Source organism: Taurulus bubalis (assembly GCF_910589615.1).
Source record: "Taurulus bubalis genome assembly, chromosome: 13".
Taxonomy (NCBI): Eukaryota; Metazoa; Chordata; class Actinopteri; order Perciformes; family Cottidae; genus Taurulus; species Taurulus bubalis.
Genome location: NC_136601.1, coordinates 17,124,715 through 17,257,875, shown reverse-complemented (window position 1 = coordinate 17,257,875; position 133,161 = coordinate 17,124,715). Strand labels below are relative to the sequence as shown.

General features: G+C 41.7%; 1 protein-coding gene across 2 annotated transcripts; it reads right to left on the bottom strand.

The window, feature by feature from the left end:
- Positions 1-35,966: 35,966 nt before the first annotated feature.
- On the bottom strand, positions 35,967-109,801 carry gria3b (glutamate receptor, ionotropic, AMPA 3b; the record flags this gene model as incomplete). 2 transcript variants are annotated; one of them, XM_079229149.1, is made up of 15 exons in its annotated part: positions 35,967-36,212; positions 40,575-40,689; positions 41,451-41,698; positions 49,803-50,001; positions 50,517-50,890; positions 53,072-53,278; positions 55,152-55,256; positions 57,208-57,312; positions 57,762-57,929; positions 58,771-58,932; positions 59,892-59,945; positions 70,623-70,810; positions 86,576-86,815; positions 109,036-109,194; positions 109,723-109,801. In XM_079229149.1, 15 exons carry the CDS (start codon positions 109,799-109,801, stop codon positions 35,967-35,969), a joined length of 2,649 nt encoding a protein of 882 aa, XP_079085275.1. The 2 variants fall into 2 exon arrangements, with proteins under 2 accessions (XP_079085275.1, XP_079085276.1); XM_079229150.1 differs by lacking the exon at positions 40,575-40,689 and adding an exon at positions 37,615-37,729.
- Positions 109,802-133,161: the final 23,360 nt, after the last annotated feature.

Here is a 133,161-nt window from a genome sequence, read left to right as displayed (position 1 = left end):
TTGTTTCCGACAACACAACTGTAAAGCCTGTGACAATTAAAACCACTTTTGTTGTTGTGATTGTTTTTCCCGCATCGGGAAGAAAAAAAAGCAGGAATAATTCTTATAACATCCCCCCGGGTCTCAATACAGCGTTCATAAATGGTGTGCCACTCTATCCTCTCTGAGCTTATAACAAGATTTAGAGGCTTTCCCTGCCAGATGATAGAGTTTTGCAGGAGGAATAGGCACTCTTATATTTTACCATGGGGAGTTGAGTGGTGGGCTGAGGCGCATGACTTCTACAAGCTGTTGGAAGATGATGGCTGCTTGGTCTCAACTAAAGATGCGCTGTCTGTAAATGTCTCCATTCTCCTATAACCATTAATCAATGAAACCTTCAATATTAATCATAAGGAATCAAATAAGAGCTAAAATGATGTATAACTAACGGAATAAAACCGTCACAGTCAATTATTTTACTCTTCTCCACCCCTTACATTACCTTATTGCCTCTGCACATTGAGTTGCGGAGGTGTAACCTTGTCTAATTGATATGCTGTGGCATTTGATTTCCTACCTATAAATCTCCTGTGAATTGGACAATGTCTCCCATTTCCCCAGACAATGATGAATTCTCTCTCGCGGTGGTTGCCTATCTTAAGAAGAGTCTCTATCAAGATCTAAGAGTCTCTATCAAGATCTGAGCAGCCCTGCACCGGGCTGCTTTTGTACACCCTCACGTTGCTCTCTCTGCTTCCATCTATTTGCTTGTGTGGATCTCTGTGCAGAAACACTTAGGGTAAACGTAATTGATTTTTCTTATTCTACACAGAATTGGTGCAGTTTAGTGGCCTTTTTTTTTTTAGCATGTACAGGGTTGTTTTGTGTGTTTTCTCAAGGCAGCCCTGCATCCTCTGGGGGATTAGTAGACAATAACCATTTTAAGGTTGCACTTATTCATTGACTGTTTTTGTTTTAACATTATTTTTGGGAGGCTTTTTTGTCTGTATTGAATTGGAACAGTGTATATACAGGCAGGACACACGTGCAGGCATATGCAATGTATGTATAGGGTAATTATTGCTATGCATTATAGTTTATAAATGGAAATGATGCAATGTAACAATTTAAATCTAAAAAAGCAAGCTGTTAAATACATATAGAGGGGTTAACAGTACAGTGTCTTCCACTAAAAAGGTTGGAGTTTAAGTATTTAGTAGCATTAAACAGGAAATAGGTGCTTAAGTTCCACAAAACAGTGGTTTCGAGAGCTTTTTCTCTGAAAACAGCTGCCGGCTGTCGCTGGAAGTGACAATGATGAGAGCCGTTAGACTGAACACTGTGCAGCTTCTGGCCTTAAAACCAAAACAATGAGCTGAAAGTCATTAAACTGCCCTGTAGGATTGAGGTGCAAAGCCGTCTGGTTATCATTTCACATTACACAAAGTCGTTTGTGAAATTGCACAAATTTAACATCTGAACTTTCTTTTAGTACTTGAAGTTTGAAAGTGCCTGTCCCTATAAATCATTGTTTGTTCCCTGTGCCAAGTTTTCAGTGTTTAAGGCAATTTATTAAACAGTGAGGTTTTGCTGTACAGGCTGTCCTGCTTTGCCTTGCCTCAAGCTCAGCAGTACTCCTCTGTGAGCAACCTTGTCTGTTTCACTGCAGCACCATCAGCAGAGACACTGCTCTGTAATTGTATTTATTAATGAAAAGCAGGGAACCTGAGAGACATACTGAACACTCACATGGCAGTGTGAAGAGCTGAGAAAATCCCAGAGGATCACAGACATGCTATGGATCAACTAATGGATCACAACAGAATCAAAAGTAACACACCACTGATTCAGAATTTGTATTGGTTAAAATGCATTATTCATGCTTAGCTAACATAGTTAATAATTAGAGTGTAATTCTTTCTAAAGAATACATTATATTCAGTCATCAGCATTACACTTACAAAGGCAACTGTCTGTGTACATATACAGTTAAATTATTGCTGCTTTTAAGTATTTAATCCTGCAATAACTGAGTTGTTTAAGTTGTCCACACGTTTTAGCAAACACATGCCTATTTAAACATCCAGGAGATATGGAGCAACAATTATTTAGTCGTGTTTCTAGTCACCCGATAACTGCAAAACCAATATTTAGTCTCTTTTTAGCTCAGTTTTTTGTCTCCACCAATGCCAGAGGTAAATATCTGGCACTTTAGCTGCTCAATGTTCCACTAAGATCACCAGCTTGTTGTTAACTTAGCATCTGCTGTTTGGTGCTGAAGCGCACAGTGTGTTTATCAGAGTTGTTTCACTGCCACTGTGTCAGCTGTGAGAGGGAACAGACCCAGAAAACCTCAAACATTTTGCTGAGTGAGGCTGAAAGACTTTGTAGAGGGACAATCTAGAGATACATTATCTGTAAATTCATCTACATGCAGCATGACCCCACATCCAATGTTAAATACCCCCCTTAAATATGAACCATCATATTAGCCAAGGGAAGTATACTGACTAGCTAACTCACACGCTAGGTTGTGGTTTACAACAGTGTAAATAGAATAAAAAAGTAGGTTTGTTAAAAAAAAAGGCAGATTTAATCAAATATTCTACACAAAGGGAGTTTCTCTGGCTCTATTGTGTTTACATTTAGAACATGAAGGCGGTGGGTACGTCAGTGGAAAGCATTCACAAGATATGAATAAGAATGCTTGGACCCCTACTCAGGTTTGCCATGCTGTGCTGCCAACTCATCGGAGGAATGCTTACATTTTGGGTTTTTAGGCATCACATTGCTCAGTAACCTGGAGCAGGTACAGAGAGATACATTACACTATCTTCTTACAGACACTGGCATACCTCGGATGTGCTACGGTATGAAGCCGAATCCACTGAAGAGGTGAAATATGAGTGAGATACATGTTTATAAGAGCCTTTATATGTGCCAAGATGATGGTTTACGGCCTCCCTGTTCCCTGGATGTTTTTCTCCGCTGCTTGTTCCTGTGGCTCGTGTGAGGCCGCCGTCTCCGAGAGCACAACCTGTGCCAGCTTCAATAAACAGTCACTACCCATATCAAAACCTCTAAGCCAGACCAACAGCATGATCAAGAGGCACTTCTGGGGTGAACCCAGAGGTAATCTACCCATCAGCCTTTCTCTCGGTGCTGCTGTGTTTGTTATTTCTCTCTGTCTTTTGTGTTTTACTTGCTTATTTTTACTCCTGGTTTGGAATAGGAAGAATATTTTTGCAGCGTCGCCTCCTTGATTTGACTCAACGGTATCATGCCATGATAATCTAACACTCTCGTATGCCAGGGTTTTCCATTTCCTTCCAGGACCCAGTGACCTCAGTCCATTTCATATACTGTCAACCATCACACGTCTTTTTTCTTCCTGTCTCCCTCGATTTGCACTCTTATTCTCAACTTCCCAGCGCAGTCATTGCTGGGAAGAAAAATATCCGTTTGCTCGGGTCAGTGTTCCTTTTTTTCCCCCTCATGGGGTGAGTTCACCTGTGCTCTACATGATGAATGACTCAAGCACTCACACCGGGAAATGGCTGTAGTTAAACACAACGATCCACTTCTTCCTCCGAACAGCTGAATGGACAGTCTAAAAGATAGTGAATGGAAGGTGTGAAAAGGCCGACCACTGAAAGTAATTGCTGTTGTGTTCACAGGAGGGAATGAAAACAACTTACAAAGAAGCAGTTTGCAGCACATCCGGCGAGCAACATATCAAATTGCCCAGGCATATGTGGCACAGCTTCAATCATCCAGGATGAACTCATGAATTAATTTAAAACATGAATTCTCAGGTATTTGGAGTCTCACACTCTCAACACAAAGACCAACATTAAAGCTGCCGCAACAGGCACCTTCACACCTTAGTGGCTTTAAAAGGCAGCAAGAGACAACCATTTGAAAAATGTGTAGTTCGATACCCAGACATCATGTTATATAACAATAATATACTACACACAGCACTCTCAGGTCTACACACCTGGCTCACATGTAATGGTTTATATACAGTGCCAGGGGGACAATGAAGGGGGTAGATCCAACACTGCTTCATCTTTTCCTGGTGAAATATCTTGTAGAGGGCCTGTGTTCACCAATGTTACTTGGCTTGGATGGGAGAGAAATCCTGTGAGTGTCTATAGTCTTAAACTACATTAACTCACAGAGAGAAATCCCTCTGTCTAGGGCTTATACAGTTATACACTTTTCTATATTTATATTCGGCAAGATTATGAAGCACATCCTTATGAAATAACAACTAGCGGCTGGACCTATGCACTGTGGTGCTTGAGGCCAAATGCAGCATGCTAACATTCTCACAGTGACAATGCTAACATGTTGATATTTTGCAGGTATAACGTGAAACATGTTCACCATCTTTAGTTTAGTATATGCTAACATTAGCTAATCAGCACTAAACACAAAATACAGTTGAGGCTGAATTAAAAGTCATCTGTTGTGCAGGCATTTGGTCATAAACCACACATTTTGCTGTGATGATGGCGCCAAATAAAAAATCAGAAAGTTATTCAAATTCATCCTGAAGGTAATCTCTATTCAAAATATTCTACTTTCATATTGGAACAAAGGGACAACATTTTGGCATCTAAAATGTTCTGGTTTACATTTGTAGTCTGAACAGTTGTGACTAATCACGTTCGAGCAGTCTTGAGTTGAATGAAGGTAAACAGTCCGTGTGGAGGGCAAAATGAAATCTGGAAACCCACCGACAATCGTGTGATGATGATTTAGCTTTTAATTGGAGATTGTAAACTATCTACTTTTGAAACAATCCGGTAGTACATGGTGTCTCTCATTTACAACTCCAGTCTTGCAACTCAAGCTGCTAATCGGAATGTAAACAACGAGCTGTCAGGAAGTCTCAGCATGGATATCCCAGAAATATAGCAGAAATACATCATCGTCAGACAAAGAGTGGATGGGTTCTGTAGAGTTGTAACAGTTTAGTTTGTCAAAATTGGACTTGTACATGTATAATAAAGACATGTTTAATGTGTACATTACAATGCATGAGAGATGATAATTAATAAGGGATATTATTATGAAGGATATGTAATTGTATGCACAATAAGGTCACTGTATGTTTTTATTACTGTATAATGATTTATGTGTGAATGGATTTTAAAACTAGTTTGTATACTGCATGTGGGAGGAATGAGGGACTGTCGCTTTAAGAACAAGTCCTTCCAAGAAGTATTGCCTTAATTCTATTGGTCAAAATGAGACATTGAGACACCGGAAGTAGAAGGACTTCGGTTGCCCGGACTGTTTTGTGGCATAATCTACCTTTTTCTGTGAAGAGAAGAAGAATAACTCCGGCCCTGATAGTGTAGGACCAAAGAACACAGGGAGAAGGGATTCAGAGAGAAGACCTCGATCGAGACTGTATGAGCTGTTCTGTCATCACCTTTTATTAAATATTTTTTATTATAACCCATTGGATTCGGGACATTTCTCAGTAGAATTAATCTTGTACAGAATTTTGTGGCAATCCATCAAATAGTTGTTGATATAATGCAGTCTGGACCAAAGTGGTGGACTGACCACACCGCACCACTAGGATGACTACAATTAGAATAATTCGTTTCGTGGAAAATCTCCAGTTACCTCAGAGGCACCAGGTTACAATTAAAAACCACTGGCATCACAACTGGTCTCTCCCCGTGTTGTTTGTATGCGTGGCTAAGAAACTCATAATTGGGCAGAAATGTGTTGGATAAGAATGGAGCCTGGGGTTCAACAAAAGATTATTTACAATCGGTGATACATCCTGTGAAGAAGCAAGGTGCATGCTATCAGTATGACAACATGGCATTGTGGGCCTGCATGAGGCTTAAGGCCCAGAAATAAAACTGTTGATGAGCAAGACATGGGAAATGAACCTTGTTTTAACAGGTTTTTCATCATCATGAACTCATTCCATTGACTCCAATAAATAAAATACCTCCTCTAGGACAGGAACATCTCCAACAAAGAGGCAAGTTCAAGGCCTTGATATTATATGGCCTACTGTCATCACTTAGGTGCCATGAAAATGCAAAAAACAGCCTTTGACTTTAGTATCATAAGGTCCTCTCTGGCACTTTGAATGATAACATACATGTCATCATTATGGTGGCAGTGCAAAATAGTCCACACAACCATACGCAGACTTTCATCCAGGAGACAGCTGTTCCTGTCCAGTGCGAACTACACGTTGACATTTTGTCACGTCACTCGTTATTGAGTGAGGCGTTAGTCTGTCAAGTTAACGTCAACCCTCGCTTTTCCTAAACTTAACGAAGTGGTGTTGTTGCCCAAATCTAAACTTCCTGGGAAGACGTACAATGATTTTGAAAAGACACTGCATTCAACAAGCCTATATTTACGCGCCGTCACTGATACGTTTACATGCACAATAATATTCCACTATTAATCCAAATGACATGGTCATGAAAACAGCATATTTGGTTTGGATATTCCAAACTGGGCCTTATTCCGATAAATACATTAGGGATATGCCAATATTATTCAGGTTTTTAAGAGCATTCTTTGCACATTTTGAATGTGAGAATAATTGGGATATTTATGACAGTTTGTGACACGCAGCCTCTTGCCTGTTTACAGTCAGCTCAGCGTGTTATGCACATGATTGTACACAAACCAAAATAGCCTAAACTTTGCAGAGATGCATGAAGCTAGAGAGGTACGTATAGCGTCATAGTTTGAAGCTCAGTGCCACTGACCTAGCTGCATTATTTGACGCATTTGGGGTGAGTATGTGTTGGCAATACATAAGCACTGCCCAGCTACAACTTCCTATGACTTTTATAGTTTAAAAAAAGTTTTTAAAAAAGGTTCAAAATAGCAAGCACAGATGCCCCCAGAACAGTTTGGGGCTGTCTCATTCAACTAATCCACTGCATGGGAAATAGTCCTGGATGGTTTCCATAGAAATGCTTCGGGAAGCGTCTGTGCAGTGTTTTTTGTTGCAGGTGGGGAAGTTAACAACACATACTTTTTCCAAACCAAGCAGTTCCTCTACCTTGAGGTCTTGTCTCTTGTAAAACCAAACAACAGCCACTTAAAACCCAATAATAAAACAGAGCATAAATCTCACCTTTGTGTCGATTGCACAAAGATGTTTTTAAGTATTTCCGATCACACCACACTATGTAGGTATGGTTACTTCTACGTTCTTTTTTACAGACATTGATTAGTGGAAACAGGTAGTCTATTAAATCTGACCCAGCAAAGGCATGGTTATTTATAGACGACTATATGCATCACAGGATGTATTACAAGGTAAATTAACAATCCAATACGTAAACCTTTGTTTTGGATTTATTGCCGGTGCCGGGATACATGAAGCCTGGTTCTCAATGATGTGGTTTTCAAACTATCAAGATTTAATGCTGCCAAGCCCTGAAAGCCTGTTACACTACAATGACCATAATTCATTGCACCTATATGACACAGCACATCTGTGCACCAGAGCATCAGGGCTCCTCTGATTTGCAGTGTGTCTGTGGACACGCCGGCTGGAAGGGGAGTCAATTTGAAATGTAGTCTTGATGCTCAGATGGAAGCACAGCAGTCAGACTGTTATAATGTCATTAGCTAAAAGAAGTGGGCTTTGATGTCACGCCATCTGTTATATGCACACATTCTTCCGGGGTTAGGTCAGATGGAAATATGTTAACATTAGATGGAGATGGCAACGAGAAAAGTTGATATGAAGACATCAATAAATTCCCGACCAGTGCCTTTCAAAGCCTGTAATAAACAAAAACTTAACACAAAAACAGAATCTTGGCAAGTATTTTCCTCTGGATATCTTCGTTTGACCTTGAAAAGTGCCTCAAACCTCCAGCTGTCAGTTTATGTTAAGACTTTTCTGCTGATGATCTCAGCTCCTTCACACCCTCTATCTCCTTCCCTCCATCTCATTATCTCTTCAAATATCATAACTTATTCAGAGGCCCTTAAAAGGCAGACTATACCCTGACACAGCAATATCCACCAGGAGTCCGCCAGTTCATTAAAAAACCTCATCAAACATGCACAACACAAACACACAGAGACACACACACACACACACACACACACACACACACACACACACACACACACACACACACACACAAGCTAATTCAGCTTTCTGTGAAGCTTTGCCCTGTGGTGCTAACAAGTTTCCTTTCGCTCTCGTGTATTGTGTCTTATCAGGGTGCGCGATCTAAATGCCGTCTCCTCTGAAAGGCCTTTGTCTGAACATAGCGTATTCAGTTTAGCTTGGCTTTCAGCCGCGAGACAAGACATTTACGGTACATATGAAGGGAGGGCTCTGTCCGCAATCTGCGAGCAACCTGTGTGGCTTTGGTCTGTCACAAGCAGAGCCGCTGACCCTGAAAACCTTCACATTTATGTCATCAACTGTCACATGGCCTGATAATTTTCCCTTCTGGCATCCAGCGTTCACATTACCCGCACCTGGTCGCCATGTTGGTTGCATGTTTTTGATGAAAATCACTTGCCAAGAAGGAATGCCTTTCAATAGTCTCTCAGTAGAATAGCTGAGGGCTTTATTAGGGACCATACGCCTGTCTGACAACACACTCCTGATGTTGTGTTAAATCCCAGATTGCAGCTGTGTATTACTCAGAGCTTCTTGAGGTATGTGTGTGTGTGTTGTGTTGGGTAAACGGCCCTCTTCAGCTTTATTACCTGGCCATGAATCATGAGCCTTCATTACAGCCTGCTCATTGTGCTCTGAAGGTTAAGCAAACCAATTAGAGTTCCCCACACGCCGTTGGGGTTCTCAGCAACAAACGCATCCCCACGTCTTGCATTCTAAACAGGCGAGAGGAGGGCCGGGATTAAAGAAAGAAAGGATGTGAGAGCTAGCGGAGAGGAAGTCTATAGGCGGCTGGGAAGGGTTCACGGCTGGCAGTATACAAAGGAGGAGAAAGAAACTATAGCTGAAGAAGAAGAGAGAAAAGGAAACAGACTTTAAGAGAGAAAAAGAGGGAAAGAGAAAGAAAGAAGCCCTATTAAAAGAAATGACACCGTCATGGTTCACTGAGCGCCTGCACTGGGCGGGAGTACCCCTGTGCTTAATGCTCTCTGGCTGTCAGCGCCACAGTCAGCAGCACTGCTTGGCTGCTCCCGGGGGGGGGGGCTGTGTTGGTCTATGCTCTCGATTAACTCTCCCGCTTATTAGAATAGATACTGGGAAAGGACTCAGCCAACCAAAAAGCCGATCCGATAGAGTTCAGTCATTGCACACTGTAATCATAACGTGAAGTGTGATTTTGAGAGTCCCTCGGCCAGTCAGATCTAAGGTTTAGATTGCAGCCCCATCGGATCTTTGATTCCGCTCCTCTTTGTGCATGTTGGTTTTGACTCATACCTTTCAACTTCTTATTTGTCACCACATTCGTTTTTCGTGGATGACTGACACAGTTTGATTTGTCTGTCAGGAGGATGTGAAAGATATGTGCATCTGCATCAGGAAGAAGTCGGCACCATGTGCTCATATTAGAGGCACTAGTCTCTCTCAGATTCTGGTGAGCACCCCGGGGATTCAGGTACTACTGAAAGAACTGTCAAAGAAAGTTTTGAGAAACAGCTGAAATTATAGCTTTCATCCACACGCAAAGCGGATAAAGGTGCCTGAAATTGGTTCTTTTCAGAACGGTACAAAGAAAGGTCACTGCGTTGGCGAAATGTGACGAGGAGCAGTGTTTAACAGTGTGTGGATGTTGTTTTCTTCCCTCGTCTTGGAGGATGCAACATTTACATGACCGTTGACCTTCTCCTAAGTTTGTCGATATTTTAAACAAGCCGGAACCAAACTCTATTCTGTTGTGCACAAGAGGAGACATTGGGACAGAACAAGAGAGAGAGAGAGAGAGAGAGAGAGAGACAGAGAGTGATCTCATCCAGAAGATATAACGATGTGAGGCGTGAGGCGAAGGCTGAGAAAGGCTGACGCTGGCGCACTAAGTTGCCATATTAGCATTTCAGAGGGACTAGAAGAGGAATGAGCTCGGAAACAAAAAGGCTGGATCAGCACTGACTGATAGAACCAAGGACAAATGTGCATTGGAAAAAAATCTTCCTACTTCTCGTCTTCCTCCTTCTGCTTTCCCCTCCAGCTGTGCTCAGCCAGAACATCAGCTAAAGATAAATGGCTGCCAGGTTTCATTGTGCCTGGGTCTTTTTTTATCTGGAATCACTGTTGTCGAAAGATTTCATATTTGCACACATTCATCGCCCTTAGTGGCCAGACAGTTGCTTTTTTTACGCCATGATCAAGATTGATTATCAGCAATAATATTATTAATGAAAAGTTAAGGTTTACCCCAAGCTCCTCTTTTCCCTGTGCAAAGCCATAAGAATAATAATAAACATTTGAATAACAATAGGTCCTCCGCTCTGATTACGTCAGTGCTAATACTAATTACTAATAGTAATATCACAATGAAAAGGTGTAATTCTGCAAAATTACTATTATACTTTTACTACTTTTGTAAGTATTTTCACATTCTGGCATCGCTACTCTTACTTCAATAAAGGATTTGAACATTTCTTCTACCACTCCATTATAACAGGCCAGGTTTACTTTGTTTATTGTGTTTAAATATGTTGCTTTTATTTGATCAACTTCTCAACCAGAATTCTTCTTTGCACACCAGAAAGACATACCAGAGAAAGTAGGCAATGTGTTTAAGCACTTGGAACCCTACATTTGGTTGCCGTTTTTGGTCTTTTACTTCTGTAAAAACAATGTGGAAAAGAAAAGAAAACCAACTTAACGCCACCAAACTTACTTACTTAACTGTGACATAGACATTTACAGAATGCAGACACAACAATATTTTTTCAACTTTGTTCTCTCAGTCTCTTGGTGTTTCTGGTTCTTCTGTAAAGACTTGATTAAGTTTAGTAAACCCATACTTCAGTAGCCCAGACATGGTTGCTAGCCACCATCAATAACTGTTTACGTAGAATGTTGAACAAAAAAACGTGAATTAATCGGGACGTTAGTGACACTGTTAAGTTACTTGGCGAAAGTTCGTGATATGTGGATTTAGTTTAGTATTTTACAGTTTTTTAGACAGACGGCAGTCTAATTCTCAAGAGACTTGATACAACGTACTATACACTTATAAGCATGCTTATGGATTAATGTTGAACGCTGGAAAGAACGTTTATGTTTGTTTGCAAAGCTATTTGCTGTAAGTGTCTCTGTACAGTTTATACTTGATGCGCATGCTTGCAGATGTTTCAGTGGCTGGAACAAACTGTTCTGTTCCCTGGTGTGTGTAATGTGGCTCCAGGAGCTGTGCTAGCGGTTAAACAGTCCAGTCATCCCCTCCTTCTGTCAAATTTCCTTGAAGAGGAGTGATCACAGGGGTCCCGGCTGCTGCCCTGTCAGCTTGACCTGCTTTAAAACGCCACTATCATCAGAGGAAAAGAGTCTCAAAATGCCTGTTAGTGCTGAGCTCCGGCTTCCCATTCACAAGCCTCTGAAAGCCCAACTCACCGCAACCTGATAACAGCTCCAGGTGTCTGGATGCCGTCCAAATAGCTGCCTATAGTCTTCACTCAGTTAGAATGGCTCAGTCTGAGCGCCCGTGTTTTCACTGTCTCCCTCCTCTACGTCCCACCCCACCCCTCCTCTCCTCTTTCATTCTCACTCCTACTCCTTCTTTCACACATCCACTCGCATTCCCTCCTTCTGCTCCCCCTTTCTGGGAAATCTTTGTTCAACCCTTCTTTAAACGACGATTCTGCATTGATTAACATGGTTATCGAGTTCCTTGACAGTTCAGCTTGTATAGTCTACAGTTCAGTGCCTTTCAGTAGAACTAAACTGTATGCTGAGACGGGAGTCATATTTACTGCAGTCAGCAAGTTTATTATGGCTTATATTGCTTGGCTAGCTGCTGTTTCCATATGATTTTTTGTAATGTGACATCTCTTGGGATAGTTTGTATAAGGCGAGGAAAAACCATTAACGTTCTTTTTTTGCGATTTTATGGCTTTTGTACATTATTCATGTGCTACAGTGTAGGTCATTCTCAGAAAATTACTTTGGGGCATCCCTGTTCTCATATTGAACCAGCAGGATGTGTATATTTCTCCAACTTTTGCAGCAATTGTGAGATTTTGGATTAGATAACCTGTCCTCAAGGCAATGGGTCTTGCGGCAGAAGTAATTCGTACAACTTTCTTCCCTTCCTTCTATTCCCATAGCGGTTGTGTAAGTGGTCAAACACTAAATCCTTCCATATCCCACTGGGGAACAGTAGTTACCAAAGTTCACTCACTAAATTAAAACTTAAAGCTTTTTTTCATCACCCCAATGCAAACGCTCAAAAGTTCTCCCTCCATTGAAATGATGTGACAGGAATGAGAGAGTGCCAGTTTGACCCAGTTTCTCTATTATCACAAAATGTCGAACATGCAAAAATGTGAAGATGTGCCTTAAAATGAGAAGACCCAGTATGTCCTGAAGGGATGTGGCTGGAATGAAATCCACCCAAACCAGGCAATCTGTGTGCCAGAGAAGGAGACATTCAAATATTTTTGATATATTCATGTTGCATTCGTCCACTGAGCACCTGCCTTCATCCAATCCATGCCTTCACTTGCTTCTTGGCTTCCTGTGATGGCTCCTGTCCCACGGGCCCTCTGGCACTCCAGGTAATGGAATGATGAAGCAAGTATCAGTTAGACAGAGAGGATGTGAGCGTCTCTTCTCAGTGTGACTAAAGAGTCTGATGAGACGTGTCCTCGGCTTCCTGTCAAATCGTAACCCCAACAGTGTCATCATCCCTGACCAGGAGGACACCTCCAGCTGGTGAATACACTGATAAGGTAATACCATTACCTATCTGATGATGTTCTCGAAGAAATTTATAAATTTAAAGCAGCTGCCGGCATTTTAACTTTGGACCATCAGTTCTCACTGCCTGCAGTACAATTAGGAAGTGATTTAATAGTGCAATTAAAATGCTGTCAAGGATTTTCAGTTGTGTTTGCATTTGAATGCTATTGGCAACCTAAAACGCAGTCAGTGCTTATTTTGGATGAGAATCTGCTTTCGCACAGCTGGGCAACACTGGCGCCAAATCAAAATGTTGGTGAATTGACCGTTCGCTAAACCCACGGACAGCGATGGTCATGCCAGTCATTGCTCAGCAACCTTGTCTAGGCAGGGCAGGCCTGTCAGGCTTTGGATTTCTCCACATGTTGACGCAGTGTGCATCTACAGAACTCAAGGAGCTAACTTTAGACTAATTAGCTGGCTAGCTAGAGCTAATTAAATGTGATGGCAGCAGCATCATATCAGCCAGCAAAATCAATGGAATCCGTGAGAAGCCTGTTTCTGGAATCTTGTCGCCACTTTTTTCAAAAACTACTTTGAACTTTGAGTGGTAAACCTGCCACCTTTACCTCTGTAAACTGTGTGAACTGCCTCATGTGTCAGGTGGGAAGGGAAAGCTTCAGAGGTGTAGCGACAGTAACTAAGAGACGGGGCTAACGAACAGTGAGTTCATTCAATATACAAAGCATTATGTGCCAAACAAGTATTCAAAGTAACCAAGAGATGATGAGTTCTACCTGAGAAGTTAGATTTACAGTACTTTACTTTGGTCATTACCTGAAAATCCAACATTTATGCGAAATAATGAATGGAGCTTAAGTTGTCAAACAGAGATGGAAAGTCAATGCAGGCTAATAAAGATGTGCAAAAATAACAAATCTCTCCCTGCACATTAAATTGCACGCACTCACACAGGCAAACACACACACACAGACCCACACAGGCATTTTGCTTCCTGAGATACCAGCTGTAGGTTTCAGTGTGTATTTCTGCTTCTGTTTATTCCCTCATCCCTCTTACTTATCTTACGCCTTTCACTGCAGATGGTGCAACAAACAAACTGAAACCATTTGAGTCATGTTTCATAAAGGCAAGCCAATTATTGAAAACATATTCTTTCACCGATTTACTGTCAATGACTTAAATCAAAGTGGTTTGAAGCCTAATTCACTTTGCATCAAAGAAAATTTCTGTCTCAGGGTCCAATTTACAACTGGGACTGCCGATGGAAGCTTAGGGCTTCCTTGCCGCAGTAGGAGGGTGGTATCGTGATTAATTTAGGCTTGTTTTGTCAGCGCAGGAAGCCACAAAAAAGCTCATTACAATCAACTAGGTTTTGTCACAGTCCGGGCTCCCTCTAATCTCCCATAGAGACGCAAAGCGATACAGCCTCACTGAATATGCATTGATGATGATTGCATGATTTATGCATGAGCGTCATGGCACCTTAAGACCATCCCGCCCAATAGAAGTCCTGGAAATTCTGAAATTAGAGCTTTTGTCTCCGTTCTCAAAATGTTTGTTTTAGGCACTCCACTGCTCCTCTCACTGGGCCATTCTTGAATGTGTCGGAACTCAACTGAATAAATGTTTCACATGGAAGTATAAGATACGAGTGGCTTGTTTGTTTTTATATATTTACCAAATGCTTGTACAAAGCCATTAGGAACCATGTTGTAAACCATGATGCTTTCAGTACAGTCAGTTTGTTGCATGTCTCTGGTTGACTTTGGGCTTTCACTGACATTACCTGCAATTAGTCTGTCGTAATTGCCTGACTTGCCAGCAATAAACTTGAATTAGAGCGGTGATTGATGGTTATATGAGAACCACAGGAGGGATGTGTGCACTGACCTTCCAGTGAGCTCATCTCACAAGGGTGTTGACCCTTCGATAAACACAGACAAGGCCTCCCAGACAGCCCCGGTGTGTGTTTGGCTTCTGCAACATGCTCTAGAGTTTTCCTGTTGGCGCTGATAGATGATGATGATGATGATGATGACGATGATGAACATGTCTGTTCACTCCTCCCACCAAGTTTTCTCCACAGTTGCTGCCTTTTACAAACGACCACATGACTCTGTTGTGGACGTTCATCTTCAAGCCCAGCCCAGTGTTAGCATCACAGCTAATTAACTATAAAAACACTGAGTATTATTAGATTGTTATTGATGATACAGAACAATATTATTCTAGCTTGTCAAGGTGGAGCTATTTTTTTTTAAAGTATATACATTTTCATAGTTCAATCAATATCAATGCAGCATTTGTATGCGAACTGATGGTAGCCTACATGTATTCTTTAATAGCACAAAATAATACATCTATAAAATAGATTAATTATTAACAATATCGCAGACCTACACATGTAGAATCTCAAAATTGTTAATTAAAATTGTTCTGAATGTCTTTGGTTTCCCAAGCCAAGTCCATCTCTTCAGACAGCGTAGGTCTCACAACTGTCAAGGACTCAGTTTGTGACTTTCAGCTGCACAAATCAATATTTTCATTTTAACCATGGCTCAACTGACTCCACGTTTTGTGGAACGGTTACTTGTAGCGATGAACGTACGGAGCCACCACCAAGTTCCCCACAACTCTATGGAGCGTTTTGCATTTTTTTGGATCAATGTTTTGTTTTGGTCTGTGACAAAATGACATGTCACATACAACAAAACTGCATTCTCAATTATTTTTCTAGGGAAATAGATTTTCTCTCAGATGATAGTTGCGGTTTTAAACAGTTTTAAACCGTTTTAAACATGTGGTTAAGGTTGTAAATTGAAACGAATCCAAACAAAAATACTACAAGATCTCTTTGTTAGGTTTAGTTAAAAACATCATGGTTTAGCTTCAAATGCCACAACAATGCCACAATTGGATTAGGTTTAGGCAACAACAGTAATTGGTTCTCACGGCACACGAACAGCAGTCACAGGGTGAAGGGCTTGAGTGTTTTGACCTCCTCCTTCACGCAGACATTTGCAGACTCATTGAAACTTATTTGTGATAAAGCTTAATAATCCACGACAAAATATGTTTCCATCTAAATGTAATTTATAATGCAGCTTTGTTATATCGGAACGTAATTTTTTAGGACACCGAGACCGGGCTGAGCGTTCAGTTTATTGTTGTGAGCAGTTGCTTGAAAGGATTAGTCAACTGTTCGCTACCTGCTCAGCACCAAACGGCCGACAAACAAATTTAGCGACGAGCTGGTAAACACAGCGGAGCATATAACGGCTAAAGAGGCAGATATTTCCCTCAGGAGATTGTAGAAGCCAAAACAAGAGATTAAAAAGAGAGTGAATATTGGACTTACATTCAGTTGACCAGCCACACGACTCCAAATGAATGTTGACGTTGCTCTGGCTGTTGGATGTGGAACTGTTTTCTCATCATATGAACTTTCAGAAGGTGTTAATATCACAGGTTTGTGTTTACAACGTTTTGTGTTGACCCAAGTGAGGTATATATATATATTAAATATGCATTTTTAAGTCTGACTTGAGTGTGTAACCTCAGGTGAAAGTGTACACCTCTTTGTTTCTGTCTGGATGAATAAACAAGCAGCCTCAGACTCATAACTCACTGACAGATTACTGACCGTTGACTATAGCGATGGCCAGCTCAGTCCCAGTGATGGAGGGAGGCTCTCCTAACATCTTTGAGAAAACTCAGGTGCTGTTCCCTCCACTTGAAGAGGAGTCTGCGTCTCTCTGTTAGCCGATTAGCAGCAACACTAAAAAGTACAAAACAATCTTGAGACTTTGATGTCCCTCTTCATAGCAACTCTTTCTCTCGCCTCTCACCGCAAACCACATTTTTCCTCCCGCCCATTTCTCCCCTCCCACTCTCACTTTGCTCTCCAACTTTCTTTTCTCCCCACTCTCTCATCTCCCTCTGCTGAGCCAGATCTCTTCCATATTCCTTTTGCTCAGGTCCGTAGGCTGAGACAGACTTATTTAACAAGTGCCTGGCAGGCTGGGCGGTGGATTTGGCAGCTGTGGAAAAGAGGTTGATGTGGGCTTCGCTACCACAGGAGAGTGAATCCCAGGGAGGAAGTCTCCAGATGGGCTCGGTTTGAAGCAGTTCACCCCTGGTTCCCCTCAATGAGCCCCTTACGGGATAACACTGCATATCTGAATACTAAATGCAGATTGAGTGAAATTAATTACCTGGCGGAATTTAGGTCTTTATTTACATACAGCACCTGAAACATAATTATTATTATAATTTTTTTACAGTTTGCAATATTTAAACTATATTTCTCATCAACAGTGTGAATGGCATGAGCGCATTTTTGTTTTAATAATGCCCACCAGAAACTGACCTCTGTCACCACGCAGTCACAATGTGTGACAGATGCTTTGATCTCTTCCTGCTTCAATACTCCCGCTCCTCTGACTTTGTACAGGCTGATGGTATTCTCCCTGCGTGCCTCTGTGCTGACACTGCTTTCCTCTGCATCTCATTGATTCAGGAGCTGTGAGTGATAGATGGGTTTAATAAAGCAAGGTGCAGTCCCCCCAAATAAATGAGCAAAAGCAGGATTTACTACCAACATCTGCATTTTTAAGGAGCGTAAACAGAGCCTAAGCTGGGAAACACAGTTTCGCGATACTCCCACAACCCAAAGTCTGGGCCAGAAACATTTGGGCTTGCACACAGCTGTGCACATAGACACCTATACACAAACATGCCTAGTACACACACACACACACACACACACACACACACACACACACACACACACACACACACACACACACACACACACACACACACACACACACACACACAAACTGCACATACTTCCAATCACTGCCTGTTCCCATTTCTTGTCATTCTCTCTGTCACTTAATTCTGACATTTTTTGCTATTCATCTTTCACTCTCAATAAAAGGAGACCCTGTTTGCTGAAGATCTATGTTCTTCTCAGTTACACGTTATTCACTCTTCTATTTTTTTTACCCTTTTGTCTATCCGCTTTTATTCTGACAAGCATTCCCTCTTTTTTAAGCTGCAGAGTGTTTTCTCTTTGAACCAAAGTGCTCATCACTAGTTTGTCATCATATATAATGCTCTTTTTTGTCATAAACAGCAGCACATTTTATTTGCCCTCTCCTTTTTTTTCTGCCATGACAGTGCTACAGGCTGCTTAGTGGTGGTGATTTATCCATGCGCGGCGCCAGTGGAGCTAAATCTCTACTCCCCTTGGCACTGGAACAGTAGTGTGCATGGTTTAATTTCAGCTCTGAAAGACTGTCGTGCTGCAGTGATAACACAGGCCTGTTTGCCAGTGATTGGACTAATTAATAGGCTCACAGATGATTCGCGGCTGTCTTACCCAGTCTCTGTAGAGGAAAATGGAGAGAGAAAAAGAGAGAGGGCGAAAATAAAGTAGCTTGACCCGTGAACTTCAGAGCCTCTTAAGAAACGGTAGGTTCACTCATTAACTTTCATGCTACGAAAAAGGGATTAAACCATAAAATGCCACAAAATTTCACCCACAGATGATTGACTTTTTTCCCAGCATGTTTGTTTATTAATGAACGCATTCTGACCACTCAGTCGATAATTGATAATTACAAACACATTCAGCAGCTCTCACCGGACTTGCAACACTTTCATTTCCCCCTGCGTACTCCCTGCTGCTGCTTGCAAATCTGATACCCTGAAAGGTTTATACGGGACTTTGTCCCTCCCTCCCTCTCCCTTACTGTCTCACTGCAGATGACCCACTAACGCTTCATACAATGAGTGCTATACTCTGATAGCTATCCCTCTGTGTAATTACAGACTGAGCTGTGACTAAATGAAAGAAACTGTGTGTTTACCACACATGCATTAATCAACAATAGGTTTCATGAGGGGGGAGTGCCATTTGTGCACAGACTTGACTGCTGAAAATGATGAATGACTATAGTGTACAGCAGTTTGCCAATTTGTCCCCGAATTTTAAATCTAGCATTTAAGTGTCAGCCTAAATTGTCTCTATACACACACACACACACACACACACACACACACACACACACACACACACACACACACACACACACACACACACACACACACACACACACACACACACAAACTCTTTGCAACTCAATAGACTTGTGCTTGTTTGTCACACACATGCTCCCTGTCTGTTCTCATGTGTGAAGTTCTGCAAGTCAAGAGCCTAATAAAAAAGGAATTTATTCACTTCAAAGAATTACTGTTCAAAGAAAAGCCAGCAGACCGGTGGGTGACACTGTTTTAACAAAGCGTGCCACGCAGCAGTAAAAGGTTCCTCAAATGTGTGGCGCAAAGTGCTTCACACTCATTTGAATTAACACAGTATATCCAGTGTAAAAGTGCAGCATGCGTAATGTGTGCAACAATGCACGTACAGATGTCTCCGCGTTAACCTCACCTGTGAGACACACGTATCTTTGCCGTGGCTGGTGATGATGGTAGCATGTTTTTGTAGGTGTTTGTGGGTTGTTCTAGTGGTTTTTAGAGCCTCTTGACTAATAATGAAGCTGATTGTATACATCAGTGCACTCGCCCTCCTGCCTCATGTTTTAATGCCTTGTGTATCAGAGCACATGGGAAATGCAGTTCACAACTTTAAGGTCCAAATACTGTACATAAGAAGATGGACATTTCTTAAAATATTCAGAAATATTTAGATTTTGTCTTGACTTGCCTACATTAGTCACATGTCTTTGTTTTGCCTTAAGCTCTCAAAAAGTCTATTTCCTGGGAGAGCACAGAGCACATTTGTGACAAGACTGCCACAGAACCTGCAGTGCGTCTGTCCGAACCAGCGGAGCCTTAACCACGTCCAAAGCGCCATCACAAGAAGAGTGCAGTCAGCCCCGACCTCACACCCAGCCCTACCAACGGGATGAACGGTGTGCAATGCTGCCTTAACTACATAACATCCCATCTGTGCTTGGACCTCTAGGGCCAAAATCATTGTGTATTCCTGAGCTGCTGGTTCAGGGTTGCTTCGGGGAGTCCGAGAGCACGGCAGCGTGTTAGCAAGCAGTCGGGCGCGGCTGTAAATGATTCATATTTTACAGGCAGGCACGTTCATGCTAGTGCTGATTTTACAGCAGCAGCTGAATGATGTCCTCTAACTCAAGGTCTGGGGTCCCTGAGTGGATATTACGCCTCAGGTTAGTCCTATTAATGAGGAATGTCTAATGTTGTTCACATATGTTTCAAGAGACTTTTGAGGGAATATGCCATTGGAGGGCCATTAGTTCAAGCATGCTCAAGTCACTGTTACGTTGATGGTAATCTGCTCTGGGACCATCTGCACTGGGACCGTTCCCCCAGTGGAAATGTGTCAATCCACCTGCGGTGAAGTGAACACCTCTTGTACTTCACAGTCCTCTCTTTCTCTATTCTCTGGGGGCTCATTCTCTCATCTTCCCCTAATCTCAATCTCTTTCTTCCTTTCTCCCACCTCCTTTCCCTCCCGGAGCTTGTATTTTACCTCAGTCAATCTTCAAGAAGATGAAGTGGCATGATAAGGTCGCGGCATCTGTAAAGGCTCTCATTGGGGCTTAATGAATACCATTAATTCAATCGGGGGACTTGTTTGGATGACCATGGCCTTTGTCCAGTCATGATTAAGCGATGCTATCAGTTATCAATCGTAATGAGCTTTTGTGGTTGTGGGAGACAGGCGCCGGCTGGTGAAATAATAACATCTTGGTCTGATGATAGCGGGTATAAGGCCAGACACCTATCTCATCCCCCGACCTAATGATATGATGTGTGGGCGGTAGGACGAGCAAGCAGTATCTCACAGCTTAACACTGGTCCGATCACCACACTGATGCCTTTTGAATCAAGATACATGATATTTCATTTGACAGTCTTAAATCACATGCAAGTTCACTTCCTTATAGTGGCTAACATCAATATATTGATATGAGCAATGGATTAAATGACTACGTGTAACAAGAAAGAGGTCACTTGTCATGACAAACCCACAGAGAGTAATCACCATCTGCAGTTCGTCTCAGCTCTACTGAGCGTTAACATCTCTCAGCTCCAGAGGTCACTTTCACAGAGTTTGCTTGAACAATGGCGAAAAAATCTGAAGGCTGTCTGTCCTTTTTCAGGATTAGAGGCCTTGGAGCGCATCAATAGTGCACATGCTGTGAGATTTCCACCCGGTGTAGCAGGTGCTTGAAGGATCTGGAAATCCCACGTGCAGAGAGTGTAGTAAGTCCACCACTGTGGCAGCAAGTTCAGCCTTGATAACAAAACTAAAACAGGTATAAGAAGTCGTCTGTTCAAGGCAAATACAGAATAAGAATAATGTCTCAGCTCATTTTTTTATTTTACAAATATACTAACCCAATAGAGGAGCCTAAATCACCATTTAATTGGCAGCTTGCACATTGACTACTGTTTTTAAAAAAATTATATTTCATATCAGCATGTCTTACACACATAGGTAAGGTACATATTTGATTCCACCAATTTATAGCGGCCCAGAGAAAGAGCGCATTTCCTCTTCACCCTCCATGTGCTTTTAATTTGCCATCGCAATTCCACAATTCATACTCATTCAAAAAAAAAAATATTCAAAAATATGCTATATAGCCTCCTGCAGGGTATGCATGGTCTTACCTTCACTTGTAAATTAAATCCATTCATCTATCCTTCTGGAAAAAAATGATCTGTTACTTTGTTGTAAAAGTCCTCCTTCTTCTTCTTCTTTTAGTTTTAAAAGTGTAGAAGAAGAGCAACGGCAGAACAAGCGTAAACCCGTGGGCTCTTGCACACCCCCTCTTGGAGGGAGAGGTACTGTTTGGCTCCCCTCTGCTTTTTCACTGTGGTTGTATGTCAATTAGCAAGTCTAATAGGTTCTATACACACATGAAATATACAACCTATTGTATGGAAAGAAAGGACATATAATAAAACAGTGGCGGGCCGTGGATTTTCTACCTGCGCAAGCTGATTGTGTTTAGGCCAGCAGAGAAGGCTTAGCAGGCCCTGACGGCCCGCCACTGAATAAAAGTGTCTTCAAATATTACTGTGGTGACAAACAATGAGAAAAGCAAACGGTATGTGCTAAGACCAGTTACTGAGGTGAAGTACAGCTCGTCCCTGTCTCACCTCGCTGTCTCCTCGGTTTGAACAGGACATGGGCAAATTCAGCAATTGAAATCATACAAAAATTACATTTAAAGCACAGATCAGTAGATGAATATTATTTATCTATTTTATTTAGTCATTATTTGTTCTTATAAACGCTTACTGTATATTAATCATTAAAAAATAAAATATACAGTACAGCGAGCGCTGCCCCCATTGACGGACAATGTTAAAGTCTTACGCTTATTGATTTGGTTTTACACTGTTGTTCCAACAACATTTACATTAATAATTCTTTCTGTTTTTATGGTATGCTTAGCTAGGCTCACCGGCTACTGGCTGTAGCTTCATATTTATCATACCGACTTTATGTCTGTGGAATCAACCTGCTCATCTAACTCTCAGGAAGAAAGCACATTAGTGCATTGCCCAAATGTCGAAACATTCCTTTAGATGACTGAATGTTGATGTGAAGCATATCCGAACAGCATGTTCAAATATAATCCTAACTATTAAAATGATCTTTTAAGTGTCAGTCTTCTAAAATATAGTACCCAGATTAGATGTTTAAATACATTTTCACCTTTAAATTACCAATTCTTGACTGGGTTTCTACTTTTCTATAGTTGCAGGTTGACTGTCATGTCAGCAATTATGTTCATGTCCACACGTGCTCATTGAGAATGCAGCGTCCGTATGGTCTTTGCTCTACAGATATAAATAATTCACACAAAGCACAGACTCCATTCAGTTTTTATGAGCCCCCAGTGCCAGTTCCAGCCGGTTTATATCACAACCTCCCTTATGTGGCCTCGTCCCTTTCATAATTTTGCATTTGGTTGCAGCCAGTGAAGCCTAAAACCCTGATGTTCTCTTCTGGTTTATAATAAACTCCACAGCTATTATAGGGACTGTGTAGCCTTTACAAAGAGGTACTGTATGTGTAAACACTCTACACCACCATGATTCATGGCACAGGCAATTTAAGTGGATGTATGACTTTTAAGATAAACCCAAGGGCAAATTCCAGGATGGCTTAGACGCCCACCAACAAACAAAAACAAACAACCCATCATGCAGAGGCACCAACAGCTCGGGAAGAGCCTAATGTACAGGACGGCTGAGCAGAGCCGCACCAGGCCTGGAGTGATGCACTATTCTCATCTCTCTCATAACGTTATTAAAAGTTTGAGCCTGGAGGCCATGCAGGTTTAGCAGAGGATTATTATTTCAAGCTCCCTGCAAAATAAATCAATCCGTTATCAAAGTCCGCAGTCCCCATGAACTGCGTAATCAAATTGAACACTGTTCTAGGCTAGTATCCCGTTACTGTTCTATTAAATTGAGCTATTGCTGTGGGAGATGGCTCAAATATAGCCTTCCATATAAGACACGGGTGTTATGTGCAGACAATTGAAAAATCCCATAAATTTGGCACTGTAAACCATTTTTCCTAAAGGATTGTTTCTTTGAAGATTTTCTTCTCTCTCTTCATTAGTGCAGAAAAGGCTTTGTGTTCGGGGGAAAAAGAAGAAGATTGCAACTCTACAGTATGTAAGGTTAGCTGGAGTGATTGCTCTGCAGACATTTTACCTGATGCAGCTAAATCCTCATTTCTTCAAAACTATTTACACCTTTAACTTTGCACGAGATAACCAAGAATGCCTCTCTGACATTTAGAGAGAATACACCAGCCAGACCTATTACTATTGTAATATCACATATTCCTGTAATGCAATTTCTGAACAACAGTATCTCTCCCGCTGCTCTGGCTGTCTCTTTCTCGGGCTGGTACGCCTGTCCGCGCACCGTGATTGGACGAGGCCTTCCTGCATGCTCGGCGCTTCTATTCAGCCAGTCCCTGTTGAATAGCACCCGTCAAGCAGCCGAGCAGATGAAGTGTTTTTGCTGTTATGGTCAATGAGGGAAATGACAGTGAATTTGAAAATATGCTGATGACTCTACTCGAAAACAGCAATTCCTCTGAATTTAGCACGGCCAGTGTTTCCATCACATCCCCTTTAAGTCATGCACATTTCCCAGTGAACACTGACCTCTGACGCCTTTGAGATACAGAACTGTTAAACTTCTATTACGGTTAAAATTATGTTTCTATTAAGGGTTAAACACCCCTTAACACCCTTCACTTGCTAAAAATGTGAGAATAAAACAGCACCTCATTAATTTCCTCTTCAAAACCAAAGGCCTTTTAGCAATAAGCAACATTTCTGCAGAGGCTAACATATCTCATTAAAAGATACTGGCATCCTTGCAAAGCCAGTATATTTGTATAATGGTGGCAAAAAAGAACACATATTTGTCGACATTCTTTGTAATAGATACTTTTTCCCCATGCATGTGCTTGCAATGAGATTCATTAGTGACTGTTTTTTTATGCAAAACACAAAGCACAGATGGCTTTTGCACTTTGAATCTAATCTACTGTAACTTAGTGAGCGTCATTAAAAGGGAGGGAAGAAAAGCAATTTAAATTGAAGCTTTGAATTGAACTTTTGATGATTGCTCAAAGGTGTGTTGAGGTACATCTGCACATACCTGGCCGACAAGAAAGAGCCGCTCTGCCTTTAGAGCTCTAATTAGGTTCCAGCGGAGCGCTTGTGACAGAACATCACTTTCTGTTCAAAGACACAGACGATGCCGCTCATCTACTGTACACACACTTTATTTTTCTGACAGTAATGAGTTGGGCACATCCTTTCTGTTTGCCTGATTCAGGTTGTGTTTATTACATCCTCACCTTCAGACAGTACATCTTATTTATTTGCTCAAGGGCTTGTCAAATTTAAAAAGCATTGCTATTATCTTGTAACTACTGACAATTATGAATAGGATCATTAAACAACCAGGATATTACTACAGCCTTTCCTCTAACTCTCACATTCACAGTCGCAGAGTCAGAGAATGTACTTTTGCTCATCCTTGATATTCAAGTAATGTCTATGCCCGCATCTTGTTTGACTTTGTAGCAGGAGTTGTAGTGGAGCCTGGTATTCTGTAACAAAGACGGGACTTCATGTCAAGGTACTGACAGAGCATTTTGCTGAGCTTCTAACGGACTGGCCAACACCAATGCTGAGAAGAAGAGTCTGTATTAACTAACTGTAGCTGTGTGAAGTAACTAATCACAATAATATCAGAAGCTTACTTTCTCCTTCAGGAACCATGTTCAGAAATGAGCCTGATATCAAAATGTTTCCAGAAATACACTGTATATTATCCAAGAACATAATTATATTTAAACATGAAACAAAGAAACAATAAGACTGTTGTTCCTGTGGTAGTTCAAGAACAAAAGTTGGGGAAAGTGCGGAAATGTGGTTATGCAGCATTTCCCCTATAATTTGAGCATTGAATGTTTATTTTTTTTAGATAAGCTTATTTGCTTTATTGCAAGAACTATTGTGTTCTCATGTCTGCACACTATATATGAAGCTAGCTTAGCCACGTAGCTTAGCAAACGCTGCCCTGCCCTGTCCAAAGTAAAAATATACTAGCACCCATAGCAAGCCCTTAAACAAATAAGATACAACATATTAATTAGTGATTAATTACCGATCACAGTGAGACAAATCATACAAATTGCGTCACCAGCAAAAATATTGATTTCCTATTGTATGCCACGTCTGGCATTAGCTTCTCTTCTGCGCGTCGTGTGTTCTAACGTTTTTTAAGACACGCATTAACGTTGAAATATTCATTTCTTGGTTAATCAAAAAAATTTTTTACTTTCTTAGAAAGCTTGAAAAAAAGTAGATCAAGCGAAAACGTTTCGTTAAATTCAAACACTGAATGAACTTCAGCAGACTTGTTAACGAGGCACACAAAATCACAGGCAAGCCACGTCCCACAGTTGAACTCTTTTACATACTCACAGAACTGTAAAGCCAGCAGAGAAGATCCTCCTCGCATCCTCTTCATCACCTCTTCCAAATCCTTCCCCCAGGGAGGTGCACGGTCCAGTAAGACTAAACGCTTCACAAGCAGCTTTTTTTCCTTCTTAGCCATCAGGACTGAACTCCTTCCTCCTCACAAACCACTGACATGCCACATCTACTGTGGAAAAGTTCGATCTTTCTGGTCTAACTTTTCTAGTCTACAGTCATCAAATCCACCGAGACCGAGCCACTGGTAAACCCACACCTGTTCTAGGTTCGAAATATGTAGACAGTGAAACTACTTTCACAGAGCCAGCTGGTTACTATATAACTAGTACGAGTATAGGCTACATATGCACCAGTGCCAGCATTTGTCGTCCATTTAGCCTAAAATAAAACATGTTCTTATATTCTGAGTCAGACTTTATGCAATGGCGCAATCTTCTGTCAAACGTCAATATTATAGTTACGTTGCCATGTGTAACATCCCTGGATTGGCTGAACCGGCCTTATTGGCAAAAACAGGAGAAAATCAATCTTGGAGTGAATAAATATGTTTTGTGAATTATTCGCCCTAAAAATCTACGAGAAAGGAGTTTAACTCTTGGCAAGAAGGAGAATAAGCTTATCTTCCAAAATGTCAAACTATTCCTTCAAGGCTAAGATCTTCTATGATTGTATGACATGTGATGCAATCACCTTCGCGTCAAGATGCTTTTGGGAAACATGGCCCAGATCAGTCTAAGACATTATTCCACATGACTCACGGTTGAGTCAACACATTACGTAGTGACCTTTCTTTGGGCTGATCAGATCAGAACACATCATTCCCCACAGTTTAGTAAAAAAAAAAAAATTCATTGGCCCCCTTATCAGGACAAACAGCGCGACTTAGAAAAAGCTGCAGTTGTGTAACGGCATTGAACTCTCATCAAAAGCCAATCAGTGGTTTCTTTAGAGATGGACCACAGCTGACTCATATTCCCTTTTGTTATTGTGGAGAGCAATTACAACAGCATAGAAAATATGTTCTGATGTTTGAATCACACATTAGACTGTCCAAGCCAGAGCTGAAGACCAGTAACCAGCACAACCCAAACAAACAGACAGTTACCAAAGCAATTTCCCTTTGTGAGAAACAAAACAACTCACAGCATGGTGGCAGCTGATGACTGATGACCACTTCAATTTATAAATGTATTCTGAGCTGTGCAATATATTTGGATCAACACAAATTCAATTTCAAAGGGGATATTTTTGCAGCCAGCTGTATGGCAGATCTATTAAGTATTCTGCTTTGAGCTAACTAAAGAAGTGCAATGTCCAGATGTGAAGTCACACTGGGCTACTTATCACTTCTAATGGGGCGTATTAATGAAGCTCTGCAGGATTTCAACCCCTGCTACTATTTGTTCATTTCTTTTTGATCCAACACCGCTTCAGTCGCTTTAGCCCAGTCCTCTGCCCTCCACATGTTGAGTGAAAGTACATAAGTACATACATGAGCAACCAAAGCTGCCATGAACCAGTTAAATACACGCAGTGGCTCACTTAGAATTTGTTAGTTCTTCATTTTACTTTCACAGCAGCTGAAATCGTCAAAGCACTGATTCAGCAAGATTCTAGAGATGCTCCACAGGGATGTTGGTTTACGCTGACTTGAGACTGTTATGCAGAAGCTGCAGATCCATGTTGTGAACATCTTTTTTTCATCTCATCCCAAAGGTGCTCTATTTGGGGTCTGGGAACCATTATGGGTGATTTAAATAAGAATCAACCTAAGTATGTCGTAACTGATGTAATTTAGAGTTTGATGACACGATTGACACCACTCTCGTATCCTTCCATTAAATATAAGGCTACAGCGAGCATCTGGTTAGCTTAGCTTAGTGAAACCAGCCAGTAACTTCCGGGTTGAAGCCAATTTGGTAGTGCCTTACACTACCTTCTTAGAGTTTGTTTACAGTTCATGAATTCTGTTTGCTTCAGAAACTCTTACTCAGCGTTCAGTTGTACTTAGCTCCACCCTCTCCTGTTACTTCTGGTTGCAAAGAAAAAGATGGCGATGGAAAAAAAGAAGAAAGGATGGAGACGACTAAAATAAAAACCTTTTAAAAACACACTTGTTCTAGAAGCTTTGTTTGTGATCACCTCAGGTCATAATGCATATTTGCCCTTATATATGATTTCTCCAGAGTCAGTCAGCGTCTTATGGGGGATGTTGATCTGATCTGTCAGAGTCTGTTGAGTCAGCCTGCATTCCCGAAGTGTATTATATGTTAGAGCTGGTACCAAACCAGGTGACTGGCACGATCCTACCACAAAGCAGATAGTTCATCCGGCTGTTTCGGGGGTCACGTAGAACAGGTTCCTGGAAATCAAGCTGCCAACTACTGGAGTCACTGGATCTCCTCACACAATAAACACCTGACCTGCTTTAACAAACAGGCTTCTAGTCTCTGTTCTGCTATAGCTCATGTTTCATGTTAAGATGTACACATCCCACGAGATCATAACAACTATACACAATTTGCATATATCAACACAATACACAATATCAGACATGACATAATATAATTAAACATTAATTGATGCAGCTAAATCCTCACATATATGAAACTTGACCTTCGATTGAACCCTCCCTTTAGGAGCAGTGAGCTGCCGCGGATCACCCAGGGAGCAAAATGTGATTCAGTGTCTGAGGTGTCAGTAAAAGAAAGGGAAGATATTTGTGAATAAATACTTTCATAAAAACACATAGTGTGTTTACTGTGTATACTATACATGCCGGTGTTACCAATTATTTTTCAAATGATGATTTTAGTGTAATGGATAAGAGGAAAGTGATATGTAAAATGATCTCACAGCAACATTGGCCTTTAATCCGACAGCAATGTTTAACCTTCAGTATTTACTGTTTGTCCCTCAGCATCAAAGAGCAAAGGCTTCCTCCACTAATACTGAGAGGAATCACTGCTGCAGAGGAAGACATATCATTTTCTCCTGAGACTCAACAATCAATAATGTAATGCAGCCACAAGATATTTGTGTTTTGAGCAGTGGGTTTAACATGTTCTATAAAGCCTCCCTGAGCATAACTTTCACTTTTTTGGAGATGGAAATGAGAGAAACATAAGAATGACCTTGTGTGCATCACCGAGGCAGGTGGAGGGGACGTGAGAACAACTCTTACACTATGTTCTAGAGAGAGAAGTGAAGCGTCTTTAATCCACTGCGACATCCGACAAAATGAAGAGCCCATGTGCTTTGTGAGGTCTGACCTTACCCTGGTTGAAGTGAATGTTAAGAAGATTTGCTCAAGTAAGTACACATTTGAGGTACTTATACTGTACTTGAGTATTTTCTATTCATGTCACTTCTTCTTCCACTCTATTACACCTCAGAGGAAAATATTCTACTCCTCTTAATTTATTTGACAGATTTAGTTGCTTTACAAATTAAGATTTTTGCTCGCAAAAAAGCTTATATGATGTGTTGGTATAAAACATCCCAATAGTAAATACAAGTTGAAACGATGAGTAGATTATTATTATTTGATTGATTGACAGAAAATCAAATTTTGTTCTGTGATGAGTTACTATACATTATTTCAATGATTTCAATTGATTTTTGGAATGTAACTGAGCTCTGGATAATAATTATGACAGCACCTGTCACTATTTTCATAATTTTTCTAAACCAAACAATTAATTGATTCATGAGGAAAGACATGAATACATGCGTAATAATAATCTCATGACATTATATATCATAACAGTCACTTTTACTTTGAATACATTTAGTATTTAGTAGTTTTAGAATACTTTTTACAATGTATACTTACATACTTTTACTGCAATAACATTTTCAGTTCAGTAAATGACTCAATGGCTTCTTCTGACAGAGACAGACAGACATGATGAAGTCCACGTGCAAAACAATAGTGTTTTATCACAAGTAAAGTTCAAGTTCAGGTTTCCTGTTTTATCAGACTGTTTCAGCAGAAGGATCTCTCATCCAAGATGCCTTTTTATGTTCTGAGCTGTGTGGCCTGCCTATACGCGTGTGTGATCCTTGCCATTCTCATCTGACCTCTCTTGGTTTTTTGGTGTCAGAACAATCTGGTTTGTGTATTGCAGCCTTCATTCTCTATTAACTCAAGACCCTGAATCTGTGGTGCACCAAACTCCCACAAGGACAGCTGTCTCTGCAGATGCTGGATCTGGCACATCTATCGCCAGCAATCAAGCTGTGTTCAAAGTCGAATCATGAGTCTTGCCTGCTCAGGTTTAGTCAAACAGTAACAGGATCTCCTCTCGCTATCTGCACCGTTTCTGAGTCACACCTGCATTAGTCACAGTCTGAAGAAGTGGGGTTCTGCATAAGTAGGAGACATGCCAACTAAACATGGCAAATGCACATCTTTTATGTAACAGTTATGATGTTAAAGAGTAAATATTGAGCCCATGTATAGCTTCATGTATAGTGTTATCGCTGATTCAATGCAGAATGCTAATGGTGTTTCTGTGCAAATAAATATGTATATGTACATTTTCAAATCTCATTGTTTCGGTCGTGCTCCTAAGGCTCCACGTATAAACCCCATGTGTCACCTCTCGAAGGGCTTCGACACTTTTATTCAAGCTTATTGATATTGAACGTGTCACGTGTCAACGTGCACTAACCTCCACACTTCGACAAGCAAATGGACGTGGCGTATGGGGTAGCTTGTACTTTTCTTTCTGAGATTTACGGTTCAAAAGTCACAGGTTGTGGCAGCGCCACTATCTGGGCACATTGCACCAACTTCGACACTCCACGTCCTCGAGTCGCCAGCGATGCACTTCTGAGGTGTGAAGTACATCAAAGGAATGGTTCTGATATGCAAAGGACAAGCCCATATACGCACACAGACAGACAGAGATTCCTTGCTCTAGATTTCTTTGAGCTATCATTTTACACAATAGAGTACATGTTTGGGAAGCTGATCAATGTCAACTGAACTTGAATGTCAAGTGCAGGTCTCTTCAGGTGCACTTGAAGATAGCTAAGGAGCTAAAGTGGAGAAAAGAGGAACATGTAACAACTGAGTTGGAATCTGATTTATTCATTGTGTCCTTGGAGAGAGAGAGAGGGAGATAGAGAGAGGGTGAAAGACTGCAGCACGCTGCAAAGTGAAGGAGCTGGTGAACCAGAAAGCTTCTTTTTTTTCTTCAAAGTATCCTCTCCATGACATGTCCTCCTTCAGCCTTTTGAGTTTTCTTTCTTTCTCTCTCATGCACACATTCTTCCCCTTCTTCTCCTCCCCTTAGTGACAGAGCCCATGTTAGATCAGATTAGCTTTCACAGCCACAGACCCGAGGAGGCAGCGAGCACGACGAGCCGGTCTACAGTCGCACAGTTTGACACATGCATGTTGGATGATTAGTTGTCCTCTGGGAAGTGAGCTCTCCTGTGATTAGATTAAAAGATCCCTCCCTTGTGTCACTCTCTCTCTATGAAAGGCCTCATCCTAATTGCTCGGTGCCTTTTTTTCATTTTCTCCCATTCTTGCAGGACAAACACTGCCACTGTGTCACCCTAAACTAATTCCAGAGAATAGTCTCATGAGCATCATGTACTGCAGTGCAGTGCCATCCTCACGCACCACTCCCCCATGTTGTCTTGTTCCTGTTTGAAAGCAGTCCAGGCATAACAAAGAAAAAAAAATGGCACAAAAGGAAAGGCAGTGAAGCAAAGGAAGAACAAAAAAGCAATATCCTTTCATGCTTTGTCAGAAATGGTGTTGTTTGGATCGTACAGTAGCATTTCATACAGCCCGAGTCTGTTCTACAGGACTGGTGCAGTGAATAAATCCAAAATCATAGTGTGTGCATCCCAAAAAATGAAAGAGAAAAAAAACAAAAAACATTGGTCTTTTGCCATGTTTGTTGGATTTGTTATTTGAGCTGTGGCAGGCTGGATCTCTAGAAGGAGGAATTCATTTTAGCACACAATGCAGACTCAGAGACCAGTAAAATGACACAGACCGTCTGGGCAATCTATTGAGCATTGTGCTCATTTACCGTAGGCCTATGAGAATTTACACTATGGGAATAAGCAGGGTTTAAATGATTAACTGTCCCCTCTGCTGTAAGCAAATCCCGACGAAAACATCCTCGCTCAAATATAGTTTTTAAAGCTTATAACTTGTGCTGGAATTGTAAGCGACACAGCATCCGTGTGCAGTGTGTTGGTGTTTATAATAATACATTATTGATTGTGTCACATTTTATACAGAGAGAGAGAAAGATTACATGCCAGATGAAGCTGTCAATGGACCCCTCAATCAGTGGATGCAAGGCAGGGGAGCAGATGGTGCTTACTATTGATCCAAAACATGCACACACACTTCCACAGACTAACGGCTCAATATTGGACCTATTACTTTGTATATTTGTCGGCAGGGGGCTTCCGACACTGGAGTTAAAGTATGCTGTGTGTTTAACCTGGGCCTAAACAATCATTAGCATTTTTATTTAGCGAAGATAGTGTTGTGAAATGACATCAACAAAGACACCAAATCCTTTCTGTACATTTTTATTTACAAAATGTATTAAAATTCTCTGTACAGCACCTCACTAACGAGGTTCAGCAAATTAAGCATGCATCTCTTGCTCTTTTGTACCCACTACTACGCCCAGCAATTTTATGTTTTTTTTTTTGTTGCAGGTGAGGCGTATACAAAAAAGAAAAGAGGTGAAACAGATTCACAAAAGAATAACCAGGGCTGGACGTTAACCTAAGGTTGGTTTGTGAGTAGCAGAGCTCGTCAAGCATCACTGAATTCACATGCAATTTCTTAAAAAAAAAAAAAAAGGAACCAAAAGGGGAAAACCAATCCGTCATCATGTAATATAAATAATTCTCATTTATCTAAATGTACACATCTTTCTCAGCTCGTTCTTTTGTTTTCTTCACATTATCAGTTTCTTTTTTTTAATATATATATATTTATATATATATATATATATATAAAACTATCTGGCCCATAGTTTCAGGTGATTAGATAAATATCTTCCTAAATCCTATGGAATCACAGTCTTTTTGAAAGAAAGGAAATTATTACAGCAATATGGAAATGTGCTAAGCTTCAGGGCTGTCCCTGGTATAACCTTGTATAAATCTATTTTCCGTTGTATTCATATATTTTTCATTTTCATTTACTAAGTGAAGTCACCAAACACTGTAATGCTCATTAAAGGAAATCAAATTAAAAGCAGACCACAGCTCGTTGTAAAATGTGCAATTGTTAACGAAAATGGTACGGTAATCCAAAATACTACAGTTTAAAAGCCATTACTGTTATCCTTTAATTGGATTGCAGTTAATCTACAATTGAATTACCCTTTTTGTTTGGTTTTGCTTTCATGTACAGGAGACTTGAATGACTCTAGACTTCAGGGAAAGACGGTTTGAAAAGAGACGAACCTTAGCGAGTCAGTGCTCCTTTGATATTTTACAAACTGGAGATCACAAACAGATTTTTTCTTTTTTACTCAAGCATGAATACTTTGCGTTACACACTCTTTGTCATACAAAACCCACTCTTGGCAGTATTGGAAGTGTGAATTATGACCTGGTTCTGTAGTGCGTAGAAGCCAAACCAGATAATTTTCTCATCTCCACGAGTCCCATTAAACGTTCAGAAGACAGTGGCAGCAGCACCAGAGTTTAGAGTACAAACAACACACTTGTAATTGTTTTGGGCTGAATGGCATCTCGCTCCAATAAGATCAATCTGTCCTTTAAAAGAAGTACACGGTCACTATAAGTGACTCACAGCAGTATAAAAGCTATAGTCTACTAACCAGTGTCTTACAGTGCACTGAATAGATCTAATAAAATTCTTTGAACACATATAACCAGTGAAAATCTGGCAGCAGAAGGATGAAGAGTAATCTGATCATATTGATTACAAGAAACCAATTAGACACTTGTCGTATAAGATTCGTCGTCTTTCTGGCACTTCAAAGTGTGCTTAGGGTTGCAAATGATGGCTTTAGTTCTCTCATTCATTGTAACATGTCAAATGTATTTTATGTGTATATATATTTATATATATATCTATCTATATATAAATATATCTATCTATATATATAGATATATATATATATATCTATATATATAGATATATATATATATCTATCTATATCTATATCTATATCTATATATATATATATATATATATATATTTCAATAACTGCACCATTCTTCCGTTTTGTATGAGTTTCAAGCAAAAAGCAATATCATTGTGAATGAGTTGCATTGATTGGACTCAGAGTTCCATAAGGCACTGAGAGGAGGGAGCCGCAGCGGCTCTTCCCTTGACCAGTCCAGTCGTGTCGTCATTGCAGATTATCGTGCCGTGTCCGCCCGAGAGGATTCGGCTTGGAGCTCAATTCCCGTGATCCTGTCGTTTCCTATAGATGTTCAGTCACAGTCGTAAGGGACAATGGAAATGCTTCCGTAACCTGTGTTGACATACAGAAGCAAACACGAGAAGAGTTGAGGTAAAGATTGATTGGCGAGGAGAAAAAAAACGTGATTATAAATCTAATGTGTTACTCAGAAACACTCAGCTCATCTGCTTCACCAGAACTGTGTTGGTGGTTTGATCAGATTCGATCGACAGCACCAGCAACATAAGCAAACAGCCCATCAACTGTTAACAAATTTGACGTATGTGGCCTTTTTTTTTTTGCTCACTTGAGAAGAGCACAGACAAAAAGCACAAATACAAAAGTCTCTCATGTAAATAATCTCAATATGTTTTCGGGACCTTTGAGTTGCGTTGCTCTGGTGTACAGCTGTGCTTCTGTAAACAGACAAATCACACTCTGTGTTTAACAAGAAGCAAGAGAACACATATGCCATAAATCCAATCAAATACAAAACTAACAATTCATTTAACGTTGTACTCATCAGGGTCCCCTTTGTTCAGTTCAGTGCTGTAGAACTGCTGTATGGAGATATTGTTTTCATTCCCACTTACCTCTAGTGAGCTTTCAGTGGAACTAGCTAATAAGTTTCTACAGAAGAAATAGTACTCATGAAAGCAGTTCAGTGTGCTCTGTGGATTATACAGTGGAATAGGTTTGTTTCTACAAAATAAACTGCTGAACTTTTCACAGTGAAACATCACCCAACTCTTCAGGTCCCCTCAGCTCTATGAGCTAAATGTTTTAGGCTCTTTTAGCTCCTGTTTTTGTTTAATGTCTCACAGCTTTACTGTTTTGACTCACTCTCACTGCCCTCCTACATGTTTTCAGATTCAAGAGCCAGTTATTTTCAAGTTTTAAGAAATTATAAAATTAGCAACTAGCAGGTAAACATATAGTTGTGCATTCAGCAGCTTAATTAAGAGCCAGATATTTCCCTCAGGAGTCAATGGACACCAAAACAGCCCCGGGGTTATGCTAATGCAAATGTTAATTAATCAATGCAAAACTTTTTGCAAACAAACATATACACTTTCACCATATACACTTTATAAAGTAATTATTTGTAAATGCTGTGTTTACAACTTGTTACACTGCCTCAAGGCGGCCACAAAAAAACCTGCTGTGAGCATCACAAATTTAATTCCATTCACTTCTATTGCATTGAGATAGAAGACATATCAAAACTTGTGGAAGTACACCCAAACATATCTGCATAAGATATCGTTAAAGGTAAGAGAGAATGTTTTTTGCTTTTTTGTGATTTGGGAGAAATTACACTTTAAAGATCCAATTGCAGTCACAGAATAAAACACATTGACTTCATTCATGTAGCCTGAGGCACGACACATGCAACTACATGTTACAAGGCAGAAACAACATATCAGGGTTTTGTGTATGAGTGGGCATGTGTGCTCTGTTGTGCACAACATGACAACCATCAACAATTTCAAAAGCAGCATTCCCACAGAAACACATACAAATGAATGTCTCCCTCTCACTGCTATGACAGGAAGCTAAATGATTCATCTGCCACTGTACCCGGGGACAGCGCGGACTGTGAGCACAGGCGACGTACCTCTAGATCTTAACGCTCTCGGTTCCGTACACGTTGTAGCCTTCTCTGTATGTGGCAAAGTTCTGGGTGTTGGTTGGGGGAGCCGGCTTAAAATTCTGGGCATTCTTGGCCAATTTCAGCCGTTTGGTTTCTTGCCGTGATTTATAACAGAACTCTATCAGAGCCACCATCATGGCCAGCCCCAGCCCTCCAACCAGAATATAGAAGACACCAGCCACATTGCTTAGGCTGAGAGCACTTGTCTTGTCCTGGGGGAAAGTGAATAACGTAGTTCAGAGTTTTGCAAGGGCAGCAGAACAATACACAGCCTGCATCCTTCAAACTGAGCCTTGATTTAAACTGCACTAGTACATCATCATACTCTATCTTACTTGTATGGCAGATTATGGACACTAACAGCTACAAGCAACCACAAATTTGAAGATGTAATGAGGCGCTAAGGCTAGACTTTTTTGACTGAACTGATTTTCCTATGGTTGTCACACAGACAGCCATAGTGAAACCATCCTCCACTCAGGAGAAAGAAGCCAACTCTTAATGCTCTATCTGCTGGTGGATGTAGAGCTTTCCCTTCCCTACACTACATGTCTGTAAAATGGCTTCTGCTCTTGACCATGTAAGGAAGCTGGTCAGTATCGCATAGGTCGACAGCTCTGAAAATCCCTATCTTTTATTTTTTAATTCATCATCTTGGCGACATGTACGTATAACTCTCTTGGCAACATTGTCATACAGTACAGTCAAATTCATAATAGATGAATGAAAGTTCCATTAAAGTTAAAAAAAAAAACACTAAAGGTCAAACCATTTTGCTGCTGCTTACCTACCAAACATATTCATAAAAAATTTGTTCATTAGAGTTTTACTATTTGCAGTTTAACCCTATGAGCATGGACATTTCATAAAGCTATCTAGCAACCCTAACCTATGATCTGAGGCTTTGACTGTATCTCAGAGGGTTAAATAGTGAGTTTATTACTCCCCAACTTCTTGTCATGTGCAAGCAGAGCCTCTAACCTCAACTTCGAGCAGCCAAAAGATTTTGAGGAGCCCCTTACAGGGCTCTCGCCGCTTTAGAGAAGTTGAATTTGAGTAACTCATCACAATAAGAGGCTTTGCTTGTTCATCACACCACAGAAAGCCAAAGAATCTAATAGACACATCTCGATGCAAACTAGTAACAACACAAATAAATCAAATTTTCATTAACAGTTCGGTAAATAGGAACAGCAGCATAATGGTCAACGTATCATGAATGTCAAGAGTGAAAATGAGCAAAAATAGCATCAACAACTGTTGTGATTCAATTAAAATAGTGTATCTAAAAGGCACGTTGGCAATTTCCCCACAATATTATCCTTACAGTACTCACAAAAAGAGAGTTTCTATATTTTTATATTCCATTAAAAAATGTCTTATTTCTATTGCATTAAAAGAAAAAAAAAATCAATTTGGGGAAGGAGTGCCTTGTGTTGAAGCCACATGAACTGTGTTGCAGTTTGTGGCAGGAAAAAGCACTAAAAAAAGAAAAATTATGTGTGGCAAATAAGCACAATGTTTAATCTAGATGTCAGAGAAGTCTTGTCTTGCATATGAACAGTACGTCAAAATGCAATTTGGAATCAGTACAAAAGACCTGCAGCGACTGACCTTACTTCCAGAGTCCTTGGTTCCACATTCACCCTTATCGTACCACCATTTGTTTTTCAGCTTGTCTAAGATGCCTTGTTCACTGAGTTTCAATACTGCAAGGTTTACAGGAGTTCTTCACGTGGGAAATAACATAAATAACATTATATTATGTTATTTTATGTTATTCAACTTTTAAACTACTACATACTTTACAAAGCGATAAAGCAGGGTTCCTGGCTATATCAACATCACAGAGAGCATGGCATTCTACCTATTACCTATAACCCCTAGTCTAAAGCCAGGACCTACCCATATCGCTTTGAGTAATCGGCAGACGCTGTTAGCAGGGCGACGAGCAGGTACCTACAGTACAATCTGCAAGTCTATGAATACCAAAAAGCACAGGGGTACATTGGTTGGGGGGGCGGGTCATGTATCACAGGGGGTTTCTGAACATCGTTTAACAAGTTCAGTCCAACAGGAGCTTTGTCTGAACAAACAGAAAAAAGATGGACGCTACTCTTCCATTTCCACAATATCAGCGTAATCCTGCTAATAGCACCAGCACGACAACAATCAAGTCTTGAGGTATTAGAACCAATTTCATATCCAAGCAACTATGCCCAAAAGTGAAAGCTTAATTAATTCCTACGTGTTATATCCCGACATATCGCTAAGAAAACTTTATCTCCCAATTACGCCAGATTAGTGTCAGATGAGTGTGTCCCAACCAAACGGCACGGAGCTGCAGGACTAAGCTCAAAAGTATCAGTGGAATAATTCCTCTCATATTTGCCTGTAGCTGTATAATCTAATGTCTGACACAGCTTTTTTTTGTGCCGTTTGATATCTATGAGACGTCAAAGACGTAACCATAAATTATCATATGTTTTAAAGCACAAAATTACTTCAGCTAAAAAAAAAGCTGGATGAAGATCACTTTTCGTAGTCATAATGTAACAGTGAGTCATTTGTGGTTCGCGTCAATCTCCCCGTGTTATAGTGAAAAGCTTAGAAAAATAGGGCGTCGATAAATGAGTGACCTGACTACTCTCTGGGAACAATGTCCCCCAAGGGGACTCATGCAATGCATAATGCACTGAGAGAAGATTACACCACTGTACATCCCTCATAGCCAATCTGGAGAAACGGACTGTGAAGACCTGACCATTGTCTTGGCTCGGAGAGACATTGATTAACAATGCAATTACCCTGTAACATGCTCTGTGTCTGAAACTCAATCTAGGCTGCACTGTGTTGTGCCTGAGGGCAAGAAATAGTATGTGTGTGTGTGTGTGTGTGTGTGTGTGTGTGTGTGTGTGTGTGTGTGTGTGTGTGTGTGAGAGGGCGCGCGTGAAGCTCTGCATGAATATGCACATCTCCTAATGTCTGTTGGAACGTGGAGTGTGAGTGGGACGGGCCAAGCAGTTCTCTGTTTGGAGCGGAGCGCTCCAGGCAGCTATATTCCACCTAATCGGGCCTTTCCACTGAGTCCTGGGGAGCCATAACAAGCCAGGAAACAGACAGTACATACCTGTGCATGATAAAAGATCGATGGCAGCACAAGAGACAGATGCTTTCAAATGGCTCCTGAGCATCAGTAGCACAAGGAGGCCTCTTGAGCTCACTATAGAACATAGCAATGTTAGCAATGCAAACATTGAAAAAGGTAACATTGAAATCCACCACTGGCTTTAAGTTAGACATTATTTGATCTATGCCTCTTGCAGCCTATATTTAAAAAATGACTGGCTGCAGCTTAACTGTTCATTGTGGGCTCGGCCAGTCCATGACAAATGGCATTAAGGGTGTAATGACACAATCTGCAGTCCACGGGACCTTTGCAGCTTCTCACGAATTACCTGATCCATATCATCACATTTGTACTGACAGCTTCATTTGTTACTAAATTGACCTCCAGTGTAAAGTATATAATGCTACTGCCTAATATGTGATCTAGAGAAAATAGCACAATTATTCATGGCACACGATCTAAGTAACATTATGTGGTCATGTTAGAGAGGGGTTTCACACTTTGCACCATTAGCTTCCACAATGGAAAAAAAGAAAGAAAATCATTCATCATTTAACCATAGAAGAAGAGGGAGAGATCTGATGGTCAAAAGGGTCACAGCTGTGTTGTTAATGAGTTGGGTTAGGAACTGCATGTAGTGGAATCAAACCACAGGTAGTTTATCAGTTCACTCATTAAACAGAAATCATTTGTCTTTTGTTTAATTAGAATTCTCACGTTTGCCTGCAATGCTTCGTCCCCTCAAGACGCAGCTGTTCCCCTTGCGTCCCTGTCGGCCTCAGCTGAGCAGCCATTTTGAGGTTTTAAAGCTCACAGGTTCTGGGTCAGTGTCATGGATGTGAAGCAGCTGTGTGGTGAAGTACTACAAAAGCCATGCTTTTTAGCAAACTTCTCCTTCAGGAGGAAAGGCTGGCATTTTTTGGGCTTTTTCAATGTAAAATATTGAATCACACAAACTTAATGACCTCTTCATGGATCACATTTGTGTGACTTCATCAACTGGTTTTACTCAAACTGTCAAAGCTACCTCAACAAAGCCCTATAACATCTTCAACTAGGTGATCTACCTTACACATGTGAAAGGTTGAATAAAGAAAGCTCAACCTTTCACAACTGCAGGGCAGCCACATTCACCCTATAGTCACCCTTCCCCCCCCCCCCTTTACTCTTAAATAAAACTCCTGTCTTTATTCTCTTTCTAGGAACATTACAGTCTCAATAAGCACAAATATAATTTTTTTCTGTCAGCTATCCAAAGGCTCCTTAGTTGATCTGAGCTGTTAAAGCGTCTGGTCAGACTAGCAGTTAATTTGGTAATCTGCCGTGGGACAGCAGCAGGTTGGTGTGGGCCGGACAGTTTGGTTTGGTTTTGGTTGGGTCCTTTTAACAGCCTTGCCGATTACTCTGCACTATGGTACCCGATTGTGGTGACATCGAGGCTGACCTTGGAGTCACCTCCCCCGCTGCCGCACTCTCCCTTGTCGTACCACCATTTGTTTTTCAATTTGTCCAAGAGGCCTTGCTCATTCAGTTTTAAAACTGCCAGGTTAACAGCATTTCTTGAAACGATAAAACATAACTTGTAAGAAAATGCACAGGTCCGTGAGAAATCTAATGCAAAGTAATAATTGTACTAAGCATTATAATGATAGATAATGGTAGTAAGACTACCATCTGCTTATGCACATAATCTGTTAATCAGAATGGTCTAGGAAAGGACAAATTGTTTAAGATTTTAAGGAATGGGGAGAGATAAGAAAAGGCTCATATAAGGTAAAGACAGTGTTAAATCTTGGAAAAGGTGGCATGAAGGGTTACGTAGCTTAGAACTGAAGTGTGCGGGATGGGGACACTTGTCATTGAGAAGAAAAGTAACAACAACAAACATCATGCAATTAACATTCGTCACAAGTGACAGCGCAGCTTTTAAAGGCTAAATTGAAAAACCATTGAACTGTTAAATTAAAAGTGACAACACAACAGTCAGGTAGGACAGCACACGGGACAGAGGGAAGGAGAGAGAAAAAGCAACAGTAAGAGAGACATAAATATGAAATGATTCTTAGCTTTAGCCTCATCATCGGGATTTGATTCTTCTACTGGATATTAGCAGCTCTTATCCCATTTATAAAACATAAAACGTAAACATTGATTATCATTTAACCTTTGTATACAAGTGCATTGAAAGGCATACTACCGTTACCTCTGTGTCCATAAAAACAAAACAAGAAAAGGAAGAGAAGAGAATGACAACAGGGGACATCAGGGTAGGTGGAATACTATAACAACATGGAGGATATTGTTATATTATTCCACCCACCCTAATGCTGAGCCTTTGGGCGTCGCCACACCGTATCCTTTCGAGTCGAGGTTCCCGCCCACTTTCATGGTGTCGCATGGCTTCCGCTGCTCGATGTACTCGTTCATGGTGGACTCGAGGAGAAAGGCGAACTTTCCCTTTGACTTTCGTACCCGGGCTACGCCATCGGGTGTGGTCTTAACAAACACTGAGGGCTCAGCGGATTTCATGTAGGACCACATCTTCTCATACACTGCTATTTTGGATCGCTGTGCAGAGAAGAAAAAGGAGAAGTAGTTTAGAAAAATGCAAACAGAAGTCCTATGCATTGAATGGATTTTGCAGGATTTTTGTACTTAATGATCACTTTATTTAAACTGGCATCATGAAGTATTTATAGACATCTTGGGAAAGTTTGATATCTTTAAATACTTCGAGAAAATATAGCAGGTGGACATTTCAAGATCATGAAGTACAAACATTTACTAAATCCATTTCTCTTCATCAGGATCAAATATATTGTTGCAGCTTGAGGCTCAGATTCACAGAGTGTGAATGAGGACCTGTACACTACATAATGTCATACAAATTGGGTCATAGTAGAAATACTGGCATTTATAGACTTGGTTATGTAAAAATATCTTCAATTATTAAACGTTTGTGTCAGTGAAGTGTGGAAAATAATTTAGATGGAAACTTGCAAAAGTTTTGGACCAATCTCTTATTGAATTTAAGTCTTGGTTGATCGTCTTAATTTAACTTGTAGAACTTATTACAGTCATTCATTTCAACAACACTGTCCTTAATGTAACATCTCAACTGTGACTCAGAGGCAAGGTGCATAAGATTTAAGAGAAGTGAACAAGAAAGCGGGTTACACAGACACAAGGCAACCCATCACAAAGTGACACAGATGAGCCTTTTCCCAGCGCCTGGGGTCAGGCTTAGCGAGCCTGTAAAATCTGTGGGAGTTGAACGCTATCTATAATAAGCATCAATTAAATTATTCAATGCTGCTGGATTTATTTTGGCATTGGCATTTCACACTTTGAACAGATCCTGTTCCAACGCAGCACTGAGCCAGTTCCCGAGTGGCACTCTGTGTGCTGCAGACTGGATCCCACATAAAAAATAGGCTTTCTTTTAGTAAAGGCCAGAGAGAGACCAAGGGGGTTGGATGGTTTTCAACAACCGGCTGAATCAAAAGATCTACTGTCAACCAAAGCGTTTGTGTATGGAATATGGACAAGCTGTTGACATACAAGCATCTGCCGGAAATACTTCCCTTGTGTTTTTTCTCACCTCACAAGGCCATCAAAGTCATCATTTAAGCGATACCAAAATGTGAAATGATTAGTCAATGAATTCATTAGTTATGTGAAATAATCAGCAACAGTCTACAGCCGCACTAGCAGCTCTGTGAAGCATGGCTCAGAGCTAAATGCTAGCACACTAACATGCTAACAAGGGCGATGCTTAACACGTTGATGTTTCACAAGTATGATGTACCATTTCTATCGTCTTAAAATGTCATTCATTTTGTAGTTGTTTCTTCATAAACCAAAGCACTTGACAACATTAAAAGATTGACCTGACAATAACGCTTTTTAGTAGTGCCACTGGCATTTTTAGCTAGCTAGCGTGGCTAAACATACCAAAACTTTGCTGCTTCCAGCTTTTCAAAAGTTTTTGATAATATGTCAACTGGACCTCTGGGAGAATGATAACTTTTCAATATGTTGGGTACTCTAGACTAAATGTGCTTCATTGCAAAAGATAATCCACAAGTTATTCAATAATGTCAATACTTGTTCCCTGTAACAATTAACAGGTCTTCAATCAAATAGGAATGCTATATAAAAAGTAGAGTACTATTTGTTTATAAAGCTCTAATATTTGTAGAGTTAGATAACTGCACATGGATACTGATACTACTGATCTGTAGACTCATCACTGCCGTCAATTGTTAAAACCGCCCTTAACAAGAGCATATCCATCTCTAATGCATTTCTATTAATAAACAAAAGCATTAACCTTGCCCTAACTAAAGTGCTTTACTGGCTTTATGTAATCATATACAATTTGTTTGTAGGCATCTGTCATAGAGCATCAGGCCAAAGGGTGAGGATGAGATGAGACAGCAACATAACACAAATTAAAAAGTCTGCACAATGAATGTCCTCTGCTCAGATGAAAAAGCCTTGAAGTTGGGTTGATGGCCATTCTGTGTTAATGCAACGGATGGGGTGGTCGGAGTTAGTTGTGATGTTTTTGTTGACAATTTTGTTAAATGTGTTCAATTTGCATCTGTCAGACATCATGGAAAGGACACTAGTTTAGAGGGCAATTTCCCAGGCTCATCTGCTCTGCAGTGGGAAAGCTGCAGACGCCTCCTCAAATGAAGAGAAAAGAATGGATGTGGGCATTGATTACTGACGACAGAGTGTGCTGCCTCAGTGCTTTATGAAGTCAATTCATCAATATCAGAGCAGGGACGAAGTGCAACCAAAACCTAAATAGGCCGATTCCACTGCAACTCAAGTCACCGCTGAAATGCTTAAAGCAGATTCTGATAGAGAGAGAGAGAGAAACACAACAAGATACAGTGAGAAAGCCCAGGTGGGAAAGAGGGATATTTGATTATTCACTGCTGTGGCACAAACATGCATACTCACAGAAAGACAGACACAAATATATTGTATTGAAAATCCACTCTCATCTCTTTTTAAATGTAATCATTCACCCTCCGGTCGACGGTGGTCATTTGAAATTCAATTTAGGAATAATGGCTGCAAGAGTCCATCGTCAATGAACAGACAATTTGTTGAGCAATTAGAGTCCGCCATAAATACAGCTTTATACATGTGGCTCTCCTTCACACCATATCATTTCCCTGTTCGAGCATACTGCTGTATCCTATGAGCTTCCACACAATTAAAAGGGAGTGGCTACATTTTTCATTTCATTTGAATAGCTATTGTGTCAAGCAAAAAGAAATACAAGTCTATGTTGGGTATCTTACAAACAGCCTCATCCTCCCCCTCCAAAGTGCTACATTAGAAATTGAAAGCATATCTATTCTCAACATGGCGACGGCTAAGCCGGTGTCTCACAGCTAACAGCGCTAACAGCACAAACAACGCTAACCACGGCAACACACAGTGCTGACAGATCTAAAAGTGTAAAATTGTAGTAGTTGTAGACATTTCTCCACTATATCTTTACACAGCGGCTTGCTGCTATATTAATTATCTGTCGTAAAGTGAACCTTAAAATGTCTTCAAATTATACTAAAGCAATCATAATGTTGATCTGTTCATAAATAGTCGATCTCAACCAACCCTCCTCCCTAGTCAACACAGTTACATCATCTGCGTAGGTGTTCCTCCTGCAAATCTGTCTGAAGCAGTGAGTTTCCTGCTGTCTCAAAATAGTCATGAAGACAAAGACAATGTTTTATTCCAGCCTGGTGACCTAAAATGAGGAATTAAGTGAACAGGACTTGGCTTTCGCAAGACAAGTTGAGAGGGAATCTCACCCTGACTCATCAGGGTAAGATTCCCTAACCCTGACTCATCCTCATCTCACGACAAGTGGGTGCTTATTATTATTATGGGAAGAAGTCTTACGTATCACCACATCCAAATCACATGCAGATATGGATGCACAGGCACTCTAATGTATGCACATACAAATCAAGGTTTCCTGGGAGCAGGGGTTGGTAATAGGTACAAGCATTGGCCTGCTTGTATTTTTCACTGGGGGGCCAACATAGTTTCATAGGGCTGAAGGATACCTGAACATTTTTGTTATATTTATTTTCCTAAACCTACATTAACTGATTTGATGGCCACTTGGGGGCAGCAGAAACAAGCTGTAAAAACAAAACGTATAAACTTTTACACGCATACTTTGAACTTACTAGCAAATAGCATCCCATTTACACATCCAGCACATGAGGAGTAACATTTGGATTAGAGTTCAATTTCCTGGCACCTGATGAATGTGAGTCCAATAGTCCCCCTTTTAGTTCGGTTTTAGTCACCCCCAAATCCACAACGCTCACCAGCAAGCAGTTCATTTTGACTGTCTGCCGTTTGTTGCTGGACAGGTATTGTCAATGGTTGAAAACGACATAATAAAATATGTTAAAATAACTAATATAATTTTAGAACTCATGCACTAATAGCTAACAGTCTGTGAGATGTACTTGCTAGGTTGTCTACACACAATAAACAGTAGCCTGCTTCAGTTGTGGTTTAATAAAGGCACTGTTGTGTTTGTGAGCTGCAAATCTGTTATTTTCAATTAATATATTGGATATTGATACATAATTAATACTGTTTGAATTCAAAAGTATTTTTTTTTAAAAAGTGGATTGTATTATTCATACTTTATTTTGTTACTTATAATGTATATTACAAGGTTATATTTATTGAGATTTACCTGAGCTTTGTACTTAATTTGCAACAGTACAGTTAAATTTTTTTAAGAAAAAACTAATTATTTTTGTTGCAGTGCCAGATTTGGCCCACAGGCCACTTTTTGCCTGCTACTGCTTTAGAATATACAAGTATTACTCTCTTTCTCTAAAACCTACCCTGTAGGTATCTCTTCACAGTGCAGAGAAAATAATGCATATTGGACATAAATATAAAGCCTTTAAAGTCTTCCAAAGCCAAAAGGAAGATAGAAAGACATGTAAGATTTGCTTTTCTGTATTTTGTATTTTTTGAAAGATCATTAGTAAATCTAGATTAGATATTTTGTCGTTCCAGGAATCTCGAAAAATGTGATTAAAGGGTCTGAGACAAGTGATTAAAGTCCAAAGTCAAAGCAATTGCCCTTTCCATTCTAAACAACCACTTAATCTGTATTGATTCTCAGTTATGCAGCAATTCCAGACCTCCGTCCACTACCCTTCGAACTGCAGCCTGCTTTTTATTCTTCCTTTGGCATTGCAGGCTGCTTTTATTATGACCGCTCCCACATATGCTCCACTGCTTGTATGGCATCTAAATTCCATCTCCAAACACCAGCCACTACATTTCCTTATACTTTACTTCCTTTACATTTTGGTTTGTGGACATCACCACTTCTGCCCAATATCCTGCATGTCAGTACTACCTGTATCTCAAGTATGCAGAAATGAAAGTTGAGGCTCTGGGGGTGTACTTTGTCATTGAAGTGCCACACGCTACACCCGGAATACCAATTGCTCGTCTTTGATGCTTATTGCTGGACTCCAATAGCTCTTCTCGCGACTGCTGTTGCTGCCCATCCGAGGTTCGAAAAGACCTGCTGAGGACAGCGCATTTCCTCAGAGGTTATGCCTATCTCGCACTAGTCTATCATCACTTTTGTCAGCTTTCTCTTTTATGCAAACAGGCTCTAATCTTCCCTTCACTCTGCACTGTATTGAAACACAAAGTGACAAGAGCTCTGGGAATTGTGCTGCATGTGATTGCAGGACAACCTTCGGATTTCTAGAGTAAATCTCCTTGCCGGCTCCTCTTCATGCACCCCTGGCCTAATGCAGGTTTGCTCTGCATAAAAAAAACTGACTTATTAAACATTGTATTGGACCATGCAGTGTCTGCGCCACAGTAGCTGAGACGTGAAATTGATTTTCATGCTTAGTAAAATGCATTGGTGACTGCACTCAAGCTGTTGTTCCCGTCTCCGCTACACCTGCAGATCAATAAGATGCATGGTGTTTGCTATTGAGGCTGTGGTTGACGTATAATCTTTTGAGTGGAACAGAAAACAATGCCGCCGTCTCATTTCTCAGTGCAATTATCATTCTTTCATTGTTACGCTGTTAAATGAGGTGCATGATGGGACAGCAGTGTGGTTGTCTTTGATGGTCTCACCCTGGTCTTTACACATAATTAAACAGCCGCATCAGCCCATTTTATCATCCCAGCCACTATTACGATCCAGCTTCTCCTTCAAACAATTCCAAATGTAACCGAGTCAAACCTTTTGATGGGATAAAACCTTCATCAAGGGGATAAACATGGCCTCGTTGGTACAACTCATCATTTTATCATCATCATCCAAAACACAAATATTCATCTGACTGCATGAAAAGATCCATGACAGGAATTAAAATGATGATACAAATCACAGTGGTGCAGCGGCGCATGACAGCTGCTATGTTGACGACGAGCACCACAAAGCTTGAATCTATCCGGCATTGTCTGAAGGTAAAGCAACAGACAGGCTGGAGACAGAGGAGAAGAGGGTGCCCAAACAAGCAGGACAGTCTGGGGAAGAGGAGCCAAGTGCGGGTAGAGCCGCTCTGCCAAGCGCCTAGAGCCATTCAGGCTTCCACTGGGCACGTCGACGGATTCCCAGACCATCTGTCCTAGTTGGTTGTGAGCATCTGAATCAGGGGCTTTCTCAGGGCTCTACTCTAACACCTCTCTCTTTGAAAATTCCTCTGCAGCTTCCCATCTCGTTCCCACCACCAAATCAAGACGCACACGGTGATGTGAATATTGTCACTGTAGGGCAGTGTGTATGTCCAAGCTGTCAATGTTTCAGGAAGTAAAAGAACAGAGGATCTCAAAAAGACAGAAGACAGTGAGATTGTTTGACTGATTTGAAAACATTAATTATCATAGAGTTAGAAGGTTTTATAGCTCATTATTACAAACCATATCCATGTTACTGCATCTTATTTTTCGCTTTATGCTTCCAGAGAAAGCAGAAGAATACATGTGCAAACACTACTCTGTTTTTTTCAACCTGTCAGGCGGTTTTATAACATAAACCAGGTGAAATCATCAAACATTGAAGCCGGGGGGTGGTGGGTTCAGAGATGATGACATATGTCGTGTTTGAAATATTGGACCTGATTTAAAATTTCCAGCTGGCTGATGCCGTATGGGTCTAATTAAGGCTGAATGTATTTCCTGAGAACCAGATCAGAAATATAACTTTAACTCCTATTAATCAGTGTGTTTTTGTCCTTCTCAGCCCTCTACAGCTTTAATTAAAAGTCCCTTAGAGTTGCAGTTCACACATGTCATTTCCTATTTGAAAACTTGGGGATGTAACGAGGACCCTCATTATCCAGAATACAGGAAAACCTGACTCCTCGACCACCTCTTGGATTGTTCTACCAGCAGACCCGGGGTGGCTCCGTTGTCAGGTTGCAAACCTAATCTCTAATTGGCATCCATCATGTCTGTGACACAAAGACCTACACTGTATATACACCTGTGCAGCATCTCCGATGAAGGGAACATTGATGAAAGGCTTTGTGAGGTGTTGTATGGAGAACAGAGTGCTGCTGTCATGCATGTAATGTATCATGTTTTCATGTACAGTATTATATTCACACTCTACAGCCTCTTAAAACAAGCTCCTGAGAAACAAACCTCTTTTTAAAACCAAACTCTGCAGACGCCAACTTGTCCAAATTTCGTTGTTCTAAGCAATTCAACCCAGGGGTAATACAAATGAATTGCTCTTTCTGCCAACTGTCTGCAGCTGTGAAACATATGAATCGTTTCTCTCCTGCTGATGAGTAATGAGGGAGCCTTGGATAAAAGACTGTCATATTGCCTCTCCGTCATCACAGGCAGAGTGCTGTTCCATTAATTATTTTTCAACTTAGTGCTCTGCAAATGCAAAGGCCTGGACTGCTGTTGCGGCTATGCCATAAGCTCAGACATCTACAGATTTCACAGCAGAAGGTTGATCGCCTCACAGATATGCAGCGCAGTTTAACTCCTGCCCACTGAGCACGTGGTTGCCTCTCAGAGCCTGATACACTTTCGCTTCAGATTTTACCTAATTTATGACTTAATTGCCAGGCCAGTCCCTCATGCCGACAGACATATTGCTTATTCCATCTGAACTGTCTTTCAGACTGCTCTGTTTGACCTACAGGGCTCTTCTTCATCAGGTCCAATTTGCCAGCCATGGCCAGCTAGCTAATTATATTTCATGAGCTGACCCTTCTGAGTTTGAGCCTGATGTGGATGCTTTGATTAGCCTCCTGTTTTTATCACCTCTGAGTCTTCCACGTTGTTATCACACTTTCTGCTGACAGCCCCAGTGCCTCAAGGTTGCACACTGCAGTTTCTGCCGCATAAATTTCACGTGCGTGTCATAAGAGTTCAAGAACTGCTTCTCTGTCAACATGCCTCATTTGGAACAATCTTGTGCGGGTCAAAAGTGCTGCACTGAAGGTACAGGATGGAAAAGCCTCAAAGAGGAGTTTATAAAGGACATTACACAAAGTCATGTTTATGATGCACCATGCCTGTGTGCACATTTTGGATATTTGACCCGAAGGCAAACGAGCCACTCACCAATTAATACGGTGCTGTGTGTGCAACACTGTTTTCTTGTACTTACCCTAAAAAACTCCTTTGTTGAGCCTGAGTCCAGAGTGCCATATGCTATTTCTGTCTGCTTGGCTAAATCTTCGGCACTTTCTATAGGAGAGACCATCCTCTCTACTGTCAAGAAGGCAGCCAGGTTGGCTGTGTAGGAGGAGATGATGATGAGGGTGAAGAACCACCACACACCACCGACGATGCGGCCTGACAGAGACCTGCATGCGAGAGGGGAAACACAGAATGTAATTACACAGGACATGTGGTACCCATCAACCATACCAAGATAGGAACGGTTTTGTTTAGTGTACCTAATTGCACCGGTAATCAGAATGTAAATTGACCCGGTGCTTCGACAGCACTCCAAAACAGCACATTTCCAAGGAAAGTAGCAAGCGCTGTTTAAAATGTACTCAAATATAAGTCTTTAATTGGCTGTCAAAGTTGGGTCAAAGTTAATTGCTTACTTGAAAGAAAGTATTGGGGAAACCATTTTGGTGATAATAATTGTCAATAATTGTCAGTATACAAACTGACAAACTCAATTATACATATTACAGCTGAAATAAAATTAGCTTAGCTTCAAATAATGAACACCTAAAGGACGAGGACAGGAAACGTAGACACTTGATTGACTCTATGTACCTCTATGTGCAGCTAACATTTCAGGTAGTTTTTTCATTTCTACTGTTCTCTGTTGTCCACTCTTGTGTTTACTGTGAAGCCGACCCACCTTGGGGAGATGTCACAGCCCTGCTGCATGAAGGCGCCCAGTGAGAACCAGAGGGAATTGAAGATGCCAAAGTCATTGGGGGGATCGGGGGGCGTTTGCGGGTCTTTAGTCTCGTCCTGTTCCTCGAGATTCCACTCATAAGGACTGAACCGACTGACCAGGAACAGGACCACGCTCACCCCAATATAGGCAAACACAATACACATCCAGATCTCATAGGCCAGTGGGTCCAGGAAGGAGAAAACACCCGGCTTGGACTTTTGTGGCTTCTTTATCATAATGGAGATGCCCAAGCTCATAAAGGGCTTGGAAAAGTCTATCATCTCCTCTCGAACCAGAGTAATGGTGAGAGGGGCAACAGCTATATCTGCTCTCTGGAAACAGGGACATGCACAGCAAGCATTAGTCAAGATCTGCATATAGAAACATGTCCTTTTAAATGTATGTGTTATGAATGACTGGACCTGGAGAAAAATAATAAATCAATGTTGTTAGCACATTTTATACACAATTATAAGAAATAAGCCACCGGCTGTGACAATTGCTGGCAGGCTGTAAAAAAAGCTGCACGCACGCAGCACGCACACACACACACACACGCACACACAGGAATAGCACAGGGTTATGAACTGGGATGTTAGCTAATACATCTGAGACTCAAACTGTAATATTTATCAGATATTTGCCTGAATATTTGTCACAAATGGAAGTTAGAAGAAGAAAAAGTTCAAGAGGGCCCTGCTAGACAGAGAGACAGCTTGGAAAGAATCTGCCGAGGCAGATGGGTGTTTGAGTCACGTCTGACCAAATGCTTCCTTAATCAGACCCAAGGAGATACTGAGGGGGAAACTTTTCAATTGTGCAATAAAACAAGACATTGTACACTGCGTCTTACTTTTAGACTTTCTGTTTTATTAATTGTTGTTTACATTAAAATTGCAGAATAAATAAGTAGTGATGGGTGCAATCTTCAGTAAAGAGCGTGCTGTCTACCAAAAAATTAGATTTTATTTTAGCAAGCTGTGGCTGTGTAAACTTCATCACATGCCATTCAAGAGGCTGGATTTCCCTAACACGACTTATTCTGGCATCAGCTTTATTTATTTTTTCCAAGCTGTTTCTCTTTATCTCCCTTCTTTGCTCCGCTGCTTCAATCACATTATGTTATCAAAACACATCCACAGAGGTGGTGCTGCCTTTCTAGAAATCACTATGGGTTTCTTCATAAAAGCGGGATAAAAAGAGGAAAATAATGAATCACATTAGACAGTTTTACAGCAACTAGCGTGTGTGTGATTCATTAAAATTAAAACACTGCTCCTCTTCAAAGCAGGACCATTCTTGGTATTGTGCTGTGTTGTCTTTCTATGTCAAATTGAGAAAACATTGGATTGAAGCAGCGTGAGGCAGAACATGTTTCTTACAAGGTCAAACTAGAAGCACCACAAATAGACCCAATAAACATGGCTGTTTTCTTTACCCTGTCAACACAGCATTGTGAAGTGGCTATAACCATTTAATCCTTGTGCAGGCGTAAGCAGCACTCAATCAATGTTGAGGGAAACAAAACAATAAAGAGCAGCCTCGGGCCTAACCTTTAAAAGACAACTAAAATCAAATTAATTTACTGGTCAAAAGGTCAAAATGTACAAAACTATTAGTCCCGGCCCACCTGCTTTAAAATTGCAGACCGGGACAGCGACGTGAGTGGGATATTTTTTCCACCCTCCATCTGCAGGGAGTGGACTTCCCATTTGAAAGATAATTTGGTGGCGATAGCACATCAAACCAAGCAATCTCTCAGGCTGATAGTTGGGAAATTGAACAGATGAGGAAGCCTCACCCTCATGCATTTTGCATTTGGCCCCTGTTCAACTACTGTGGCCTCGGAGAAAGGCGAGAAAAAGGAGGGGCGTAATTTTGGAATGCCTGAGGTGTTGAGAGAGCCCGAGTGCTCTGTCAGATGTAAAACACGGCGTGACCCTTCCTTAATGTGAGAGGTTCAACCTTTATGAAGCGCAGCACATATGGATCTTGTTGTTTCAAACCGCAAACCACCATTTAGCTGTTGAATTCTGAGGCACATTTTCTCAGCTGTGAATTTACAACGTGGCATATTCATCATACACATCAAACATTGAACATAATTACACAATCACTTCAAAGGCATACAATCTTTCATTCATCAAAGTGATTACAGTGTGTTTGCCATATGGACTCAGTGTTTTCATGTACCTACCTCTGTTTGCGACTGTAAGGAGAGAGAGCTTTCTAGGCTAAGCAAGAAGGATTAATTGCAGTGAACAGCCCTGAGAAATGATTTCATTTTCTCCGTCTCAAGATGATCACCAACTCCCCCAATGCTTGGGGCTGCATTTGACAAATTCACTCAGCAGAGCGTCCTGAGACAGCCTTAGACTTTAAACTGGGCAAGAGCTGATGAGTTCACAACGGGTTGGTGATAACCTTAAGACAGAAAAATGAGATCTCCTCTCATGTTGAAGTTCCTTGCAAACTGTCATGTAATCAGCGAAATTAAGGCTCCCAGTACTCACCCCATAGACCAGTTCGCCCACCATCCCGTTCCAGGTCTTGGTCTCGGGGTCTCGGGCTCCGTACTTCCCATCCATTACTATAGACAGTTTGTACTTAATTCCAACATGTTTGGCAATCTCAGATGCTAAATCGACGCAGTAGCCTTCATATCTGTCATTCCCATCCAGATGATTATAATTTTTCTTGTACATCACATAAGGAGCTTCCTGTAGATTCAAACACACGCTGGTTTATTCTTTCTCATGCCCTGGCACACATTCAGTTCAACAGAAATATGCACACATGCACTCATAAGTGCCCGTGCACACACACACGCCCACACACACACACACACGCACGCACACACACACACACACACACACACACACACACACACACACACACACACACACACACACACACACACACACACACACACACTCACACACAGAGATTCAAAATATCATAAGCTGCTATAACCACATCCATGCAGTCATGCATATATAGATGATGCCCCGCAAATGCACAACTATACTGTGATAACAGCAGCATGATCATGTGATCACACTGCTTTCATCAAGCCGTGGCAGCCAGCAGACACCAAGCTCAATGCACCCAACCCATTTTGAGCCCAGTGGGTCAACTTTGTGACATAATAAAGGAGGGTTAAGAGAGGGACGTTTTTCATTTATTGTCGCAGATAGAAGGCCAGATTGAGTTTTAATAGGGCTGGGAGTCATTGGTAGGCAAGGTGTGGGTCAGCTCAGAGGTGGGTGGGGATGGGAATGGGGATGGGTTTCATAAGTAAATGCCAGTGACAGGAGAGGGATCCGAGTGCCCATAGTATCTCAACATATTCAAGCACATTGCACCAATGTGCAGTTAAAGGCTATTTCATTCCAAAAAAAAAAGAAGGAAAAAACAGCCGTTATTTGCTTTCCAGAAAAATGCAAAAAAATACTCCAAAAATAAAATAATTACATCAGGAGAGCAGGATCGTGCTAGTTTCCCTCTCCTTTCCAAAACGCTGGTGCAGCTCATCTTTTCATCCTCATTATCAAACAATAGGACTGCTCTAGAGAGCAGGCATTGTCATTACAGCCACACACAATTAGAGTGCAAGTAAGAGAGCAATGGTTTGTTTGTTCTGTGCTGAACGTATCCCCTCACCTTGGATCTATTGAGTGTTCCCCTCGAGTTAACACGTGTTAACTTGACTGTATTTCTCATCTACAAATCCGAAATGTTTCCCCTTGCTACAGAATGACGTCGACTTACGCCTCGGAATACAAATGATCTAAACGTGTATACATAACAGAGATCTTTGTCGCATTCCAAACACACACTATCTTTATCACTGTAAAATGTTTGTTTGCAGCGAATGAGGTATGACGTCAGGTAGTTTTGACATAACTACATTTGCAATGGCCATCCGGCTATCCAAATGAGCCCAAAACATTTAGTTCAAAATAAATATATCTTAGTTATGTTGTTTGTTTACCACTCTTTGAACTGGGAAAAATCCCAGAAAATGATTCTTCTGAAATCCCTGCCTGGAAGTTATACTTCAACACAGAACACATGTGGGAGCAATACAAAATAGATTGGAGAGGCGATAACAAGAAGAAAAAAAAAATACCACACCTGCTTATCCCTCCTCCAATACTGATTATTTTGCTTTGCCCAGCTTGAGAAACCATTGCAGTTTCATCTTCTAGTAGTCATTCTTCGGCCAGTCTATCCCAAGTGTCATTGAACATTTACTTGATGAGGACAGACAGGTCTACTTACGTATGCGTTTGTATGCTTTTTGTAATTGATGGAGTCAACCATTATCATTTATACCATTATTGTGATGTCACTGCTACGACAGGCCACTGAAGTATGGGAAATCAAAATGCTTTGACACCCACACGGATACAGTTGAAACACTCCCCCGTGTTGGACCGACTGTTTCAACATGTAGTGAGTGGATGGAAAGCAACACAAAAAAGATGTGGTTCTACCCGCCCAGGACAGAATGTATCACTCATTGGAATCAACACCATGACCTTGAGTGGCAGAATACGTGAAACATTTAAAACTGCATGGAAAGTGTACCATAATAGTAGTGACCACAATCGTTCGGTTTTCCACTGAGGAGTCGTTGGAGACCTGCGGGTCCATAATATTTACAAATCGCACGAACTCGTTCCAGTACCCAATCTGCAAAGAGAAAGCGGTGGTTAGTGATGCATTCCAGCACTGTGAGGATATGTAATATATGTAGCAAGGGCACGTCTCAGCATTGCTGGGAATTGTCACGATCACAGGCTCATTAAAATAATACTGAGGCCTGCTGCCATGAAGTTTGACCAAAACAGCAGCGAATGAGCAGAATGCTAAAATGGCAGTACCAGAGTCGACATCTCTACATTCAACATGCAGTTGCACAGCCTGCCAGTGTCATGATCAAAGATATTATGAAAATATACTATTGGTATTTATGATCTACATCCGTTCATTAAGCCAAATGTGCAGAGACTGAGCTGCATGAGCATACAACACACAACTTCAATCCCCCCCAACCTTCAGCTTCCCAGGTTTTATGGTAAATAATTGATATTCAGGCCTGTGAACTGCATACACGTTTAATAATTTAGCATAATATTCCAGTGGCTCCACAGTTTCTTCTGCGTAGTCTGCTGTTGCAGTTTCTCTGTACTCTGCTGTACAGATGCTTAAGTCAAACCAATGTCAACTGTTTGTTTGCCCATCTGAAATAATGGCTGCTCTGGCTCACGATGAAACGTGTTGCATATGTTGCTGCCAATATTCTAACTGTTGCTGGCTGGGACTTTCCTCGTCACATCTGGTCCGCATTTTCTTTTTCTTTTTTTGGGCCTCAGATCTTTAAATGTTCAGGCCAGACAGGTGTACAACAGTGCAGAGTTTTTAAAGACCAAGTGGAGGCGCTAGAAAGCAAGCAAACGTCTCAAACGTCAGCTCCAAACTGTGGTTACAGTTATGGATGTAGTTAGTGCACTTACAAGACTGGAGAAAGCTCTAAATGTTTATTCCCCCGCTCTTGTCCGACAGTGATATTTGAGAAGTGCTACTCGGCGTGGGGGAGCTGTGCCCTGGAGCGCTGCTCCAGAGGCAGAGTCCTGATCTCACCCTCAGCAGCTTGGACAGATATCAGCACATACATCACTCGTGACAGTCACAGTTAAGAAGCTTCATCCTCTAACTGTCAGTGGGGTGACTGGTGCTGCAGGTCGTGACAAACTGCTGCCCCACTTGCATCATCTTCCCTCACTCCCTCACTCTCTCCCCCTGACCTCTTTTCCTCCCACACTCCTCCCATCCGCTCTGTTCGGCCGTCGGAGACGGCTTTAAGGGCTGTGCTAACTGAAGTGTGCGCTGGGAGGCAGGCGGCATTATCGGACTGAGGCCACACTTATCCCGCTAACAAGAAATTCACAGCTGTCGTGAGGTTAGGACATAAAGCCAGAGGTCATCACATGGTACCGGTTATAATGTGAATGTACCGCTGTGAATTTATAATTTTGAAGAGGAGCCAGAGGAATTCTTGGATCCTTTTATAATAATTGGTTATCTGAATGGTAATTACTGTCATGAGAGCAACCAAAAATCATATATCTGCGCTATCACACAGCACCAAAATAGTCCTCTATCATTCTTTTGATAGGGCAGTTTAAGCCATCAGACTGTGATTTGTGTGGCGTGTGGTGCTTAGGATAGCTCATCAGTGCTGGTACCTAACAGAGGTAGAGGACGGCAATTAGCATTACTCTGCACTGTCCTGTCAGGCCTGCTGGTCCCACATGACTGGAAAAGCCCTCAGCACTTTAATAAACGGAGGCAGAGGTATGTTTGATTTTTGTGTGTGTGTGTGTGTTCTTTCACACAATCATGCTCAATCCGTTTTCTGAAAATAGTTTTGGGCAACGTTTTAACACATTCACTGACTTTAGTTCTTCAGCACAGGTGATCAACCATTTCAAATTGGCCAAATTCCTCACTTTTGACAAGTAATGATTGAAATCTTGATGTGTGCCAGCTGTTAGCTGTGTGTTTGCTACAGGGTTTTTGATCAGGCCTGGATCTGCCGGTTGATGGATGAGAGTTGATAGAGGTCACCGCTCCGACTCACCTTCCGTGGCCCACCGGTTTTCATCTCATAAACATCGATGGTGTAGTTGGTCCTGCGGCCATAGTTGTCAAACTGGATGTTCCCAGTCATACCATGTACTTGGACCTGCCACGAGAGACAGACAGACAGACAGACAGACAGACAGACAGACAGACAGACAGACAGACAGACAGACAGACAGACAGACAGACAGACACAGGGGAATGTGTAATAGCCATCACTTTGCATATCTAGCTGGCATTAAGGTGCTCGTATCCATGGAGCTACTAGAGTGCGCGCAGTCTGTTAATCAAATGATGAACTGGATACGCTTTAATAAAAGATGTAGTTTTATGGTAATGAGCGCCTGGATTTGAGTGAGCTCTGTGCAGAGATATCTGGGGGCAGAGGGAGGAGAACAGCTCTGCGCTCTCTTCCCTTCTCTGTGTCACTTTCCATCTATATCACCCTCTCACTCCTCATCTCTGCTTCAATTCATCTAGCCTCTTCTTTGGTTATAAGCTTGCCACTCTCTCTCTCTTCACCCGTCTCTGTTTCTCTTCCAAGCCCCCTACCGTTTTGAGAGCTCTCTCGATGTCGATGCCTTGGCTCCAAGGTACAGCGGGATTGGCCAGGCAGTCTCCAGCGCTGCCCCGGCGAGAGACGTCCACTCGCTGGCGCCGCAGGTACCTGAAGGCCTCTGCTATCACCAGGATGGCATCATGGGTCAGAGCTGAAGTGTACTGTACAAAATCAAAGAGAACGCAGTGCACACTGTGAGACAGGAACACATGGTGAGAGGAAGAAGACAAAAAAGGATTAGCGTTTTTCTAGTGAAGCCGGTCCCGGTCCAGGTTTTTATATATACACTTTATACTGTGTTAAGACTGTCTAATATTTTTTCTAAAAGTAAAACAGAAGAGTAAAACTTTTATTTTGACAATATTTTCAAACGACTCGCAGTAAATAGCTTGCAGTAAAATTAATCCCGGGAAAAATTGGGACAGTCCATGAGTTGTTTTCGGCCCATGCATGTCATGCTGGTGACTCCCGGTCAGGTCAGTGTGGGTGCAAGCTCTGATGCCTTGCCTATGATAAAAATAGCTTGATAAGACAAATGTGATTAGAAAAGCCAAGACTTGTCAGACAGTCATGACCTCTTTCAAAACTTTTAGTGCAGAGTCGGGAAGTAAATCGAGCATTAATACGTGATTTTATCTCCCGCGCACTTCCCCTCCAACTTCGCCTGACCTTTTCAGCAGTGATGGTTTGAGCCACTTGTTTGTTGACCACTGCACCATGACAAAATGTAATTAAATGCCATTCAAAATCCATTTCTTCCTTGATCATTGTTTAATTAGATGTAAATTGAGGCTGCAATATAACCTTGCCTTGCACCGCCTATCAATATATTGATTGCTGGGAAGGATGCAACGCAAAAAGGAGGAGGCCAGGGCTGGGAGGGAGACAGAATGACAAAGGCAAACAGAGGATGAGAGGAGGAGAAGAACCGATAGAGAGCACTTCAGAAGGGATGATCGGTGTATTCTGCATGCGCAATGAAAGGCCATGCCAGCAAAGTACCTTCAGAGGAGTGTTTCGGGCTTCTGGGAATTCTCTTTCATCCAGCCGCTCCCAGCGCTGCATAAACTGCTGCACAATCGGGTTCTCAGGGTTGACTATCTGAAACCCTGAAATGTTGGCTCCACCGGCGAAGACTTTGTCCAAGCTCACATTAGTAAATCCCTGAAATGAGACAAAAAAGGAAAAAGCAGAGGAGAAGACTTGTGTCACATGTTTTTCTTTGGGAGAAGCGCCACAAAATAGTATCAGATATTCTGGCAGCGGGCCAGATGCATTTTATGATCAAAGTCTTTGCCTTTACACCTACATCTTTAAAGGTTTTTGGTGGAGGCTAACCTGAACTTATTTACAGAAACCTGCCAGTAAAGTTTGTGTCAGATCATGTAGAAGTCAAAATATTTTACTTGCCACAAGTGGCCTACTTTTATTCAGATCGCTTTGCCATGTCAAAAAATAAAAAATAAAATGTTCTCTTACATTTCCAAATCCTGTGCTGCTCAAGCACCCTGTACGGTTCCTTCGTCGCCTAGAGCTATGGCATGAGCTATTTCTTTTTATGGTCAAAGGGCTGTTTTTTTTAAGAGCAGCATTGTGTCACGGTGTGCAAGGACACATGTTCAACTGCTGCATAATCACATCTTCTAAAGACGGGCAGCAGGGGATCAGCAAGTGAGAGCAGGGCCGGCCTCCACTTTAAAACTCTCATGCTAATATCAAGGCTAAATGAACATTTCCCTCCCAAGAGTGGGAGGAAAACATGGCTGCCCTTCAAAAATGGTTAAAAAGGTTAAATGCTGTTTATTTATTGCTCAGGACATTCAACTATACTTAAACACAAATATATTCATTTAGGTCAATATGCAATGTAGTCAGACTGCCAGATTGTGATTGATTAGACATCAGCAACAAACAGAACACACCCTATATATACATTAGGGAGAAACAAATAATATAAAAGTATGTATATAAGTGTGTTTTTTTCTCCCTGATTTCAAACAAAAGCTTAAAATCCACGTATTGCCCATTCACATTTGTGCTCATGGCTGAGACTAAGTCCCATCACATGCAGCAAAAAAGCTGGTTCCACTCCCTCCCAAGGGAGCGGCTCGGTTATTACTCACAAGATTGGCCAGAATGTAGTGGTAACCACGGCTGTTCTTCCCCAGGGTCACAACCTATGGGAGAAAAACATTGATACAGTAAACCACCCATGAGATGAGAGCCAAGAGCCACAGCGTGTATAAGTGGCCACAACAATCTCTGTAAATGCAGCAGAGCCCTGAGAGCACGCAGGATGCCACTGAAGTTGAAACAAAGCAGAGTCAAATGCGGAATAACAAGAGCGAAAGGTTGCGGCTAGAGAAAGTGATAATTAAGGAGGACCTGATAATGAGAGAGAAACACTGTGGAACACCCTTAAATATTCCGCTCACTTTGAAGTCATTCAAGGTGTAGATATAGGAGGCCTCGGCAACTGTTGGACAGAAGGTAGAAACAGGGAAAACAACATTTCAAAGGAATTTACAGTGAGACAGTAAGATGTAGATCTCACTTTGCTTTGAAAATATCACACCTTTGGAGCATAACAGCATGTTTCAACCCACGCAGCCTGTCTGAAAATAGTAAGTGGTGTTCTAAGCCATTCCGTCACTGTAGAAGCAACCATATGCTGCCTTTTATTCCAGGTTTTCTCCTTCCTTTTGTTCCAGGCCTACAGATAAATCAAATAGTGAGACTCTAAATTGTCCTGTCGGTTTTTTTCTCATTACATGCCGGACAGGGTTTTCAACTGGGCCTCATGAGGTCTGTTATTTATGAGTTTGCAGTCTGCTGTGGATGGACTTCTGAGTGGCTGCCATGCAGAAACCTGACAACCTTGTCTCCTTTTTCATCTGCGTTCTACAAACACAGCAACACAAGTTTACAGCAAAATCAGCATGTTTGCACATGTTCTGGCTCTGTCACGAAAACAAACTGTCAGTTTATCATCTGTTTGTGTGTGCGTGTTAGGCCGGGGATGTTGGATATTTGTTACTGTGGATCGTTTACGACATTCCCGCTGAGTGATGAAATGCAAACGTGTATCTTCACATCTGATGCTGCTGCAAAAAAGAAGAACATCTACGAAGGACGGATTCAGTTTCACCCATTTCAACTACAATTACAGCTTTTAATTTAGCTGGGGTGAACTTAAACTGACCTGGCAGTACTAGTACTGTATACAGTAGCGCCAAACAATCATCCTTGCTTGGACTGAGCATCCTCCCGAATAAAATAAACCACTTCTCTCCCTCTTGAATGGAAACCTGAAGGTTGCACACAAAACATGAAGGGAAATTGGTGGTGTTTTTCACAAAGGACGGCGCACGAGGGAGCACAAACACACAAAGCCTTTCACTCACGCTATCAAGCTGCTTGGGTGGGTCAGCATTCTATGACAGCCTCCCCATCATTAGGGCTTTAAACCTCCAACACCGCAGGATGTCAAACAAAGGAGAACAAATCAAGAAAGAGAAATAGAAATAAGGGGGAAATGAGCTGATTATAATGCAGAAAAAGCAGGCAAGTTGGCTTTTAGAATCCATCAATCTGCATCTAATGAGAAAATGACAGACAGCCCTGTGAAAATAAATCTCTGCAACACTTCTGCTGCAGCGTTATCAGAGCTAGACGGATCCCACTGTAATTGTTCCCAAGTCTTACTTTCAGACTTTTAGCCCTGCTGCAGTTCCTTGAACAAACCCTGCAGCTCCATACCCCTTCACCGTGTGCTGCTAACCTTGACTCGGGCCGCAAGCCTCCTCACACCTGCCCTGGAGCGAGGCGTAGAAAGGCCTTGCCCCCATCACCTGCTGCAGCTCACAGCCAGCCTGGCAACCGCTACAAGCCGCAACCTTGGGATGAAGCACAGCGAGGCACTGATTACACGGAGATACACAGAACCTCCGGCCAGATCGCACCAACCTCTCTCCTCAGCCTCTTTAATTAGGCAGACGGTAAGACCCGACTCCAGTTGAGACGGACAGATTTCACTGATACTTGTTGTGATGCACTGCTGATTGCCTTGTCCTTAAATCCCTTCGCTACTGCAGACGGTGATAACTATCTTTTAATGGTGTTGATAAGACACGATTCTCTTTAATTTCCTTTTAAGCCCAATATTCTTTTTGCAATAACACACTATTATCTGAAACAATATTTACTCAGATAAGAACATTAGCTCATTTAGTAAACAAAGGCGCAACAAAGTGCATGCTGTTCAGTTTCAGGCATTTGAAGGCATAGTTTTGGGGAATACGCTTGTTTTCTTTCATTTTCGAGAGTGAGATGAAAACACCAATGCTAATCTCACGTCTACGGAGTTGGAGTCCAGACCTGATAAGCTTCGCCTCATATAAAGACTGGAAGCACAGGGGAACAGCTGGTTCTGTTCATAGTTCAAAAGCACAACTACCAACAACTAAATCTCACTAATTAACATGTGGCGTCTTTTAAGGAAATGTGCAATGTAGTCTGACGTCCAGATGTGATTGATAAGACATGAGCAACAAAGATGCTAGTCATGACTTAATTAGCCAAGTTTAGCATTACGACTTCAGGGGAAAGAACTAGATTTTTTTTGAAAACACAACACAACCCGACACTGTTTGTGAATGGATTAAACAAATTACATACAATGCATTGATTAATGAGCTTTAGAGGTGTTGGAAGATTCAGTTTTTGTCACACTTTTAGATAGCTGTTTCGCCATGCCTTATGTCTTAAAGCTACGCTAGGCGAATCACATGAGGGAGATATTCATCTTCAAGTCTCACTTCTGAATAGAGGATGAATCAAAGTATTTCCCAAAAATGTTTAACACTAACTTTGCTACAATGTCTTCATCTTAAAACAGATATTCACCACCAGCACGGACTCGGGTGACTTTGCATTATGTTTCAAAAACTGCTGCACACCTTGGATTTTCATCAGCCTCTATTTTTTTGTCTCCCTTTTGCTTTGAATCCATTTTTATTGCCGTTAATCGCCTTTAGAGCACATACATACAAACACCAAGCCTGCTAACCAATTATTCGGTTTCCCAGTGACACTGACAAGAATAAATGTGTTTAGTGTGCTTCAATAATGCCATTCCTCTTTTTCATACAGTGCACCATCTTTCACATCGATCCGCTAACTGGCTCCACCACCTTTTGTTCTGCTGCTGAAAGAGAGCGAGCATTTTTCAGAGTTTTCTTTAAAGCCTGATGGGGACAGACAACCAGGATGACCTTGATTTCACCCTCATCCAGACTCGGTCGGCCTCGGCACCGCCAGAGAGGGATAGAGCCCTAAATGTAAAACTACAGCTACACAGTCTCAATAAAACGGCAGACCGTTTTCCTCCAAGTATGACCTTTCCACTGCAGAGTTTGCCACAACACAGTAAGACACAGACTGAAAATGATAGGCTACCCTGAGTTTGTAAAGACATCATGCCATTCACTGAGGCACAGGAAAAAGGAGCAAATAATGATGAAACTAATTACTTTTAGCCTCTTCTGAAAACTTTAAGACCAGACTTCCTGTCAAAGTGGTGCGGAATATTTCAAATAACTGGTTGATCATTTTTGTAATTAACCAATTAATCTGTATAAAATAACAATGAATATCAACAAACTTAAACAAATGTTTGAAGCCTTGTTTTGTCCTACCAACACTCCATACCTCCAACGTATAAAATCTACAAAGATATAAAACAGAAGAAAACTGTCCTCAGATTGAAGAAGATGAGCAAAGCATTTTTCTTTGATTAATTTGAGCATCCCATAATTCAAATGGTCATTTTAGCATTAATTGGCAGGTTATAATTATAAAGATAATCAGTGTTTAAGTCATGATTTTCTGGGAGGGATCAATGGCCCAGGTGGTCACTGCTTATCCATGGGGGACAATAAACATACTCTGACAAAGATATTGATCAATTTTCATTTTTAAATACTGACAAAATTGTATAAATCATATGAATAAAACATAGGGTGACCAGATATTAATCTTTGTTCCACCACAACCAATATTTTATCAGCATTTTGCTGAAGTCAACTTCAAAGAATATATCTGTCGCTGGAAAGCCAGACCATTATTGTGGCACACATTTAGTAAATGACTTTTTCATTATTGTAATACTTACATTCAAAAGTGGACTTATTATTGTTAACTGCTATGTAATTGTCTACTCATGGTAATAATCGCTGCTGCTGGTGATGTCACATCTGATGAATAAATCACAAGATCTCGGATATCATCTAAATAAAGGCATTTACACACCGGGAGATTGACCACTAAATGACACAAACATGCGAAATAGTCGTCTGCATTATTATTATATGTCTCTGGCTTTTATTGTGAAAAATAAGAACATACAATTTTAGTTTGTTAAGGTTAAAAGGAGTTTGAAAGTTTGCCGTCTCGGTTTGGACTACGGAGCCTCCCTGTTGTTGTTTCATAAATATATCTGTTGGGCACAATTCAACCCGTTCCCGCAACTCAATTCCTTTATTTAAAGTGTGCAAGCTCAGAAAAATCTTAATAGATTGAATTGAAGAAAAAAAAAATGGATTGCTCCGTTTGATATTCACATTATGAGTGAAAGTATTCATGACAAAAACAACTGATCGAAAAAATACATAATTGTGTCACTTAATTACTATAGCTGGTTTCTCTCTTACGAACCAACTTTGGTCAACTGTAAATGACTGAAGAAATCATGATACAACTTAATTAAAAGATAAAAATATCCTGCTAACAGCATTGATCCCGTCCTTGATTTTCTGGGGAATAACCAGATGCTGTCGAGGTTGTAGTGAAGGAACATTTTATGTTTCTGGCTTAAATATCACGGTAAATTATATTTGCATTATTAATCAGCGTTAATAACAAGCAGCATATAATTTGTGGGGGCTGAGATATCGAAGTGGTCCACTTCACACATAAATCATGACGGACAGAAGGGTGAATTAGAGCTATATGCTTTGACACAAAAGGACTTTCGTCTTCCTCAGTCTCCAGTTCTGCTTCAAGGCTCTTGGTAGAAGTGCTCTTGGTGGAGCACTCTCTAATTAATAGCCAGTGGCAGCTGAGGCTGAGATGCTTTTCTTGGCAGTCGCGTTATATGGGGCTGAAGATAGAAGGGGCATAAAGTGCTGGCCTTTGACCAAATGCAGAACATTTCAGAGACACCTGACTCACATCCAGATGATTATGTATAGCATTGCTCTGAGATACCGAACAATGTGAGACGTGATATCTTGGGTGGATGGAATCACTGACACTGCAGCTGGTACGCCCTTGTGTTTGTGTGGCAAAACTTGGCTCCGAAACAGCAAGATGCCCTTCTCCGTTTTCACTGAACATGATCAGGGTACTTTAGCTTGATTGATAATGGGGAGAAAAAAAAGGTTCTCAAGTTTAAATACTGTACTATTATTAAACTGTGTTCTTAACACAGTTATAACTACACACGCAAATTGTCAGAGTCAAAGCACACCGGTCTCAGCTTCCCATTCAGTTGTTGAGTCAGCAGGTCACATTCTGTTTAATGATAACACTATAATCCCATTTAATTCTATAATCGCAGTTCGTAAATGGCCCTCAACAGCCGAGGTTGGTGCTTGGGATTTAAAAACACTACGTATCACCGGCTTTACGTCATGCGCGGGGGGGGAGGCTATATTTCTGTCAGCCCTTCTCTCCGTATCCCGGGGACAATAAGCCGATGTTGAGATCAAGAGCACCTTTCATATTAGAGACATTAGCTCACCTTCTTGCCTCTCTCCGCCTCTATTGAGAGACATGCCAGGAAGTGTTACCAGAAAACAGTCAAAGTAACCAGGGAGGTTTGAATGTCTGGGAGGGTTCAATGTTTACTGAACATTCATTCAGATTTAATTTCACTTTGTAATACCTCTCGTTTGCCAATGTGTTACATGAGCACACAAATGTCATCCCCTGCTTTACAGGACGTTGATATTGCCCTCTTTTTTTTCATTGTTTCATCCACAACCCTGATTGAGCATCTTCCTTTTATTGCTGACATTTTCCTATCAGCTGCTGGCAATCTATCGTGCATTCTCTGCCTCTCCCACGACTCCTTATCTCCCATGGTCAGATGTCTTTCCCTTTTTCTTGAATATGATACAACACAATTCTTTTTCTATAAAAACATCCATCGTGTGGATTTTCCTTTCAGTCCTTTATTCAAGAGCAGAGAGAGGGGTATGGTGGATCTCTAATTCTCCATGGGGAGCCAATGTGGCCACCCTTCATGCTTCTACAGGCGGCAGAATGTTGTCCTAACAAATCCCCAAATGTACCGCTCTTTTTTTCTCCTCATTCTGTGAATCCTTTTCACTTCTTATTGTATTTTTTTCTCCCCCTGCATGAAAATGCAGCTTTGCGTCTGGCAGAGGGCTCCCTGCCTGTCTGTCTTTGAACAGCTTGCGTGCCCTGGGCCTGTCCCAGACGCCGTTCTTATTTCTTTTTTTTGCCTGCCTCTCTTTACACTAGTGATGAGCAGGTTGTTGCCTCTGAGCAGACTCCAGCATATAAATCCCTGGAGGAAAGAAGTCCAGGAAGGAGCCTTGAGGCAGATATGACGCTATATGTGCAATCTCATAGATGGATCAGATTAGGCATGAGCACATGTACAGTCAAACACATGCAGGCTCCCAAGAGATACGCATACACATACTCGCTCTGAAAAGTCATCATTACGAAGAGTGGTAGTAGTACAGAGATGATTATCTTATATTCAGTCATAGTTCTTGTTTATTCTGCCCTTCTTTAATGCCACACACATTTTCCCCCGCATATAATATCATAAACCTAGATGCTTCAACGAGACAAGTTAGTTGGATATGAATCAGCAAGCAGAGCTGGCAGAGGCTTTCCCGTCTTTGTCGAAAGGGAAGGAGTGGAAGCCATTGGGTTAATTTATCTGCAGTGCAGTATATTGATGGAAAAGTCCTATGAGCGATAAATCCTGAGCGGTTGTTATTGCATAAAATGATAATAGCCCGGGTGTAGCATTCTCCTCAGCATCCCAAAACAAATTTGTTGGGAGACTCACTCTGCTCTTATAGGAGCAAACACAACTGTGCCTGATGCAGCAGTATGCAAATACTGCCTTTACCGCATTTCTACATCATGTCAACTGATAAATGAAGCTAATAAAAGTGACACTCAGCTGAGTGTGCTTACGCCTGAAGATGAGGTACATCCAGTGTGTTTGTGTGTTACCATTCGGATCAATGACAATTTAGAGACATTGCTGTCCCACACCCGAAGCACAGGTTGTAGTAACTAGAGCTGAAACCATGAGTCAATTAATTGATTTGTCAGCATGAGATGAAATTGCAACAATTCTGACAATAACAAAGCCTGTTTGAAATAAATAAAAAGGGACACTATTTGCTGGTACCAGCTTCTTAAAGGGGCCAAATAAAAAAACTCAGAGCATATGATCATATATCTATCATTGACGGATGTCGTCCACACGGCGCTCAACACAGCGAAGGCTGAGCCGTGCGAACAGCTCTGGCATTTTTAATCTATGGAGGATTCAGAGGATGGGCACTACGCTTCCTTGACGCCGCCGTTGGTTGGGACAGCGTTATCAGCTGGAACCGGTACATAAGAACAGTGCAAAGCGGCCAGAACGGCGGAGCTAACCAGTACGGCACACTCACACGCACAAAAAGATACACACAGCTGCCCGTCGATGTCAACAAAGCACAGAGAAGCTCCTCTACCAACACAGAGAACGAGATAGTCCTTTTCCAGGTAGTCATTACTCCACTATATCTTGACATAGCAATTAGGTCTTTGCTGCTATTTTAATTATTTAAATATATACAATGTAGCACCTTTAAAGACTCAGGAAACGCATTTCATATATAGCTCAAACAAAGTTAAAATAATTATTTATTCGTATAGAAAATAGGCTTGGAGGCCTTTGAAAGAAGGGATTTGCTGCATTTCCCACGGGCAAAAGCAAATTATACTTTCAGCGTGAACCACATGTTAATGTCATAGCAAAATTTGAGTGTTTTATATAGCTATATAGTTTTGTTAGTTTTATTTTTATTACACAAAAAAAGTACCTTTAGTCCGTTAATACCGCTAAACTAAAAAGCAAATTGTAATTGAGTACATTAATTGAGTAAATATAGTATACATGGACGTCCCTTTAAATATTGAGGAGCTCTCCCAGTGCAGTGAGAGCAACAAAGGCCCATCAAGACCAGAGCATTCGCAGCACAGGATCAAACGTGGTGCTAATGACGAGCAGCACAGAGGGTTTTCTTCGTGCAACAATTGAACCAAATTGTGGAAGCTCGACAATTACCTATTCTATAAACCATGAACTTCCCTGCTTGGTACAAAGACACTCATTCTGTGCTGGGATTACTCCCACAGAATCATAAAACTAAGCCACTGAGCTGATTCCCATTTCCCCCAGCAATCAGCTGGTTGAATCTGTCCTGCCTCATGATCCTCCCTCAACAGCAGCGACCTTGACGGATTGAGGCGACACACACAGACACTGGCCTCGGCACACAGGTTCTGTTCAAACTCTCACTCCTGTCCAGAGATGAAACTCTAGCCCTCAATCATTGGCTAACAGAACTACAATAGCAGGTAGACGCAGCGGGTTTCCACATAGCTGACAGTGGGTGCCATTTTCTGGTGTGATTGCCCTCATGGGGGACAGTCCATCCTGGCTTCAATGTATAATGGTCTGGCCCAGTAGGGGGTGGCTGCAGAGTGAAGTCCAGCAGCTTCCATGAATGCTTGTGACTCATCCATATTGGCAGAGCTAGACAGATTATTTCAATTAGCTCTAGGAACAAAAAAAAATCCCACGCTGAGTTTGTCACTGAAACTGTTGCTTTGAAGGTTCGCTGTTGTAAAAGCTTTATTTACCCCTTCTGTACTAAAACCAAGTTAAGGGAGAACAATGTTTGATAGTGATAATTTGAGGTGGAGGAAGGAAGAGAGCTCCCTCTAGACAAAAAAGACATAATTCATTAATTGAAAAAAAGAACGAAACAGAAGAACATCAACAGATTATTGCTCTGCATCCTTATTATTGTTTGCAGAAGGGGGAGCAATTAAAGACGCAACCGTTAATATGCCTAACATGTGATTTGTAATGCTTTTCCTAAAAGCTGAAGCATAGTCTTCACACAAAAAGGAAATAGATTTCCGTATAGTGCCTGAATAATAAAGGAAGAAAATGTGCAGCACAAGAATTAAATTAAACGCGGTAAATTAATACTTAAAGCTATTCTGCTTTAAACTATGACTCTGGGATCAAATTAGATTCATAAGAAAAAAGGGAAACGAACACTGGTTGAGGGGATATTGTGAGGCAGAGAGAAGCCAATATCTAAATGAATGTTAACGAGCAGAATCCAAAGCGGGAGCTGATTGCCTTGTAAGCAGGCAGCAGCAAGCAGAGGAGTGGAGGCTGGAGCGGGGCGGCCAAACAGAGTAGATGCATGGCATAATAGCCACTCATCTATTCATGGTAATTGTGTTTCCCCTACTACAAGGACTGGTGGACCTTTCATTTCCTCCTCAGGCAATGGACATGATAGAGGAAAGGAGGGGTTTGGGGTTGTCAGAGGAGGATTAAAAAGTATGCCTCATCCAGTGGTTTCTCCAAATGGCTGATCACGCTCGGACCTCTCAACCTCAGGCTTTCGGGCAACAACACGCACTGGTTTTCAAACAAGCTGGCATCCAACCTAGCAACCAAACAGCACCAAACACAGCTTCTCACGTCTACTGCTGTGCCAGACATTCAATTTAACACAGGCTTTTATGAGGTTACACAAACTCAAGGAAATTACATATCAACTATTTGTAAAAACTCACATGCAAAACAAGCAGCAGAACAAACAATACTTTAGTCAGACATAGTGGGTCTTAGATCTTGGATCTAAAATACTGAATAGGCCTCTTTTATTGAAGATGTTTTGACATGTCACAGTAGGAAAAGCACAGGTGCAAATGATCAATGATGGCTGAATTCCATTTAGCTGCTTTGATTCAGGGTTCTGGTATTGTGCATGTTGCCTCAGAGTCACTTTTGAACACTTGCGTAGAACAAAACAATCAGTCGTATTGTCAGTTTTTCTTACTATGACAAGTTAAAATGTATGCTATGAAAAAGTCTTTTTATGGACTTAATGATTTCCAAAACTACAGAACCACTCCACCACTTCTATAAAGACGGAGGACTCGCATGAGAAAAACATGTTTGGATGGATTTTTTTGGCCCTTTGGGGGAAAACGTAGATGTTTTTCAGATGGAAAGGTTGATTTGCAAACAGTGAGATTGAGTAGCCATGGTGCAACATTAGCATTTATTTGGAGCCATTTCAGTCGACCTGATACAATATGTACCGTGAGGTGCTTGCCAATACACAGCTTGAGGGATTTGAGGCAATTTAAAGGACATTTTAAATCAGTTTAAAAAAGGATTTATTTGTTAATGTATTGATACTAATTATGGACGTATCAATATACTGTATCGTCGGGAAGAAAATATTGCGATAGAAAGCTAAATCAATATTTTTGCACAGCTCTATTTCATACGCAACCAGTTTTTGTTGTGTCGTCTTCCAGTCTAACTCAAGATCACCATGACTCGTAAGTTGACATGTCAAATTGGTGGATTGGCCCTTTAATATTTGTTACTTAAAATGTGCTTGGTAATTATGTGACTTAAGCAGGAAGCAACAGTGCAGGTGTTCAGTTATTTCATCTACAGCTGGTACCACATGTGCAGTGAGTTTGAGGTTCACCTGTTCTAGTATGGTGTTGATCCTGTTCACCTCACAGTCAATCACAAAGCGCTTCTCCTGCCTCCTGTCCATCTCCTCAATGATGCGCTTGAACTCTGCTGCATCTGTTGTGCCGCTAACAGAGCGGGCGGTCACCTGCCAGTTGTTAGCTACTGCTGCCTCCATTATGGCCTGCAGTATCGAGAAACCTAGAGAGAGAGAGAGAGAAAGAGAGAGAGAGAGAGAGAGAAAGAGAAAGAGAGAGAGAGAGAGAGAGACCCAGAGGATTAGACACAAAAGAGGCACACGGTTACAGTTACGCAACTGGGAGGCTGCTAATTTATTCTAGAGAGGCTTCTGCTTGAATCCAAAGGTTAAAGGCCATCTCATTACAATCTAAAATAGCATTCCAAACTCTGCAGGCGCTTGGAAATATTGTCTAGAGTCTAGACTTTATGTGAGCGTGGAAGCCATCGTGAATTTACCTTTGCATACTGAGAAGGCAATATCATTATGAAATGAAGGCACAGGAATTGTATCTCCATATTATTAAAAGATCAGCGGGTGATGTTATTGCGCTTGGCATCAATTAAATCACGGCACTTAGCTCAGCCACATGTTAACTTTGACAATGTGGTGAAACACATCCCGGCCCGTGTCTCCTTAGAGGATTGTGCCAACTCATTTAAAGATAAAGACAATGAAAGATTCATCCAGGCCAGTCGTAGAAAGAGATCATTATGCTAGCAGAAGAATGGAGAATGAGCCCTTCCGATGATTAATTCACACGTGAAATATTTTTCATTTAACAGGGCACCCAGAAACACTATGGTCAAATCCTACACCACAAAATGAATAATTGAGTTATATTTCGAGAGGGATTGATTGCACACAGCACAAGTTAAAAGAAATGGCTTAACTCTTTTCCAACATTATAGAGGTGAGAATGAACATGAAGGTTATTAATGAAAATCAAGCACACTCCTGGTACTTCATTAAGCCATGGACAAAGCAAATGTAAACTGTATGTACAAGAAGCTTCTGTTCCATCTCTCTATTCATATTTTATTGTCCGTCATGTGGTTTGCTGATACAGAGAAGCTGCGAAAAAATTGCAGCAACAGCTAATTCGGGCACGCATTCAGACATATACAGATCCTGTGACAATTACTAGTAATGTCATATGTGAATTGGTATTTTACAAATTGCCTGACACACTGAAGCGCAGTGTGCAAATCCAGCAGAGAGACTAAAGACACAACAACAGCTATATAAGAAATCCACTTTGTCATGCTCTTCATTTATCTGCTTTTGAAATATTTTCCATTCCATCTGAATGGTCAAGCAGCCCTTTTCTCTTGACACGTATGTGTCTGCAACCTCGGTGTGCGGCCGCCTCTGCAGCGTGCGGCCACAGCTCCATCAGATGATCTTTTGGCGTGCGGCACAGCAAGCTGCAGAGGATGACGCACTGTGTGTCATCAGTCCAGAGGACAACAGCCTCTCAGACCTCAAGGTTATCTGGCAAACAGGTTATCGGGTCACATCTCCAAGGAGTTCAGCCTAGTTCATGAATGTACCTTGTAGCACAACATTGAGTTCAGATGACGTTGTGTTTGCATGTTGAGGGCATAGAGGCACACATATAGTCCCTTCGTACCTTCTGGGATGCAGAGCTGCTTAAAAGTATCAACACTTGTACATCTGATGTGAAACACCACAGTACAAGAGGAATATGAAGGTAGTGTAGCCTGAAGGCATAAAATCGTCAAATGTACTTTTTTATTTCTACCTGGACAAAAGCCACAATTTTCTAGGAAAAAGAAAGAAATGTAAAAGTGAAGAGAAAACATCTGAAGCTTTTCTGAGGTATCATCATTTTTACATGAGCACAGCAGCAGCAGTCTCTCATGTAGTATGCCTCCTCACATCTCCCATACCTAAAGCAAAAGTTACAGAACGAAGGTTTGAATAACATGGATGCATTATTCATTTTCCTCAGGCATATGCTCAGAACCTCAGCAACCACAAGCCAGCTGGATAGCATGGCAGTCTTCCCAGCAATAAAAGCCTCTCACATTAAGAGATGTCATGCAGATTAACTGGGTCAAAATGGTCTCTTTTGGTTTGGAAACTGACAAGAATACGGCTGGTAAAGGTAAACAAAATGCCAATGAACCATTTAGTACACTGTAATCACGTTGGGTGTACGACATGCGACGCATATGGGTTAAAATGATAAGGTGGGTATTTGTTTTAGGGCTGCAAGTATCAGGCCAATCACTGATTCCTGTGCAGCTTGAAAGAGACAATAACACGTCAAAAGAAAATACAAATGCCTACAGGGGAATGCTCTAGGGATTTGGGCTTCGTATATTTGAATATCTGGAGTGTTGAGTCTATACAATCTGTGCATTTCCAATTTTCATTTCTGAGGTGCCGGGAAAACATGAATTATGCGAATTCTTATGTGAACGAAGGAAACAGTGTCCTGTCAATCAGATTACAATCACACAGAGAGCTTTTATTTTGAAATTGCTGATTTGTGGGGAGCTCATCTTCTCCTGCCTCCAGCAAACCCTGAACTGTGTTGAAACAATTGGATTATTTTAAGATTCACAGAAGATTCCATGCCAGCCTAGTTTTACATTTGTATGGAAATTAAGAGATGGAATCTAGTAGTGGTAAATAGTCTGTCCAGAAATGGATTACTTTTGCTCCTGTTTTTTTTTTTGACAGTCAGCAGAAAAGTTTAGTTTCGTGATTTGGACTTCAAAATGGAATTTGAACAAAATCCTTTGAGTGTCACTTAATGTGACAGCAGCAACACGACTGACAGCTCATTTTTCATCTCCACCAACAAGAAATAAATAAATCTGTTTTTTATTCTCTGCATAAATGTACAACTGCCAATCACCTTTGTCGGCCAGAGTCCCTTTCAGCTTCCGCTAATCAATGGATTCATCATCATCATTCATCTTACAGCATTGGAGACCCCTCATAAATGCTTTTGCTTGTGATATTTATTTCGAACATGAAGAAAAGCTATAAATCCTTTTCACCTCTTTGCCTTCAGGAGCCCTACAGCTGTGCAAAAATCCAAAAATGTAAAACAGTCAACAACATAAATTATTGAAGACAACAACAAGATTTCCTTATCACTGGCTATAAATCCCTGCTGTGCAGATGTCGCAGCAGCGTGCAGCAGTTTCTGCTGATCATGCTCCTCAGAGCTAATCATGCTATCGAGTCTGGGAGAATATAAACATGGTGTAATGCTCGTCGCGAGTACGCACTGTTAACAAAGAAACATACAAACAGTGGAGCAGAGTACAATGTGCATATTTGGTATGCAAGCATAAAATAGACGGGTTATTCATGTATACTGTTAGGGTGACCATATCCATTACATCAAAAAGGTGGACACTATGCAGTATTTTGTGAGGCTGTAAATAATTGCATAGGACTCTGGCATGCTCCCCTCTACAATACAACTGTGCGGGATTGCTACATGATATATGTGTAACAGAATAGGAAAGAATAGTCTTGAAGAGTCAAAAAGTGTTTGTTCACAGTATTTGTATTTATTCAATACATTGTGGTGTTCAAAAACTGACCACTGAGATGAATCTTTTAAAGTGCTGAGTGCCACAAAGCATAACATTTGTGGACTTAAAATGTACAAATTCAATCACAGGTCACATACATAATAAATAGTAAACAGATAAATGAATGTTTTAAAAGCATAAAGAAAACCAAACAAATTTGGTTAAAATTTAACGGCTCAAAAAGTAAAGAATTTCTAAAGTGATTCAGTCTATTGGGGACTTGTGTGCAGTGTCTTCATCTGTGTATGTGTGCAGTAGTTCACCTGTATTCAAGCAAACTCCACCTTCACCCTCTGCAGAAGCTCAAGAGACAACAGCACCTCTGTCATCATGCCAAGTTTCTGTCAATGTAGCCAGCAGCGTAGATATGACGTAGCCACCAATGATATAGGGCTAGAACCTAACCAGATATGTATTTGACAACGCTTTTAACCAATCATTTGTCAGACTGCGTTCCAGCAAAATATTCTATCCGCGGCTCTTTAGGCCCAGTGCAACTCCAAAAAGGAGGACAATGCCCGGATAGGGCATTGAAAATCCGGACTGTCCGGCCTAAATCCGGACGTCTGGTCACCCTATACACTGTATGTATGTGTGTGTGTGTGTGTGTGTGTGTGTGTGTGTGTGTGTGTGTGTGTGTGTGTGTGTGTGTGTGTGTGTGTGTGTTCATAAACATGATCCTAACACTGGTTATAGAAAACACTCTGAACAAAGTTATTTACCTAGCGATAGCAATGTGCTTTCCTGTTCTGAGTGTTAAGCTTTACTCACTTAGCTGCTGGCTAGTTAGCTAGCTAGCTGCCTTGCTAATCCCACCATGCTTTCATGCTAAAGTGACACTTGTACAGGAAAAAGAGCCCAACAGCAGGCTGGTGGCCAGAGAAGGCGCTGTGTCTATGGTTCCTTGGCCTCACTCCTCGCCGAGACTACTTCAAGTATTAGGCAGGCAGCAGCTCTGGAGCCTAGCTAGCTAACTAGCCAACGTTTATGCTCCACTTATTGCCTTCTTTGCTTTCGTTGTCACATGATAATTGACATTGGTTTGGGTTAGAGGAAGAGGCAGAGTAGGAATACGCTACTGTGTGGGGTGTTAGTCTGGGTCTTAACCCAATTTCTTTTTTCATCAAGCTTGAACAGGGTAATAGGTTTCTCTTTAATCTCAAATACACACTTGAAACAACTCTGTAGTTGGTGGAGCAGTGTATAAATGGTTGAGATGAGTGAAAACTCAATTATTTCAGCATTTTCCCTTAAATCTATATCAGAACATTGCAGCGTCTGCTAGCAAATCCCGACAGAGCCTAACGACGCCCCATGTGCTTATATATCAGAGCTGTTGCGAGTGAGATGTTGTGCAGTGCAGCATACAGCAGCTGAGTGAGAGCTGCAGTCCGCGTCTTCGTCTGTGAACCGGATCTTAACAGGATGAGTTCTGAAGCGTTACCCGTGGCGGCTCAGCGGTAATTGAATTGAGTTGCATCTAATCTCATTGCCCAGCTCCTTTGGTTCCCTGCCTCTCATTAGGCTACGGTGCAGTGTCAGAGGCCTGCCTCTCTCTCTCTCTCTCTCTCTCTCTCTCTCTCTCTCTCTCTCTCTCTCTCTCTCTCTCTCTCTCTCTCTCTTTCTCTCTCTCTCTCTCTCTCATATCTCACAGCTGATCCAGGCTAACAAGGCAAATCAGAGACACCATATTGCAAATTCCTCTAAGCATCTAGCTCGGCATTAGCTACAACTGGCTGCCATCTTCACAGCCACAACTGTTCCCCTTGCTTACATTACACTGCATCATCACACTTTGTCACTGTTGGTATTACACTAATCCTCATCCATCAAAAATCATATCTACTAATCTAATCAAATTATGAAATGTAAGTAAATAAGTCAACTACACTACACTACACCACAAAAAAGGGGAAGCACAAGCAACTGATTCTACCCGGCGACAGCAAAGAGTGTGAAAACCCCCAATCTGAACTCATTTCTGAAGGATCAAAGTCCAAAGCTCAGACATGAAAAAAAGGCGGTGGTTGTTTAGCCAATAGTAAATGCGGCTGCTCTCTCCTCTAACTTGCCAATCCACTAGTAAATGAGGGTCTGTGGCTGGGCGAAACGGCCTGCTGAGCATTGTCCAGGGTCTCAGAGGGCATCAGAAACAACTGAATTGAAACCACAAAGATAATGGCTTTGGCTCATAATTGTGGAGTTTGGCTTGATACCAGGTGTAGGACTGAACAACTGCAGAGTAAGATTGAGAGTGAACTTTTCAGACACCACAGCAATTCACCTTCTGTCACATATTTCTGTAAAGGGTCAATTAATCAATTCAAGTACAATAAAAACACATTCATTTACTCTACTTTTATAGAGGTGTATAAGTAAATATAGATATACTTGAGTATCGCAATATTACGTATTGTGATACTGTATCGATTCTCAAAAAGATTGATTCTTTTATAATAATAGTTTACATGGAATAACTTGTGTCAGACAGTGGTTCAGGTTGCACAACAAGTAGAGTCACGATGATGAATGATAAATGTTGATAAAAGTTCACTTTTTCTCGTCAGATTTTGTGCATTGTGTGTTCTTTTGCAAAATATTGAAACACTACAATCTTGGATTGAACTGGATGGAACGTGTCAATAAAACTAGAAATCCTAGCAAACTCAGTGGTCTTGGAACTTGGAATATGATAAGTAGGTCATAACATACCAGCATGCCAGCTTCGTTCTCACCCTTGTGTCGTGAGCGTGAAAGAAATGTCGACCTAAAATTCTTCAGCTGTCAAACTCTCACTCTTCATTAATTATGTCGCTACGTACATTCTAATGTATAAATATTCCCACAGCTGCTTCGTCTCGATTGTCTTTTGAGGGAGCCAAAATAAATACTTACAGTATTTAGGGCCTGGTGAGTGTTTGCCTCTGGGCTAAGTGTGCTCACAGGGCTCTGAGGATCCCTCCAGTGTTTGTGCAGTGGAGATCAAAATCTTGGGCTGGGAGAGGAAGACAGCTTTATATTTCCTCTCATTAGTCATCTGGCACATGCCCAAAATATAAATAAAATCGGCCATGGTTTGCTGGGATTATATGACCCGTGCTGTTGACTTATCCAGCAAATGATATACAGACGCAACAAACAGGCAATCAACGTCTGATGGTTGATGAAGAATGAGATGAGAATCTGTGATCAGCTGTAAAGACATGGTAATTGAGGTGCCTTTGAGGAAAGTGTTTAACTACTGACAATTAAAAGACAAAGACGAAAAAACAGGTCCATTCAACTTATGTAATTTAGTGGAGGAGAAAACCATTATAGCCAGAGCTACAGTATGAGCCCCTCCACTTCTCCCTGCCTGCGGGGCGGAAAACGTAGCAATCGCCGTGGCGCAAATGCCAAAGTCGAGCCCAAAAGTGTGTAGCCGCGGCTTTGATGTGTTGCTTACAGTAGGCCTATAACCAAAAACAGTTTCACAGCCAAGTGTTGTCCTAATCAAAAAGACAGCACATGTCAAATCAAACAGAAGCAGCATGATGTCTGCATCTTTAGAAGTGCATACATGTAGGAGGGAGGAGAGTGGCGCTTTACCACGGAAAATCCACCCACAGAGCTTCTCCATCTCTCCCCGTCTTTTTTTCCTGGTCTCTCTCTCTCTTCCCCTCTCTCTCTCTCTCTCACACGGCATACTGAGACGTACCGACACATAAACACTGATGAGCATGTGCGCTAACAGACGACATAGAGTCGTGTGTGTATGTGGGTAGAAGGAATTGATCTATTGAAGGACAAATTACACCAAAAAAAAAGACACTTACCGTAAATGAAAAGAGTCCAGATATTATTTTACTCTCATGTTTACTCTTTAGAATATGTTTTATGTGTTGTTTGGACAAAAAATTGGCCCTGTAAAATAGTGTAACATCAAAGTAATCAACCTCTACTATGGCAGCATGAAGCAAAGGCCGTCTTTGTTATAATGAAAAAAAGCTCCCAGCAGTAATTTCATGGCTGCTGAAGCTAGCAGTGGGTAGGTGGTAATATGGCTTTATTCCAGGTTCAGTTAAAAAGGGACACAGAGACAGAATGGAGGTTTATTGTGTGCTTATAGTGACAGACCATGGCTCTCCAATCTCTTCTTTTGACTTGCAGTTTTTCAAGGCGTTACTGAGTTACAGAGGTTGCCATTGCAGGTTGGACTATCTGTATATGTGGATGTCACTTTGGCAGTGATACCTGTTTATGTGTGCAAAATAAAAACGGGAGAAAATAATGTCAGTGATGCATAGCTTCATCCATATTTCTTTAAAAAAAAAATTGCCTGTGCATTTTATGGCTTCAATGATGTGCCCTTTCTTGTCAGCCTGTCCAAGCTGATTTATTCTCCTGATGCATGCATAATTTAGCTGTTATGAAGCCGGCGTGGAGGAGAGGGCCACTAAAGCACAAGAGGCATATGTGTGTGCGTAAAGTCTCAGCTGGGTGCAGCTGATGTGCCATTATAGTGGCTGTGATGAGACCATAGAGCCAAGGAAACAAGCTGTGGTCTATGATATAGACATGGTTGCGGTTGGAAGCTCAGATTCACACTTATTAACTCACATTGTGAGTGAAGAGTATAATCAACAATTGTGGGCGACAACATTACACTCGACGAGACATTATTTGTGTGAAATGTGTCAGAGTGGCATTAAAATGACTTGTATAACAAATTGAAAGGGAAAAGGCAGCTGACGGTTCGCAGTCACATCGGAGAAAAAAAACATTGCTTTTCAAACTAATGCCACTGCACATGAACATATATCTCCACACCTTTTGAACTGATTATGTAAAAGAAGGGAATATCCATTTCAAGCCATTCCTATGTTTAATCACTGGAGTTTGGACTTTCCTTTTGGTAGTGTAGCGCATTGCTTTATTTGTTATGTTTACAACAGTAAAAGCAATGCCAGACAACTACAATCAAATTAAAGGACATACTTGATTTGGTTTGCCATCAAAGGCATCCAGGAGAGCAGCGGGAGACATTCATTATTTGACTCTTTTAGGGAACAAAGGGCACTGCCTCTGGATAGCCAATTAGAGGGATTGCCAAAGAATAGGGAGCAAGGTTTGCTGTGGTTACAGTGTATCTGCCTGATTGCCCTATCCTTCTATCTACAGTAGCTTGGCTAGAAACAAGGCTAAATATGTGCGGTCATCCAAGCTTCCCATCCACAAGCCTCTTGGCCCTGTTGGCGCATCACTCTGCCAATTGTGCCAGGCTGGAGTTATCATGTCTGCCTGTTTAAGAGCTGATCAACAGGGTCTGTGGTGACTTATGAGGGTTTCATTCATAGCCAAGTGGTCCTGATTGATGCAGCTAGAATGTGATTAATCTGATTTGTTTTGCGTTTTAGCATGTTTGCAAATAATCATGTAATCATAATTACCCTTCCACTGACAATAGCAGCCATTACAGAGGCAATCACACGTTCAGAGTTTCATCCACTTCAATATAATTTGTGAAATTTACCCCAAACTCTAATACAAACAAATACTTCAGGGACAACAGTAACATGATCCACATCTTTGTTTAATCTGGTTTATTAAATGCTTGGTGTCCGCAAGCACCAATGCTGTTCAGCATGGAAATTACAGGGACAGAGACCAGATGCATGTCATCAGGGACGGTATTAAAAGGGTTTAACCAATAAATTGAAATGACAAGCTAAGGACGGCAATTTGGCCCTTCAAATAGTCATAAAATGAAAATGAAAGACTATGTATCAAGATGTGTTATTTCTAACACCTGATAAATAAGAGGATACATTTAACATTCTTCAATGAGTAGGTTTCGTACTGTATTGGGCGCTTTATATTCAGCTTGTAATATAGTAATAAAGTCTACTGTATGCATTGCTCTCAGCGTGCTGAAAAGCTCAATTCTTCTGTTTGACACATTGGCCACACTGTGGCCGCTGCTACATGTGACTTGAATGCTACACGAGCCACATCACACAAGCAGCCTTTCAGCAGCGCGTGCATGTCGGCTGACAGCGTCACACTGATTCTGCTCGGTCACACGCTGCAGTCAAAGTATTCTGACTCAATACACAGTAGGGCTAGAAAATGATCCTTGTTTTATTTTAGAGTCACTGAGTGGCTATTTCTTTGATATTACAGACTGTAAATTATGACAAATTAGCTGACTGAAAATCATTTGTCCCTCTAAAAAGTTGCGGTTGAGAGGAAATCTGCCTTCCTGCAATTTGCTGTGTAACCGATTTTTTCACAATAATGAGTTTAGTTGGAGAATATATTGTCCCAGAAATAATTGTGAAAAAAGCAATACTATTGTCATTTTAGTGTCATTTCATGATGATATCATGATCAGTGGGACCTGCAAGTGCAGGCTTTCAAAAAACAATTGATTAAAACTTTTAGGGAATATTCAAAAATTGGAATAAAACATGAATAAAACATGAATAAAATAAAACCATACAACTAAAACATTAAATAAAATGGACTCTCGGGCGCTTTTAACAAATGTGCAATGTCTGCACATTTCCATATTTTGGTAAGTAGAAACCTGCTGTTTATTGTGGCATCACGTTGGTAAAATGTACATACATCTACGTTATTCAGCTTCTTCCTTTTAGTCTGATTTTGGTATCCAGTTTATCAACAACCACAGAATCAGATCATTGCGTCCACTGTAAGAAACCCAAATTGGCTTGTTTGATTTAGGTTTAAAACTTTTTTAAGTAATGATATTTCTCTTGAGATTTGGTGTAGTTCCACTTCTTCCTGCACTGCAAGGGCTTGCTTGTCTTTTGCTACAACATTTTAATTCAATATTGACATTTTTAAGACCTTTAACAATAAATGTGACTGCACATACTTTGGAGACAATAGAGTATAGGTCAGGATTTGCACATATTTGCATGTTTTATAATAAGCTGTCCCCTTTTTGGTTAAAAATACTGCAGCAACTTCTTATGATCAATACTGTTCATGTGCCTTATTGTTCCAGATACGTTTGCTGTATTGACTCCTAAGCAGTTGGGGGTCATTTGAAATATTGACAGAGTGAATGGAAGAAGTGCCCTGCAGATATTTTGGACTCAATGCTGGAATACAGCTCCCACAGGTTTTTGTTCAAAGAACATTTGACTTCCTGGTGCTATAATGAGGCTATGACATCGAAAGCTATTTCAACTGTCAGCAGTTAAATGATAAAAGTAAATAGCTCTGTTCTTTAAGTGCAGCTGATACGTGTTGGATCGCTTTCCTCCGAACTAAACCACATTCAGAACATCGATTGTAGAGGAAATGATGGAAAACGATGACATGAGGCCCGCCATTGCTACTCATATGTCATTAACGCCTTGGTGTGGCGATGGATGTTGTGAGACGGGCTAAAATCCCGTGTCTCACAACATCATCATGGATATAAAGAGGTGGCAGCTCCAGGTTTTACCACAAAATATCAGTGCAGAATTGGTATTCACTAAATGTCAATGGAAAATATAAGCGCTTTCCCTCCGTCAGAGGACTCCATCAGTCATACTTACATCTTCATTCACATTGTTTTATTTTTTATGTCGAGCTGCTCGTTTCAAGGTGAACAGGATTTACTCGAGACTGACAAAATAAAAATAACACAGAGAGGCAGGGGAGAGATGAAGACACGGAGCAGAGTGGAACAGCAGCCATGAGGGAAGGCCAGGCATACGATTGACCCTTTTCTTCACCCCTCCCCCATGCAGCGACGGTCCAATCACGGCTTAGCAAGTGTAACTAGGTTCAGCAGGCTTGTCAGATTTAGAACAATCCTCATTTAATACACATTTTAAGTGTTAAGATGGTGGTGTCCTTCGATAGCCTTTCCAAAACCAAAAGAGTAAACAAGTAAGTAGTGGAGTATCTGTTCTAACGACACATTCTCGCTTGCATATCGTCAAACAGGGCAGATGGTCAGTGCCCCTACGACTCAAACTAGGATGCTCTTGGTACCCCTCTAGCGACAGTTAGGCTCAGGGGCGACAGTCCGCTTCCATTGACACGCCTCGGCTTCTTAGCTTGAGGGATGTCTTACCCCGGTTTAGCCTGTCCTATACTGGGACATATTAACTATAGCCTCAGTCTTCAAGCACAACATCATGCATGTAGCGAACAGGAGGCTTGAAGAGTGAAGAGGTCAGCTGGAGATAGCCTTTCAACCAACTTGTGACGCTAACTTGAGCTGATGCAATCTGCCAGAGACAGTTGCACAACGTTGTACAAACGACGGGTAGAAATGAGAAGCACACTTTGGTCTGCCTTTATCTGAACTGTTAAAAAAAAAATGGTATGAATTTCGGTGTGTTAAATCTGCCACTTTCGTCATTTTTAACTTTACACTGTGCACTTGTGGTTTGTTTCATAATTTGTCTTTTCCTGACCACTTTGCAGCATTTAAGGCAGGAAAGGTTTTGACTCTTGTACTATCGGAGTCACAGCTAGCTGACTCTCACAGGACTCTCAAGAAGAAGGGAAATAAGAGAAAGCTAAAAGCATATGAAGACACAGTGGCGAGAGAAAGAGAGAGATAGAGAGAGAGAGAGTGAGAGAGTGACTCATAAATCAAGTAGAGGTGAGATTGCTGAATCAGGGTTGATTGTGCCTGGGAGAGACAATAAAGCCTGTAATCATCTGTCTCTGCTGCACAGACCTGGCAATTATCTGCCCATACCTGACCGCAGAAGAGAAAGGGCAAGGTCCATCTACCTTCACCCTATACAGCTTGAGAGAGGGGAAATGTGTCTACCGATGCAAACTGGAAGGAAAGAATAAGCAATATTCCCTCTTGGAGAGCTAAGAATTGGGAGAAACACAGAATTCGGTTGAAGGAGTGCAAGTCTATGTGATGTTTGGGAGTGATTCAAAAGAACCAACGGTAATACCTGTGTTTAAAGCACACGCGCACACACACACACACACACACACACACACACACACACACACACACACACACACACACACACACACACACACACACACACACACACACACACACACACACAGCTCCCTGACAATAGATTACATAAAAGAACAGGAGCCAATCATTAATATAACTGCCTGCAGAAGCTCCATTTGCTTCCAGTGCAGTTCCTTCATCATAACATCTACTTTCATACAGCTGTCTCATAATGGCATTTAGGGTACAAATTTACCTTCATTTCCCTCCAATACATCTGAGCCTGAAGCATATGGACCATCACTCTCTGACTGAAAGCACTACACTAAGGACTAAAAGCATTTTTTTTGCCAGCCCAATATAAGAGCCAAATGAATACTGTGGCTGTAATTAATCTTTTCTATTGACTGAAATCTCTTGGTGGAACTCAGCTAGTGAATGCGCCATGTTTTCCCTCCTGAATAGCAGGGTTTAGAGAATAATTGAAAAGTTGAGTATACTATTATGGATGATCAATGCTTTTATTAAACACAAACTAAAAGGCAAAAAGCACTCAAGATAATAATGCTCTACATCGCAACCGGTTCTTTGTATCACACAACAAAATTAGAAATATGTCTGAACCAGCAGCTTATGAGGTTGTATTGTTACATGCCCACCTTTTTTTAAAATGTTTTACTTGTGTAAAGATTATTTTGGTCGCACTTAGGTCAGAGTTCACTGAGTTGTTATTTGCCAAGACGTCAGGCCTCTTTTTCAGACAATGCAATTACACAATGGCTAGCAAGACAATGATCTTTCATTAACTCCCAATTTAGTGACCCAAAGCAGCATTAGTGAGAGTGTACAAAGAATTACAAAGATCTGTGACACCCTACTAGGTACTTGTACCCCGGGGTATAGCTGAGAAAGGATACATGGAAAGATTGTTGGTAGCTCATCTAATTTTAAAAACAATACAAATTACGAGTTGATCAAAAATACATATTCATATAATTGTTTGAAGGAGAAAAATAAAAATCCCAAAAGAATTATAAATTAGTTTGATGCTGACTTTTAAGCAAATTAATTGTCATAATAACCAGTAACCTACCAGCTCCTGTGAGCTGCTGCACCCACCACATGAGTCACGTTGAGAGTGTAGCAAGCAAGACTACTGAGGTGAAAATAGTTAGCTTAATAAAGTAATGGATGAACAGTTGATTAGCCAAATTTAAATTTGTTTGCTAATCAATAATACATTGAAATTATTTGTTTTATCTAATGGAAAATAGTTGAAACAGTCGGCCTAAAAGTAATTGATAATTAGCTGAAATAATTAAATAAAAGTAATGGATAAATAGCTAAAAGTAATACATTAAGACTTGAAATTATTAGCTTAACGTAATGGATACATAGCTGAAATTATTAGATAAAACTGATGGATAAATGGTTAAAACCGATTGTTAACATCAACAATTCAATCATCAATTTTGCAACAATATTAACTATTTTGTGGTGTTACCTAACATACGCTATAATAAACAATACATTGGGAACATGACGGATGTGGTCAATAAAGGGGTACTTCAGACAAAAATAATAATTGTGAACCGCTCCAATAAATAAATAACTCAAATAATCCAGACAGTGATACAGACGCAAGCAGTTGTCTTGACAATTTAACTTTTTCCTCAGAGCCAGAGGGTCAAAAAACATACATCCTTGAAGACTATTTCCCCTTGTCACTCCTCCTGGTTTAGCCCGCAGTCAGTGTCCATATTGCCTGGGGAGCTGCACTACCTGATAAGCGAAGGTAGAGGCTCCCTGACACATCTGTCTGCTTGATGAGCCAAGTGTCAAAGCCCCCCAAAGTGCTGGATGGAGTGCATCAATAAACGACTTTAATCCCCTCCTGGGGGCAATGTCCTCCTACTAATAAGGGATCGTCTTACACCACTGGCAGTGGGGAGAGAGGTAAAAGTGGCTTGGCATGGGCCTCAGCACGGGTATGTACAGTACACAGGGAATTGTCTGTACACAGGTAACAGCCTGTAAATCACACGCGCCTGCTGTTGCCTTAATTGCTGGATTGCATCGGGTTTTGTTTCCTCCTCCTCCTCCTCACTTTGCCTGGCCCTTTTGCCCTCTGTCCTTCTATTTTCTCTTCAAAGTATACAGCTATTTGTCATCGCTCTTTCTCTCTCCAACACCTCTTCTGTTTTGGTATTTCAGCCTCTTTTGCCCACCTCCGCTACGTATCCAACTCTGCCCCAGACAGTCTCCCTTGCCAGACAGAAGAGGAGAAGCAGAGGGATGGGCACCGGTAGCGGGGCGGTATTGGCTGTGCTAAAGGACGTGTGGGTTGCTAGCATCCGCGGGGAAAGATCCAATGAGTGTTCTCGTCAGAGTGACCCTAATTAACCACGTATTATCTGCAGGCTGCGTGGAGGATTAAGGCCCTCATCTCTGGACCCTACAGGCCCGGAGACCCAAAGACTGAGGACTGCGCGCTAAAGGACACTTCATATTCTGCCTCAAAGCAAGACGCAGAGAGGAGGGGGCGTGAGGCTGGGAGAGAGAGAGCGGATAGCTCGGAGCATATCTGGACCTTTCTATAATGAGCAAATAAACACAGGCATCCAAACTGCTCGGTGCAGTGCAGGAGGAATACGCAGCCCCCCTTTTTGGCACCCTCGCAAAGAGGAAGACATATTGTAGCTTTGTCTGTCAAATCCTGAATATATATCCAACCCTCCTACCCAGATGCTGCTTGAGCAAATTTAAGTTTCTGTAGGAGGAGGGGATCATTATTCTATTGAGAGATAATGAGCTCATTTTCTCATTCGACATTGGAACACCCCGAAATGAACACTTTGCCATGTTTACAGGTCGTCAGACACTCGGCGTGCCGCTGCATTAAACCAGTGTCTATTGTCAACTCGGCAATGCAATCTGGGAACTGCACAAAAACCCTCATTGACGCAACACAATAAGCAGCACCCACAGGCAGCCAGAGACTCTGATTTCTGTGGAAAACACTTTAGTAGCAGCTGTGACATACCTCATTTCAGATCAAACACAAGCCAATGTCAACAACATGATTAAGCAGAAGATTAACTGACACCAACCAGCCAACTGTTCCCAACCCAAAGGTTATAGTTCTTAAGATGCGTCGTTTCTTAAAGTGGAACGTGTTATTGCAAGAGTTAAGAGCTGCTGGCGGATACAGTATATTTAACATTTGCATAAAACCAAACTACTGTATAAAATAGTGCAGTGTTAACAGTTCAAGCATTTACAGAGCTTTCATGAATTATTACAAGGGAAATCTATCCTCTGCTAACCCCGGTGTGCCGCTGCTATTCTGAGCCTCTGTGACATGTCCTGTGGTTCTACACTGTAATTCAAGCTGGAAGTCCTGATTCAAGACCCGCGCTGTCACTTACCTCGGTCGGTGTCGTAGAGGTAGACGAACTTCTGCCACTTGTAGTGAGAGAGCAGGCTGAGGACAGCACCGCGGAGGGCGGGGCGCATCTGGATGACAAACTGCACCTCGTTGTCGGTGGGGTAACTGGGTGTGACAAAGGAGGTGTGCAGGGCGCCGCAGAACGAAGTCAAGGTGTTCATGGACTTCTTGTCGTAGAATCCGAAGATAGCGTACACTCCGCGGGAGAACTGGGAGCAGACTGCGGGGGGCCAGCAGAGGACAAGAGGACACGAGGGTTAGGACATCATTCAGCCGAATATGCACATTCACAAATGTGTGTCATCACTTCAGGCAGTAGTAGATCAATTGGGTTGTTTGACCGACCACTAATAGCCAATTAAGGGTTTTTGTCACGTAATGACCCCCAAGACATTTGACAAAGTCCTGTAAAAATATGAATAATAATAAAAGTTATATTTACAATGACCGTTTTAATTACCTACAGCCCAAGGTGATGGGTTAACTAACTTCATGGGTCAACTCATTTTCTCACTAATTGATCTTCTGTTATTCTTTGATCAGAGAGTTCCTGATTTAAATGAATGGTCATTGTCATTAGGGATACAATTAAAATAACCCAAAATATGACATCAGGGTTATCTGGGCTTGGTTCCGGACTACGGGCACACCAGACAATGATTACAGACATCTTTGTGTTACAAATTGGGGGTGAGGAGTTGAAAGATGTAGGTATTTACCAGCTAAGAAGGGTCTAATGAAAGACACTATGAAGTTGCATTATGCATTATCTCTGCTTCTGCTGCTTTGACCATTTCCCTTTACTTTGTACTACGTTGTATTATTACCAAATCACTGGAGTGCACGTTAAATTGAGTTGTGTTGCAGCCCTAAATGAAACCCATCCCCCGTAATCACAATACATAGGTGTGTGTTCCTACACACTGCACAAAAAGACAGCGCGACGGTGAGCCGGTCTGGTAATAGGGGACTGCAATGTGACAGGATGTTGGCAAAAATCCCGCAGCTGTAAACGCAAGCGCTACAGTGTGAGTGTTTTTTGGTTTCGGGAGAACAGTGGCAGCCAATGGATAGAAAAAGTCAACGCCATTCACCGGAGGTCTCCAGCTCCCACCAGGAGCTCCCACCAGTGATCGCTCTGTTCCCTCATGCACAGGGAACGACTCACTGCAGCATTTGCAGCAGCTGTGAGCTGCCCGTCACCGCTTCGGTTGCCTCACAACGAAAGAGCTGAAAAAGACAGCTCTTTCTGCCTCGAGTGAAAAGTGAAAGTGAATTTAACCCAAAACGTTTGCTGTTCACCGATGCCACGATGTCACTAATGGCGACATGCCTGAGTGGTAGCTTTGCATAGTTACACGGTACGCAAATAGACATTATGAGACAAGATTGACCCCCACTTACGACAAACTACACCCTGTTCGGTGACAATTAGTATCTGAGGCAACCAAAGGTTGATGAAAATAAAAAGTTAAACCATAATTTGAATATTTTCACTTGAACAAATCTATAACAACCACTTGAGTGAACATCTCAGTAATACAATATTGTTTTCCCCCTATCTATTCTTTCATTGTGTGTGTCTGTCAAAAACGTTTCCATTTGTTTGTTTATCTATCATGCTCTCTAGTGGGACGGCGTAAATCGTCAGGCAGGAGCGACTTGCACTCAGTCAGAAGCCATTATTGTGTAAACTAACATTCAGAGCTACAGGTGCATTCTCCTTTCCCACCCGATCGCGAATGGCTGCTCACTTATTCTGATTGACTCTCAAGAGCTCCCACTGGGTAATCAGGTATTCTTAACATCCGTAAACACTTTGAATATTCCAGTACGACGGTTGGCTGACAGGAGGGAAGGCAGGCTCTATCCAATCTTAAGTAATTGCCGTGTTAAATATTTGTTTCCGATTGGCTGACGGGATTTCATTCAATTGTTACGGATGCGATGCATCAGACATGTCCTGTAGGCTCTTGTTTAATAAACACTGCTCTAAATTATAAGTCAAAGCACTCATCAAGGTGATCCATGCTGAACTGGACACATTGGGCCGTCGAGCTAATATGAAACCACACATGTATGCACACGATAACCTTTTTGTTGTTGTTTGTCTTTGTGAAAAAGAAGTGCGACAGTATGTGCAAACCTCTCAGATGTTTTCTTTGGCTCTTAAGCACAATTGCTGTAAGAATGAGAGATCTAGTCACTGGTGGGATTTGCCTCATCCTTTTTAATTCTATTCCCTCCCTATCTGTCCTGGTACAGACACCTCTCCCAAGGTATAAGCATCCATTTTCAGCAGCGCACATACACACACACACACACACACACACACACACACACACACACACACACACACACGCACACACACACACACACACACACACACACACACACACACACACACACACCACTGCTTCTTGATAAGGGAATCAACAGATGGACAGCGGTATTGTGGGCAAGTGCAGCAGGGTGAGTGGTGCAATCTCCCGCACTGAAAGGGAGGCAGTAGTAGCTGCAGAACTTGTCGAGGCCCAGTTTTTTCTGCACTCCCTCTTAATTTGGGCCAGTTCTGACATAGAAGCTATCCCACGGGATCAGATCTGGCAGCCTCTTTCTTTCTGCTCAGCTGTCCTCTGCTTATTAGGTTGAGCTTTGAGCAAGCCCAAACTTCCGGAACAGATATGTCCCCGTTACCTCCCTCTTGCCCCCGTTACATGGACAGTGTCTCGATGCGGCACCCTTTGTGGTGGGTTGCCACCTTATTGCAGTGGAAAGGTTAGCGCGTTGCAGGGATCCCATGAGCTATGCCATCTCGAGTTAACTGAGCTCCAGATATGGTCACCCATGGCGGTGAGGTTCCAACGGATGTTCTAATCTAGACCAAAAATGACCTGTTATGTTTTGGGGGCACACGCTCGCTAGTCTCACTGCACCAAATCTGCCAGCACCCCCCCGAAGAAACAAGGCATCCTGCCACAACAACCGCCCACCGTCGGCACCTCCAACTTCTGCACAGTTTGTCCTCACAAGCATCTGCGGCTCAACAGGACTGGCGTTCACATCCATGTGCATGCATTGCTGTAATAGACCCCACCATAGTGTTGCGCTACATACAATCAATGGAAGCGGCGTAATTTATTTTCAATGGGGAGCAATATGCTGTGGTGTGCAGAAACCTTGTTTTCTCACTGTCAATCAGCGCTGGAACATTTTCATGGTCAGAGGCGAACAAGCCACGCCACATGTTGAGACGGCGTGGGTTCATAAATGTGTTTATGTACTGTAGCGTGGAGGTGATCGTAAATCTGAACTCCAGGAACCTTCAGGTGGAACAAGCACCGCTGTCCATCGTGATTGATAAAGTAGATGTCTCCTCACATGAGTAAAAATGACCCTTCTTTTGGCAGTCTGCAACCACCCCTTTCACAATCTACTCTGGGAAAATAGTGGGAAACAATTTGCTGCTGCACCCAGTGTTGGTGGAGAAAACACAATTGTTGGCTCTTATCACCAACAGCCAGGATCACCTTTGAGGAATGAGCTAGCGGTTTTGTTTGTTTATCACATACTTCTAGGTAACTTTCTAAATGATCTACATTTATGTAACAAGCTGGACCAATTTGCTGGCTCGTTAATTTGTGGCGCACGTATATTTCTTACTCTTTTCAATTTTAGTAAACTCTAATTATTTCAGTCAAGGGTGAATAACAAGACAGCAGAATGAGCAGAATATTTATACTGGGAAATGTATTATTAGGAAATAGCAAACAAAAAAAGAAAGGAAAAACATTCAATAGAAAGATATTGACCTAGAGAAAATCAATGTTTCTTTGCAGTGAAAAGTAGAGTGAATTACACTAAGATTCCAGCTTAATCAGTTAAAGAAAAGAAAAGAAAAAGTTTTAACACAAACTACTAGTTGCATCTTCATGTCTGAACCTTTGCATATTGAGTTTCCTATTATTTGCAATTCTTTAGAGCGAAACTCAGAACTTAAACTGTTTTTAGAAAGATTCTACTGACGGCAAATGGAAAGAGCCGTATGCACTTCACTCACTCTCCCGGAGATGTGTCTCCATGCAGGACTGATCCCCCTCTTCCCTCACCGCCTCACTGTCTCTCTCCACTCTCCTCACCACTTGGTTTGACCTCTCCTTTTGCCTCAGCCATCTGGTCATCCCCCAAAGCATACATCCTCTTCAAGCGTGGCAGTATCTCTCTCCACCTGAGTGCCTCTCTCTTCCCCCTTTCACATTGTTTCCCACATAATATCGCCCCGCTCCATCAGCGGTGCGGAGATTGGTGATGGACTTTGGTAAAAAAAAAAAGTGCACAGTACAGTCAGAAGAGAGAGCTGCTCTGGAGAAATGCATCGTCCTCATCTCTCTCAGTAATTAAATACAAGTGAAGTAAATGTCCTGTAGGTGGAAATAAGACGACCAAACCTATCTCCAACTCTGACAAAATAACACATCAGTTAATATAATTCAATGATTCTGGGAGTGTCACCTTGGATTTCAATAATGCTAATTTACTCACAAGTTCTCAGACAGCCATGCACATCTACACAGAGCCATTAAAAGAGCTCGCTTGGGGACTGAGTGGTAAACGACACAACGACAATTCCCTCTCATCTGCTCCTTCTCCTTCCCTTCTCCTCCGACTCATTTTCCCTTTTTTTTCTTCCTCTGCAGCTAGCCGTGCTTCCTCTTCTTCCTCCTCCTCCTCCTCCTCCTCCTCCTCCTCTTCCTCCTCCCCCTCCCTGCTGCAGGGGACCATGCATCCCATCTCCAGTTCACTGGTCAAACACACACAGTGTGCCGCCCTCATTCCCTTCTATAATCAGGACACTCGGCAGAGCTACGGGGATGTTACATTTCTGATGCATCACTTGAGATGGCTGGCCTGGAACGCTAGTTCAGAGGGATATGTGGTATCCTGCAGGCACGCTGAGCTAATTCATTAGAAGAAAAAAACCTTTTCATGCACTCAAAAGTATTTGAGATCCCATGCTTTTTTGAGGCCCATGAGCCAGAGCTTTGCGCCGCCTTGGGAAGGGGGCTGGGAACAGTAAATGTCAACGATGATTGTATCTCTTTAGCTGTTTGCCTCGTCTTTCTCCGCAAAAACCCACACTCTTTTTGGCTCCGTTGTTTCTCCTCTCAGCCAAATGTCCTCCATTTTCCTGAGTATTTGTCTCAATCTCTTCGTGGCCCTCGTAGCTTCTCTCGCGGGTCTCTGCCTCCATTGCTTTCTACCTCTCCCTTCCCAGTTTCACCAGCCTGCATCAGGAACCAGCCTGTCCTGCTCTGAAGAAGGGATGCTGTCAATGGGAGATAGCTCACAAGTGCCCTGGGGGATTGCATCAGCTCTTGTCATATAGAGATGTGAAGTGCTTCAAACTGTTAACTCAAATGGCAGACCTAGATTCAAGAACGACTCAACTGCAATGGTGCCGTGAAACGTTAAAAGGAAGCTGTTAGTAGTCCTGCACCATCAACATCCTCTTTAAATCACCTGCTAGGTTGAACAACAGCGACTCACACATTGAGAAAAGCGAGCAAACAAAACACTTTTACTACATACAGCAAACTAATCCAGTGGTTGACATTAGAGCTCGGCCATGTAGGGTATTTTTTATTTTATTGTTAATCGATGTTCAGTGGAATCATCTTGTGGTTAAACTGACTGTAATTGAACTAAATACCTTCTTCTTTTTGTGCACAATACACATACAGTACAACATGATTTTCAGATGTAATGCATAACAGTGGAACAGATGTTATTGTAATACCCCAATTTGACAATTTTGGAGGGGATTTTCCCCTACATTTGTCATATTTTGATACATTATTGATACATGAAAAATATTCTCATTAATAGAGAGCATGTTATGCCTCAATCAGATTGCGTTAGTCCCCAGCTGGACTTAAACCAGGGAAGATGCTGTTCATGGTCAGCTTCTTCTTCAACTTCAGCTTCAACTGAGCCACAGAGGCATGAACTGTCGCAGGCTTTGACACTCATATTGTCTCATATACGCTATTTCCCTCATTGACAGCACGCGTTCATTACATTTGCAAAAAACAAAGTCCATTAATGACAACTAGTAGCGCTTTGGAGCAGTTTGCACGCGAGTGCACAGCCCTGCCAATGGTTTCACACTGATTCTTGGTGGCAGTAGTGGGCCAAGAAACACTGCCATGCGCAAGCAGAATGCAGGAAAGAGGACGATAAACAAGAGTGTACGAGCTCTCCTGCCCTGTGCTCGTCCTGCCTGCTAACGACCTCATCTGCTGTTTGGGTTGGAAAAACACAAAGTACAAGCAATCCACTGGTGAGCTCAGACGTGCAACTGTGTGTGTGTCTTCATGCATGTGCTTGTGTGTTTGTCTGAGTGTATGATGGATGATAGAGGGTAAGCAGCCTAGCCTGGGGATGCTCTGTCACTCTCACACCCACGAACAGATAAGCACCTCCACATGCGGAGGACAGGTTTCTAACTTCCTTTGCACCTGCAGTCAATTTTCCTCCTCTCATATTTTCGCGCTATTATTTCAACCTTTTAATGTTGTGACTGAATAAACTCACATAAAGACGGATACATTATGCTGTGGTCACGTAAAGCCGCAATAGCGCACACACGGATTTAATAACAGAAAATGTATGTGTACGTTTTATCGTATCTATCTGGTGTATTCAACTTCAGTGTGACGCTTCCTTCTCTGCTAGATGCATTAGTAGAAGTCACAAAAGAGGTTACTGGCTAGTAACTTTAATGGCTCAAATTAGTGTGTGTCTATGAAAGCCTGTATGCTGGCAGACTCTACACAAAGGAGGCACAAATAAATGTTCTGTTTCTCCACTGCCTGGATGCTTGGAGGGAGAGCAAGCCGACTTTTAGAAGAGGATCTTATTCCAACATGGAAATCGTATGTGAGAGTTTTTTGTCAAGTTTCTTGCTCAGATTACAATTTTGATCCGAATGCAACGTGAGAAATAACAAGTTTATTATACATTTAAAAAAATGGAAATGTTTCAATATCAAAATAAGTGGAAGTCATTTTTGGGCAGCAATGCTGCTCTTATTTTTAGAATAACACATGAAAGGCAGAGCAAAGAAATATGACAGGAGTCATTTCTGAGAACAAACAAATCCAACTCATGTCCACAGAGCAAAACTGCGTGAGTTAAACATTTGTTAGCATGGAACAATGATTGATTTTAATTTAGCTCAAGTTAGAATATATTCCTTTGGTTTGTTTCATACTGATTACAGTATCTTCAAAAATAAAACATGTTGTATGTAACCATACAGCTCTGGAAAACAGAGCTGTATGGTTACCAGGTAACGAGGAATATCCTATGAGAAGGAATTAATTTAAATTTGTATGAAAGTATAAAATGAACATTTTCTTTTTTTAATTTTTTTTCATAATCCACTCTGAGCTCGTTGCAGAGTGGTGAATCCAACTGAGAAGGACATTATGGAAATCTGTGTGAAAGCGTAACATTCTAACTCTGGTTAGCATGATATACATTCTCTTTGAAGCTTCAAGAATTGGGCCTAAAACGCATCCATAGGGAGAACAAAAGTATCCCATACCATCCTGCAACTAGAAGGCTCAAATACAACCGACAACCCCAGTCCGTCCTAATGAGAGGTGAGCCGACTTCTGCTCTCTTAGCGAGAAAGACTGAGATCATTTATTTATTTATTTAAACATTTATTTAACCAGGAGAGTCCCATTGAGATTAAAAATCTATTTTTTGAGGGAGATCTGGCCAAGCCAAAATATATATATTACACGTGAATTATGTGTTATGATTCCGTCAAATCTTCTCCAAAGTAAGTGAGGATTACAAACTTGAATTGGGTGCTTTTTAAATCACCCAATTTCAATGAAACATTGTTTTTTTTTTACAATTTTGAGATATGAAAAGGTTATGGTTGAAAAAAACATACTAATAACCAAACCAGGACTCTATGGCAGGGGATAATAATGTAGTGAAATTACTCCTTAAAACAAAGGATTGATGGATATATGTACTATTCTTTAATACTAGAATAGTTGATGTTCAACATTGTATTTATACTTTTATATTTTCAAAACATGATTCCTTCCAACAGAGATCTTATGAAGCTTAAATCAGGATTGCTCTGTCATAAATCCTTGTTTTACCTGATTTGGCCGAAATACGTTTTGGTAACACTTTCTATGTGTAATCTGTATTATAAACATACTTATAATGCACTATAAAATTATTATAGTACTTTATAAATAAAGCCATAAACACATACCTATTCATAAATAAATTCATTAAATCTATGCAAGAATATTTTTGTCATACAACATTATGGATATTTATGAGTGCATATTTACACTTTATACACATTATAACGCATTTCAAGTGTGCTTAGAATGCATCATAGACACGAGTCTCGTAGAAAGTGTTTTGCTTTTTTTACTTTCTACATAGTTAACAATAATTTTTTACCATAAATAATGCTTGATACGTCGAAGGTTCGACTGCTGCATATTACGATCCATAATAATGCCTTGAAGACGAGAAACGGATCCGGAGTCACTGAGGTCCGGTGCGGCCTGCAAGGATGTAATTCCCCATCACTGTAGTTCATCAGCTTTTCTCTTCCCTCTCCTATTTTCCTCCACAGCCCTACGACTAGCAGCTCCTTCTCTCTCCACCTGCCATCTTGATGATATAATCCTGTACTCGTGAGAGTGGCTGGTGAGCAATCCTCAAGGGAGTCGATGACTCTCAACTCCATCTCCTCCTGACAGATATTCTCACCTTCAAGGTCTTGCCCTCGTGCTTTTGTTTGAACACAGAGCAACAGACGGGGCCGAAAGCACACTGACACTGCCATTTCAAATGTCCAATATGTTCAAACTCAGTCGGATGTCTCCCTTTGCCCTCGTCCGCTGCATTTTAATTCCTCAACACATGCAATTAAGGACTATCTATGCGAGCAGATAACAGACCGAAACCCTTGGCCCTCGCTTCACCTCGAGAGCCGTTCTCTGGCATCCCCGGCCCATCTCCTAGAACAAATAGCAATCCCTTCTCCGACAGGCTCTTGCAGTCCACCATTTGCTGCAATGCAGAGGCGAGAGGAGTGCTAGAGGACTTGTCTTATCCTTTCGAAGATGATCACTCCTCTAACCTTCAGGAAGACGTCACCACAGCATACACCGAGGACGGCTGCTGAACACTGACCCTCTGAGTGTGTCTGTGTGCATTTTCTTTAAGGAGGATTCAGCAGAGTATGAAACATGTAAGGCTTATGATATTCTGTAATTGGATTTCCAAGAAAGCTGGTGACAAAGTCCCTCACACACCACTAATCCTCCCGATCAGCACTGCGGGCCTAAAGCATGCTCTTCATCGCAGATGAATATGTAGGAAGGGAAGGGAAGGGAAGAGGATGGAGCATGAAGCGAGGAAGAACACGGGCCTCGCAGATGCAGAGGGGTGTGGATTGCACCTCTAAAGGCGCGCCGACGTGTCTAATCAGCATCTCCGTGCCAGCAGCGAGTCTAGTTAGGGAAGAGTTCAACGTGTCGGAACCAACACAGCAAACATTCAAACTGTTGCTGTCAGAAGTGGTCAGGGGCTCAGCCTTCACAAAAACAGGGGAGATTAGCTTTGCTGAATCACAGGAAACAGTTCACTTTAGGACTCCGTGACAGATGCCTTCACGAAAAGAGGACACACGGAGGACACTCTCGGCCATATCAAAGTGATTAAAGGAAGAGTTTAAGACGACGCCTGTAACTGATTGGACTTGACTACAGCAGAGCTCGAGTCGCCCGGGTGAAGATTTGTGGTGATATCTCAGGTATAGAGCTGACTGACTTGTTTTGAATCCAATTGTACACAGCAGGAGAAATATCTGGCAGCTGAAACCTTTTCTGGCTCCTTATTTTTTTTGGATTATTAAGGAAAAAAAATAAAAAACAAGCAGAGTAAACTTTGTGGATGTCTGGCAGGCGCATATATTTTTCCATCACTGTCAAAACGCTGGATTGTTTTTCCTGCACTACATCAATTCTATCTGTTCTGCCGTCTTGCTTGCTAAACTAGTTTCTGTTTGTCATTTTCTATTCTCCTAATCTGCAAGACGGGGCGGCGAGGAGTCTTGCAATGTCTATATTCCAGTTAAAGTGGAAACCATCTGAGTGTAATACTTCCTGACTGGTTGTTTCTGTCCTTTAGGGTGATTTCTGATACGTGTTTTTCATGTGTGTTTTATATGCACATGCAAAGCCAAAGAGTGCGCCACACAAGGCCACCGAGAGGGGATGACGATCTGCCACTCTCACGAGTTCCACTTCCTGCGCATGTAAACTAAGCCTTTGCCCCCGGTGCCGCTAATCAAATTACATGTCACATTTCATATCCTATGTCGATGAAACAAACCAAGCTGAGCCACGGAGGGATTTGCATTGTGAAGCTTGATTATTACCTCTCCCGGATCAGTCCCTCCCAGCTATGTGCCTTTCAATGGAGAATAATAGAATAAGTCAATGAGGACGGGGTATGGGACCAGTTGTTTAACCTTGAAGACATCACTTTAAGAATTCCGTCTCCTTCTCAGCCTCAATCCCGGCTTGGTTAAGTATGTAGAGTCCAGCACCACTTTTCATGTTATTAGTGCCCTTGCTGAGATGACGCTCTGTCCCTGAATGATAATACTGGAGGTGGTCGGGGCAGAGAGAGAGCCAGAGATGGAAAACAGAGAGCGATGACAGTGAGTGAGCTGCAATCCTATATGTGCCAGGGCCCTGTCATGTAAACCCTTGAATATGCCTTACTTGCATTACCTTTCTAAAGCAAATTTTCCCACAAAAACCAATAAAGATTCTCAGCGAGGGGATTTAGAGCCATTTCATATAGTCGCTTGGAGAGAGAGAGGAGAGCAAGACGTTTTCTCATATTAGATGAAAAGATGGATTCTCCGTGGACCTTTCATTGTCTGGATCTGTGCTGGGCACTAACTCCAATAAGAAAAAAAACACAGTCTAATTTGGTGCCTGTACGATATCTTGTCTGATATGGTCGCTGTGCTGATGTAGACAAGTCCGAATAAGTCCCAGGTTTAACGGTATCAGTCTCATGACAGCATGATAAAGATACACTGGAAGGATGGGATCTGCATGGCAGACTGATCAAAAGCAAAGTACTTCAAAGTAAATTAACTTCTAAGCTAGAGTGATAAAGTTGCCGTGAAATAATTATTTTTCTTTCATTTAACGGTCGCACTAAAATCCCCATATTTACAATGTGGTGATTACTCAGGATAAACCACAGGCTTCACTTTAAACTGTCTTCAGTGAAACAGCCAAAGAAATAGTCCCTAAAATATATATTTAAAAGGAAACTATGGCTAATCAAAACTCAGTTTTAATGTTTTGTTCGATGGGCTATGGTTGCTTTCACGTCAGACGATCATAGAGTTGTAAACACGGCAATGGCTTTGCAAGAGTAGCGACAACTTTTTTTGGAGGAGAAAAGTTGTAATAAACCGTTGCTTTCCTTAAGAGCATGTTTTCTGGGTTATTCAGACAATAATAAACATTCCATTCATGTCCATCATATTTAGGAGGCGGCAGGAGGAGGGTCGTTACCTCTGGTGGAAAGAGAGAGGGTTCACTGACACTAAAGATGGCGTTAAAAGTAATTTTGTATTAAACCTGCATCTTGTGCCAATCCCATTATTTCCCATAACATGGCTACTGCACACTTCTGCAATAGGAAACTCCTCTTCATTACACCTCAATATTTCATTCAGTTGCAGGGAGTCCTAGGGCTGAAAAGCTTAAGTCGGAGACAAACCCCTGAAATTGGGAGTGAAATGTTCACTGACGTTTCACAAACTTCGGCCACTTGAGAGCAATTTCCAAACTTAAGCTTCTTTATGCATAAAAGACCCAAAGTCTATCCCCTTACAGCTCAGGGATGGGACTTGGTTAAGCAGCAGCAGCAGCACTACAATGTGCAGGGGGGAAATACATTGCACAAAGTGTTGAGAAGAAAAAAAGGCCAGACTTCTCGGTGCCCTTGGCATACTTAAGAAAGGTACGTTATTCAGTCTTGCATTTCCACAAGACAGAGCAAGGTCCTATTTCACACATATTGTACGCTCCTTTCTAGTAGGTTAATTGTAAACTGGACATCTTGCTGCTGGCCACTGTCCCCTGTCTGCTCTTGAAAGTGTCCAGCTCATCTAGATGCGTAATCAAAACCCCAGACGGCATATTCTGGACGTCCAGCTGGCTTCCACCCACTATAGAAGGCAGGTAGTCGGAGAGATGAAGGAAGAGCTGCGGAGCCATGTTCTTACGACCCAGTTCACATCACACACAGGTGTACACAACCACAGCGGTTGGTCATTTCATCTCTGCATCTTCAGCACCGTCCCTCACTCCTCCAATGGCCCCTCCTCTCATAAACATAGCTAAACCACTGAACTCTCCCAAGTCCTTTTTCATCATATTCTAGCACTGTCAAGGCTGCAAAAGGGCACCGGCATCTGAGAGAAGCTTTCCATTGAGGCCTGCGGAATGGATTCACTCCAAACGGCCTTTTCATTCTGCAGCTGCGATGGTTTAGCTCTGTCATGGGTCCAGATGAGGTTTGCCTTTTCCTGATCTGCACGCCACGCCGGAGAAAATAAATCCACGCCACCGAGATAAAGACGGCAGGAAAATTAAATTAAAAGGACAGGAGTCGCGCCGGCGGCTACCCAATGGTCGATGATAGAACACTTCAATATTTCATCACACGGTCATGCATGGACACACGAACACGGACAGTGGCCTGGGAGAAACCGCCTACAGGTTTTATGTATCCATGTGTGAAATGACAAGAGCCACACAACAGCACTCCACGAATTAACCATTGGAGGGAGAAACAGAGGGTCATGGTTGAGCGAGCACATCATGTTCACTTAATTCTCACTCATGGGGATAGTGAGCGCCAAAGACTGGAGAACCCACCGTAAGACGCGTGTAAAGTTGGACAGCCCCACTGCGTCACTATCACATATTTTTCTCGTGCACACCAACTAACACGTCTTCTTAATCTCCGTCGGAAAAAGCAATAGCGTCCACCTCCTTGATGACCGAGAGGCGGATGAGTCAAAGCACCTCGGAGCTCTGTAGCCGATGTCAACCAAATAATTCAACGCCTATTACTCATGGCCATTTGACTCTCGTTCTACTCTTTACGGCCTTCATGCAGATTCGATTAAACTCGTGTGTTCAATGTGAATCAGTGAGCAATCACAAATGCATTGGCGCTTGTTATGGCAAATGCATTGGCGCTTGTTCTCAGGCCCGCCAGGAGAAAGTTTGGCCTCGGTGTCATCAGCAGTTTATTCCAACACATCAACAGATCCTGCTCTGACATTGCTGGGGTCTTCAATCTGCAACTGCAATCACAGCTGCAGTAATTGTCTGTAACCCCCCCCCCCTCCTCCTTGTTTCCAGATGTGTTGGTCTGCATTATGTCAGTCAGTACATAAGATGTGTGTAATATGAACCACAGAGGCTAATCATGGCACAGCATGTCTTATTTGCATCTCTGTATCACTGCGAGGAATATGCTAATCTCTTCCTTATCTTCCTCCTCTCCTTCAGCTTGTATGCTAGAGTGCCCATACACTAGTTTCACAAGGTTGTGATGCTCCAGTGGCCCGGCGACTGTGAACTGTCACAAGCAATCAGTTATGATGGAGCCCTTGTTTTTGCACAGACATGCAGCTTTGGCAGGGCTCTGCTCGCGACTGCCTCTTTTGAAGCAGGCCAGAAACGTGCAGATCAATCTGCTCAGTCGGCAGACGGAGAGCTGGGATCTGGAAGCCCCGTCGCACAGTGATCCAATATTTACTAGTTGGGAGAGTACATCATGACACTCCCTGTTGATGTTTGGTATTCATCACAACACCGCCCCGAATTCCTGGCATTTTTTTTTTTTTACTGTCTTTAGCGCAAAATCATCCTACGCCACACACACACACACACACACACACACACACACACACACACACACACACACACACACACACACACAACCGGGGAACTGAACAATAAACAGCTGATAACGCAGCCCAAGTGGACTGACAAGATTAGACGGCACATAGGTGCCAATTAATGTTTTTTTTTTCTGAGCTCCTCCGAAATAATAAAAGGCTCAAAAGTATTTTCTTTCATAAGCTGTCTGACCTTGGATAGGACAATGCAGTCAGCATCTCCTATTGAACACGACTTCAGAGTTTCTTTTGGACCCAGTGAAGCCAGGCCAATGCAGCAACTTCCGATGAGGCACGATGCGGATGTGCTATTCCAGCTCAAGTAGGGGATTACTGATTCAGTGATTACGGGTATTGTAGGGGAGTCTAGTGAATGGCCAATAGCTAGCTGAGTGTGACTGCAATGGCTGCGGGGACATCGCTGTAATGGGCTTTGTGAGAGAGATTAAATACATATAAAAGGAAGAATATAGAAATGAGAAAGACAGAGAGGGGGAGTAAAAGTACCCCAAAAAATGCTGACTGCAATGTAAGAGATCTTTGCAGGAGACAAGTTTTTAAAATGGCCTTCCTTTCCTCTCCTTTACTCCGTCCCTGTCGTTTCACAACCGGCGTATGAGGGTAAATGACATTTTCAAATGAAAAATAATCTCTGCCACAAACGACGTGCTCTACTCTCCTTGAGAGGTTTTTCTCATTGAGAAAACAAAATGGAAAGCAGCCATCACACGGAGCTGAGCTGCTGGCAGACATATCCCTGATGCACCTGAGATGAGTAGTTCACAATGACATCTCGCCCCCTGTTCATTGGACTTAAAATGCACCACATGATGTGCCGGCTTCTTTTCTTATCATGAACCGTTGTTTCCTCACACTGAGCCCAGCAGCGAATGCGTCGAATGCACCACGAGGAGTGTGTGCGTCTCCTCCTGTGCGGTCCCTTGTGTTGTTTTTATCGTTCGCTTTTTGTATGGTCAGCCAGCTCCTCCTGTTCATCACAACGCGCCACTGATATCATCTTCAATAAGGGAACACAGACTTTGCCTGTCATTGTTGACTTATAGTTCAGAAACCACCCTATTATTTGAACAGTGGTGAACAGATGTGCGCAGCATAGATGGGCTGTCATGTTGCATCATGCCTGCTGTCAAAAAAAAGGGGGTTGGGGGCTTGGTCGACGCCTTTATGGGTCTGCCATAAAGCTCACATATGGTTCAGCGGTGCACAAATTGTTCTTATTCATTCTTGGTTGGTTCATGGAGCATCCAGGTTTTCATTGCTCAGCTGTGGTGTAAATAGTTTTTAGAGTTCTGGAAATGTTATTGTCAACCAAACCTTAAGTGTTAAAGCTTTATGAGTGATCATGTAACATCACTGATACATGTAAAGCATTTCTGGAAGTCCCAGAACTACTGTAGCATTCATGTATAATATATCAAAAGCATCAGTTACCATGTGACTACAGCACTGTGAAAGGAAGTCCTATGTCGACTGCTCGTTTGAAATAAGCGCAGGCTGTAGTGTGAGGATATTTTCAGGGTGCCATGATAGTCTGGTCATAATCACTTCACCTTAATTCCTCTTTTCGCTTGCAATTTATCACATTTGCCCCTGGAAATTAAGCAGATAGATGAAGGAAATCAATAAGATATCCAAGGAACTCAATGTCCCCACAGTTCTGAATGCAACACAAATGATTGATAACTGTCAGAGGGTGAGGAATCTACCAATGTACATCTGTGATGTGATTTACTCCTCTTCCAAATCAGAAAACCTGTCCCGACACCAGATTCCTTTTGATATCCCATGGCTGCTGTAGCCCAGTGTTTGTGAAAGATATATGGAGATTTCAAGCCACCACAGCAGCGAGGGAGAGAAAGCTGTTGTTTTATCAAACAACATCTGCCAGCGTCATTGATTCCAAGACAAATAGCACTACGACAGCAACACTTCTCCTCAGGTTGGGTTTAAGAGGATCTTTTGATATTCTGATTAAAAATGCATTGTGTTGAATCTGCCTCGGAGTGTGTTCTATGTTTTCTAGTCTGAATCTCATTACAGCTTCAGCTGTGTGCCTGACTTTAGAATAAATAAATTAAAATACAGAGGAGGGCATCTCATGGCCATAAAATTAGGTCAAAATAATGTTCAATTTCTGAGGTTTGGCCTTTCGAGTTCTTACAGCCTTTTATGTATTTGTTGGATGATAAAAAACAACAACTTTACCCTCATGACAACAACAAAGAGTACCGGTTTTTGAATTACGTCAGCAGGACAAAGAAAAAAAAGGAGTAAGATAAGTTATTGGTATTTCATCAGTGCTAAATTTCAGCAAGACATGAAGTGTTTTTCTGTAGTGTAGAAGCAATTACTGCAGCACTTGTAGTAACAAGTCAAATTCAATTGTTTATATTTAGTCAAAATGTTCCTAAAAAAATAATGATAATAACTCTGCCAGACATATTTAAGCTTGAGTCAGATCATAACATGTGACTGCATCTGACAGAAACTCCACCCCTTCTGTGACTCATCCTCTTTTTTTTTTTTTTTTTTACTGAGCACCCTGTCAGTCACCCCCTTCTGCTGACGTCCCGGTCTCCTCTCAGAGGCATCGATGTTCCCAGAGCATGTAACCTCATCCGGGGCCGTTACTGTACCACTCATCTGACCGAGGCCCCACATCCAGCTCCCCTCAGAGACCGCCTGGCCTGCCGACCTCCGAATCACACCATTACGTTACACTACGGTGGCTCGTGGTTCTCGTTGAGTCTTTTGCACAGTCACGGTGCTTATCAAATATGCTCGTCTACGCTTCGCATTTCACACAAGTCCTCGCCTTTCAAAAACAATACCTCCTAAAAAATTGTGTGAGCACAAAGGAGACGCGGCGGGATGAGCCGGCAATATTTTCACCGTGACCTTTACTTTGGATGAATGATGAAGTGTGTCAAGGGAGCTTCAGTATAAAACACTGAAATTTACTCAGTAAGAAATATGAAGAGGGAGACGGGATGCGTCTGTCCACGCATGTGTGACTGCATCCGCCTACAGTGTCTGTGTGCGTGGCTCCGTGCATATGTGCGCACACGCACGCATGCATATGCACAAGCCTGTGCGTCCATAAACAAACCTCCATCTGTGCCTCCAACACAGCTGGACTGTGATGGCATGTCCCGGCACAACCCCCATAGCCCGGAGAACTCTCTCTCTCGCGCGCTGGATCGCTCTCTCACTCACACACACACACACACACACAGTCATACACTTGTGCACACACATACTCTCTATAAAAGCAACATCTAAAACATCCTTTATTCAAATTATTGTTTTCGTCCTCTCGGCTTTCTCTTACTGCAGTCTTTGTCTCCATCCTTTCCACTACTACCGCTTCCCGACTCTTACCCAGCTTCTCCTGCCATGGTTCCCCGGTCACACCTTTCAAGCTGAGTTACAGCCTGCGAGGACAAGAAGTGTAGCACTACTACAATCACCTGAGGAGCTTCTGTCGACCATAGCCTGTATCTGTCAGGCCATGCACTGCAGAAATATGCCTGCCTGTCGCTTTGTTTACCATCCATTCACACAGCATCCTCACCACCAACAACGACAACAGCCCCAGAAGCTACACACAGAACAATGCACGCGAAGATTTGGTAAGGGCCCTTTCGTCTGTGCTTCACAACATATGCCATTTGCCACATGTGCTCAGTCATAGTGTGGCGCCGCCGGTGGAAGGAGACCGTTGGTATTTTCTGGCCCACATGTGCGGAGCTAGCACTTTTCTGGGTCGGCGTAAAGGTCAGTGAAGTAGGTGCTTCTAAGAATGAGTTGTGTCTAGACAAAAAAAAATAAGCCTGTGCGCTGTTGAGAGTTTATGATGACTCTGTTCAATGACGTCGATATCCCACATCCAAATACAAGCATCTGCTGGAGTTTTCTTTGTTAAATGAAATCCAATGGGCTCCACACACTTTCTGATCCTCATACTCACAGATTATCACCATTGATCAGCCCGCATCACATGGAATTTAACATCCACTTAGAAGGAGACACACACACACACACGCACACACACACACACACACACACACACACACACACACACACACACACACACGTGAGATAATTCATTTTTCTGTCCACTGCTTCACACTGACAATAAAGCAGCATGAGCATCTCCCAACGATAAGTCCCTAAATCCACCGCTATTAACTTAAAGCCGTGTTTAAGGAATAGTTTGACATTTTGGGCATAACACTTGTCTGCTTTCTTTCCAAGAGATGAAATAAGAGACGATTGATACCTCTCTCAAAAGTCTGTTCGGTAAACATGAAGCTACAGCCAGCAGCAGGTTATCTTAGATTAGCATGAAGACTGGAAACAGGGGAAACCACGAGCCTGAATACACCAACGAGGACCTTGAAAGGTAATTAATTAACACGCTGTACTTTGTTTATTTAATCCAAAAGCAAAGTGTAAAAGCAACAATTTGCTGCTTTACTAGGGGTTATAAACCGGACTATTTATTGATCGGGACCAGAAACTTCCCGGTGCCCCAATTGGTTGCCTGGCAACTAAGACATTATTTGTACCACTTGTAGAACTGCATCGTAAAAAAAAAATGATGCTTTTGGATGGATTTGAGACATGAGATATAAAATGTTCATAAGTGAGCCTTAGCTGTGCTGGCAGATTTTGTCCCCTTTCTAGCTAGCAGGCTAGCTGTTTCTCCCTGTTCGGAGTCTTTATGCTAAGCTAGGCTAACAGGATGCTGGCTTCAGCTTCACATTTACCAATGTAGACATGAGAGTGGTATCGCTCTCTGAACTCTACCTCTTGCTAAGAGAGCGAAAAACGTAACACTATTCCTTTAACTGCCTTGTCTCTCTAATTACAATAAGATGCATCGCACCTCACAGTCACTCTGCTTTCGCTCTTATCTCTCCCTTTTTCTCGCCTTAAGAAATGACAAGCGCAAATCACTTGTTTTATCTCATTTTCCTCCCGTCCTCCCTGAGCAAAGCAGTTTTGCCAACAGTAGCAAACAGCGGTGGGAGACGGTGGCTGAACTGTGCTGCCAAAGAAGCATCTGCTACTGCCAGGGTTTAAGGACCTGGAGGATTCAATAAAAGAGGGGTAGGCACATGTAAAAAGGCTGGCAGAAGGGACACAGACCATTAGCTTAATGACAGAATGAGGAATGAGGAATGGGGAGATGAGATTCAAAAGCCAAGCATTGCAAAATGTGCCTTTTACAGGAATCAAGGCGAATAATCTAATAACCAGCGTGGAGAAGAGAGGCGGAGGGAGGCTCTGTGTTTTCTTCGCCTCAGGTAAAGGGAGCCGAAGAAGAAGAAGGGTAAACAGGAGAGAAAAGGATGGCGGTGTCATTAAGTTGGCTAGCCGTGACCATCAGGAACATTAATGCTGTCGACTCTGCTTTCTTCAAACTGCTACCCTTTGCTTTGAACTACTCCTGTCTTCCCTGTGAGCGTACCTGACTCCGAGTTTCCGTAGCTATTATGGACCCGGCACTGGTAATTACACATTTCACAATTTCTGATGTCACTTCAAAGCAACAACAGTGTTGGCACCAAAGCACACACCATGCCTCTGCAGTACAAAGCCGAGCCTTAAGGATTACTAAAGCCACACATTGTATTGCTGCCGGCCACTAATTCAATTAATAGCATACGTTTTTAAACCAACTTGAAAGAAGCGCTTCTGACACAAGACTGTGCCTTCATCCCACCTAAAGTTTTCCACGTTTTGCTTCTAAAAAGAAAAAATTGAATAACTCTATGCATGTCCTCTTGTTCCTCTGCCTCTGTTGTATTACTTTTAAAGGATGTTCAGCACACGAGGAGGAGTGATCTACATGATGAGTCAGAGAAGAGGGCTGTGGCAGTATCTGTCCCGGAGTAAAGAGAGAACGCACACTAAAGCAGAACGTCAGCTCCGGGAAAAGGGGAGTCCGGACAGCACAAAACAAATGTCGTCATTTCAACCACTCTGCAAAGGCCTTAGGCAGCCAGAACTCATCTTGATCAAAGCAATGAAGCTTGCCTCGAAATAGATTTATTTCCCAAACCCCCTCAAATGGCACTTTTGTAAAAAAAAAAGAGAATAAAAGAACTTAGTTCAGATTGCTCGATCATAAAATAGATGTGTGCTACTGCTAACAAAGGTCTGAGTCAGCCACAGGGGGCTATTGATGACAAAGGAAATTTGAATGTCCACTAAACAATTGTGACAGCTTGCAGAACAAACAACCGCGCTGACAAATATGAAATACGGAACTCACCAGAGGCAAAGGCTCAAAGACCTGGAAGTCAGCAGATAAGTGATATCTAATAACCGTCATCTCTATTTTGTTCACTACATTGGTAGGGACAATCTCAGGTGCTTATGGACTGTTGTGAGCTCAGCATGAGCTGTCTGTGGTTTGTGAGCTCTGCTTGACAAGAGTCTCAAAGGCACTACCTTGAAAAAAAGTCTCTGATCATACATTCAGATTCGAAAGAAAACTGTTTTGAGAGCAGCTGTCTTTGCTTGAGTTTGATTATTTTACAATTACAATAAGTAGAGGGCTTTTAGTTTGTTAATAATAAAGTGTCTTCTTGTATAATGTAGCAGACTGAACATTCAACACTAAAGAGAAATTTCAAGCAGCGCAGATTATTTATATGCACATCAAAGAAAAATAGATGCTCTAACCAAACATTATAATGACATTTGACAATCGCTCTCCTATTTTTGCAGCACTGAGCGATTCATTTCCTTTTCAGCATTGGTTACTTTGCGTCATTAAAAGCTCATAGTTTTCCTTGTATCAGAAGTTCAAGGCAGTCCTGAGACAGAGCTCTTGATGGAGACGCTAAGACGTGGCAGCAAGAAACAAGAAACGGGGCCACGGCTCCCACAGGAGCCCCTTCCTCTCACTAAAGCTCTGTCTGCCCATGAATTTAATTAGATTCTGATATCAAGCCTTTTTCTACTATGCTTCCCTTCCTCTTCAACATGCGTGAAATTGCACGGCACTATCTATTATTTATTCACTCTCATTTGTTTATTGTTTCTTATGGATGCTTTCGTTAGGGCCCTCGCAGCTCTGCTGCCTGTGATATGACGCTCTGCTTTATCTCCCCTCGCTGCTCAGACCCACCTCCTCTGCAGGTCTGAGCCCAACTCATTTGCTGCCGTTGGTTGGGGCGCTATGGATTTTTTTTTCTCCCCCCCGTTCACCCAATGACAACACGGTGAGGTGCTATGAGGGCTGGGCGCTAATGAGCTGACTCTGCACTGCTGGGGGAGATGCTCTGTAACACAGGGGGAGTCAAAGGACGACGCAGTAGGAGATGCTCTGTCACACGAAGAGTCAGAGGGGCCATTATGAGCGTGCCACACAGGGTTTAGACTTTAGAGGGACTCAAACGCACCAGTCAGAGAGAGAGACGTGCGTCTTCAGAGCCGGCCATTCAGCTAAACTGAACCCATCATTTAAAATGACACCACAAAATGGCATTCTCGGCTCTATCGGTTCCCCTTTATGTCCACTTTGTTTCTGCCGATTCCAAGAAACTGAAGCCAGTGGGGGTGTGGAAAAAAAGAGGGGATTTGTTGGAATCCGCCACTGCACCAGTTGCATCATGGGCTGGACCATAACCACATAATGGGACCCATGGAGGGGAGGATCACGTATTATATTTAATAGATACTTTAACAGTTTAAATATGTTCCTTTGGAATAGTGGATCATGTATGTGAAGAAAAATAAGGATATTTATAAAACACTTCAAGTGTCAAGTTATAAAATAAACATCCGACTTTGCTCCATAACACATGCAGTCCTCTAGCACGGAGTCCTTGACACAAGGTTTCTGTAATTGGCTGCATTCTCAAGGCCAGCATGTATATATGCTGAAGTAATTTATTTTACAGAGTGGCATTCATGCACTTGTAATATATATCAGCTTTCTAAAACTCCAGGCAGCCACAAACGCTTTGAACGGTTTCCAACCACAGCTTCTGTCTGCAAAATCGTACTATGTGTAAAAGAAAATATGCATTTCTAAAAATAAATACATACAAATAAAAGAAAGGATGTATACATATGTGTGATAAACCACAAGAAAACGCAGGATACATATGGGAAGAACACTGTGTACATTAGACAAATCTGTATTTGTAAATTCCCACTGGGACTTTATGAGAGAGAGTGAAGTGAGGCGAACTTGACTGCTTCCCCTGGATTGAGAAAGCTCTACATAGGCTCCATATGGATGAGTTTGAGAGAAATGATTCTGCTGCTCCGCTGTGGACATAAGTGAGGGTGGGGATGGGTGGGGGGTCTGGACATGACTAAAACTGAAGCACACTTACACGCATGGGTGACTGAAAAGCTGTTGGACGACTCGAGGTTGTCCACGTTGTAGTTGAGGTGGAAAGGCTTCTCAGTGGTGTTTTGGTTGGTGTTGAAGAGTTGGACAGCGAACCTGAACGCGCTGTGCTCCTGCACCGTGGAGCGCATGAACAGCCCCCCTTAAAGAGATGAAAACCAACATCAGACCATCGCATCTGTGCCTTTTTTACACTCGTGTCAGCGTGAGACCCCATTTCATTCAGTAAAGGAGGAACTCTGTACGTCCCACTGTCACGGGGAAAGAGGCTGACTGGTATTTGAAAGAATAACTATATCGTGCATTTTTTTGACCAGTGCGCCTGTCTGCAACTCTTTACATCGAGCGGACCTGATTGTCTCTCGTCCTCCTTATTATTATTATTATTATTATTATTATTATTATTATTATTATTATTATTATTATTATTATCATCATCATATATTTCAGCCGACGATCCCAATGACACAGACAACACTACATGAGGCTTTAATCTATAGTTTTACAGAATCAGCGGTTTTAAGATCGCAGTTTACGTAAAATCAAGTTAGTCTCTATCACTGCGCAGAGCTCCGCGCTCCGTGCACATCTCTCCGGATTGAAACTGCAACCTTTGTCCATGCAAACCACAGTCCGCAGCCTCTTATTCTAACACAGCAAAGACACTTACCGATATTTATCTGGTTGGGAAATCCTGCGAACGATCTGTCACAGAGCCACAGGAGCAACAAAACCACTCGTTGTGCCATTTTTCTCCGACCGATCTGTTCAACTCCTCACAAGGGTCTGTCTGAGCAAATTCATATGTTCTGGATGGGAGCCGGGCGCGATGGAAATCCAGTGGAAAGATGATGGTCGCTCACAGTGCACCAATTAGGTTCATTGAGGTGCAGCCCAGCTGCAGAGCATTTTTTTTTTGTGCAACTAAGAGAGGGAGAGGGAAAGAGAGAGGGGGCGCAAGAGGAGGAGGGGGCTAGTGTGTGTGTTTGTGTGTGTGTGTGTGTGTGGGGGGGGGGGGGGGGGGGGGGGGGGGGGGATGATCTGAACTCCGATTGGACCCGTCGCGGTCGTGCCAATGTAAAAAGCCTCAGCCCGCCAGATTACGACGCCTTGCAATGAGCGCGTCACTTGTCAATATTGTCCTTCTGCCGGCCGGATCAATAGAAACGCTGCAATCTCAGGTGGCCAATGATGCCCGATAGCCGGAGAGGAGAACATGGAGTGAGCTACGGTTATTTATCACACAGGGAGAAAGTTTGTGTCCATGTTGGAGACAATACAGATGCTCCTAGTTTTACTATATACCTTTAACGAGAGCATTTGAAAACGATTTGTGTTGTTATGTTTCCCGTTCAGATTTTAACGTGAGAGAGAGAGAGGAGCCGCAATAAGCGACGAGCAGAGGAAAAGTTGAACACACGCGATGCCGGACAAACACGCGCAGACACGCACGCGAGGGCGGGATGGATGTGGATCAGAACTGTCTGTGGTCCTGAAAACATTCTGGCTCACTGCATTAGATATAGTTGTTTCCTCGCCTCCTGTGGAGGTTTGACCAACACACCGATATCTCTCAGTCTCATTTTATTTACTTCTAGCTTTTTTCTTCTTCTTCTTCCTCTGTCTCTAATGAAACATCTATCATTCCCACGATTCTGCCTCAGAGAGAACAATTAAGGGATTACTGGCCCATTTATCACCCCCGGCAAAGCGCTTTGAAAATTGAGTTTTTAATTGCATTGGAAATGGCTTAGGCTTCAGCTATCGATACTGCAGTGCACTGAGTGCCTTTTTAACGTATGACAGACCGTGTCACGTTTTAAACTTTTTAGCAGCAAAGCGTGTGTCCAGTAACATGAACCCGAGGGGAAGTGAATGCCTGCGAGCCCGCGGTGAGGGCTCTGCTACCACGTTGCAGCTGATCAGGCGTCAATGACGAATACAGGGAAGTATATACACACATGTTGTGTTTAATGGAACAGAAATCACCTTGGCGTTTAAGAGCTGAGATCATGGGATGATGAGTTGGATCATTTTCTACACGTTTATATGATTAACACAAGTTTAACTGGCATCATGTGTTTGAAAGTGTGGCATTAATCATTCATGCAAATCAAGTAATGATGTGATGGGGGTGTATGTGTTGGGGGGGATGCATCCCATTGATTCTCTGTCTGCACAGCCTACATGTCAGAGTCCTGGGACACCGGTTTGCACGACCTTAGTGGCTGAAGTCATGATGACCAACGTCAAACTGACCCACAAACTCTCTCCACATAACACCTCGGACTGAAATGTTGAAGGTTGTTTTAGCTTAACAATAAGTGGCCACCTGTGATGTTGGTTTGTTAAAACGTTGTATAGAACAATTAATTTACAGCATACCAAAGGGGCCATTTAATTGGTCATTTACGGTGCATGCTGGTGCTCAGTGTGAATCGAGTTAATCATGCAGCATTTCAAACAAAACCCATAAAGAAATAACATTCACTCCAAGTGGAGCCGAGCATTTGAGATAAGGCCTCGATATAATTGAAATTAAATGGTGATGATTGTGCTGCTGTATTTGCAATTAGGACATTTTGGCCATGCTGCATTATCCTCGAAGCAGGAATTCAATTGTGTGTAGAAATTCACAGATATGATCTATATGAAAACAAATAATTTATTTCATGATATGCCTTTCTGGATTTTGAAGTCTCACAGGGGTGTTACTCTCCCAGGCGAAGTGAAAAAGACTGAAAAATAGATGAAAAGATGTTTCTTTTTATCTCATGATGATGATGATGATGATGGTGATGATTCACGGGCTATAGCTCTGAGCACTGCAAGGCTCACCAGCAAGAATTATTCATTTGCTCCCTGCCTTCTCTTCCTAACATAACAGGGTGGAATCTTCATCTTCGCCTCTTTGAGGAAACACAAGCAAATAAATTAGAAACTATAACATGTATAAAAAAATTCCAGGGGCCACGGACGGGCGTGAATATTCTAAGGCTTGATTTGCTCATGATTACTGACAGTCTTCTTGTAGTCGTGTGATAAAAACATCATCTGTAGATATATTTGACACAACAGTCGGCACTGGTTCCCCACCAGTGCAGACTGTGGTCTCAAATATCAATTTATTTTATTTTATAGTTGAAAATAAAACTGGTCAGTCCTTTCTGGTGGACAAACAAAGTAATGGTGTGGTGTTGACTCTTTAAAATGAAGCATTGTTAAATTGTTGACCTAACATGAGTGATTATTGTTCGTGACATGAATGTATGTTCAACTGTGAGCATGCAGGCGCCCCAGTGGCCTAATGGTTACAGCACATAACACATAACCGCAGTGTGTCGAGTCTCTCTATGTGACTGTCAAATAAAGTTAAATAAATTGAAAAATAACACTCCTTTGTGGCCTGAGGAGCATCCAGTCTTTCTCAAGAAACAAACAAACAAAAGTTGGAGAAATATTGTTAAAAATACTGTAAACCTAGTTTTGTGTAACAGACATACTTGTTACTCATTCCTTGAATTATCTTTTGACCTCAGATTTATCTCTGGGGCTTCGGAGTCTGGTTCAGGGTGATAAGTCAAAGAGCTATACAGTTTCTCATTCAGAAGCAATCACAAAATCACAAAAATGGTTCCTTTAAAATCGTTGACTTCATTCATTTCAGAAAAAGCACATATCTGTACTCAAGTATCAATCAATAAATGTGACCCATGTTATTGCCTAAATGCAACATTGGTGGGCAACCAGGAGCTACAGAGTGAAACCACTCGTCCACCACCGCTGCGTCTGGCTTTAATCCGTGGCTCCAGTCTTTCCGGCTCCATAAAACCCAACTGGCAGCGTTCCTTGTCATGGCATTGATGACTCCTACTGGTTGGTCGGGACGGCTGTGTGCAGTTGGATTAAGATCTGCAGGAGATTCTTTGAACCTCTGCATGTGCTGCAGAGCTGCTCCCTCCTGGTGCAGCTGCTCGCTGGAAGAGGAGGCGTATCGGAGGAAGCACATGGCCGTCGACACCCTCCCTAGGACAGCAGTGGATGTTCGTTTCCACAGCAGGCTCTGCGCTGCATGGGGATTTGGCCTTTACAAATGGAGGGAAATGCCAAATAGAAAACCTATAAATAATAATAAAAAACAACAACAGCAGATAAGACTATTAGAGAAGACTGTATGGCTGCAACCTGAAAAGCTCCTGTCGGAGTCAGAATAAAGTGACCCCAGATGAGACATAAAGGCTGCTAACCGCAGCAGAATATTCACCTTTCCATCTAAAGTTGATATTAGGTTATACAATTATTATTTTATGATCACAAGAAAACATAACGTGTTGTGTAAGAACCTCTTTGACCGAGAGAAAAAATGAGCATAATTGATCGGTCCATCCTGCCCATGTTGTGAGACAAGAACAAAACTGACTCAGTATCACACATCTGCTCAGAGGATCAGGTACAGAACCAGGTGTTGGGATACGTTCTTAAATCAGCTGCAAATTAATTGAGAGCTTTAATGCAATATGTTGCAGTGCAGGAAGAGGACACATCTTACATCTAAGTAATGACTTGGATTTAACAAGGCTCATTTTCCTGCAAATAAAAGTGTGCATATCAAAGGAAGTTGCTTTTTATGTCAAACATTTAAACAATGAACATCTTGGAAATGTAATATGTTTCTGTATGATCAGCGCTCGTCGCGTTATGTTTCAGTTCCTTTGCTCACACGTACGACTTGACTCCACTTTCAAATCTGCTTTTTCCGACCATTTAGCACACTGTCTCACATAATTCCGACCCTGCTGAGAAACTAAATTCAGTAATCATAGAAATAGGTTCCTCTAGTGAAAGACACATATTGAAAGGGGGTGAATTAGCATTATAGGAAGGATGCAGTTAAACAAGCATTATGCAGCTCAAACTCAATGATATTTGGATAGCTATTCCAAGAGCCTATCAGTCTTGGCCAGATGTTGGAGGCTGATAAGAGACTCTGCTCTCAAGGAGCTCTTTTTTATTCTGTCAGTGCCTCTTCCCATGAAAGAGACTCCGGGAAAGCAATGGCCTAAGGAGATATGAAGCACTTGCCATTGTAGTAGAGTGTCACACAGATGTAAGGAAACAACAAATCTAGTTGAATAAAACATTCTGTGCAAACATTGTACAATGTGGAAATCACATTTGGGTAACAAAAGTGTAAAAAAAAAAAAAGAATAAACAAAAATCTCCAGTGGGATAAAACTCGAAGTATGTCAAGTGGCAGAACCCACTGACGGGAAAGACGTTTGGGAGGTACGCTGTGAACTCCACGTGAGGAAAATGGAAAGTGTTCGTGCGACACACGATAAATGACGTAACATAGTTTGAGGGATGAGGGGAAAAGTGCCTCCCCCGGTTTCACTATTTGAATGCCACTGCGTGCTGCGTCACAAACCCATCACGCGCTTTGGCTCCCCAGCAAACACTCTTTGGCCTGAGTGTGACAGAGGCGGTGTTATCAGCTGCACAGGCTGACACATTTCACTCTCCTGCCTCTGGCGTTGCACAGTCTGATCCATGCGGCCGCAGCAGTGAGCGCAGCGTGGCGGGAAGACATCTTCACCGCATGAGGTTTAAGCTACACGGAACAGGCCATCTGTACCCAGAAGGGTACCCCACAGTTAACACACATGTATGTACTGGACATGTATGCACTGGACATGTGCACAAACAAATCCACGGGGCGGTTTTGGGCATTCGAGTTTTGGCAGTGCAGGGGTGAGCAACCATTGGCAAGCGGCAGCTTAACCAATAACCCAGAACCTAGAAATAATTGTGCATGAGAGTTTCTTGGGAAATGTTGAAGTAGCTTCTCATCCGCATGCCAAATTGGGTGAGTTGTTATACAAGCTTTCCCGTTCTTTGTTGACACAGTCGGGCCGGCCTCGCGTGACCCCGCTGGCTAACGGCCGCCTCCCTGCACTGCCTCAGACGGCGCTTATGGCCGATGAACGGCGTCCTGACCGCCGAGGAAGCGAAGCGCCCGGCCTGCGGTTCCCCCTCCGGTTCCCTCTGCGGTGAACACTGTTTGTTCTGACAGCACCTTTTTTTCCGTTCTTTGCACTGTTTGCGCTATTAGATGCCAGCTCAGCCGTCACCATGTTGAGAGCCCTGTGGAGACAATAAAGATGCTCCCAGTTTTGCATAAAGTTTAGCAACTTTGACAAGAGTCAAAGTTGCTCCGACTAGCTGCCTCCGACTAGAGAAAAATTGAGACACAAATGTGATAATTGATTAAACACTGAATGTAAGAAGCACAATGCAAAAGAAAAAGGAAGATCGTTTTCAGTTGTAAAAATGCAAAAAAAGCTTTAAAGAAAATGCTAGTTTCAGCTAAAGCTAAATGTACCTTAACTAGTGTTGGATCTAAAAAAATGCTAGTTTTAATATTTTATTTGTATATATAGCGAACAGGACAGAAACTGCACCTGGTCCCATTTCCCAGAGCACAAACATTGCTGCCTATAATAGCTGTGGCTAAAAGAACATGTCAAATCCCACTTGCCTACTTTCTGGATTCCAGATGCCTTCATTATATCCCAGGACTTGTTTTTCTTTTTTTAAGCTTAATGCCACCTGCACAGCAGAAAGGAACAAGGGAAGAAAAGCCAACCACACCATGGCACTGACTTGGTTTTGTTGCGGTGACCCCGTCACTTCAGACCTCCAAAAGGGGGGATAAAGGTTTAATAGCAAAGGCAAGTTATGATGGCAAGAAGAAAGAAATGAAATGCAGCCAAGAAAATGCTAAAAACAGTCCCTCAGCAGCAGCAGCAGCAGCAGCAGCAGTGATAACAACAACAGCAGCCTGCTACTTTCCCTTCCCCCATGGCCTATGTTGCCATATCCCAGTAATAGGAGATGGGTGTTGCTCACTGCCTAATTGAGAAGAAAACAAACTAGTTGCTACAGATAATGGAAAAGGTGCGAAAAAATACCATTAATAGTCAGTGATCCTTTTTAAATAATTAACAGTGTCCACTGTGTACCATTAACAGCACTGGTCCTGTGATTAATGTTCCAGCTATTATGGGTGTTAAGATACACCAGCTAATAAATCAATCTTACATATGAGTGATAGATATTCTCTGTGAATAACTAATGCAGTTTAAGGTGCTTTAACAACACTCTTACATCAGGTTTTTGTGTAGGCTGCTGAACAGCAAACACAAGGAGCCACACTAAACGGACACGTTCAGAAAGAGCGTCAGAAAACCATAGGCGCATGAGAAAAAAGCGAAGAAAATATTAATCTTGATATAACAGACATAGAGGTTTCAGGCATCCGCACATGATATGGACCTAATGATAGTCCCTTATGCTTTGATTTCCAACATAAAGGGATGCATATGAAAGCAGCATTCAAGGTCAAGCATTCCAGTAACACGCCAAGCCAACAGCAGATGATAAATGATAAACATTCTGTAGATAGTCTGTGCCATACTTCTTAATAATGCACTCCACATCGCTGCAGTTATAATGAAACATTCAGGAGCTGGGAGTATGAATATTGCATTTCATTAATGGATCAAAGAATCAAGAGGTCAGGAGACGGTGTATCCCTCTTCTTTTTTTGGGGATGTGTGTGCCAGTCAGTGCTGGTGTGTGTTTTTTTCTTTCCAGCGCTGTTTGTCAGGAGGGAAGCTCTTGCTGTTTGTTAGTCCCTCATAGAATGTAATGCTTCAGTTATCACTTTGTTAGCCGGTTTTACTGTACCTGCAATTAAATTTCCAAAGTCAGAGGAGCTTAACTAATTACTCCCAGCAAATGGGCCCTGTTTCCAATGCAAATAACACTCTAATAGTGCAGGAAGCCATAACGTGGGCTTGGTGACTCTCGCACTGTCAATCAATACGAAATTGGATTTGCAACATAATGTTATGTCAGCTATTTCGGCGCATTCATTTGACAGATAAAACTGTAATCTAGCTAATGCAATGCTCTCAACACAACAGTTTAGCAGCGCAAGTTGAAATGAAGCCACTTTTTCCATTTTGCCCGGCTGAACAGAACCCACCGAGTCTCGGCTGCAGCATTTGTCATGTGTGATAGTGACGAGTGCTTGACAAGGTCAAGACCATGCGGCGTGTCTGCACATGAATGGGACTGAAGCATTTTTCAAATAGAAATCACCCTGAAAACCTCACCTTGGAAAATGAAGCTTAATGGAAATTTGCCCCCCTTTTGACGCACATTTGCATATTCTCATGTCGTGTGCTGTCAGTGGCAGCAGCGGGTGGCGTTGGAGCGCAGAGACGCCGCGCTGTTTGTGCGGTTCAGAAGACAACTATTGCTATAATTATATTAGGACATCTGCAACACTACTGTCCGCCTATAAAAAAATCATCTGCAGACCTTCAACGCCGTCTCTGCATGTGTGCGTGTGACTGTGCAAAATATTGGAGAATAGGAGCAGAGAGTGTTTTCCATCAGCTGTGAGTATAGGAGATATAATAGTGTGATATAAAAAAAGAAAAGAAAATACACAGTGACAATCAAAACAGCAAACATAGCCATAAAACATCCACAATGTGCACTAGTCTCTATTAACGTTACCTGTAGCAAATGTTTTACAGTATTCTTTGCATTAAGATTGCGTGTCAAGATAGATCAGCCATGGGTAATCTAGGTGAGTGGTGGAGATGATGATAATGGTCCTATTGAAAAAAACAAAACAAACAAACTGGCGACAAAGCGTTTTAAGGAGCAAATAAAAGTCAGGAGCAACATATGGCGGTGGGTTTAAGCAGTGCAGTGTGAATAGCATCGGTTTTGCCTCACTGCCTACGTTGTGTGAATTATAGATTATGTCATGCTGCAGATGCACAGGAGTGCATTATTTACTGATGCCAGCAGAGGAGACGCAGATGCTCCACTGTATGTCTAGAACGTACAGTATCCACCTGACAGCTGGAGGGGTTTTTCTAGAAGCACTTTTGTCATTTCAAGTGTTCATAAAGATTAAGGATGCTGCTTGCAGTTCAACCAATCACCACTGAGCTTGATCGGCCTGCTACGACGACGCGTGCTGTGGTTTAGGGTTTTACAGAAATCATCTACTTACAAATATTGAACTGTGAATAAAAATGACTATAATACAACTGAAATCATAATCTCAACCTGTATTGTCCAAACACAAGCTTCTTCTTTTTTTGCCACACTTTCAGTTATATTTTTAAAATCCTGTGTTTGGGACATTTCCTTGACATCCTGAAGTTTATCACATTTCTCACGTCACTCCTGAACACCACATTCCTCTTAGAGTCATTAATTTTTTACATATATGCTCTTTTTCTTCTAGAGGTAAAGTGCACCAGATGTGTCATCCGTGTGATCCAATTCACTCTGACAGAAGACGTTATTGCTCATCCACGTTTATTCCGCATGTGCGTGTGTCCTTCCAAAATAACCCTAATTCATTTCCGTTTATTTTGACCAGCGGTAGAGATGTGGCAACACTGGCAATAAAACTGTTCATTTATTAGACATGAAAGCTGATTATTAGTAAAGACAGCTAGAGTGGAGACAACAAAGGCAGAGGAAATCCAGAGAGTCGACAAATGGCCCTGTCACAGAGGGGAATAGTTATACTTCATCCTCTATTGCCCATCTAGTAAACCCACATTTTTGTTTAATGTTAAATAGAAATAAAACACCCACGTGAGCACAAGCCTAATACATTCCCTAAGTTCTTAAGAAGTCTGGACAGGTGCCCACACACACAAACTCAGCCCATCTCAGTGGGAGTTCTGCTTTGTAAGGTGGTTTCCAGAAACATATCTGAACTATAACAAATTGCTTTGAGCTGTAAGATTCATCATTGTCAGACCTCCTTTTTTTTTGCCGCTATTCTATAGGTCATCATGAGCCCCTAAAAGAGGAATTTTCAGAGAATTTGGCACTCTTATTTTAAAACCTTTTCACCTGACATTTGAAAAGGTTAAGCTCCCTGAAAAGGTCAAGCTAATCAAATAATTTCCTCTAAAAGAGAAAAAACAATTCTCAGCTAAATACTGCGGAGACATGTCTCACAAATATTAGATCATTTAGAAGCTCTGGCAGCGCGTCACGTGGAAGATACAGTAGTAGAGGGAGGAAATACTGTTCTACTACCGTTTTTTTTTTATATAACTCAAGAATTGATCGTGACTTAAGTTTAGGCTCCAAAACCTACTGAAAGCCCTCCCTGAAAAAACAGCTGTCCATTCATAATTTAGTAACCGTAACTGGGCAAAGCAGGCTAGTCAAGCTGAAGTGGTGTGCATTTGGTAGTAGTAAAAGTAAAAAGTTTGAAAGATGGTTTCTTTTCTTTCTATCTTACGGTTATGTGGTGCATCCATTGCGCACGAGGCAGACAGCCTCAGTATTTTTTTTTTAACACCATAGAATATTAATTTTCGTATTCAAATGCAATATCTGATCTTTTGCAGAAAAAAACAACTTTTTTCAATTCAGAATCCTAGAAGATAATAATGATAATTATGTTGCTCCCACTTCTAATGCAGACACCTTGAAAGTGTTCCTAAACACCAGTGGCACAAAGTTCCAGGCTTCAAGATACCGCACATCACTCCTACCGCTCCAGAGGATCTAATCGGAGCGGTAGGATCTTACATAATAATTACATCACTGATAAAACGCCCCCACAATGCAGTGAAGTGACAAGAGGTGTGCTCCTCTGATTACGCTCATATTAAACATTAGTTCTTGACAAAATGAAAATGTATATGACCAATGTACCCTTTTGTCCTCTACACAGACACGAATAACCCCTGCTACTCATGACCTGCGAGCCTCGGGCCACACCACAATTGTCCCCCTCTAACTGACACATGCAGAATTATTACAGCAAATGTGTTCATGCTATTTCTCTCTTGGTCACCCAGGAGGAGAGTCAGATCTCTTGTGCCCGTGCAACGTCTGCTCAATTTAAGATTAACTATGATTTCCACAACCTGGTCCCACATTGCTGTCTGGAAATGAGCAACGCGGGCCGGCTGAAGATGTAGTGATTTACCAGGATCCTCATGTACGGACATCATGTCGATGTTTTCACCGAGGCGTCATCTCCTCGCCTTTGCATAAAAGAATGCATTAGCGTGATTGGGATCAGTTCAGCGGCGATAAGGCTCGATGCAGCCTATGTGACTTCAGATTTGACACAGTGGGTTGTGATATAAAAATGTATCCTATCAGACAGAATGGAACGGACGGACGAGACCGGTGAACTAATGCAGAGTGACACTCGCTCTCTCAGCGACTCCCCTAATGGCTCTTAGATAGACCGGCAAAACTGGGTGGCGTGAAGGACACAGGGTTACAGGTTTATTCAACTATGACTCGATCGAGTCAAATGTGTTCTATTATTGTGGTGTTCACATTTAGATACGAGTGATACAAGTTCCTTCTGTCATTCAGAATATACCCATTCTTTGTGGAGCTAAAGGCAAAGTTTGTATTTTTATCTTGCTTGTTTGGTGTGTGTGTGAGACTTTGGAGGAAGGTTAGGAAAGAAAAGGCTCACATATTTTGAGCATTTCACCCCCACACACACCCCAAACAGTGAACAACGGTGCATAACTGTAATAATAGTGCAAGTAGGTGTTTAACCAAGTGACAGCATTCATTTGTCACCTTGTAGACTGCTGGTGGTTGACTTTTTAGAGCACCGGAGTAGAGGTTATGTGCTTGCTTATGTGTGTGTGTGTGTGTGTGTGTGTGTGTGTGTGTGTGTGTGTGTGTGTGTGTGTGTGTGTGTGTGTGTGTGTGTTTGTGTGTGTGTTTCCAGGGGAAAGTGCTGGTGGACGGGATGCTATGAACAAAAACACTATTCTGCAGGAGCACTCAGGGAATGGAAATAAAGAATCTGATGCTTTTAGCAGTGGCCTTGACCTGCAGCCATCTATCGTAAATATGAGATTGTCTGTCATTTTACGAGGCATTCAATTCAGTCGCTAACTGACAAGAATCACACATGTTTACCATAATTTTACTGCATGCGCTGCAGGCATTATCCTGCTTTTGAACTTTTTTGTTTTTGTTTGCCTAGCTGTTTTAGTCATCATGCTGTATCTGTGTCAAGGGGTAAACAGACGCCATCGCTGAGAGACTTCATCTGCCTCGCTGTACAGTATTAAGACATTATATAATCTGCCCATCCGGTGGCCCTGAGCACCATCGAGGCTGCTGTTGTAACTTCAGAGTGGGCACCAGCCTGTGGAAAATGTCCTGAAACTTAAAGCAGACAGTCTTTGCTCAGCTCAGCCTTCCGATGTCGTCGAGTGACAGCGGAAAGCCTGCGGGCTCAGTGAACGGTGTGCTCAGGGAAGACATTCACGTTTACGTGTGTTAGTAACTTTTCTGGAGAAATAAGTGCATTTTCTCCTCCTCTGCGTTTCAATATTTATCTTCCTTTTTCACATTAAGTTTTGCATTTCATCAAGAGATGGTTTTTCTGTGTATTCCCACTCTGCCTTTTGACTTGGATTTCTAAAGTTAACAATGCAACACAATGCAACACTAATGACTTAAATGGCATCTTAATTTGGATTGTTTTTATGGAAGACATTTGGCATGTCATATGAGGACAAGCACAAGTGCAAATCATAAAATGAACAACGGCTGAATTCAATTCAGCAGCTTCAGTTCCAGGGTCCTGGCATTGGCACGGCTTACTGGGGCACTTGAATAGAACAGAGCCATCGTTACATTTATTAGTAACACCTGGGCGTCAATCACAAGTCAAACTGTCTGCTGTGAAAAGGGTCAAATCTGCATCAATGCACAGAGGTGACATTATTTTGTGAAAGAAAGTTGCACAGCAACATGATAATGTAATATAATAACAGTCTGTATATGAAGATTATTGAGGGAATAACTGGATCACACACTTTGGAGTTTGGTTTCATTTCAGCTCTGTGGGAGTCTTACGAGGGCGGAGCTTAAACACACCGTCCGCTAACGTGCTGCTCCTGCGACCAACTTAGCTGCTCTGGGTCAACAACGTTGGGCGGAAACAGAAAACGTGCATGCAGGCTGAATTTCAACTGTGGTGTTGTTCTTATTAACTAACTAACTAACTCATACAGCGTTGCATGACAGAGGCATTCAGGAAGTGCCATGTCTGCTTATGAACTGTGGCGGCTCACACAGACACTGGTACTAAAACGATGCAGTCTTTACATTAGACTGATGTCGTCTGATTTTTGAAAATACTTTCTGAATAAAAAAGAAGTTCAGATCAAATCCGACTGCATGTATTAATTGACCCCCAAAAAAAGTGTGCAGTAATATAGAAAATTGAGGATGTGACAAATTGAAATGCATGAAGAATCGTTGTGCATTTGAATTGTTGACAGGGGAATCATAATCAAATTGAATCGTCAGGACAGTGAAGATTCACACCTTTAGTAACCAAAGTGTTGTTGTGAACCATTTGCTTTATTTCACAGACTCACAGATGTGATTTGGGGATCTCTGAATCACCGGGTTGTCCTACCTGTCTTGGCAGAAATGAATCACAGTCACTGACGTCAATCAAGGCCATATAAATATACAACAAGTCTGTGATCTACCTTTGTGGGCAAGGCCTGTTAAATATGTGGATATTGTTGTCTATGCTTTTGCTTTTGAGTCCTGACTAAGCTTTTTATTTTTCTCTTTGCTATAAATACACGGCTTGCCAAGCAACATCTGTCTATCTCGATAAAATCAGAAACAGGCAGAGCAGAATCGCTGTACAGATGCCAGCCTCTCAGTCAGAGATGAACCACAAGATGTGAACAGTATTTACAATATGGAACGGTATGAAACCTGGCAAAGACAAGTCTGAAAGGCTTAAAGGCCTACATCATAGTCAGACCTTTGTACACTGTGTGATTAAAATCAGAACAAACGGTCTCACAGTTTTGCCTTGTTTGATGTGTAGGTATTTTCTCTATATTGAATTAATATTTTTTGGTTTTGCACTGCTGGTTGAACAGAGCAAGACATTTAGTAAAGTGCTCAGGGTATTGTGATGGTTATTTCTTACTGTTTTCTAATGTTTTATAGACGAAACAATTCACAAAGGAAATAGCTAGTTGGTGAATCAATTATGCAAATACTTGTTATTCTTGATGCAGTAACATGAAAGGACTATTTTAATGTTGTAGCTGATGGAGGTTGAAATCATTTTCACTACTTTATATGTATGTACAGCATGTGTATATGTGTATACATATGCACCACACCTAGTAAGCGGCTCGTATGTTCCAAGCATAAATGTAGAGAAGTAAAAAGTACGCATTTTTTCTCTCAAACGTAGAAATTTTAAGTACAGAAAGTGGAAATAGTCAAGTGAAGTACCTCAAACATATACTTGAGCACAGTACTTTGTGTTTTATTCGCCCCTTTACACAAAAAGCTACTTCAGAGCTGTCAGTGTTGAAAGGCTGCATCAGCTCTACAGCAACAAATCCAACCGACACTGTATCGCAAATATGTTTCTGTTTTGCGAACGTTTACGTGGCTCTTGCTTCCACAAAGCTAATATGTAATATCATTTGTATAAATAGTTGGCTTTGCCTCTAGTTGTTGCTACAGAATGTTTAGTCCAAAAAATGAACCTGCATTATAATAAAAGCTTTACTCTGATGTGGTAACCTGTCAGGCAGCTACAATAATTGGTATTGGGATTTTCACTGAGCTCTCAAGGCGTAGTCAAAACACCAATGTACTATTAAATGATTTATTCCTACATGGGACCCCAATGCAACACCTTTGTTATTCCATAGAATTAACTGAAGACAAACTGTATGGTACAAGCCACCCAAGGCTGTGAACTGAAATAATATATGATTCTAAATGACCAGATAAAGGTGCAAAGTTAGATTTTGTGTTTAAGAGAGGAGAAAGACAAATGTGTGTCTTTATAAATGAAATCTTTTAAAGTCATGTTTTAAATAACCACTATGGAGCTAACGTAATCCCATCTAAATACTATAATATGCACAAAGTTGGATCCCAAAAATGAAAAATAAACATTGTGTTTGCATTATGGCAGGAAAAAACTGTCTTATTATAAGCATGACTGAACGAAATACGCCAATTTCTATCACTACAACAAGGACAATGAAGTACGGGTGCATGTATGGCTCAGGCAGGGCTAAAAATGTTGATTAATAATGTAGCGACCCTGGGTCAGGAAAGCTACGAGACGTAGATGGCTTATAGGGTGTTTATTAAGAGAACATAGAACAGGCTACTGTTGGCCGTAGCCTACGCCAAAACAACAGCAAAAACCTCGTGAAAGCCTCTCAACCAGCTTCACGGCTGCTCCGGGTCATAGACTCTGCTCCGAACGGCTCGTAACACAACACCACACCACACAACAACATCCTCGCTCTCCAATCACAGACACGCTTCACAGCTACCAGCTCATGAGACGTTCACTTACATCCTGAACATAACATTTATAACACAACATTTCCCTCAGTCCGTTACAATACGATATAGAAATGTGAAATGTGAACTCAGGGGCACTGAGTTCCACCAAATCAAATAACAGAAACATGTAACTTTCCTTTACCCGTCCAAACCACTGACAAATAAACATATGGTTAAGGTCTTGTTAGGGAACGTTGATCATAGTTTGAGTTCAAATAAGTACTGTTGGTGGTAGGGGTGAATTAATTTCTCCTGCGGTGATCATGATTTGTTGCAAATTAGTTAATTTATTATGATTTTAGTGCTCTATAAATAAGCTTTATTCTTAGACTGACATTGGGTAACTTTTCAAATGACAATGATGACAGTTTTGCAACTAACTAAATACTTGGCTCGAGCTAAAAGCTGAACACAGAAGGGCAATGAGGTGCAATGTTGCTTTTTTCCGCGGAGATTATTTGGTGGCGTCTGGTTGCTATGATATCGGCTCCAGGAAGAGTCTGACATGAATGGATGAATGGAAGGCTGAAGCATGGAGGGAGAAAGGACGAACCCGACGGTTTATGTTCAGTTATTTCTCCTCCATTGTTTGCTTCGGCACTTGTACATGCAGGATGTGACGGGTGGTCTATGTGCTATTTGCCCCGCCCCTGCTCCATTGTGGGTAAAAAGTGACAGTGACGAGTGTAGCAGTTTACCTAATTGCTCTCATGGAGCAGGAAAAAAACACAGAATATTCATAGCTCAATAAAGAATAGACTATCAAAGCCTCATTCCAATGATGCCGTTCGTAGCATAGTGTGTGAATATGCATAATAAATTGTCTGGTCACATAATGACAAGCAATGACAAGATCCATGTCGATGGATTTTACATGAACCTGTGAATGACGATGGGCCGTGTAGCACACACACCATCGGGCCCGACTTCCCCTGAGGTTTCACACCGTTTAAACTGTGTCCAGTTGGGCCTCGGTGTCTTTAAGATATCACAGTTCATTGACATGAGTGTGTCTGAAGCGAACAGCATTCATTCCCTGGGCACTGATCCCTCTTTCCGCAACTCTCCTCGGTGTGGTGTGCTCTGCTTGGGTTTGTCACCCAAAGCTGCTGTGAACAAGGTGAATGAGTAAAGACAAGGCAATAGCTGAAAGCCATTCCAGCCTGGAATACAGATTACACTGGGCTTTGAGTCAAGGAAATGTTGAAATCACATTTAACATTTTGCAATAAAGACAGCCTCATCACTATTCCTACTACGCTCCTATTGTAATATGCTATGTTGCATAAACATAATGTGACTTAGTGAGGAAAGGGGCAGTTTGTGTAAAGCAGAGCTTTCACTTTTTCAATGATTTGTGATGTTTGAAGGACCCAAGGGCAAACTTTTATATTATCATCAGCTGAGAAATGTGTGTTAAAATGGTCTTCGCTTTCCGGCAGCTTTGTCCTTCTATGTCTGGATTTTTGTTCATTTACATTTTGTTTCTTCCATCCTGATTAGGCCAGAGTAGTGATTTGGCATAGTGAGGAAACGGTGCCAGTTATTGTTGAACTTGACTATTGTGTCTGTTTATCTTGCAGAAACAAATGTTTCCGCAAAGGTTTCTGTCAAAGTTTCTGGTCATGTCATAAAAAAACAAATTTCACCCAGTTAAATCAAGGCAGTCTTAAAATACTGCTGTTGCACTATTCTGCAGAATTAGAGACCTTGCCGACTTAAGCCTGCATGTGGGGAGATAAGATTGAACGATCACAGTCTCCTCTGTGGTATATGAGTGGTCCAAACAACAACAAAAGGACCAGCCTTTTCAGTTTGTTTTATTTCGTTTTTCCTCTTTTTAAAATGTGCACGTTTATGCTGTAATTGCTATCTCAGAGTCCATACAACCAAACAATTTCTATATAATCTATTTGCATGCTGCTTGTCTGTGTTAAAACGCCCCTCAGCGTTTATATACATAGTAGGCTTAAAGATAGATTTCCCAAGGAAAGTAAAAAGTTTCCGGAAGTTTATGGACCTCCGGAGAATTGTAACACTGCAACAGCAGTCTTGATTAAAGTAGAGAGACAGTTTGTCTTTCAACAGCTCAGCATATGCTGCTTACAACCTGGACATATGGGAGCTTATGGGTGTGTTGTTTGATATGGTTTTACACTAGCTCAGGGGTGGCCAACCAGTCAGAGACTAAGAGCCACATTTGTTACTGTGTTACTGCAAAGAGCCACATCATACCCCCCCCGCGAATGACTGAAAACGGGTCGCGAATGACTGAAAACGGGTCCGCGAATGACTGAAAACGGGTCCGCGAATGACTGAAAACGGGTCGCGAATGACTGAAAACGGGTCCGCAAATGACTGAAAACAGGTCCGCGATTTCATGGCTTTCAAGCCGTCGCGCCTTGTGTTCGACACCAGTGGTCTAAAGTATTTGCAAAATCAATAAAAAGATAAAAAAAAACAAAAAACACAAACTTTGATATGAACGCAAGAGCCGCATGAAACCAGGCAAAGAGCCGCATGCGGCTTGGGAGCCGCGGGTTGGCCAGGCCTGCACTAGCTGATTCATTGTTTTTAAATATAGGGCTTAATTGTATGTGCTGTCATGGTTGAAGAAAAAAGAACCTATTGCGATTCAGCGGAAATATCATTTGACAAAGTCGCCAAACGCAATGCTCACATTTCATTTTAGGTATTTTCAGTGTTTCCCTGATATGCATTCAACATTGCACCACGGCCGCTAAATGATTAACGCTGCTGCTAGAGAATAAACATCTCCCCAAACTCAATAGACGATCTTTATGTACTTAACGCAGCTAGAGTCGGGGAGGAGCCAGGATTATGAGTGAAACACCCTTATGCCGCGTTCACACCAAAAGAGTTTGCGAAATATTCGCACGAGTAGATTACATCTAAAGTCAATGCACAGACGCGAATGGTTGCGAAAAAGCGAATGAGGCGAAAAAGCGTTGCAAAAAAGCGTTGCGAAAAAGCGTTGCGAAAAAGCGTTGCGAAAAAGCGCTTTTCCGCCCGACGCTGAGTGGCGAAAGCCAATCAGCGTTGAGAAGCTCTGCCCGTCGTCACCGCCATCCTACCGTTACTGAATCAAACTGCTGCTGGTCCGCCTGAAGGAGCGCTGGAAGCGGCTTCATTCAGACACTCGTCCTGGAGGAGTCAGAGCTGTGTGCGACTACGGATAATGTTATGAACCCAGACATGGGGGCGTTTGATGTTCTGACGTTTGTGGGACTTCCACAACAAGTATAAAGCAGAACTAGTAGTTATTATTTTATTTGGTTAACTGGGTACACATCTATTTGGTTAACTGGGTACACATCTGTTTCTAAAGCCCTTCTTGTGTCAGCTGAACAACTGAATAAAATGTTACCTTTATGCGTCTGCTTCGAGTTGCTTTGCAGTTTAAGGTTCTACATGAATAAATATGCGTTCAGTTCATAAAGTGTAATTAACTGTGATTGAGTAAACTATCAAACCGTATATAAAGTGATTAAAAGGAGCTGTACCTTCACCCAATGTAATGTAAATGCTGCGCGCACATTAATGCGTCGGTAATAATAATCCACGGAGTCCATTCTGCTGAAATAATGAGGACCTTTACTTTTCCTCCACTGCATACCTTCTCCACCACATGAATGCATGTCAAATAAAAACAATGTGCGAGTGAAACTCCAGTTGGAAAATAGTAAGTATGAAAAACACAGTATGATTTATGGTATTCATTATGCTTTAGTAATTGCATGGCTAAATCAATAAACAGATAATTATATAAACAACACAAACAAGAAACTTGCATTCATATAATCTGGTGAAAATATATTCACTGTATGACAATGGCACATGTATTTCTTAAGATTTAAAAAGCAGACCTCCCCGTCATCGTGTTCCAGTTTCTTTTCTTCTTGTTCTTACATCGCACATTCACTCGATACAGCAGGTGCTCTCCTCTGTAAGCAGAGGTTTTTGACAGGCACACCATCCACAGTATGTGTTTTGCATCTGGTAAATGTGCAGGGAAAACAGTTTATGGCATATGTGTTTTTGACAATAAGGCATGGCCCTTTCAGAGTTAATAGCCAAATGAAGCTTTGAATCTACTAGAATATACAAACGACTTCTGCCATTGAAATATGTAAACACTGAAAAAATGCATTTTGAATAATACCAGACGGCATTTTTATCAGTGATAGAAGCAGCACTATAAAATGATGGTGCTTCCTTTGACAAAGCTGTCTTGAACACTTCTGTTTACAGCAGAAGTAACAGCAGATTAGAGTGTTCCTGTGTCAAAATCCAGCCATTAAACAGTCACTTTTTATCCCTGTCCACAGCTTTTAAACCACTTACCGTACTGTAAGAATTGAGACTGCTCTGTTAAAAGGATTTTCACTCTAATTCCTGTTTGATATGGAAAATAGAAACTCTATCAACATAGGAACCAAAATGTGTGGCGCAAATTTACATTTTCTGGATGAGCTCAGCAGCATATACTGTACCTTCCTGCTGGTTATTGTGAGACAGTGTAAACCTTTTACTTTGCCATTGACATTTATATTGGTTATTTGCATAAAAACACACAATTAAAATGAGTAAGAAACACATGATTGTTACCGAAATATTTACTTTGATGAAAATAAATCTTGGCATTGGGAGTTTTAATTATGTTTCATAAGCTGCTTAAAGCGAGTATTAGGAAGTTAAATAGGTAATCATTCGCGCTCCAATACATATTTAAAAACTGTTAAATATATTTTTTTAAGTTTCTTGCCAAAAACTACAATCTATAATATAGCATTGAACACATCGATCGTCAAAGTTATAATTTACCTTGTCCCAATACAATGTTTTACTGAGTAGAGCTTGCATGCATCATATCACCTCAAGAGTAACTCAATGCAACCTGCAGTTAGCTCAGTTATTTGGCCAACATTAGTACACAGAAAATAACATTAACTTGATTTGTCGTTCACAATGCAGCACCATCAGGGAAAAGAAGGGTGCAGTGCTAGTTTGCACATGTGCAGTACCATTTAAGCATACAGATCAGGTAATGAGTGACACGTGCAGTTGTTGTTCCTGTGTAGCGCCAATGAGCTGATGAATAATGATTACGTTGCATTTAATCAGTGCATAGACTCAAGCACTCAGACACCCAATCCATATTTTCAGACTGTATCTGAGGCATTTCCAATACTTGTATCAGTATCAAAACAACTCAAATTGTAGTAAATGTCAAGTAAGAATTCTGTGATATGTTGTGTCCTTTAAGCATCTGATGTTTGAGGTTTCAAGCCATTAAAAAGTTTAAAGTAGAGAGCCGATTTGTTGAACGGTGATTAAGACAAAGAGAGGCCATCTCTCATCCTGCCACTACTTGTTGTAGCACTAGTGTGACTAACAGCAGGGCTGAATGTCTTTTGTCAGTAAATGAGAGTTTAATATGTTGCACCATGGAGATGGGACGCAGAGTGTGTGGCCCCTGCTGTTTCCTTCATCAATGCCCTGCCTTGTCGAAGACCGAACTGCATGACTCCCCTCTCATCTTCAGCAACAGGAGTCTGAAAGAGCACAAACCTGAGACTTTTAGAACGGCCTCCTGATCTGCTTTCTGGTGTGCATTCATCAGGACTGCAGCACTCTAAGTTACCTCAAGATATAAATCTCAATTAATATTCTGACAGACGGGAAAAGGTCATTTGTCTTTTTTCCATTAAAGGAAATTGTCCTCAAAAAATGAACGACTTACAATTATTTCCAGCTGTTTTGGTGCAATGAAAGCACTGATCCACAGAGCTGTTTTGAATATTTGGGGTAATACCAATTGATTTTGGCCACTTTATAGAGAATATGTGAGACAACAGGGTTAAAGTCATACTGTCCTCATGAAGATTTTGAGTCTGTAAGTCATCCTTATGAATGTAAAAGTATGACATCAATTGCCACGTGATCCCATACTCTGAGTTCAACATTGAATATCCATAACTATATTGTTTTATGCAAAACGAGGTCCATTTATTGTATTCGGTTGTTTTTGAATTTGAAAGTCTATAGTAGTCTGTGAGAGCATATCAAACATGCCTTTATGTATTTAAATGTAGACTGAATGAGGCACTGTGGTGATGTTTCAAAATTATTCATAAGGCCGTATTTCACACAGATGAGTAGCTTCAATTATAGGCTTATTGACCTGTCCGAGCGAAAAACTAAGACCCCTTTGTCCGTTGATCTACTCTTATAGACTTTGAGAGCAATATTTGCATACTCTTTCACAAAAATGACCAAACTTCCTGACCTGTAATTAGATTGTCAACACTTATAAAAAAAAGAGAATTTTTGTTCCCAAACTGAGTCTGACGTATCCAGTATCAGTCTGGGATGTTTTGTTGCACAGAGCTTCTGCTCGGGTACAGAAACGATGTTCTCTGTCTCTCTCTGGCTGCGGGCGGCATCAGTGTGTGTCATGTGTGCAAGTGGGACGTGAAGTGCCGAGTAGGACAAGAGCACGAGTCATACTAATTCCCTGGTCATATTCAGTCACCAGCCTGATGTTGGGACATTCATAACACCAAATAGCTCCTTTTTTTCTCCTTTTTGTCGAATCCATGAAATTAGTGAGACTCAAAGGGTTTTTCAAGTGACCAAAACACATAGTAGCATTACTGTCTCAGATGCACCTGGTAAATGTAATCAAACTAACTTTCATATTTATAGTGGCCTTTTATCTGAACTCATAAATTATGATCATAAATCACTGTCACTAACAAAATGCTCGCGCATATTTCTCAGGAAAACAAATGCTTGGATTCACCCTCAAGCTTTTTTGTTGCTTCCAACAGCTTTAATTACTTCGCTGTCCTTGTGAAAATAATCTTTGGAGGTTACAGACTTTGATATTCTGGATTGTATTTGTTTAAAACAACAGTTTCGACTTAAAACTGTGATGAGAAAAGAACCATAAGTGAGAAGCAGTGTCATTATCACTCAAGTGAGTTTTACATAGCTTTAAAGCCTCTTACAAACGGAGCCATCAGATAAAGTGGAAGACATCAAATATGGCTGACATGATTTCTTTGAACTAAATGATGAAAGGTCTTAGAAGAGTCACATTTTCTTTGATGGATTATATAATGATAATTATAGATGTCAGAGTTGATCATGAACTTGCATAGTTTATAATCACAGCTTAAACAATTTGTGCATAACAATGTCCACGAATACCAGGGGGCGAATATGGCGCATCTCATGTCAGGAAATAAGTCTTTGATCCTCTGTAGAACTATGTGCCATAGTGCATACAAGTATAGAGTGGGAGGAAAGTGTGAATATATATATATATATATATATATATATATATATATATATATATATATATATATATATATATATATATATACTATATACTATACTATGGATCTGTAACAGTATCTTGTTTGATGTGAATAACATGAAACTAGTGATTGGTGTTTATGAAGTTCAATAAACAATTGGATAAACTTGCATGCAGAACATATTTTAATATACTTCATGGCCAAGGCTATTTTTTTGCTTCATATAAAGTACCCCAATTGATCCTTTGCTAAGCCCCTCCTCCCCCCGCTACTCCGTCAAGCTGTCAGAGATAGAGCCCACACTGCCACTAACTGCACTCCCTGCATCAATATAAACAAATGCATTGATATAAAAAGTGATTTCAGAGAGAAACAGACAGAAGGGTCTATAATATGCCTTTGAAGATTATATTCAGGATGTCACACTGATTCAGCAGAGAAAAGAGTTTAAAAAGATAAAGATAGAAGCTAAAGCCTGCAGATCACAGTGTAAAAGTGAACCACCACATCACCTGGAGATTTGAGACAGAGAACAAAAATAAATGAAGGACCAACACTGCTCCTGCAAAGGCAGCTAGGTCTTTATAAACTGTTATTCAACCATTAAAAAGTGAAAGCAGCGTGTGACATTCAGTACACCTTAGCGGGGTCCACTAGGCAGTCTGTATATGTTTAAATAGTAGACACAAGGGCAGTCTTTGTTAAAGAGCATGTATTTCTATGTTGTTGTTGGTGTTCAAAACTCACCATGTACTCAACGGGCAGTGTCTACCTTCATGTTGGACCCGGGGAGCCGTGTAAGATCAGTGAAGCGAAGCTCACCTGAAATAAGGAATTGCTTTACCGTGCCCGCAGAGTGACATCACTTTTGAATTTGAACCAAGTTCGAGTGGGTCCAACTTTTGCAATGTATTCCTGCCGCCTCCTCAGGGATGTGGAACACAAAAGGCCCCCGTGAAGAAAATTAACATTTTTCACAGTTCATCGAGCTCATTTAAATGAATCAAAAGATGCAACTGACTTCATTTTCATATAGTACGGCAAAGCTGAGGCCAAACACTGCTCAGTATTAGGCCTTACTGTTTACATTTCACTGAAAAATGTGATTTTCAAAAGGGAGTTGGGCTAGCTGCTTTGAAACCAACCGTACCTTATACATCCCCCTTTGTGCATAGACTGGTACCTTTGTTTCGTGAGTCTGTGAAGTTTCACTGAGAGGTAGCTTTTCTATTTTAGGAACGCCCTGGTCACAATTACATTCACACCTAGACGATGCCCAGTACAACCAGAGTCTGATCTGCTGG